Source organism: Pseudopodoces humilis, chromosome 7 (assembly GCF_049639895.1).
Source record: "Pseudopodoces humilis isolate 2021_Gansu_Grassland_sample_001 chromosome 7, ASM4963989v1, whole genome shotgun sequence".
NCBI classification, from domain to species: Eukaryota; Metazoa; Chordata; class Aves; order Passeriformes; family Paridae; genus Pseudopodoces; species Pseudopodoces humilis.
The window spans coordinates 19,863,084-20,007,262 of record NC_142206.1 but is presented as its reverse complement, the minus strand read 5'-3'; the positions used below and the strand labels follow the sequence as shown (position 1 = coordinate 20,007,262).

The window sequence follows — 144,179 nt, the reverse complement described above, 5'->3', positions numbered from 1 at the left end:
CTGGTAGTCCTATGCTTAATCCTGCTTCAAAGGAAAATACAATGACAGTATTATGTTTATGGGAACGTGGATGTCAAATCAAATCATTTTGCCCAATGAACTCTAAATCTGTCATTTAATTTTTAAGCATTGAGGGAGACAGGAGAATGAAAAAGATCAAACCAAGCCAAATTGAATGAAGTCATATCAATATTAAAGTCCTGTACAAGTCAATGAAAAGAGACAATTTATGAGATTTGTAAATCATTTTATGTACTGTTTGATATATAGTATAGGAATGAATGTCAGATAACCATTTATGAAAATATGAATTAGGAAAACCGGATAAAAGTCCATCCAGGCATGCAAGGAGGGATAATTTGCGATGTGAATAAGTGAGGCCAGTCAATGATCTTGTGGAGTAAAGATAATAAATTTCTAATTTTACAATTAGTACTATGTTTCTAAAGAGAGAACAGATTTGTTCCTGCCATTTACGTGGTCTTTGAGGCCTAGCATATTTCTTGGAAGTCATCTACTACAGAACCCTTTTTCAGTTGATGCCAGTATTTATAATAGTTTTCATTCCAATGGCAATATTCTATTCTGGTTTTAACTTCATTATTTGATCACAATGTCCAGAATCCTAGGTGAAAACAAGTTACATCTTTGGTCAGTTGTCATTTCTGTGTGGTGCTGGGGAAGAAAAAACTTTTAGCTGCCACACAGCAGAACTTGAGAGGAAAAAATTGCAGATGATGAAATATCTGTCAAATGTAGATCCTCATAAGACTCTTCTTGTTGCTGTTCACATATTCCTGTGTCAAGGAGATGCTGTTATGTACTCCTGACTATATTTCCCCTTCTTTACTTTTTTTTTCAGATTTTTGGACAGTATCAGGTTCTGTCAAAATAGCTGTACTTAAATAAATACTCAACAGGCTAAGATTAAATCCTGTTACATAAAAGCATTATAAATAATACATTTTCCTTTAAATCTTTTAATTTGATTAAGGATATAAGACAGACAAATCATGCAAATGTTATTCGATAACTAGTTTATGTCTGTCAGAAAATGTGGAAATCAAAGGGTTCTACTATAAAGCATTCTTGCATCATAGTTAATCAGCATTTTTATCTTGCAGATCACAAGCTGGTATATATGAATCAACTACTGTGCTAGGACATCACATTAAAAATTCTTTTTGAATTCTAAAACTACTTGTCAACCTGCATGTTCTAGTAGTAAGTGCACATAGTCACTTCAATGCTTTCTCTGATGTCTCCCATTTCCTGTCAAACACAAGGGCAAATTTCAATTATGAATTAAAACCACTATGTTTGAAATCAATCGTGGAACTATTAACAGCAGTGGCCAGAGACAGGCTATTCTACTTTGCATTTCTATAAGCTCTTTCTCTCCTCAGATCTCAAAGGGTTATTTTTACAAATGTGCATTAGTTCAGCCTCACAGCATATGGCCTCTGTGGCATTGTCAGTACTCTAAAAGCCAGGTAAAGCATGGCACAGAGGGTCTGCAACTGCTGTAGGAATCAGAAGTGTTACTGGCCACAGCAAAGCATCGCATGAATGAGACAAAAGGACAGGTTCATGAGGAGAGTTCATTCACTCGGGACAATGCTGTGCTGAGTGGACTTACCTAGAAAGAGCAGAGTTACTCAGCCAGAACACACTGCAGATGCACTGAGGAGCCAAGGTCTCACTTAAAAGAGCTTCATACATGGTTGAGTGAGGCACCCAGGCGTGTGCAGGTCTGGCTCTGAATGACTTGCCAAGTAAGCCACTCTGGGACTCAAAACAGGCTCTCCAAGTCATGAGTTAGGATGTCACATTTAAACATTGGAACTGCTGCAGATCTCTAGCACCCATGTTGTTTATACAAGGACTTAAATACGGAAACCCATGTCTTCCCTTTGAGAAAAGATCAAAATAATTTTCAATGGCATTTGATCAGGTAATGAAGTCAGAAAACACTGTCCTTAGTTTACTGTCTTGTCTGCAGGCCCGAAACTCAAAGACTAACTCTCTAGATAATGCAGGATTTAGAATGAATCTTTTAACTGGATTCAATTTTGCTACCACAGCTACCCAGGCCAGGAAATGTGTTTGTCTTTATTCCCAAACCCTTTGACACCAATTGCTCTGTGTTGTGATGAGTTGCTGTAGTGCAAATGAGGCTGGTTTCTGTTAGCACAGAGCCACCATTGTCTCGCTTCTGTCTAGAGGTGTGTACATCCCACTCTCTTTAGCAGGACTGGGAATGTCAGTATTGCAAGGGGTCTTTTGAACTTGGATGTTCTCAAATGTCCTTTCTGGACATAGCATCCATTTCACACAAAAACAATGTTAAACAAAGTATCCAGAAATGCAGAAATTATGTTTTACAGAGTCAAAACTCTTGATATTTTCCATTCTTGGTGGCAGGGAAACACCAAGAATCCCGCTCATGGAAAAAGTACTGCATTAAGGGATCTTTGAATATGCTTTCTGAGATGGGCAGTGCTACCTGAATTACCACACAAGAGGCAGGTTTTCCTGGAATTTCTTAGGGATTTTTTGTGATCCTTCATTACTTAAGGACCTTGTCTTATTATGGCACTGTTGCTGTTGCTGGGAATGTCCAAATATGCCCATTAGTTTAGCAAAAGACATAGAAAACTTAAATTTTAGCAACCATTAGATACCAGGTTAGATACCTCACTCATAATACAGAAAGCAGATTTCACTTTTGAAGAGCAGTACATGACTACAACGGAAATACAATGTAAAATCACCCTGGGAAAAAAAAAATCTCTGTTGAGACTCATGAGAATTTATGTGAGCATATGGAAAGTAATATTTAATTGAAGCTATTTTAGCATGTGGGTAGAACTTAAGTTATATGAAACCCACTGGGAAAGGATTGCTGTTGATAACTGGCCAGCTTCTGTTGTGGAGCAATCTAGCTTTGAGAGATTAATGAGTGTGCTGAAGCATTGGTAGTGATTCCTTTCTGAGAACTTATTTTCAGACACCTTGATCTCCGTCATATTTTTAAAATACATGTGAAAATTAATACCAGTGCCACAGGCAGGAAACAGCTATCTCTTTACTGCAGATATGTATAACCAGAATAATACTCATTAGAGCTTTGCAAAGATCAGCATTTATTTCTGGTGGGGATGTCCAAGGCTGAGCATGCAGTGCACCACTATGTCACAAGTTTAAAGGGGGGTTTACTGAGAGTGTGTTTGCATGGCTGTCTAAGATAACGCAGCAAACGCAGCTAGAAGCTTCCTCTGGACAGCTTGTGGGCTGTAAGCAACACAGTGAGGTGGCTTTCAGGTTCGGAGAAAAAGATACCTTCAAAATATTCTATTAAAATGTATTTCATCTCTGAAATGCTGGCCTATCACAATTGTGGAGCTATTGATAAAGTTCACAAAGAAAATCATTCTACCACTGCCTATACACTTGGTAATGAAAGAAGTGCCCTGCAACCTTTCTGAAGAATAAATTCTTACAACTAAGTTGTGAAAAGCTAGCTGCTCTCTCTCTGGCATGTCTCCAAAGAGTTTAACAGTGAGTTGGAGGCTGAGAAGAGGCTAGAAGGCATATTGGAGACAAAAAGGCATTGAGTAGAGACAGGTTGTGATAAGTGTATGGCAGCTATTCCCTGGCGACTCTCCTCGAGGGACCACAGACAAGTTTGCACTAAACAGCCCTAAGAGTGAGACAAAACACAGGGCAAGAGCCATCTCCACAGCATTTCCATTCTCAGGTCTCTCCTGAGAAAACAGCAAGCAATAAAGATGTTACAATAATAGCTTAAACACCACCATCCCTTTGTTTGAACAGAGCATGCCCCTGTGTTCTGGACAGATGGAATTAGCAGGAGTTGTACTGTATAGATGTCACACCATATCATCTGACATTTGCTCATGATTGTTATTGTCAGGGCAATTTTGTGGTAGGTGAGGCTATTTTTTCAATGTGTTTTAAAGTAATAGAATAATTTTTCAATAAATCCCTCAAAGATGGAACAAAAGATGATCGATTATCTCCATTTAGGCAATTGCATAATAAAGTTTAAATTTTTGCTTCATAATCATGAATTAGATATCTTCTGCCCCTTTTTCTGTGGAAGCATGCAATAAATTGGTGTTAAGGGGATGGGGGAGAGGGGCTGGCATCCCAGCTGCATCCTGTTATATGGTGTTCATAGCAACTAAATTCTGTGTAAAATGAATAAAAGGTAATTCAGTGCATATGTCACTTCTGGATAAGATAAAGGCTTGATTTGATATTTATTTGAAGCAGGCTCCTGGTGACTGTCTATTGTCATAGCATTAGATGAGAAGAGAGAGAACGAGTAACTCTTTGAATGTGACTGTAGTAACAAGGAGAGCCTGCAGTCATGTCTTGTTAATTTACCAAGGAGAATGTCACATTTACATTTCAAACTATCCCACTGCAGTGCTCCCAACTTGCTAGGATTATCCTGAGTTTTAAACCATCCAGACTGAGGCTTCATTGTTTACCCAGACTAATCCTTCACTTCACCCTCCTTTCCTCCCTCCTATCCTACTACCCTGCCTACAGACGAAAAAGAAAAAGAAAGAAAATCTAACATTAAAAGGTGTTGCCAATCCTGCTCAGTAATTATGAGATGATTTCTCTAAAAGAGTGGGTTGAAATGTCATTTTATTATTCTTCTACTTCCTTTCCTTCCCTTCCTTGTTCTCCACCCATCTTCCTGCAGGCAGGCATCAGGAGTAAATTTTCACTGTGATGTGCAGGGATTTAGCTGTGTGAATCCTATTACTGCTCTTAATTAGAACACATCCATACAGTCAGCCAAAAATGTGCACCTTTTAATGTTTATCTGCTAGCTCTCACTTCTTATCCATACCCTGGTCCTGATTCTGATTTCTCACTGGTATTTACCTATGTAGTATTAATGATCTCTGGGAATTATTCCTGAATTACATGAAAGAATCTCTAGCAGCTCCCATCTGTGACATTTATGCAGATGCTCCAACATCTTCTCCATTATTCTGCTTGCTTTCTTTTAGGACCTCTTAAGATATTTTCTACATCATTCACCAGCAGGAATTATCAGCCCAAATTTTCACATCCATTTTCGCTGACTATTATACGATGATGTATAAAAAAAACCTTGGTCCCATCACTGCTGTTTCATTGAATTATTTGAGGGTGAAGTTCCAGGATGTGCTTTAAATATCAAGGTGTTCAGAGGTTCTATTTAACCTTGTAAAAATAAAGCATTGATTTATTTATTTGGGGATTAAATGAATCAGTGATTTCCTACCACAAGACAAGGGGATATTGCTGAGGGTGTCCCTCAGGAAATCTCTTACATCCCCAGGATTCTTCTCACTGTCCAGGTGGATTCAGCATGTGCCCTAATTCTGCGCTTTTCGACCCATGTAACATTTGCAGTTGGACCCAGCTGAAATGGAGTGCTGGGTGCATTTGAAGCTCTTGTCCAGCACAAGTAGGTTTTCCTGAGAGCAGCCTGTCCTTTTATGTGGCACCCGAGTGGCACCAGCTGATGAAGGGCATTGCTCTGTATCAGCCTCAAGCCTAAAGTCAGGGGAGGAGGAACATCCAGCACTGCTCTCCTTTAATCTCTGCTCAGAAGGCTTTGTACTAATTAAGCTTTACAACACCCTTCAGAAGTGAGGGAAGAGTGCTATGGTTTGACTGTAGATGAGGGGGAGAGGAGCCCAGTCAAATGACTTGGTGACAGAATCAGCCTACGGCAATCAAGATGACAAGCCACAGCTTCAGCATCTGTCTTTTTTTCTTGCTGCTTAGAAATGTTTCAGTGAAAGAAAAAGAAAGTCTACGTATTTTTCACCACTTCTTTGTTAAAGCCTGGCTTTTCCCTGCCCTGCCCTTCCCATTTATCTGTTCACCTTGCCTTATTTGCAGGTCAGAGGCAAGAGGACCAACATGAGAGTGTTCTGTGTCCACAGCTGACTTTGCAGATCATCCTGCCCACTATTAAACACAGAAATCTTAGAACTGTTAAGTAGCTGATACTTTTAGCTAATAATGTATGAATACTATTTTGGTCCTTTTACAAAGAAACTGGAATTTTTCAAACTGTTGTGCTTCAAAACTTCTGATTGAGTCCACATGAGTCAGTGCAGCCAGCAAGACTCTGGGACAAGGTATGAAGATGAGAGCAGGGAGCAAATAAACTTTACAGCAGTCATTTTTAGCACTCCATAGAAATATCCTTTCCCCTTTGTTCTGTATTATGATGCTGCTTTTCAGCTGCCTGCTAAAATTTTAGCATTCAAATTTATTTTTTTTTTTGCTAACTGTCACATTTGCCTGGTGAGACAGAGCTAAATTATCCTTAGGTGTAACTGAAGGAGCTCAGGAAATTCACAGCAGTAAGCAAGACCCAAGACAGAAAATTCTTGGAAAGAATCTCTCACCTTATATGAGCCCATTCGAGCTGTTTAAATAGATAAGCCCAAGCCAAGCTGGTTATTCTGAGTGCACAGCAGGTCTAGAAACACTGCAGTCAGAAAGGCCTGGAGTTGAACACTGCAAATGCAGCCCAGAGGAAGATTTAACTTCCTATTCTGTCCTGGGCACTCACTCCCCTGTGCTGCTCATGTGGCAGCAGCACCTATGAGGCCTCACTGGGGAGACAGGGGAGGGTGTCCAGGCTCTGGCTGAGCCAAGGCTGCTCTCCCTAGGGAGAGGACAACACAAAGCAGGAGGGTAAGGAGAAGAGGGTATGGACAGGGAGACCTCTGCAGCACCAGCCAACAAGCCCTGCTAGCATAAAGTGCCCTTACCACAGCTTCCAGCCCTCCTCTGAGCAGCATTTAGTAATACTATAAAAATGGCAAAGAATGCAAGTACAAGTTCCGCTAGATCCCAAGCCATCCCTTAGCCAGGCGTGTTTCATGGACATGAAGATAAGCATTATCGTTTTCCAAGTAATAATTAGCTAATTAATTAGTCTGTCTCCTCATTGCATTCCTCAAGATCATATTTACAATGCCTCACCCAGCCCACAGAGGATTCTTTTTCATTCAGATGAACTTTTTTTGAGTATCTCCTGCAACAGACAAGGACAAAGCGGTTCCAGGGATTTTATGTTTTACAAGTCCAGCCTTTCCTCTCTGCATTTCAAAGGCCATACACTGTGCTCTCCAGCATCCCTCACCATTGCACCAGGATGATGGTTGTGCTCATCTGTGAAGAAGACACATCTCTCCCCAGCTGCCCCTCAGATTTGGGAATGGAATACAGCAACTGGGATGGTGCAGCTGTGGAGAAACCCTTGAAACGAGGAATGGAGTAAGGAGTAACGAGACTGAGCTCACATTATTTCCATTAAGAACAGGAATATTTCCAGTTTTTTACCAGAAAATAGAAATCAGACATGTGCCAAGAAAAGACAGACATTCTCAAAATATATCAGACGTTTCATCTAGTTTATAGTTTGTTGAAAACAAAAAAGACAAAACTGCCTAGAAACATGATCATATTTCATAAGCAATGAAGGTCACTGTAAATGACAATTTAATCACAAATATGTAGAGACTAACCAGGTATTGCAGAAACTTTCTTGTATTCACAGATGCTGATACCAAATTCAGCTATGCTTCACAGGAAATGAGAGATGTTCTTTTCAGGGTGCTTAATTGTTTCTGCAAGCATGTTTACCACATAGGAGAAATTCACTAAGAAAGTACAACTCCTGCTTTTTTTCTGTTCCATTTGGCTGCTTATGAGACAAATAATCAGGATACATTAATAGCTTAAGGGACCGATTTGCCCGAGATGGAATAGCTGATTGTATTATTCTAAAGAAATAATATGTAGTATCTCAAAATAATTCCAGTTTGTTGCTCTCAGCTCACTAATGCATAATGTTCATTGCAGAAAGAACAGCATTAGACCAGCAGCAATCTGACAGTCTATTTTTCAGTGACACTTCTTTCATTTATTTTATAAAAGAGGATATTTTTTTTGCTAAACATATCTATTTATTTGTCAATACAATATTTTTATTCTTTCTGCAAATGAAATTCATGTTATTGGCTTTATTCCTTCATATTAAATTTCAACAAACACATAATAGTGTTTCTAAGGATTTAATTTTCCTAGACTAGATGGTGCACAATTAAGTATCTTCTATGCTATGGTGAAAGAGAACTATCTATACTTTTTGAGACTGTCAAATATAATCATAAACTTTTAGGTTTTTATGGCAGTCTCTATAATTTAAGTATCTTAATATACCAACATGATTGGAAAACACTGATTACTTACATATTAATAACAAGTAGTGTACTCTTACCTCCTAGGTAAAAACATTATCTGCTGTAAGTATGGAGAAACCAAGTAATGATTAATTTTATGTTAATGACACAACATCAGAAATCAAATGTTGAAAGAGCTTTCTGAGTCACAAATAGGGTTTCCAGTCAATTCAGTGAAACAACTAAACTGTTAAGGTAGCTGAAAAGAGAGGTTCAATTTCTGTTGAACTTTATGGGATTACAATTATGAAAAGTTATTGATGTTACAAAACTGAAAAGGCTTGACTTTTAAAATGGGATCATACATGAAGCATAGAATTTTTGGTTCCTGTAGTGAGAGAGAAATTAGTAGCAATTTTTGGATATCACATGAAAAGTCAAAGCTTTGGAATACTAAAACAAAAGGGCTAGAGCACCAACTGCACACAAAAATGGCCACAGAGTATTAATTATGCTCAAACATAACAGACCCCCCATGGAGGTTGTAATATTTATTTTCTTTTCCAAAAGAATTCTGGATACTGTTTGAAAACATACCTAAAATATTTTTTTAGAAAGAATAAAAAAGTAAAATAGAAGAAATATGTTCTGAAACTTCATCTATAATGACTCCAGATATGTCTTACATTAGAAGCTAATTTTTATAAGCCTGCACAGCTCATGTCAGGTGATAATTCACTACTGACTTGTTACTTCTGTCTATATGGTGTTTTATTGCTGTAGTACCCCTAAGGCTTTTGAACTTTATTGTACTCTTAAACTTTACCCTCTGAAAGAAGTGATGTATAAAAAAAAATTGGCTTTAGTCTACCCAACTTTACCTGGAGATGCCTGGCAGTATTTAAGTCTTTGTCTTTACTGACACAGTGCCCTCAAGACAGCATACAGCTCTGCCTGAAGGCAGCCCCTTAAACCAAAATTAATTTCCTTAAATTATTCCTAGCAACAAAAGTGCTTACTAAATTTTCTCCCACTTGATTCATCCTTAGTAGGAATTTTCTTCAGCCTTAAAAGGAAATATCACTGAAAGTATATGTGTATTTTTCCAGTGACTGGGAGGAGAGCAAAGGGATACAATTTTATCTTCTTCTTGAACAGAAATAGCTGGCATCAAGTATTGTCTTCCATCAAATAGCACAGTCATTCTGATGGAAGTTTGACAGAGCTCACACTACTTGGCTATGTGCCATCTTTTTCCTTCCAGTAGCATCTTTCGCAGAAATTAAACATGAGAGCCCTGGATCTTTAGTAAATGCAACATTGCCCAGCCTGAAGGAGTCCTTAGTCTGTTTCAAACAGGTTTTTTTCCTCACTGTAGAGTGAGGGAAAGGAACTTTATTATTAGTTCCTACTCTTGCAATACCAGATTCAGCTCTGGACCAAGGATCTGGGGAGTTTGTGGCAGCAGAGCTCCAGCTGGTGCTGCCACTTGGCTTTCACAGAACCCAGTCTGTCAGGGAGAGTGCCAGGAGCCAGAGCAGGTCAAGTGCTGAGCACCCCTCAAGTACCACCCTGCCAGCAAATGTTTGGTACACAGAGAGCAGCTGATACTGTTTATGTGTAGGTAGGAGAGATCTGACATCATAGTGACTAATAACCATGAGCTGTGGTTTCCGAGACATTGAAACAGTATTTTGTACTGGATTAAAGCCACTGCCCCCATAAGCAAAGTCATAAACCAGTACAAAAACATTCTACCTGTTCAAATGTGTATATTTGTTGGTTTGTTCAGGGTCTGTAGATTTTTTTTTTTCTTTTTAAGTAAGGGAATAATTGTATTTAATGCAATATCAGTTATCTCCTTCTTCACATTTGCTACTACCATGAATAAGAGCACTGGCTTTTGATACTATAATTGAGCTTGGCTTTTGACAGAAATTTTTGTGTTTATGGATGATTTGTAATAGAGGTCATATACTCACATCCAGTAGCAGCAGGCTAAATTCCATCCATCCTGGTGGTCTGCAGGAATACGTTATTTCATCATCCAAAATTTTAAAAAATCCATATATCCAAAAAATAACCAGTGCAAAATATTTCCTAAAGGTGGTCCCAGTGCTTGTATGGAGGTGACAAAGACAGGCAGCAGCTGTTGATAGCACAGTCTGGGACACAGGTGTGTTTCCAGCTGAAGTCTTGATGATAGATTGATTATATGTAGGTTGCTTGTTGTTTTTGCAATCTCTTTACAAGGTGAACATGACCTTAAGTATCTGTTGCTTGTGAATAAAACATACTCAGAATTATTTCCCAAACATACGCAGCACTCATTTTTCCCCCACAGAGGAATCAACCCACTACAAAATTCTTACAGCCCAACTCACATCTGCTGCTGTAGCTTAATGGCTTCTAGAGAATTAAGCTAGTTTGCACATTAAAAAAACGTGGTGTCTCTTACCTGTCTCTCCACTCCCTCAAAGCAATCTCAAGACATCTTATTTGACTACTTAACAAGAGAATAATCATTAATAAGGTATGTACTGAAGGTATTCAGCTTGGTGAGCTCTTAGTGGGAAGCCTGGTTTGCTAGAGACATGGATTCCTGAGCAGTACTGATGACAGAGGAGCATTTCTGCTACCATCAGAGCATTTTTGGGCTATTATCTGCAAGACCCCAGTTACTGTTTGAGGTCAGAACAACTCTGGCCAGCCATGGGGTACCAGGACTGCTTTCCCATAGATTTTCAGTGGGCAGTGGTGGGTACATGACACACCCAAGTGTTCAGCCACAATCCAGCCCTGCTCAAAGGCAATAACACCGGCAATAATCTCCGAGTTTAATAACCGTGCCAAGTGGGAAAGGCTCTTAAACCCACTGCCAGACAGCCTTCCAAACATTATTGCTCTCCCTGTTGATTCAGGCAAGCTTGGGAGACAGAGGTGCAAAGCTTCTTAAACTTTTTTTATCTCACTGAAACTCTGTGGTGATTTTTTTTTTTCACTTTTGTCACTTTTTTCCACTCATGCTCTCTGTGGGAAAATATACACACATAAAAACACGTACACTTGCAGCATGAGCATTTTTCCGGTGACAGAAGACAACATTCTTTTTGCTTTATTTCTGGTGCTTTTAGTCATTTCCTTTAGGCTATAATCTTCCTCTGCACTTTTAAAAGAAGGAACCTGCACAGAAAAGAGCCTCCACACTTTCACAAGAAGCAATCAAAGTTCTCTACTCTTTATAGATTAAAAAAATTACTTCGTTGACTGAAGATGTAGGCCAATGTCAGTCAAGAGTCACTTGTGATTTTGTAGGGATTTTTCCTACATGGCATAAAATTTCTACATGAATGAGAATTTTCATTCAGTGTTGAATTCCATCATTGTTGGCTTGAAGGTAGATTTGTAGTTTTGTCCCCAGGGTAAAATATGATTCTGGCCGCTTTCATCTTCTGAGCTGCCCAGATTTATTTAGTGTTACATTCTTTCTGATCATTTTCCAGGATATCTGAGGTTTTATTAGGAACAGTAAATGCGTAGAAAGTGTGAGGTGATTCCAGTTAAGTCTTATGGTCTATTACTTGTATCTTAGCCAAAATGCTTCCACTGACTTCTGTTTTGTGTGTAGTTTTCTGTTACGTGAGTCTACTTAGTATTGCAAAGCAGTAGGAAAGCTCTTGGTTATTATATACCAGATCTTACCTGAATTTGATTTAAGGTTTCAAAATCAGCTTCAATGGCTGGAGTAATTATTGGCCCAATGTTGTCACTCTGCCAAGAAGAACTGATTTGAGAGAAAAGATATCTTTCACAGAAATAAAAAACTTTGCCTTTTATGGATTGTCAACTGAGTCCTTTCAGATGATTAATAATCCACTTGTAACCTTGAACATTTTGACATTTGCAATAGCACAGTTTTTGCAAATATTTCTTTCTTCATCTCCCATGTTTAAGCACAAGACTGAGAGAAAAAACATGGGGAGAAGCTAATACACTAGGAAAACTAATTACCAGTGTCCCTGGTGAGACTTTTTTTTTTAGTTTGAGTTCAGAAAAAAAAAACCTCTAAAAAAAAATTTAAAGATCTGCCACTCTATGATATTCCTGAGAGATTCATAAAGTATGAGGTAAAAAAAGCAAATATTAAAATTATAAGAAAATGTGTAGATTTTCCAGGCAAAGTTTTTGTCATGACCAGTAGTACTGAGTTTTATATATTCCTCTATCATTTGTTAGATACCAATGATCTAGATCTCTATCTTCTAGATAAAGAGCAAAGGACAAATTAATTCCAGAAACAAAAGTAGAGAACTTTATTGGAAAAAATCCTAAGGCAAATAAGAACTTCACAGGATTATAAAACAACTATGATAACACAGGCTGGGAAAACCTGAACCCTTGTAGGATAACCTAAATTCTAGGCAAAAAATAGTGGGCAGGACCAGACTGGATTTGCTCTCCTGTGTCCTGTGCTTTTCCAGTGAATATGTCCTTTAGCTAATCCATGAGTTATACATCCTTCAGTGTACTTCAGTGAAAAGGATCTCCCCTCCAGGCATTCTGTAGCCTAATATTTCTTTTCCCATTGAGTGCAAAGGATGTCTATCCAGTGGTTTTGACCATCCATCTGCAGGGACACAGGCAGGGCTTGCTGGAACTACTCCAGAGTGTTTAAAACATGTTGCTCCCATTGTTTACCCAGGTTTCACCGAAACAGTATGCAGCTAAGGTAATGTGAATCCTTTAATGAGTACTGAACATGATCAGCTCTTGAGATACAATTTAGTTGTATCTCTTGTGTCCACTTCCACCCAGTCTGGCTTGAAATGCCAGATGATATCTGGGAGGAGCTTGATTCTGAATATTAGAGATTGGCTCTCCAACAATCACCTCACCACTACAGATGTTTGAAATAGTGAGTAGCTGACAAATGAATGCATTTAGGGTATATAATAGCAACTGTGAATGTACGTGACAAACACTGAGGTCGTTTGGTTGTACTAGTTGATGCTGACAAAGCCTTTAAGATCTTTAAAGGTATGCTGGGTAATTACAAAATATGGTTCTATGAGATGAAGAAATAGTATTATAAAAGCAAGATGCATTATTTTGCTTGCTACCCTTCACAGATAAAGTATAATGCAGAATACAAAAATGTCTTTATCTTGATCTAGGGCTTGACTGGAATCTCCTTGCCTGGAATACAAGATGCATTGTTTTCTGGCTACTATTGATGAATGACTAGAGCAGCACTATTTTCTACAGACAAAAATCTACAAGTTCTGAGTGTAGGATTCAATAATGCCTTGGGTTGTTCTGTCATTTGATCACATCAAAAAGGTGCATTGGCAAAGCTCCTGACAGTGAATATGAGTACCTTCATGCATAATGAGCACAATTTGGGCTTGTTTTCAGAGCCAGGTAGGTAATATTCTTCATTAGCATTATACTGCAGCACTTTCACTGTGAGGTGTGCTAGGGCAGAAGGTTGCTGTAGGTATTCAAGAGCTCAGTACCCACCATTCGTCAGCTGTAATTACCCAGATTTTTTTTTACCATTGCAGCCAAGAGCAATATACAACCAAGCATTTCTGCATATATCTGGTTAGGAAAAAAGGTCCATAAAATAGATTCAGTAATAACAACAACATCATGTTTAAATTATAGTGACAAGAATTACTTTGTAACACTTTAGAAACCTATAACCCACCAGGAACTTATGGGTCTATTATGCTTAATGAGGCTGGTAGATGTGGTACTATTACAGGAACAAATGAACAGATATATGAATCAAAAGAACAGATTGCAGTCCTAATATTTTTTCTAATCTAAACTGAACCAGTATGTCTCTATAGAGAATCTCTCTGAATGAAACTTATACACTACTGGATTTGGTGATAAACTACAGGACAATAGCTGGACACCCACCAAGTATTATAGGGCAATTAAAAGTCAAAATCCTCTTGAGGTGTTGTACCAATATGCCTTGAAAAATGCTCAGTAAAAGTATCAATGATGGCTCTTCCTGTCTCTAATTCTACAAGTGAAATTATGAAAAGAGATTAAATTCAATACCTTCTGTCCCTCCTTTTTTACCTGTTGGAAACATTAATGCTGTGTGGCTGAATCTCTCTTCTCCATAGCATTTTGAGACTAAAATAAACTAAGTGCAGTTTAGCATGAGTGCTCTGACATGACAAGGAGGTTGAAGGTATCATCTTGGCCTTACACTTTGTTCAGTTGAGCAGAGTTCTGAAAGAGCAGATAACATGTATTCAATTATATTTAAGAAGTTACATGCAGTTCTCTTGTCCATGATTAAAAATGATATTGTAAAAGAAGAGACAATGCATAGAAGGGCAAGAAAATGACACTGTGGAAGGATTATGGTCTAACATATAGCAGAGAGAATGACTGAGGAAACAAAATTAATTCTCTCTACAGAAAGAAGGAATCAGGGGAATATGAACATAGTCTATAAATATTTCCAAGGAGATAATACAAATGAAAAAAGGGGATTATTAATGTTATCACAAGATGGCTGCAAAAGAATCAATGTCCTAAATGTAAGACAGGAAAATTCTGTAAAAGCAAAGATAATAAATAATTAGAAATAGACAATCTTTGTGGGGTTAAAAACCTTTCCAGGTGATATCTTCGGTTCACAGGGTATCACAAAAAATGGTTTAAGCATGTCAACAACCCCTACCTCCTGCTGTCAGATTAAATGTTACTGCACCATGGAGACTTAGATTAAGAAAAAAAAATAAAAATCTCTTCCTAGCTATAGATGCCTGTGACTCCTGCAGAAACTGGAAGGGCAATGACCTGAACAAGGCTATCACAAATTCCCTATAGTTAAAATTTTCTGAATACTTGTACAACCAGTGTTCTCCTGGTCCTCCTGACCCCAGCTGGGGGAGCACCTTCAGCTCATGGCACCTTTTCCAGGAAGGAGTCAATTCAGCTCTGAGCTTGGCATCAAGCCATGGGAGTTCCTGTAAATGCACATCCCCTATCTGCATCCATTGCTATGACTTTGGCCACCTCCCCATTTCCAGCTATTCGAGCAATTTCTCCCTGCCTCTATCCCTCATTCCTCCCTCAACCAGCTCAAGTACCTGTAAATATGTCTTACATATTCTCTTATGACTGCTTTTAAGTCACTGTATTTATTTTGCTTTCCTTTTAAAAATTAAGCCTCTTCTTCAAACCTTTCCCTGAAATGTGTTTCTGTGGAGGCAGTGCTTCCTTTGTATTTAGCCTTGTAAATTCACAGACTAGAAAAAGTGGCTGTGAGCTATAGTATTGGTGTCACAACATTCTGCTTTTATTAAAGCACTTTTGCTACAGTCAATTCACCCAGATCAGACTAATACCTTGAAGTCTGTGAAAAAACTCCCACGGACTTCAGTGGGAGTTGCAGTCAATGAGTGGCCTTTACAGCAAGTCCAAGAGCATTTATTCACAGTCTCTTCTGAACCAAAAACTCTCTTTATAAAAAGGAAACAATAATAATAATAAAAAAACCTAAACACCTACTGTGAGTAAACAAATTTGCATTAGCACAAAGGGGCAGTTTCCTATTAACTGCTGATTTAAAAGAGAATCTAAAATCAATAACTCTTTAAGGAAGCTAAATTGGTGGGTTTTGTTTAGTGTAAAAGATATGTTTCAAGAACAACCAGCCTTAAATTTTTCAGGCATCTTTTTAATAGCATAGAGTTCTCACTTTTTACATGTCACTAACTCTGGTTGGCATTAAGTAACAAAACAGAATTAGAACAATCTTCATTATTCTGTTCAATTAACTCCTTTCTATCTCTTGGAGATATTATACCTCAAGACTGTAAAGAATTGGCCACTTCACTGAGTGTCTGTGTTTCAGTATTCACGCCTGTCCCTCATCACCAGTCTGCAAATTCAAAATCATTTCACCTAGGTCATGTCTTATATTTCCTATATATAGGAAAGAAGACTAAATAGCAAATAAGAAAAAAAAAAAGCCTATATAAGGCTTGCTCGGATTTAGACAGCGCTTTTGCACTTTATTTTGGTATCCAGTACTACACCTGTGTAAGGAATTCTGAAGGAGCAAGAAAGGGCACAGTGCTCCACACACACACACACACTGCTTAGAGCCTTGGTGCTCCTCATGGTCCTCCTCAGGCTGAGAAGGGAACCTTGGAGTTGGAGACAGCCTTCCCAGAAAAACCTCCTGACAAAAGCTCCTGTTGCTGCAAAATCCATTTCTAAAAGATGCAGGAAGGTGATCTAAGGACCACATCCTTGGACTTCAGGCAAATCAATGCCACCTTATCTCACCTGGGACACCCGGGCCTTTGCTGCTGGTCTGAGCACAAAGCTCCAGGATGTTTGTGTTCCTGGTCCTCAGTAAGGCTTAAATATTGAGAGTTCAGTTTTGAAAATTGCTTTAAGGCTCACTTTTACCTACTCAGACAATTTTACTCTGTCAATCCAGAGTTCTTATGTCAAGCCCAAAAGGAAAACAGTGTATGGAGACTTTAAATGCTATCCTACGATGTAAAGATATTTCCCTAGTATCAAGAGAAAGAAGGATTGTGTGTGCTCATGCCTTGAGCACACTGCATGAGTCTCATAATGTATGTTTTCATTGTTAATTGCTATCATTATTTGAAATATTTTGTTGCTTACAACAACAACAACATAATTGCAAGAATCTGGAAACTGAAGAAAAAAATCTGTCTGTGCATCAGGCAAGCTGGTGGTGCCATACTTCCAGTAGTAACTCAGCGTCAGTCAAGTGATTCACTGCTATTTTTATTATCAGTCTCTTAGTAATCACTTTTGAGTGCTGCAGCATCTACACAGTCCCCCTTCAGGGACTCACACTTTCTCTTGACTCCACCTTTTTCCTCATAATAAGAGAATTAAACAGTACAGAGACCAAAGATGAGACTGTTCAGTGAGAATGAGTATGAATTTGAACTCATTTTCTCATCCAGTCCCCAGATTTTTGTTGTTTTATTTCTGTTAAATGTTTATACTGTGCTGTTGGGAATGAGTGTGCTTACGGATTTTATTTCATTTAAATAAAGCCTTTTGAAGAGTATCCTACATCCTCAGAAGATATGCAATAATAATGCCTTGACTAGTAACTATGCTGAGGGAGGAAAGGCTGCCAAAGGCAGATGTTGAAAAATAGCAGTATAATTTTAAAACATGTTTTAAAAACGTCTCCTGGTTCACAAGTTACTGTCTTTCCTTTTTGTCTTTTTCGCCTGCATAAATGAGCCGGTGGTAAATCCTGAAGAGGAATAGTGTGCAAGAAATAGCAAGTGTCAATAGTGACACTGATTTATTTTATAACTAATGAACTAAATGGATTATTAAATAATGCGATCTTGCCCCAGTGTAATGCTTATAATCCTGAAAGATACTAGAGTACTTTGCCAACTTGATATATAATATATGTTGGTGAAATATGAACAAAGGGGCAATCAACATTGGTTTGAAATGGTCATAATATAAACATGCATCATTTCCTTCCGCTGTTTTTTCATGACACCTGCTAGAAAAAGGCTATTTCAAGAACATTTGAGATAATTTTAATTCTTTATATGAGAAATTTTCTAACTCATAAAGTAAAACTGGTTGTTTCTATAATTTTGACTCAAATAGCACAGGTCTTGGCATATGTCACAACATCCTTTCTCAAATTCCTTTTTTCACTCTGCCAGTATCATGACACTACCTTTGCTGTTTCTGCCCATCCCAGAGTTCAGAATCAAGTACTGGCAAGTGGCAATTCTCCCCTTTTCAAAAAGAATAAAAATCCTGCTTTCTGACCCAGCGAGGCAGTGAGACAATGGGCTTCAAAGTCACACCATTTTATGTTTGGGAAAGCCATTGCTGACCCTGGGCTCGATATGAATGGCTTGTGCAATCGCTCCCTTCTAAGGGAAGACAAAAGACATATTTTCTGTCAGAGAGATTTTAAATGGCATGATGTGTCCTTGAAGCTGCTCAGCGGGCTGGAATAGTTCACTCCTTGGCATACTAATGGATTCTGGAAAGACAGTATATGGAGATGTTGCTTTGCCCAGCAATGATCCATGGGGTACATGTAGTCACTGGTTTGCGGTGCACAAATTCCCAGCAGCTTTGGGCAAGAAGTGAAAACAATCACACATGGAGCTGCAAGAAAAAAGGCAGTTTAAGGTTTTGACATGTTTAATCAGCAGCTGGGATACATTAGCATGCATCTCTCCTTGCTTCTGCCAAAGATTTACTTATGTAGAAAGCAATTTGTCCCTTGTTGAACACATGGGGTTAGGAGCAGCACCGTGATGGAGGGTGCAATGACTAAAGTGACCATTAATTGTAGGGGTCTGATAGTTTACCTTGCTCAGGCAGGAAGCTCAGTACTTTCAGCAGTACACCAGGCCCCAGTCACTAAGCTGCCCTGACATGATGATCCTTGAATTAATTTCTTGCTGTAATGATATGCGTAGCCACATCAAACCCACAGTGGCTGCAGTTTTGGCAGTTAATGTCAAAGTACAGTCATGCAATCAGAATACATTTTCACAGAGTGGATGTAGCCGCAGTCTCTGAAGACCAGACTTAAGATTCACCATTTTCATTTATCAGAGGATGCTAGTCACAGATTGCCAGCACCACACAGGTAGCAGCAATCTCTACTCCACTTACTTATCCAGCTTCAAATTTGTATTACGTAACAGCTTTAATATTACCTGAACTCAAATGGGCTGCGAAATTATTTGCCAGTACTGCTTTGTGTGTGGCAGTAATGCCCATTAAGTGCAGTGTTGTGAAAACTTGCATTAATTTCACTGATAACAATGTGCTTTTTTTGACAGTAAATTTCTGCAGTAGTTAATTACTGCCGTTCTGAGATGGTTAATAAAGGTAATCAGATGGGCTTCTCCAGCGTGATACCATCCCAGGAATGTGATAGCCACTCAGAGCCTGGCCACATGCTGCGTAATGCTGCTTAATTAAGTATTCCTGAAGTGTTTAGTATTTAACAGCTTGTGATATTTAAATTCTATCTGATCCATCTTATAATGCTTACCATTCATTAAAAGAAAAAGAAAAAAAAGAAACAACAGCTACAACAAAAATGCAGCCCTTTAAGAAGATAGTGCCAGGTAGAGATTTACACTCATCCTTGATCCACACGGGAGTCCCACAGGTTGGGATTTTCCAAGTGGGAGATTTTGAAATAACCCTGAACAAAAAAATGACTGGCAGCAAAATTCTATGGGCATAAATAAAAATGGTGTGAGCTAATAAAAGAAAGTACCTTTACAAAGTCCAACAGATAGGTCTGTGAAGCTATTAAATCCCATCCACTTCATGATCAGTATGTGAAGACTGTTTCCATAGGCATGTTTACACATAGCTTCCTATTGAAGGCTCCCAGCGGTGGCATTCTGTAGCTGTAAGCCATATTTATGAGCAATTCTGCTAATCCCTGATCCCAGGGCTGCCTGAAGTCAGTAGAAACACTTTGCTTCTATAGACAAGTTCTTGTAAATCTCTCCTTGTTGAAGGATTTAGGTCACTGATTGTCAGTATTGGAGATACTTCATAAAACAATTCACAGAATAATACAGCCTTCTCCTTCTGCCTTTTACTGGCTAGGTTGTTACACCAGATAACCTTTTAATGACAGTATTTCATTTTAACTTGGCTTGAGATGGAGGAAGAAAAAAAAAAAAGAAAAAACCCTCCTTAATTCTATGCATCTTATGCATCTTTCACACATCTGCTGCAGTAAATTAGTCAAGACTGATTTGGCCTGGATTGGTTGGTAGGTTGGTTGGTTGGTTAGGATTTTTTTAATTCTGAAGTACTGTCTTCTGTGGTAGAAACCAACATGTAACTCCCAGAGGAAGCTGGGTGACTTTGGGAATTACCAGGCTCATAGATCTAGTACCCAGCAATTTCTGGTCTCTCAAAACAGCTTCACTCCTTAAACTTAACAGGTTCCTTCAGAAAAAGAAATGCATGCCAAGAAAATTAAACTGCCGCCACCAAGGCATTAATTGACCAGGTTTTTTAGCAGAAATTAGAGGCAGTTGTTGCTAAAGAAAAAGTTGGAAACAATGAAGATTGAGTGATGTTGTGTGAGAGGAACATTTAGCAACACAACCTTCACCTAGAGTCTGTACTGGAGGCAGCAAGGTCCTGGCTTTCCCTGGTGTTCCTGTGCATCAGACCTTGTTCGCACAGCCTGAAGCAGCATCATGCATTTAAATATCACTCTTGATTGTGCCAAATAACTGGAAACTTGAACTTCAGAGCTGGACTTTGTTCCTTAGGCCTGTCTCCAGTAGAACTGTAACACAAGGCCCATTAACGGGAGTGTCTACCTAATGATTTAAAACAAATTATGATGATGGATATGTTGGCTTAGGCAATCAGACCAACTGGATGGTGATCACTCCTGTGAAGGAGTGAGTGATTCATACGGTCTAATATGGATTAATTTATATGTAAATTACTTGGTAATAGTGCAGCTTCTGCTTGAAAATCTGTGTGCATTGAAGAAAGGAAAGCATTTCTTGGTGACTACAGGAAGCTTGGTGTAAAAGACTGTGCCACCTCTGCTGTAAAAGTCTGTCACTGATATTCAGAGGTTCACTTCCTCTAATTCATGAGAGCAGTGATTTCCACAGTGTCTAATCTGAGCCCACTCATCTGGCCCTCCTGCCTGATGAATGTTTTCCTGTGAAGGCAAGAATTGACAATCAATCAGCAATCCACATTCTTTTATGACTTGTTGAGACTAAGTTGTTGTTTTGGGACGCACTGATGATTTTTAGCACATAATTCATGCCATACAATCAGGCTTCAAGGTGACACGGTAGCTTTTGGTTCTCAGACCAGTTAATATAAGTTTTATGAGAAATCTTGTATGATAATTTTTCTTTACTGTTTCCACAAATTACTAGAGATAGATTTTTGCATGTGAAAATAATATATTGTTTCATTCAAAATAGTATATATTTTCATTAAAAGCATCAGACATTTTACGTATAAATACTGGACTAAGACCTATGGTGATAATCTTAGCTACATTTTTGCTTTGAAAAAAATTGTTTATTAGATAATCTTGGATCTCTGACAAAAGGATCAATTCAATCAAAATAAGTATGACCTAAGTGGAATTTATCTACAGGAATGTAATTTATTTTTTTTTCGCTGACTCCTAGCTCTTGAGGAAAAAAAAACCTTTGCTTTTTGCACCATTTCTGAGAGTGAATTAGTACTCAGTAGTACAAATATATTGTACCAATTGTTTCTTTTTACTGTGTTCACTTTTAAAGGAGATATACATGGTTTTATTCCAATTTATTTTTTGTGCCTTACATAATAAAATGAGTTTTCAGATGCTTGAAAACTGAAATTATCTTGCTGACTCCAGCATGTTTTTAGTGTCACAATTCCACATGGCCACAAGGTGTTATTGATAGCAAATCAGTTGAAGTTATCATTTAAAGCATCATGATGAAATACTTGCTTAAAAATCCTTATTTTCAATATGTTTTTGAGATCACTGGACAAGATCTCTGCTCAGTAGTCTGATTTACTCCCTCAGTAAATCTCCAGTAGCTATCTGGCAGTGTTAAAAAAAAATAATAATAAAAAAGAAGTGGAATTGGCACTTAGGAACAAGGTTTAGTTGTGAGTATGGCACCAACAGTAGGATTTAATGATCTCAGAGGTCTTTTCCAGTCTCAATGATTCTTTGAAAGTTTTGGCATCTCCCAGTGCTTTCTTTCATCTCTCTCTTTTTTTTCTATCAAAAAAGTCTGAGGTAGTTTACTGACAAGCCCAAGTTCACATGTTCAGTGCAGGTGATAGCTTCAGCTAAATGCCAATTTATACTGGTCTTAAGTAACTAGAAAACATTATTTGTGCCAAGAGCACAAGTATCTCAAATCTGATTAGATAAGTGTCTGTGTGGATTAATTACTAGAATTTCTTGTGATGGATTTGGCAAAGAGACAATCTTCGACGTGAATAACAAAATAATACCTCTCTTGTTAATAGATTAACAGCTCTAGAATAACAAAATTTTTTCCCTCTCCCTACCCCCTCCTTCCCCTATTTTCATTTTAAAATCCATTCAGTCTTACAGTGTCATTTTTTTGGTGCTAACAAATTACTGGTCCTTCTGGGCAAGCTAGCTCATAGAATCTAGAGACAAAGCAAGGTTGTACTCCCATATTTTTACCTACTTGAAATTTATTTCCTTCCATCTTAGTAATCTAAGTCTCAGGATGTAGCAAAGACAGCTCTTTGCAGTGCTGCCCTGCAAGGGCAGAAAAATAGGAGGACCTGGCCTTTCCCTTTAGCTTGTAACATTCCTAGAACACCAAAGTATCTCACAGTGCTCACAAGAAGTGGGGACCTGGTGTGGGGCATTGGCAGGGCTGGCAGTGCTGCCAGCAGCAGAGACTGCTCTTGCTGCCCCAAAGCCTGCCACCAAGGCTGGATCTGGCAGCTGCTGGAAGAAGGACCCCAGCATTCCAGAGGCTTCTCAGTCTCAAGGCAAAAGAAATTAGTTGTGTTTACATTGTGTAAACCTGAAGTGTCTCCTGAGTAGACTCTTTACGTGATAGAAAACCTAAAATGCTGGCAAGATCCATTTTATGGGCAAACTTCTGCCTGTCCATGTACAACATCAATCCAAACACACAGTAAACAAAATAAACTTTGTATATATGCAGTGTTGATGTGGAAGCATTAAATTGCTATCCATTCATCTTTCTCCCTAAAAACCACTCATTTCCAAGTTTAAGACTTTGATATGAAACTTTTGAATAGTTCTATTGCAGAGTAGTTAATATTGGACTTTTTTGTCATTTAATTTGTTACCAAGTTCTTCCCATTTCTCCACACTCACCTCTCTCTCTCAGAGTGCCTTTCTCTCTCACTTCAGTCCTGCAGCCTTTGAAATACACACCATTAAATGGATACTGTCATGGGATTTACTCCTTTCAGTTTGTCCCTGAGAAATGAAATTTTCAGTTTTATAGCAACCAGGGCATTCCGCCTATCCTATGATCCCCTTCATATTTTAGGAGAGGAGCTCCATATATTTTTTTTTTTTTTTTTTGATTATTAGAAGTCCACAGAGAAGCTAAGCCACTCTGAACTTCAAAGGGTCCTAGTCTAAATGAATAAGACACAGCACATGAATAATGCAGGCTACGGGGAGTAGAGGTAAGGACCAATGACACTGCTGTAAACTATCTGCAAACAGCAGCGTAATAAAACAAGGCAGAAGCAAAAGGACTTCTGTGTTTTGTGTCTGAGCTAATTGGCTGTAGACACAAATTATAATGAAGTCGTAACTTTGTAATATCTTCTGACAAGAAGATACTCTGCTTCTTGCAAGGAGGCCAAATGATGGGCTTTTCAAAAGCAGTAAGGTGTTTTGGAAGACTTTGTTTCTCAGGACTCAGCACACATACAGAAGTGCAGGGCACTGACACAGTAAAAAGCCTTTTAGAGGTCTAACTAACCATGTAAATATAGATGCAGGCCAAGTCACTAGGTAGCACTTCCTACTATGAGCCACAAGCCTGGATAAGTTACCTTAGTTTTTAGGAAACACATCTCTGAGAATTCTACTGTAGCTCAGATTTTCACCCTTTATGCCCAGAAGCCTAAGTATTGAAATTGTATTACCATCACAAACATGTATTTTGGTTGTTAAAAAATAAAATTTACTCTCAGAATATGTTTCAAAATTGCCTGGTTTAGTGGTACATGGTTTTGCTATGTATATTAATTCATACTTTATATGCATATTCTAAAGCACATGTTTTATAAACAGCGCAGTAGCTTCTACACAAATTTACCTTTTGGTTTTTTCTATTCTTTATAGCAGAGTGAAGCACACAGTTCAATGTATGCTGAAAGTCAAGGCCAATAGTGTTTTTTTGTTTACAACTTGGTGCCTTCTGATGCTTTTTTATCTTTGACCCCAGGCCTCATAAACTTGTAGGGCATCAGTTCATCCCTTTGATATGTGTCTTCATCTCCCTCAGCATCAAAGAGAAGTTGGCTGTGCAGGCAGGGGAGACAGTAGGCACTCTATTTTGGCAAATGCTTTTTGGGAAGACTATGATATATTCTGAGCCCTCTGGATGTCACAAGCTCAGCACTCTGACAAATAAAACATAGCAACAATCTGACATGAATTTTATGAAGCTACTAGTAATGTTCATCTTTCAGCTTTGTGGAAACACTCAGAAATATAGAATGGCTCCTCCTGTCTGCTGAGGAATAGTTAATAAGCTTGAAAGAGATAAGGAGAGGTGGATAGGCTAGACTGTCTCTCCTCTGTGCCTGAGTGTTAGTGTGAAGATGGGAAATATTTTGTGTGCTCAGAAATAATAGTCCTCCTTATGAGCAGCAAATTTGACCTCCAAATTTATGAACAGCTCAGATCTGAAAAACAGATAAAAATGAATTTTGCCATGGGAAAGATCAAGCTCAACAAACTAACTGCTGTTTTCTGGGGAGCAAATATGTTGAAAAAGCATTATACCTCTCTCCCAGATAATTGCTTCAACTATCTACTACTGTGCTGTGCACTTGAGAAGACCATAGACAAAACTGTGCGTTATAGAGCTCATTACCCAGGTAGTCACAGCACATGGTGAGCAAGATCCTGCCTCTTCTTCCAGCTTCCAGGACTCTGGCCTGGTGGCAGCTCCCTGCTTTCTGCCACAAAGTTTGATTTAGTTATATGGGCATATTAATTCAGTTTTGATGGCACAGAAAAAACCTAATTTTGATTCAGCTTCACTGCTTCGGATCAGGTGTAAGGTTTTTTGTAAGTGATGTTACCTCAGAGCCAGGCACTCAACATTCTCCTGTGTAAAAGCTGTGTTCTGAGCACACTCACATTCAGGGAGAAGCTGAGCCCAGGAAACAACTCTAACCACAGTTTGCTCTCTCCCTTCTCATCGCTTTTGCTGCCTCTTTCTCCCCTCTCCTCACCACCTTGAAAAAAAAAAAGATGTGAAGGAAAAAAAATACTTAAAATACTTTAGGCAAGAAAAGGACAAAAATTAAACTGAGTTTGGAATGATTGAAAACTGTCTTCCTATTCAGATCTGCTATTATAAGTAAGTAAATAAATAAATAAATTAACAAATAAATAAATAAAAGCCCACCTCTAGCTAATAAGACAGGAGCTGTTTGATAAACATGCAGTTTGTCTATGCTGGATGACAAATCTCCCAGGAGCAGATGTTGCTCTTCTAAGCACTGTATAAGAAGTTGCTTTATCTGCTTAATAATGTATCTAGATTTAACCTCTCCTTTGCAACAGACAAAATTAAACAGAGTAAATCTGTCCTGGGATATGAGCCTATTGCTAATACCGATCTCCTAACTGCTGTTAAAATACAGTTGTGCTCCTTGACACATTCAGTTCCATTTGCATTATGGAAAGCTAACGCATCAACTTGGCAATAAAAATGCATGGCCTTCTGAAATGAATGTACTGGATGAATGAATTCTGCTGGTTCTATGCATGGTCTCAATGCACTGCTCACATGCCCTTGCTTTTTGCAGGGGTGGGTAATATAAATTGCCCCATGTTCTGTAGCTCATTTTGCAAGACTCACAAAGAGTAATTAACTCACAGTGAATTTATCATTTTTACAGACAGCATCCTATGCAGAAATCCATAGTTTGGTGGCTGCGTTTTCTGTTGGGTTGCTTTGTTTAGTTTTCTGTAGGGCTTTCTTCCTTTTAATGTCACATACAGGATTCACTCTGTTAAAGTAACACTATGATAGGTATGGGACAAAGTTGTGTTGTATCTCATAATATTTCTAACTGCATCTGCATCAGTAGGTTTGTATTGGTTCTGTGGCAAAGCTCCCCAGCCAGGCACTCCCCAGAGTGTCACAAGAGCTCAATTTTGAGTACCATGAGTACCAGAAATAGTGTCTTTACAGCACCACTGTGCTTTCAGAGAGATGTTCTATACTTCATTAGTTTTTTCAAGGGTTGTCTTTTACTTTGATTACTTATTTGAGCTTTGCCCTGCCAATTCATAATTAGCAACTACTCTTCTTTTGTTCTCCTGATATAGCTTACCCAGGGAGTATCTTTTATCCCTTACCACAGTTACATTTTTCACTTGCTTTTCCTAAGAAGTTGTGTTAAATTAAGCTGTATTAGTAATCAGATGAAAAACTAAGCTTATAATTAAAAATTATTTTCCCCTCCTCCTCAGCTCTATTGAAGGGGATTTTTTTTCCTCTCCTATCTATTAAAGAACTATTTGGTTTCTAGACTTTATAGGTGCTTCCAGTCACTGCCAAGATTTGTTGATGGTAAGTGTTGAGCCCAGCTATACCTCTTCTTTCCATTTAATGTCTCACCTTCTTTGCTCACAATATTCAAGTACTTCCTCAGCACATTTAGGGATTGCAATTTACAGTGTGGGGAGGGAAGTCAAGTTACACCATGGCATCCAGAATGTCTAGATAGCTTCTACAACTCAATTCAGGCTACCCAGCTTCATCTGTCATACTGCCACTTTTGGGAAAGGCAAGCTATGTAGAAAGCGAGGAGGGTTTTTTGTTGACACAGCTCCTAACTTTGAATGCTTCATCACCTGGAGACAAACACAGAATATTTGATTTTCTGCTTTCCCAGGCCATTAATCATTGTCACAACCAACTGCTCATTTTGGGGGGCCATTCCCAATCCTCCCCTCAGATCAACCATAAACCAGACTTAGCCACCACCTTAGGATTATTCCTTGTGCTGTGTAGAGACTTCATTACCTGAAGCAATGCCTGGGTTTATTATGTGTATAAATTCAGGCAGTAACTGCACCAGGTTATACAAGGGGGCTTGTTTATGACGACAAGTCTCTAACATTAGGTCCAAAAGCATGAAGCTTACCTGCTCTCTGAAAACAAATCTAATAATTTCCATTGCAAATGGCCTTCCTTCCTTCCTTCCTTCCTTCCTTCCTTCCTTCCTTCCTTCCTTCCTTCCTTCCTTCCTTCCTTCCTTCCTTCCTTCCTTCCTTCCTTCCTTCCTTCCGACACTTCCTTCCTTCCGACACTTCCTTCCTTCCTTCCTTCCTTCCTTCCTTCCTTCCTTCCTTCCGACACTTCCTTCCTTCCGACACTTCCTTCCTTCCTTCCTTCCTTCCTTCCTTCCTTCCTTCCTTCCTTCCTTCCTTCCTTCCTTCCTTCCTTCCTTCCTTCCTTCCTTCCTTCCTTCCTTCCTTCCTTCCTTCCTTCCTTCCTTCCTTCCTTCCTTCCTTCCTTCCTTCCTTCCTTCCTTCCTTCCTTCCTTCCTTCCTTCCTTCCTTCCTTCCTTCCTTCCTTCCTTCCTTCCTCCCTCTCTCCCTCCCTCCCTCCCTTCCTTCCTTCCTTCCCTCCTTCCTTCCTTCCTTCCTTCCTTCCTTCCTTCCTTCCTTCCTTCCTTCCTTCCTTCCTTCCTTCCTTCCTTCCTTCCTTCCTTCCTTCCTTCCTTCCTTCCTTCCTTCCTTCCTTCCTTCCTTCCTTCCTTCCTTCCTTCCTTCCTTCCTTCCTTCCTTCCTTCCTTCTCTTCACCACAGGTACACTTTCTCTATGCATTGCTATTATAGAATAAGCTGTTCCTCCCACCAGAAAGAGAACAGATGTCCTTAGAGAAGTAGGTCAGAGCAGGTCTTTGCAGGCTGGCAATGTTTTTGCCCGTTTGGCTGTGCCTCGGCACATGCTGCAGTGCAGACATGGTGCCAGCATAAAGGCTGCTGTGCTCCTCAGATGGTTTCATTCCTGCAGAGCCTGATCACAGAGGAATAGGCAGTGGGATTTCACTGCCCATCTGCTTTTTGGCTCCAGTGTGACTTCCAAGGCAGCACAGGGAGTTACACTCTTCAGCCCACACAAGGGCTTCACTCTCATTTCCCAAGCCTACTTGACCAGCTGCTGAGAGAGCACATTCATGGAATCATTTAAGATCGTCAAGTCCAACCATTTACCCAGCACTGCCAAGTCCACCTCTAAACTATGTCCTTAAGTGCCACATCTACATGGTTTTTCAATATCCCCAGGGATGATGACTCAACCACTTCCCTCAGCAGCCTGTTCCAGTGTCTGATCATCCTTTCAGTGAAGAATTTTTCCTAATAGTTATTCTAAACCTCTCCTCATGTAACTTGAAGCCATTTCCTCTTATTCTACTACTTATTATTTGAGAAAAGAGACTGGCCCCCACATGGCTACAACCTCTCGTAGAGGGGGGGGATAAGGTCATCCTTAAGCCTTCTTTTCTCCAAGCTAACAAACCTCGGCTCCCCGAGCTGCTCCTCCTATGTTTTGTTCTCATTTGGAGACTGGGAACTTAACATTTAGCCACTGAGATTAGCTCAGTTGATTAAAGCATGCTGCTAATAAACAACTGGGGTTTGGGTTTGATCCTCATATGGGCCATTCACCTAAGAGTTGGACTTGATGATCCTTGTGGGTCCCTTCAAACTCAGTATATTCTGTGATTTCAGAGAAAAGTCTGTGGAAATGTTTAATCAGTCCCAGTCTTGTCAGTGAGCTGCATGTGAATCAGAGAGAATACACAGTGCTTATTTTTATAGACTTACTTTGGACCATAATGGCCCTGGCAGGACAGTGAGATGGGCAGGAGTGCAAAATACAATTTATCAGCTGGAAAGTGGATGACAAAGGCACAAAACCCCACATGTTTGGTTTTTGTGCATATTGCATTTCCACACTAACCCTAGCCGTCAGTGACATTTCCCAGTGACACTTTTTGCTGAAGCCCTCCATCTGCTCTACCCACCCACTAACTCTGTCACAGCCTTCACACCCATCTGTCCTTACATCACTGTGCCTTTCATTGGACTATGTCAAATGTAACTTTTTTCCATGAAGGATAAGGACTGAATTTCAGTCATCCCATTTCAGCTTTGTGCCCATAACTAGTTACCAAAAGTCCTATTTTTGTGAGTGTTCCCTTCTTTCTAAGTTATAGCTGGATCTGAGACAATAACTGAAAAAATAGCTGACAAACATCCTTTATCCTGTCCTTTCCTCCCCTTGCTCTGCCCTCTTCTCTCTTCTCTTCTCTTCTCTTCTCTTCTCTTCTCTTCTCTTCTCTTCTCTTCTCTTCTCTTCTCTTCTCTTCTCTTCTCTTCTCTTCTCTTCTCTTCTCTTCTCTTCTCTTCTCTTCTCTTCTCTTCTCTTCTCTTCTCTTCTCTTCTCTTCTCTTCTCTTCTCTTCTCTTCTCTTCTCTTCTCTTCTCTTCTCTTCTCTTCTCTTCTCTTCTCTTCTCTTCTCTTCTCTTCTCTTCTCTTCTCTTCTCTTCTCTTCTCTTCTCTTCTCTTCTCTTCTCTTCTCTTCTCTTCCCTCTTCCTCACAGTACAATGACAAATCTGGGTTACACAGTATACCCTTCTAAGTATCTAAATCTTTGCTAGAAGGCTGTTAAAATTGCTGAATAATCTGAGAAACGAACCACCTCTGGTTTGTAAAATCCAATAGCACATCTTTCATTCAACTGTGATTAATGCCTAAGACCCTGTGTTTTCTAAATGGATGGATCAACACTCAATTAACGTGTGTTACTGTGTGCGCAGCCCATGCAGCATGCTCCAGTCCCAGCTTTTCCTTTTGAAATAAGCTTTACTCCAAGTATTCTGTGGGTGAAAAATGGGCTCTTTAACACAGGCTGCCACCACTGCATCTAAAAGTGTCTGAGAAACTGTTATATATGACCCATGGAAAGAGAAGAACTGTCTGAAATTCAAGAAAGGCAAGTGCAGGGTCCTGCTCCTGGGGAGGCAAAACCCGCTGCACCACCACAGGCTGGGGCTGAGCTCTTGGAAAGCAGCTCTGTGGAGAAGGACCTGAAGGTCCTGGTGGAAAACAAGCTGTCCATGAGCCAGCAGTGGCCAAGAAGGCCAATGGGATCCTGGGGTGCATTAGAAGAGCATTTCCAGCAGCTCACAGGAGGTGATCCTGCCCCTCTACTCAGCCCTGGTGAGGCACATCTGGAGTGCTGTGGCCTGTTCAGGGCTCCTCAGGGCAGCAGAGACATGGAGCTCCTGGAGCAGTGGAGGACAACAAAGATGTTAAAGGAACTGGGGCATCTCATCAGTAGTTTTGTGAGAACATAATTTTAGTGGTTTCCATTTCTGTTCATGAATTACACATCTGTCTGTTCTACCAGATAAATCATCACACAAGAGACATTCAATGAAAAATTCTAAGGTCTTCATTATTTAGCCAGAAGTTTTTCAGTAGTTGTGATACATTGTGGAACGTCACAGCATTCAAGTCATATCATAAATAGTTCCTTTGCACCCTTACATGAAAGAACATTGTACCATAAAATACCATAAAACATGTAAAAAGCCAGATGTCCTGACACCTACTTGACCCACACTCTATGTCCTTATTCATGTCTGCTTGATTTCTTTTTGAGCCAGGAAGATTTTGCAGTGGTTTCTGGAACATTTGGAAGGAGAAAAAAGTATAGAGATATACATGAGACTGGAACAATAGATTTTCTGCAGGCTGTGAACCCTTTTTTAAAATATCAGAACCTCCATATTTGTTTTTTAGTGTCCTTGAAAAGGTGCAGAGTTTTAGCTAGTTGCAGATCTGGCTTCAGTCCAAAAAGAGGAAAGAATCCTGTGGCAAACAAGCGTGGTGAATTAACACGCTTTACCACCCGCTTGTGCAGGATAAACACAAAATATCTTTCCCAGGGGATCTTCTGAGATTAAGATTTCTCCCCTCTGGCTCTTTCTTTCTCCAATTTTGAGACTGTAGGAAAGGTCACCCCCTTCCTATACTCCTTATGCCTCATTCATATGGAAAACCTATTTCCCTCTATTATCTCTACTGTCTTTCAAAAACAGAACTCCCAGCATCCCCTATGGTTTGCTCCATAGTTTTTTTCTTTGGAGGGAAGGAGGATGATGAAAGGAAGAGCAGGGACATTTCACATACAGCCCAGTTATTTATGCAGAGCCCTATCCACAGTGGGGTAGCTGTTGGCACCTTTTATCATGTCAGCAGAACCATTGATAGTCTAAGAGAGAGGAAGAAAAAACAAGGGCAGTAAAACTAGGAAATGTCGTTCATAAAATTTCCTTTTCATGTGGATGCTGCTTTATAGGATATTTCAATACCCTCAAAATCAATCTGAGAACTATTCAAAATAATAAAGGAATATGGCTCAATTTCTGGCAATAAGATAAATGACATGAAAGAAAAGTTCTGAACTTAATTGGAAGGAATAGAGACAGTATTGGTACCCTGGATATATTTGAACAGAATCAAAAAGGACTGAGGTATATAGTTATCTCTCATAGACTGATTTTACAGGAATTGAAGGGATCGAGTAATAAAATATTTACCTGAAGCAGTTTTCCTTTTTCTTAGCAGACAAAAGAGAGATAATTGAAATAAAAGTTCTTGAAATAAAGTTCTCTTCCAGTATTTTTCACTACCATTCCTCAAGAAATGGAAGGAACTGATGGATAACTACATGTCAAAATTCACATGAACCACAAATTGTGGAATAAATACTATGCAGGTCTAGAGTGAAAAGATTCAATTGCAGACGATGGTTCAGTTTATAATGGATAGAGTTAAACATAATAAGACCAAAAATTTATACATCAGAAAATTAGCAGAACAAGTTTAGCTGTATCATTTATTGGTCGATTAAATTTGGAAAAATCACAAGGCATTTACTGAGTAGAGGATAAAAGAAACTAGCATTTTTCCTCATTGTTAATGTCATGTCTATGAATGACATCTAATTTCACAAATCATGTAAGAAGCAAATGGATATCAAAAGCAAAAAGTGTAACTATATGACCAAACCCAGAGGCTGTTCCAGAATTTACCAAGTAGAAATGCCTAATGGGTCTTTAAATTGCACCTGTTAAGCTCTGTCTTAACTCATTAATGCAGATAGAGATCTCATACATAGCTGGGTTCATTAGTATGTCCCTGTAGCCTTCTTATGAGGAGTAGCTATTTGATCCAGATGCCTCTCTTCCTCCTAACTCACCTGTGTGCCAGGAGAGAGCTCAGGGAACATCCCCTGAGGATGAATATAAGGCTCTTGGGATTTTATAAGCCACTAGGAAATCTGAAAGCCATCCAAACAAAATAGAGTGGGGTGCCTTCAGCTAACCTTGCCCGAGTGGTTGCAGGAGGTTTTGTCCTCCCCAAGAGGACTGAGTGGTTCTGTCACTATGATATGGAGCAAGACCTTGGAGGAGTGTCTCACTGCAGAGTGAGCTCCCATTCCTGCCTTTGAGTCCCTTCTCCTCCTGCTGCCCTGCCCACAGCCCAGTGCTGGGTTTAGTGCTCTACACAAGGCCCCAGCTGCCCCAGCACCACTGTCTCCTGAGACAGGAGCACAGCACACCCAGCTGAGCAGCGAGCCTCTTCTGGGGGAGCCCTGGGGCCAAACCCGAGGGAAAAGCACAGAAAGTGTAAGGATGCAGCATAATTAAAAATGTCAGGATTCAGTGTACCATGTTTGTTTGACAAAACTAAACAAACAGAACATCAAAAGGCATAAATTAATAAAAGATACGTCGTGGATTTTCATCCATAAATATATATGGCTCAAGTCCCTTCATATATCGCTCCCAGATTCCTCAAAGAGCCTTCTGCATCCTAAATATATACAATAATAACTGAAAGAAGTTTAAAGACAGGTTAAGAGTTACTCCAAGGAGAAGGACGCAAAAGGAAATAATGAAGCAAACAGGCTCAAAGTTAAAAAGTAGGTATTTTTGGATGTTCTTCTTTATAGAACTATCAGGCAGCATGGCTATCATGAGGTTACTGTGGGGAAAAGAAATGAACCATCAAATCTCTCCAGATTGCCAGAAGCAAACGACGCTTAGTGCTCTTGTCAGTACAGTTTCTCCCTTGTGGCTTGAACAATGCTTGAAAATTATGATTAGATACAATTGAAACAGTCAGCATACACAATAAAAGGCATGAGAGAACGCATTGTTAGGAAAAAGCCAATTAATGAATTTTCTAACAGTGAGGTAGCCTACAAAAAGTAGCCTTCAGTGTGCATTTAAGAGGAATATGACCTTTTTCTCTAATATGCACAAAAACTTTTGAGATATATTAACTTAGTGACAGCTGTGAGTGCAGGATATATAGAATTCCTTAATTTGTGAGGAGAGAAAAATAACTCATAAATTACTTAGACCAAAGGGACTTCCTTGAATCTTGAGTCCAAAAAGGGGTTGGTTATAAACTTCAGACCCAGTGTTTGACATTAGCCAAGGTGACCTTGGTTCATCCACATGCAAGCCAATTTAGCAGCTACTGCTGTTCCTTACTCATGTCCTCTAAATCCCCAAAGCAAAGACAGAACAGAAGACATTTCTTTTTTTCATGTGTTTTTCAATGCATGCAACAGACATGTGTTATGAAAGGATAAAAAAAAGGAACTAGAATATCTTCCTTTTTTCCTTACCATATTAACCAAGAAATTATCTAGGGAAATTATGAATAAGCTAATTTAAAAGTAGACACACATTTGTAGTGACTAAGAAATACATCATCTTAGTTAATAGTTTCCAAGGTATGTTTTGCTAAAAATATAGAATTTCCAGTGTATAATACACACCTATATATAGCACTTACTTTTCTGCTAGTTACATAGAAAATAGTTCCCGTTGTCATAAGTCTTAGCTATTATCAGTTGAAATAAGGAATTAAGGTGGTAAACATTCCTATTTCTTGCTGTCTTTTTTTAAATTATGCATACAAAATTTTAAAACTGTATTGTTTCCTGAAATATGAACAACCACTGTCTAAGTGATTAGTGAGATTCAATACTTTTATTTTTTCATGTGCATGTTAAAAACACCTTAATTTTATCACAGCCATTGTGGCAGTCTTTTCCATAAGGGGTTTTTGAGAATATTGTCTCTACAAGAGAGCTTGTATTTGAATAGCTAAGTATAAGATTTCACTCTAAATAGAAACTGTGGAAATAAAACTACAAGCAAAGGACCTGTGAGAAATCCCTTCTTGACTTCTCAGCACTTCCTCCAGTTACAGTTTGATGATTTCTGCTTCAAATTCAAACAGAGGAAAGTTAAGTCAAACAAGACTGCATTATATTTTTCCTTGCCCCTAAAATCACAGTATGTTTTCAACATATTAGTTATTTTAGACTCATATGAACTACCAAGACTTTCAGAACAAGGTAGTGTGCATTTCAGTGTAGCAGGCAGCATATGTTCTGTCTCACAGAACGGCAGCTACCTCTGCAGACTGCCAAGTCCCATAAATTTAACAGTGCAGCCTGCAGAAAGCAGGATCCTAATGATTATATATCTATAGACAGGAATTCATGGTGCTAGAAAGGCCCATTCAATCATCTAGTTGGACTTTCTATATATTGAGGGGCTCTTAAATTTCACAGTGTAGCCCACTCTGCAGGAATAAATACATAGCTAGTCATCTTTATCACATTTGGCAGTTTGTAATGAGCTTCAGAAGCCGTAGCAGCAGAGCCTGCAGTAAACACAGGGCAGGACTGCCACAGTTTCTAGGACAGAAGGAAGGGACCAACCACAATTGATGTTTCCCTCTAAACCTGTGTCTTCAAGACACCTTTTTTCACACCTTTGCTGCTCTCACATAAAAGTCTGCATGTTGTGGGCCTGTATATCCATGAGAATATACAGGCTAGATTCCTCTGCAGCCTAACGAGATGTAGCACTTGAAGGCAGAAGTCTTGGGGTAAAACCAGTAAGGCACTATAGGAACAGTAAGTAAGATGGCAGGTCCATGTTTCTGATGGTGGAATTTTTTGGGATTCTGATGGCCTCCATTAAACCTAAGGTTACTGGTGTGTGCACAGGCTGAAATTTGTGAGTGCCAATCACAGCAAACAGTAAGGCAAGCAGTGTCAACACAGAAGGCTTCAGAGAAAACCCCTGACTTGAAGGACACAGCTTTACAGTGTAAATTCTGGTGTTGGCACAGAAAACCCACCAGGTTTGGAGCGTAACCAAGAAACCTACAGTCTTTTGAAGCAGACTTGGGGATGAGCCACAGATAAGTATTGAAAAAAATTGTGGTCATGGTTTTGTGTGTGTGCCTGAGGGGATAAGGATGCCTTTGCCAAAGACCACAACATGCACCAATTCACTAGGAATGCACAGGCTCAAAGACACAGAGTTGCTTTACCTTTTCTACTAATCCGTATTGCAGAAATGGGACTTAGCAGGATGAGACATGGACACTCAGTTTAAAATGTGGTAGAAACTCATTTTGAAATACTATCCCTTGATGTGTGACACCCCTAACACAGGAACACACTAAGATTTGCTGAACTCAGCTTCCCATGCTGTTTTTGATTGTCAGGCATAAGGGGCCTGTTCTGATTTATACCATTGTCCCTACCAAGACACAACTCAGAGGTGAGCTATCAATCCATAGGGGTCCCTATATCAAATACATATGCTATATGGTGTTTTCTGCCACTACAATGCCTTTTTCTTCATATTTTGCATTCATTTCCCTCTTTCATTAAGCTTGCTTTCCAGATAGTTGGTTAAGTTAATGTATTTGCACTTGGCTCATGCATTAATCTCTGCAAACTACGTGACATTTTGCATACTGCATACCTTGTCATAAATTATTGCTTACTTCGTAGTATGTATAACTCCGTATTTCCAACCACCATAAATAAAGGTAAAGCAATGCCTCAGCCACTGCTGCCTCACAAAATAACATTGACAGAAGGAAGCCATTCACAAACACAGAAATAATGAAGATTTCTTTTCAATCTAATGGGCATTAGGGAAAATATTTTAAAGTTCAGCAAGCAGTTGGAATTTTAATATATAAGTTTACTAACACAGCTCCTAGAGCCGGCCACGAATTCTAAGAAGGATAAGAAAATGTCACTGTGCTATGAGATAAGGAGTCACTTAATCTTCCCTGTCTTATTCCTTCCTTTGTTCAGTTTTCTTTTATTAGCACAAGAACAACAGGTTTCTTTAGGTTTTGAAGTATTCTTATTTATCTCCCTTTGCTGAAGTTCAGTTCTGCAGTTGAAAAACTAACTAGCTGGGGGTTCACGCAGTGTCTGTCACTCCTTGCAAACCGCAGCCACACTACGAAACAAAACGAGGAGCTCTTAATATATGCAGTGAAGAAAGTTAGATAGACTTTCCCTACCCTTCAAACTGTAGACACAGCACACCACTTCCTGGATACAAATTACCCCAGCCTCACTGATCCTCCCTCTGGAGATCTCAGACTTTGTCCTCATCAGGATGATAAATTTTCTAGAATCACACCATGTTCCAGTGGGAAAATTAAATTACTCAACAAAAGCCATTTTCTGGCTAATTTAAAACCCTTCCATCATCAAGCAAACAAGAAAATTGCATTCATCTTGACACTCTTTTATTCAGGCATACAGTGGAAAAGGCAAGAGTTGCAAGCAAAGCCATAAAGTCTTCCAGACACCAACAAAAGCCTTTTCTTCTCATCATAGCTGCAATAAGATCTGAACTATTTTTAATGCTCAAATCGCTGCTCTCCTATCTGATTTCTTGTGTGCTTACTCCAGGACACTTGCACCACTGTCTGAAGGTTACTATTTCCCATTTTGTTAAATTCCCACAAAAAACGTTGAATGAATATAGCTCTTGTAGAAATCTGCAGTTGTGAGCCCAGAGATGCTCAGGTGATTTCAAAGCAAGTTACAAGTGTTTGCTAGGAGTGGTGCTCTAAGTTTCATTGTGGAATCAAGTTGTAGTAACAAAAACCCATTCAACACATTAGATAGTAAAAGAATGTCATGGAAGATTTGCAGTTTTGCATGCAAGTTTGTTGATGTTCACATCCACTGTATGGTTTTCTTTTTTGAATACCAGGAACACATCTGCAAGGCAGGTGTGTTAACACTGATGTAGTGTAGAGTGATACTGCTAAGCTTAATACTTGAGCAGTGAAAGTCTAGTCCAAAAAATGAGGAGGAGTCAGTCCTTCCTAAGGGCAGAAGGCTGCTTGCCAAGTTGGAGAATGCTGCTTACCTGCAGTGACCTCCTTGACGTCTGCTCAGTATTTTCCTGCATTCTCTGTGAGACATTGATCTGATACACTGCCAAGGTGTGGGATAAATTTGGCATGCCCTTGCTTCTCAACAGTGTTGATGGCTTTTCTTACACTTGCTTTTCTGAAGCAAAGATTTGTTTCCTGCCTTTCTTAGTTCAGCTTTGGAATACAATCGAAACTTTGTTTTATTCTGTGGATTCTCCCACGTAAATTTCTTTTTATCTCAGAAGTCAATTATATCAGTTAATCATAAAGAATCTGGCAATATTATGTGATGTATGTGTGGGGCAATATATAAATATCAAATCTTGTTGCTGCAGGCTAGAAGGAAAATGCTGCTTATGAAATATGTTTTAGGAATGGAAAAGGACAGAACATTTCTAGGCTGGAGTTTACCAGCAACTGAAGTGCCCCTATCCCTGAAAGTCAGGCAACACATAGGCTTAAATCAGAGTTATGCCATTTGCAATTATTTTCAAGCAAATGCATGCGCCTTCAGAGATAACATTTAAAGACAGAACTTAGAAAATAGACTTTTCTTTCTATCTTTCAAATGTTTGGAACAGCATAAATCTTCTATTGCAAAGACACCAAGAAGACATTAACAAATTAAATTAACAGTTAAGTGTTTTTTTTAGTATCATGGACAAAAATACATTATTTCTTTGTTATTGTAAAAGATGTTATTTGTTAAAGAAGCCTACATTTACTAAGGAAGACCACATTTTTAAGGCCTACATTTTAAAGGGGCAGGATAGAATACTGGGCTTCAAGCTGGGCTGAATTCCTGTTATGTTGATAATGTCAAAGTCCCCTTCCCTTTCTTCTTAACGGAAGTCTGGTGAATCCCCAGCAGAACTGGTTATTGGCAAATCCCTCCTCATGTGAATTTCCTTTCCCTCTATATTTCTGAATTTCATCTAATTCATGATGATTTCAAGGGAAAATATTGTCCTCTGAGTGCTGTTCTGGCCCTTTTCTACATATAAAGCACTTCCCAGCATTGCCACCAGTAAATTTCACTGTCAGACCCATTCTTTTGTACCACAGATATTAACTAAAGAAGAAATGGGATCATCCTACAGTAGGCAAGTAATCTGGCAGGGAGACCAAAACCACTGGTTTTATAGCCTACAAAGTGAACCTAGTGGTTTTTTCAGTAGCAAAAACAATGTTGAATATGAGGGCAAAACTATGATTGCTCCTAGAACTGAGAATCTCAAAATAACAGCTTCTGGGGAAGAAACAAACCCCCAGTGATCGCAGTAAAGTGAATCAGATATACTTAATCCCAGAACAGCAAGAAACAAAACAGATTGAGTCACAAACTGAGCAGTAAGGATTTTTAATAAATTTTCAATTTGGAAAATATTTTATGACTGCAAACAGAAAGATAATACCTTTATGGAAGGGGTAAAAATTACTGCATGCTACAGCTGGTTCACTGCTCTGACCTCAATAGCACACTAGAACAGATTTTTGAAGTAAGGGGGCAGGAAATGAGGTCTGAATTTTCTTTAATAGGAACTTATTTTCAGGATAATAGGTTAATATGACTGGACAAAACTTCTGTCACAGAACAGCATGGAAAATGTTGAAATATACTTTAAGCATCTTGTAGCTCTTCTATACCGCTGCAGATGCCCAGACCACCCAAAACAAGTAGCTTCCACTAAGTAATAAAACATGAGAAGGAAGTTTCCCAAAGACAATGCAATCTCAAATGGTGTTTGCTACAAAACAGATTGCCCACTGATTGCAGGGTAGTAGAGAAGAATAAAGTGAGATAATCAGGATAGCAGAGCCATTGTCTGCATTAACCATTTTCTAGCCTGTGCCACTTCCCATGAGAACAAACTGGGTTTAGTTGCTAGGCAGGCTGGACAATTGTATTTCCATGGTCCTGTCTGAACTACTCCGTGTTTTTGCCTCTAAAGGAGCTTATATTACATCTGAAACCCACCCAATAAATCCCTTCTATGATGCACTTCATGGAAACAGGACAGTTATTTCAACATTTAAAAGTGATGTTCACACTTTTTCCATGTGCTGCTCCTGCAGAAGAGAAAATATATATTGTACTATGGATTTTGTTGCTTGTTACCATCAAACCTTGACCAAGTAAAATATTATCAGGGTAGGAAGGTAAAGATACAACCTCTCTGAATTAGTGATGGGCATTAAATATCACAATCTCTGTAACTTTCTAGCCCACATTCAGTACTCTGCAGTGTCTGCCGTACTATCCACAGCTACTGCATTTCTCTTCAGCATCTTTCCCTTGCTGAAATACTTCTGGCTGCTCAGTGGAAATAAATCTGCACACCAATGAAGCCTTGCTGAGACCCCCAGGGACTTAAGGCCTCAACTGCAAAAATGACACTTGTACTGGCTTTTAAAAAAATTGGCAGAAGATGCTGCAGAAGATCACCCTGCCATTAATACAAAGTGCAAAAGTACAATTTTTTTAGAGCAATTGGCAAATGCCTGGGCTTTTAGCACTTGTTTGAGGTTACCAAACAGATATTTTACTTATGTGTGAGAAAATGAGCAAAAGCCAGCAAGATTTTTTAAAGGATCTTAATATCCTTCTTCCTAAATTACAAATGTTTAGCTTAACTATTTCTCTGCACTTCACAGATGATAATTTTTCATTTTAAAGGGATTTATAATTTCAAAATTTATAATTTTAATTTTAAAGGGATTTATAATTTTCTGACTAGTAGTGTTTGTTTCTGTCATTTTCAAACTTGATTTAAAACCAAAACAGAAAGATGAAGGTAAACTAAATCTCTGAGGGAAACAGGGTGGTGCATTTCTTTGCCTTGTGACTGCAGGCAGCTGGGCCAAGGGCTCCTAATGAAATATCGCTACATTGTTAATCTCCAGCAGTGTGGGCTGTAAAGCAAAGAGCACAGAAAATCACACAAAGTAGTACAACCCTGACACACTATTGACAGGTGTTGGGCAAGTGGGGACTTGGCAGATGCTGAATAGGGAGAAACTAAATTAAATGAAATTAAATTAAATTAAATAAGCACTGGGTATGGGAGCTATCACAGCATTCCTGAGGCAGGGAACATGGCGAGTCACAAGAAGCTTCAGCAGCAAGAGAGAGGGTGGGTAATAGGATTGCAAGGATTAGTAACTGTGTCAGTCTGGACCAGGGAGTCAGGGGCACAGACAGCAGATCTGGCTCATGTGCACAGGTTGAATTGGGACCTTCAGCTGAATCACTCGGGGACAACACATTTCAAGAAAATTCATTACCATGGCCATTTCTTCTTATTTATTTCTCTTTCTAAAAATATTGACAGTAGAAATAATAGTCATTACATATGGGCTATGTTACACATCTGAAAAATAACAGTATGGCATTTAAGTTTCCTCCCTCAGTACATTTCTGAAGGCCTCCACCTTGGATTTTGGATGCAGGGAGAGGCAAGACATACCAAAATCCTGATTAGCAGTTGTTGGCCAATTTCCATTCTCATTTTTCTACTACCACTTAAGTTATCCCTCTTGTGAATAAACAAAGAAGACATTGAATTGTACGGCTCTTTACCCTCATCCTGGAAATGTACACCTAAAAAATGTCTTAGACACTGAAAAAAACCACCACTTCATTTCTCTGCTATTGCTGCATCAACTACTTCAACATATTTTCAATGGTTTTAGATGGGTTTTTTTATTTACAATAACCTTGATAGCAACATGATATAAATACTTGTGTAATTTCTGTGATGGATTGGCATTTAAGAAAACAAAGAGAAACACCTAAGGAAGTTTAGGCTGCTGGAGGCTGATGGGAGTTTTTTCTCCTGGCCAATAACTGGCCACTTCTGAGAATTGACAGTAGTTCTGACCATTGAAAAGTGAGATCAACCTGTGAACACCACTTTAAGACCTAAGCCCGGGAATTTTTTTGTCTCTTTGTTTCCTGGCTGTGAAAGGTAACAGAGCTCCAGCTGGCTTCCCATTCCTCTGCCCAGGCCATGCGGCCCGGCTGGGGCTGGGCTGGGCCTGCCACGGGCCCCGGGCAGGAGATGGGGCCTGCGGGGCTTTTCCCCTTCCCGGGCCGGGCTGGGCTCTGCCGCAGTTCCTGAGCAGGAGATGGAGCCTGTGGGTATTTCCATGGGCCCAGGCCTGGCCAGGCTCTGCTGCAGCCTCCCGGGAAGCTTCCGGGGTAGCTGAAGCTTTTTCCGAGAGGTTCCCGAGCTCTAAGCGCCGCTGAGCTGAAACCTGGCACCGTGAACACCTGCGGATGGAGCAAGATTTTAACCCTTTCATGACCCAGATGAGACTTGCAGATTTAATCCTTTTTCTCCAAGAAAAGGACAAGAGAGAGTGATCAACAGATAAAGAGACAAATTATCAAAGACAGTGAAGAAAGGAATTAAGCTTCAGATGGGGAGAGAAATAAGGAGATGCTTTAATAAGCTGAAATATTCTTTTGCTAAAACTATAGAGATGGACAATAGTGTTCTGAAAAACTCCTTTAATTCATGAAAGAGTATTTTGAGGAGAATAGAGTATTACAAAGTGTGGATTTAAGCAAATGGTGAAGTAGTTGTGGTCCTATGTGATGCTGAAACAGAAACAGAGAAGTGAGAGTTGTTGAAAATTTGTGGCCCTTAAGAAGCAAAGAGAAAACTTCTATTTCCAGAAATGCTCACAGAAACAGATGAAGAAAACTTTTGCCTTTGAATAACTCATCCTTAAAATGACATCCCTTGACCCATGACCCATAACACACCTCAGAGTGATGTAAAATGGAAAGAGAAAACTGATGACAGAGTTTTCTGGGCAGCTGACATCAGAGAAATAGAAAACCATAGGAAAATGGTTTTCTTGTGAAAAACTCCATAGATTGGCAGAAGAGAACTTATTTTTCTCTACAAAGACTGATGAAAAGACTATAGCAAAGTTGAGACTGTTTTAACCACCAAGGTTTTTTTGTCTCTATGTTGTCATGTGAACAAGAGAATGGTTGGGTAGTGGGAAAAAAAAGAGTTCTGGAAGTTTTATTCTGGTTTCTTATTCTTGTAGTTTTGTTAATAAACTTTCTTTGTTCCTTTTAAGTTTTAAGCCTGTTTTACTCTTGTTCTAATCCATATCTCACAGCAAGAAATAAGTACGTTTTCTAGTGATTTTTTAGCTAATGCTTTAAAATTTCCAATATTTAGTTTTTGCTGGTCTTTGTGAACATGTGTTGCTCACAAAAATCAACATACCAACCAGTTTGAATGCACTTGTCTTCCAAGAATTGAATCTAAGCAGCTGATTGAGTGTGGCTTACTTGGAGTGCTTGCTCCCACACTTCGACATTTGCTTTTTTAAGTTTTAGCTTACAGTTGTGTCTGATAGAATTAGGAGAAGGGAACAAAGCACGATATTGCTTGTTAGCTGAAATAACTTGTATTTTCCTTCTTGCTCTATAAGATGCCATCTTAACATCTTGCAGCTTTGTTTTTCCCTTTGGCCTCTCCCACTCAGAGAGCAAGAAGCAATGTGGAAATAGTCTGGGGATACCTGCTGACTTCACTGCTCCTGACATCAAGATCTAGAGTTGAATCCAGACTCTTTAAGGAGAATTACAATAATCAGGCAGTGGCTGATACCATGTCTAGATCTAAAAAGCTGAAAAAGACAGAAGGAAAAAAAAAAAAAAATAAATTACCTTGTGCTGGTGGAATGGAAATCAGATCAGCCATGACAGGCACAGTAAAAAGATTTGTCTGCCAGGGCACAGAGATCATTAAAAGCAGAGGAACACCAGGGAAGACTGTGGCTTGGGAACTGAGTTGCTACAGCTGCAAGAGCACACCAAAAGCAGGACAAATATGAAAGACAGCAGCCCCAGAGACCTGAAATACTCAGCTATGTTGCCTTTGTAATGCAAGTAATCTCCTACTTGGTCTGCCTCTGAAGGGCCCTCCTGTCAGGCTGAACAGAGAAGAAAGCCAGAGGTACATGAATCCTTGGCTGCTCTGCTGCAGTGATCACTGAAGAGTTCAGCCAAACCACACAGGCTCTCAGGGGTTTGTGCCAAGAGCCATCCACGGCCACTGAAGCCAGGAACTCACACTTGTATGTGCCTGGAATTTCTCCAGCTACAGAAAAGTTTCCTTCCACTTCTTTGAAGACATTTAGGAAAGCTTATATTGAGGCTAGAGATGTTTTACAAAGAGCGAGTTCATGGCTAGCTTGTTTAAATAGTAAAGCCTTCCTTTGAAAGTGAGAAACACTCAGTTTCTGATTTCTCTGTGTGTGTGATGGGTAGAGGGTTTTCATTATCTTAAGTGCTCCTCTAAGGCAGGTGTACTTGGTTTATGGAACAAAACTAAATTGTCATATTTTTTCCAATATCAGCTACATTATTTCTGCAAAGCTTAAACTGTATCTCCGTGCCTAGGATGCATGCAAATATTACAGAAGTGGTAAAAAGAAAGTAAGAAAAATTACTTTTCCTATACCTTACTCTTTATTTTACCAGAAAACACAATCAGTGCTACCATGTACAAGTATAATATTCCCTGGGTAAAGCAGCACTCTACTGCATCTATCTATTTATCGCACAGTAAATGAATATGGGTTGGGTAAGTGCCACGTGGAGCTGCTCAGGAGCAGTGCAACATTGCCACCATGTGCTCTGTACCGAGAACTGCTTTTATGGAGTCAGTGCAGTTACCCTCCTGTCTGCACTCTTCTAGAGAAAAAGGAAAAAAAAAAAAAAATTAAGGGTAAGTAAGTAATTTCTCCCCAGCAAAAATTTTTAGTTTACTGTGGATTTAGGCACTGGGCAACTATGTCTGGAGCTCTGCCCATCAGCCACCAGTCTCTGTAAAGAGTCAGCCAGCAGGCAGCACACTTGGGAGTCTCCTATTGGTCTGTTGTTCTCGTGGGGCACACGAATTGCATTAGGAATTAATGATCCCAGGCTTAAGTGGAAAATTCAAGAACCAAAATAGATCAGGAGGGAGTGTTTTTTTCTAAAAATATCGTAGTTCTTTAACATTTTTGCTGAAACTGCCAAGCAGCATCTTTCTTAGAGTTATCCAATGAAAATCACATTCTAGTTACGCTGGGAATGATTAGCCATACATGATTGCTGTTCAGGACCAGTGACATTTTCAATCACCTTTGACACAACATTGCTCTTTTTCAGAGGCTAGGTCTTGAGTAAGCGTGATGCTGATCTCAGCACTAATAGAATTCACAAACAATCTATCCTTGCCTTTCAAGAAGGCTAGAATGTATTTTTTTTCCTCTTGATAAAAAAGGCTGAACATTAAATGTAGAACCTTAGTGTAATCAAGCTATAGTAGATGAAGGCATGCTATGTTTTTGGTATTTTTCACTTGGGAGAACTGAAGCACATAAATGTATGGCATCTGCAATGGTAGGAAAGGTGAATTTAAATAACAAAGAAGAAACAAGATTTTTTTTGTTTCATAATCTCAGACGATGGGAAGGTGGAGGGCTACATTGAACCATTCATGCCACAGCTGGAAAGAGCAAATATGTGATTGTACCAGCAGTGTGGATACATTTACTGACTACACACAGTCAATTAAGCCTGACCACCATGGTCAAGGTCACTATAGTTCTCAACTGGTCCAGAAGACAGGCAGCAAACCTGCTAGAACCAGGGATGGGCAGCTACTGAGCTGGCCTTTTTACCCTACAGACACCCTCAGTGAGCCACAAGCAAATTTGAAATGCATCCTTGAGGAAGTGAATCCTTACTGAATTAAGTGGCAAAAATTGCACCTCTCTACCTAATGCCAGGCATGTCATGCAGCCATTCTGATTCCTGCCTTTGCCATTCTGGTCAACACTAAATATTTTTATTGGTAAACAAGACTAGAAAGTGCATCTGACAGCACTCCTTGCTTACTGTTGTTTTCCAGCCCAATTCTGTCACAACTCAAAATGTTAATTATGAAATCTAAGATTTCTAATTAAATTAAATCTCTAAATAATGAAGAACATACTAAATCAGAACTTACCAGTCCTATGGTACAGTGCTTACAGCCACAATTTTGCACCTCTGAAATTCATTTCTAGTACAAATTCTCCTTCACAATGCTGCTAGAAAGCTTCCTATCTCATCTGAAGTCTTTCCCTAACCATAATTACTAGATTCCTTTTATAAACAAATCCCTCATCAGCTGGCCTTTCTCTAACAGCCCAGAAAGATCAGAGAGCACACAGTGAGAGTACTGTTCCTCTTCTGTACAGCTTTTTATTTTTCATTGTTTATGGTCTTGAGACTTTAGAAAAATCTGTGATAATATTTTATCTGAGTTTAGACAGTTAGGAGCTAATTCATGAGACCTTGTCTGGTGATGGAATCTTTCCTTTATTACTCAGCTCCTGGATATTTGATTCTACAGCTCACCAGAAAAGACCTAGCCCACCTCAGCATGAAAAGCTGATGCAGGCAAATACATTTCCAGCCGACAAGATCCATCAGGGAAAGTGATGTGACCAAGTTGTACTAGTTCAGCAAGACAAGAACATGTCCAATATCAAACAGACATATCAAGAAGATTCCTAATGTTATTTTCTTTCAACAATATAGTGTAACATCACTATAAGAACATGCATGATTTGAAAAAAAAAACCAAAAAACCAACTGTGTTGTTTCTTGTCATATTTAGAACATTTAAATTAAAATTGTCATTTAAAAATCCTATTTTCAGCAAACACAACAAATGCAATTGTTTTCAGCTTGAGGCAAAAACTGGTTTCAGAAGCAGCTAGTGCAGCAACTACTCTACAGGCTACTACAAATTTGCTATCAATTGTTCGTAGCTGCACATGAGTTTGAGGATCACATCAGTACATGACTAACAATCACTTCCACTCCTTATTTCAGTCCAAGACCTATAGAAAATACATCTGAAGCCTGAATATTCCCAAAGTAGGGGCTGTCTTAGGGCTTGAGGGTTTGGGTTCAGCCCCCAGTGGGAGTACAGAGTCTGAACTTTCACTGACTCTTCACTGAAATGGGCTTTTTGTTTACTCCATTCAGCCTCTCTCCTATATAAAGTCCTGATAACTTTTATGTCACATGCTCTGCGATGAATGGATAATTGCGTCAACCCAGCAAGAGCATGACTCACTAAGTGAGCAATATCCATTTTCAACAGGGCAAAAATATCAGTGTAGACCCACTTAATTGTTCCATGATACAATTTAGCACTGCTATAGCATGTATTAAATTAATTAAAAGACTTTCCTTCCCGTCAAAGGTATAATCAAGGCAATTTGCTTCCAAACACAATCAGAAAACTATGCAAGGAAAGCTTTGCAATATGAGCTATTTTTTTTCATGTGGAAAGTTAATTGATTTTCTATCATTTTTCCCCTTTGGGATTCAAATGAAGCTTTACAAAAGTTGTTGCTCTTTTATGTGTAATTGGTCCACTTGAACTTTTAGAGCTTACCTGAAAGTAGGCCAGCAAAGTACTTCTTTTCTCCCCTTCTTCTGAGAGATTGTATCAACAACCATTAAAAAAAAATTGCCTAGAGGTCACAGAAAACTCCAGAGTGCTTGAAACAATTAACATTTGTAACAGAGAAACTTTACTGTGAGGTAGCAATCAGTTTCCTCTGCTATTGAATACATCAGCAAACATCTTTCTGAATCTTAATAATATAGGGGTGGTTTGAAGACACACACATCTTTGTTTCCTCAGTATTTAGCACCAGAGGACAAATTCCATCGGGAAAGGAAAGGTTGGGGAAGGTGAACTGAAAAGCAAAATTGAACACTGCTACACCAACAAGTAGTTATCAATCTAGATGTTGGTATTCTCCCCTAGTCATTCCCTTGGGGAGGGCAGGGTGATGCAGGATTACATGAGGCTTTTTTGGAAAAGAAAACAGATAAAAACTCCATTCTTCTGTGGGGAGTCTCTTGGTAAGCTGCAGCTCCCTGGAAGTGTCCCAGAGAATTGGCAGCATATACAAGAGCCCAACTGAAAAACACAGGGACTGTCTGTGTGTTTGCTGTGTTGATTCTGACAGAGCTACAGTGGGATGCAAGTATCAAGAGGAATTTGTAATGACCAAAAGACAATTTTGAAGTTGACTGAACTGAGTTTTGCTCTGAATTATTTCAACCAGCAGCACCTTCCTGATTTGGGCAGAACAAATGCTTCGCAAAAATACCAGCTTACCCCAATATGCATCTGTTCAAATTTACAAATGGTCAGCCAAAGGGTTTCAACAGCTTCTTGAGCTCTCAGTATGGAGAAGATTCCCTTTTCCTGCTGAAAAATGTAGCAAGGCCATAGCTTGTTCTCTGTTCCCTATATTATATTGATTGTATAGTAGCAGCTGAGATCAATAAAGGCAAGAAGAGAAAATAGTGAAAGAAGCATGCTCCGCAAATATATCTGCCAGAGCTTTTGGATTCTGGAAAAGAAATAACTTCACTTATTCCAAAGTAAGATCAAAGGTCATTTACTTCAGTAAAGAGCTCAAGGCTGAGCCATGCTGTCATGAACCAAAGATCTACATATAGACACAGGTTTTCCCAGAGCCATGATGGGGTTCTGATCCAACGTTCCACTTCCAAGTTCTAATCTAAGCTGCCCTTTTAAGAACATTTTTTTAAAAAGCCATCTTTCCTATCTTACTGTGCAATTGTAATGCAATGAGACTGTTCAAAAAAAGCAGAATATTTAAATAATATATCATTGCTCATTTTTGCAAATGCTGGCAGTGATGCTTCACAAATGGGCTGCCAGTCTATGTACAAATCAAGAGCTGGTAGAGATGCTCCAGAACTAAAATGATCAGACTGAACCTGCTTCCCTAAACTGAACTATCCTCTCTTCCATTACAGGAATTGGAACTCAGGATAAAACAATCTTAACAAGCAAAATTCTTCAAACCTCAACCATTCATTCTCATGCACCTTAATCTTAGAGGAAAAACATTAATGAAATCCAGCTCCTGGCTGATGTACTACTCTGTCCCCATAGCATATTCTCTGATATTTATTTCCAGATTTCTTTTAATCGACCTTAGCAAATTAGCTCCATCAACTTCTCTTTGTGGTACTTGCAGAGTCTAGTGAATCTGAATTTCAGCATGATGTTTTTCCTGCATTTAACATCACTTGATTTTATTTCATTCTTAATTTCTTCACTTCTGTTCAGAGCACCAAAAGTCATGGTTTTCTAGTATCATCTTTGAAGGATGTCTTCGATCTGTTGATTCTGGGGCAGTGAGTCAAAAGTATCAAAAGAATATACATTTCAAGTATAGGATTACAAGCAGTGCCAGCAGATAAACACTCTTTGCACACTTGTGAGCAGAGCCCAATCCTGTCAGTCAGTAAATGGTATCAGTTGCCAGCACCTTGCAAAAGGCACCCTGTAATGAATTCTATTACCCTTGAAACACTAGCCAGCTGAATTTGGTTAGCTTGCTTGCCAGCACCTTCATACACAGGGGATTGGGAGTGCAGTGGGGTGTTATTCAACTGGCTTTTGACAACCAAGCTTCTCACACAAACATTGCAAAAAAAAATCAAAAGCAAAATATCAAGCATCACATTCGGAGCACAAGCAGCATTTGGCTGCTCAGCCAACCTCTCTCCCCACTACCTCTCTTCTTCCTGCTCTCAGCAGAAGGATATCCACTGGGCCACTGGGGGCTTGTACAGTTTACATCACTAATGTTCATGAATGGGGAATAAATCCATGGAATTCAGGCAAGGTGTCACAACCTGAAACAAAGAGCCTTAAACGGATCACAATTTTAGTGTGGGAAATGTTGCTCAGCTAATGAAAGTTGCCAGTATTTTTGGCAGTCTGGATTTTGAAATATGTTAGTTAACAGAATCCTTGGTGAGCAGAGGAGACAAAGTGTAAGCAGCTGATTTAAACAAAGGCAATCTGGAATTAAATTTTCATTCAATAAGTAGGATGACCATTATTTGTATTTTCCTGATTGTTTTGACAGCTTTGCAAATGTTAAGCTTGAGCATGAAATGCTAACTGTGCTTTGATGCTTCCTGGCCCACATGCCAGCCTTCCATCTTTTTCACTTTAAAATTTTATTCAGCAGGAAAGTAGCTCATCAGATTAATGTAGTGTCAACTTCTGGAAAGCTAGTTGCAAAACTGACATAGGAAAGACAAAATCAAAAATAAGGAAAAGAGGATGAAAAACACACTCCAGCATTTCTCTCTCGAACACCAAATGTACAATCTGCAGCAAATCTAAATGGCAGAATCAAGACTTTAGGTAATCAGTAGAATTTGTCCTCTTGCTAAGTTATTCTGAGTTATTCTGAGGAGCATAAGCAACATCATAAATGACACTTCTTTCTGAGAAATATGCACATCGTATTACACCTCACAAGTTTTTAAACATCTGGACATAAAAGCAGATGGATTCAAGAAAACTTAAGAGCTTACTTGCTACAATTACACACCTGTTCTCCAGAAACTGCCGCAAGAATCCTCAACCACAACAGCCACAGAAGAACAAACTTTGTTGTAACATATGATAGAATGAGGCTAAAGCCTTAATTTATGGTGTTAGCACTGCCACAAAATATACTGAAAAATCTCACACAAATTTTAATTTCAATTTAGTGGCTCGCTCAAGAGATAACTGTGTTGTATGTCCACAGGAATTACAAAACGATTACACTAATTTTTCAGTAGGGCACTCAAAGGCTTTTAACAAGAATTGCATGAAGTCAACAGAACATTATAGTATGGTTCACTCTCCAGAAAAATAACATTTTTCATTTAATTCTACTATCTTTAGGGTCCTTTTATCCATTATCTTCACACAGATTGCAGTTATGCTAATTTTCACATTTCATTGGTTCTTTTTATATAGGCAAAACCCCAAACCTTACTGCTTTGGGTTTTTTAGTCCAGGTCAGAACTATGTGGTTGATAGAGAAATGCATGGTTAGTGATTTTTAAAGTTAAGCATCTACTTCCCCAAACTTTGGGAATATTCAGATCAAAGAAAGCTCTGAATATATATATAGAGAGAGTTTCTACAATCTGAAATTCAGTGTGAAGTTAGATTCAAGAATCTTATTCAGATCTATCTTTCCTCATTCTTTTGGAATGTTTATGTGGAGAGATGTACTGAACAAGACACCACAGAGTACATAAAATTATAGATCATAAATCAGGGGAATTTTATTATCCGTCCTTTTTGGAAGTGCTGTAAATGAGACAAATATTTCTGCATTTTCATAAGGCATTAAAATTGATTTCCATTTTAACTGTGGGGCACTGCAATTGCAAATAAAGTAGCTTGTCTATAAAAATGACAGCACCTTTTAGCACTTTCTTTTCTTCTTACAAACTTGTCACAGACAAGCACTAAAACCATTTTCAGTCTCATTTGTGGTATTTCACAACCCATACACCTGCAATGTTGGCTTTCAGTATCTTGCCAGCAAAACACAAGGTGCCACCTCCAACAGCCAGCAATCACTAACTTACCAAACTCACTGTCTTTTGAGATGTTCTACAACTTAACACCATTACAGAGAAAACTGTCTGCCTTGTTTTCCCAAGGGATGCGCAGGCATTTAGCACCTGGGAGAGCTGCATGTGCCCAGGACAGCAAAGGCAGGCGGCTCTCAGGAGCCCGGGACAGCTGTGCTAGCCCACCTGTGCTAACTGACAGCTGGCCACAAGAAAGAGCTCCACGCTGGGAATGCCCTGGGCTGGCACCAGCGCTCGGTGCTGCGGGCAAGGAGCCGCTTCCTGAGGCCAGCAGAACCCTGAGCAGGGGGGCCTCACTTGGACTTTGGGAACGCAGGGGCTGAACTGCAGCCTGGGAAGGGGTGTAGTGAGCTCAGCCCAGGAAGGGAACGCGGTCCAAGGAATGTCTGCCCCAAGCCCCATCAGCCACGTGTCCAGCAGGAGCACATCCACTGCTGATGTGACACGCATCTCTCCTGAACAGAGGTGAACAGGCACACTCGGCTAAACTGCACTGGAGTGTGCACGGAGCCCCAGCACGAGGCTACTGCTTCAGCTTTGGCAGGAACTGAATTGTCCCACAGTCTCTCTGCAGGGCTGTGAACACTCGCACCTGGTGGGACCGGGCTACTGCTTAGATTCCCAAGCAAAACTGGAGGTAGAGGACAACAGGATATAAAATCAGCCTGCTATCCAAGCAGACACTTTTACACCAAATGTCTGTTTACCCGCACTATGATGTAAATGAAGTTGCTGAGCAACCAGGAATTTGGTCCTATTTTTACTTCTGCATTTAGAGTAGCATCACTGAGAGTCTACCTTTATAAGAAAGTGTATGTTTTTACAAAGAACATCAGATATTTTAAAAACAATTCCAAGATAAAGCAAAGTCCACTTCCAGTCCTTGTCAAGATGCAGAAGGAAAAAACACTTTAAAGGAAGTCAGAATTTTTAGTAGTTATGTATGTAATCAAGTTTCATGATTTGCACAGGACTTGAAAATATATGTGATAATTTTGTTAAAGCAAAAAGCAATGCTCTAAGCACACACAACTACAAAAAGAACCTGTGCAGTATCTGAACAGTTACAAGATACGTTTTTTACATTTCATTTGCATTGACTCTTCATTTAAATCTTTTCCCATAATGATAATGGGTCATATACATAACTATATATTCAGTGAAGTTAAATCAGGAATTGATTTGGCTCCATATACTTCCAGCTAAGACGGTAAATACCAGACTCCTGTCTGCTCTGTATGAATACAAATGGCCTCAGTGGAGTTCTGCCAGTTTATAGCAGCAGAAAATCAAGGCCAGAGGATCAGTCTTTTCCACAAGAGTAGGATTTGTTTCCATACTATCTTTTTCATAAGGTTCTGAATTATCTGGTGGGTACTCTTCATACTAAAATTATTTTCCTTCAGTGGCACTGTGTGTATACAAGTGTATACCTGGATACCTCTGTGCGTTAATAGAAATATACTATGTTATACCCATAACAATGTCTGAGTCAGATTTGCCTGCACATCTTTTCATTTCTTCAGTCTTTATCTCATCCTTCCACATTATTTCAACAAATAATTACTGTTCCTTTTACAGTCATGAGAAATGAACATTAACCCTGAAATGTTAACAATATCCACGCTTTCACCTCAGCCAACCAAGGAAACAACCCTTCAGTTTCCATCCCCAGTGGAAGAATTATTTTACTTCTCTTAAATCTCAAAGAGTTCCTAAAACAAACAGCACCTCCCCATTACTCAGGATCCATCAAGACTCTGGAGAGAAACACTCCTTCTGGCAACACCAAAAGTAGCCACAAGTTCAACACAGATAAGCTGACTGACTAAGGATGCACATCTCTGCTGCACTTTAAACATCAATGAAGTCATTAATACAAAGGGATTGGGGAGATGCATCACACAGCCTTCACTTCTCATGGGTTCACCCAGTGTCAGAGATCTTACAGTTCAGAATCCTTCTAACTGTGGTAGGGAGAAACCTGTTCTCTACTGCAGCCCCTATATAGCCCCTAAGTCGATCCCAAGTAGCACTCCAAGTTTCCTGTTCCATGTGAGAGTTTTGCCTTTAATTCTTTTGGAAAACAGGAAAAATGTTTAGAAAAGGCCATAAATAGAAAAGACGAATGTTCCTTGCCAGCCCCTGCTGAAAATATTAAATATTAAACAGAATACAAGCTACAAGAGGAAAATATATATATTATTCAGACTTCAAACCACCTCACAAACACTAAAACAATTCCAGGTAACTAACTCCATGAGCAAGTATAAAATTTAACATGCACATAAAGTATGTTCTTAAAAATGACAACCTGGTAATGGCTAAGAGGAAAATATGCCTCCTCTGTGAAAGGTAACCAAATGAAAGGTACAAGCCAAAAACAACCACAAGGGCAGGCCAATAAAAATGTAATGTATAGAAAATGTAGCCTATATTACCCAATCTTCACTGTCATATTCATGCCTGTTAACAAAGAGTAAAAATCTAACTCATGAGTGGTGTAAATGTAAGTGAATTATTCCCGTTTCTCTGCGTAAGATAGATGTCACTAAAGAGTTCCAATTTTGTTGGGTATTCTGCAGCAAAGTGTTCCTTTATATCAAAGGAAACCATATAATGACTATACTGAATGACACTTATGGAGCATAATAGGTACTCTGAACATTTGGTAAGAATCATCTGCTTATGAGAGAAGGAACTGAATGGCTAGATGTATCCCTAATGTACTGTGAAAACTGAAAATGAAATGAATAGAAAATGCACTTAAGAGATTCCAGAGCTGATGTGGCCTGAAGAGCATTATAAACCCCTAGATAAGTTTTCTCATTGGCTCTACTGGCAACAGGATTCCCACAGGACTGATCTATAGTTTGTGTGACCCAAGCCTTTCTAAAAAAAAACACACACAAGAAGCACCTAATTCACCTTCCACAAAGCCACAAATGTTCACCCTTATGGCTGATTCTTTGTCTGCAGGATAGCAAACTCTGTTCAGAAGGGTCTTTCAGACAGAAGGTTCCTTACTTTATCTTTGGTATACATACATATGTTAATGAGGTTGTCTCCCTTATTTTTCTGTTGAAGCTTTCAAAGGCTGACCTTGCTGTCATTATACAGCACTTCTCCATTTCATTCTCCCAGATTTGTTATGGAGCTCTTCCAGAACTTACTTCTTACCCTTCTGATTTATACACATTATCTGTGTCCTTCAGAAGAAGATGAATTAGATCTGTTCAGAATTTTTTAACTTTAAGGTTTCACCGGAAAACTCCAGTTGGATCTAAACCATTTCATTTAAAATACCTTGGGTCCAACAAAACACTTTATTGAATTGAAATAAATTCACATTAAAAAAAAGTTTCAAAAAACCCAGCAGAATCTGCTACACATCCAATTGCATTTTACAAAACATTTTAACTACAGCAAAGGCATCTTTTTGAGTGTAGGTATTAAAATAAATTTTCATTATTTTCTATCAGCAAGGTCCTATACAAACCAGTTCTTCTATACAACATACTTGTAATTTTGTATCAGTCTTCTTAACTATCTTCTGTGAGAGTTTGTTCTTTTCTGGTTTTTTGGGGTTTTTTTTTTTGGGTTTTGGGTTCTTTTTTTTGAATCTCACTCTTAAATTATATCCCCTAATCAAGGTAAATACCACTCGTCAAAACCAATCCTATTCAAATTTCAGTGGAGCATGATTATGATTTACAAAATCACTGATCCAGAAAATCTCCTTTGGAACATCAGAAAACCTTTCTTTGCTTTTATAAATTACTGACAATGAAGCAGCCAACCAGCCACAGAAAATTCATCCACAGCCTTTGAACAAATCTATGGTTTGGTGCCCTGTCAGTCTGCTCAGGCACTCTTCCCATATTTGTCATGCTAATCACCCACTTCAGAAATAATAGAGAGAGGTCAAGGACAAAATGTTGGTCAGTAAACTTTAGTGAATGCAGTTATACCAGATAAGGACCAAAAATACAATGCAGCATTGTGATATTAAACCAAGCTTCAATAGCAAAGCTTCTGCAGTTAGCTGAAAACAAAGGACTCTAAACTCTTCAGAAAAGGAGCACACAGTACCTTGTGTCAAAGATACACACTGTTCTCTCCCACCCATATAGCTGACCTTTACTCAGCTCCAGCTTGCTCTATTTCAGTGATGCAGACTGTAAGCTATAAGCTGTTATCATCTGTGAAAAAATGTAAAATCTGACAGCCTTTCAATGCCAATTTCTTTAATGAATGAGATCGCTATTTTTTTCTCTGTGTGGAAGGGGGAGTGGTTTGAGCAGTTGCTGTTTTAATTTTAGGAGTTGTACCATATGAATTTTGATCAACACAAAAAGTTTGTTGGAAACAGGAATATTTATTTTTTGCAGAACTAATCAGTTCTACAAATTTGTAAGAAATCAAAAGACAAAGAAAAAAATATTCCCAGATTTATTCACTCATGTATCTCTATATATTTAAAGAGTTCATAGACTGATTTGTCAGCTATTAAGAAGCTCTTAATTGCATTACTGAAAGAATGAGGTAAAAGGCAGCTTCAGGACCAGCTTTGTACTACTCAGAATCTGAGTCAGTAGCCGATATAAGCAAGAGCAGCCATGATGCTATTCTGAAATCCAGCAGCTTGTTTTGTTCCTATGGAGAAGTCACGCCAGCACACCTATCCTGAGCCAGTACAGGATCCAAGGCACCTTGACAGAATAAATCTTGGGATGCCATTTACTGGCCATGCAGATAAGAACACTAAAGGTACAACGAGGAGCTATATTCACCCCATAAAAAGGTCATTCCAACAGCCCTGCACGGAACACCTTTGACTGCCTTCAGCTCATGCAGATTTGATATCTGTACCCGTTTCCTCTTCAGACAACTCTAAAATGGCCTTCAGCTCAGCTTCAGAGAACTTAGGGGTCAGTGCCACATTGTCATAATCAAATTCTTCATCAAGTGAGAATGGTTGAACATCATCACCCAGTAGCTGTAATGAGGAAAAACAGATACATAAATAATATTGCTGCAAGTGATAATAAGGAAGCTCAAAATATAAACTTCTAATTAATATTTAATTAAACTATTTTTTTCTGACTCTAACACTCTCAGCTGATTAAGCTCTTTTTAAGTAAAAGAATAAATTCAATTATTCAATTTGACCTAATTTAAGCCATTTAATGTGCCCCATTTATACTGTACTGTATCTGAATGAATATCATTAACTAATTTTGCTCAAGGCAAGGAATGTAAAAACCTCCCTTGCACACATCTATTATATTCCTGCCACTTGTAGCAGCAAGGCTGTGGGGATATGGACATGTTATATGCAGCTATGTTAAATTGCAAAGACAGATTCCATATCGTCAAAATTCGGGGCATATTACATAAAGCTTCAGCATACATGCATCTGATACTAATGTAACATGCTTCCCAGAACACAGTTTCACTGAAGGAAAAGGCCTGCAATAAGCAAAATGACACATAATCAATTTTCAGACTCCAATGATTTTTTCACCATCTCACAGACATGGAATTGACTAGTTTGCATTTCTTGCATGATGAACATAAGAATCTTGCTGCATTTGCCAATATGTGCTTTGTTGACATATTGTATAGCATTTCTGCATTGCTTCTGGTTGAAATATCTTAGAATAAACATTCTGCCTATAAAATAAAACAATGAAAACAAATAACTATGGCAGGCTCCATGCTGATAAGAAACTGCAGGGGGAAACGACATGAAAGGTTTATGGTAAGCAGTTTCATAAAATGAATTCCAGAGCAACACAGGAGACACATCTTCACTATTAAAACTGTGTAGGAATGCTCCCTATCCCATGAGAAGTTAATATAAATTGTCTAGAAATGTGTTTCAAAGATTTAAGTACTTCAGCACCAAATCAGCAAAACATTTAAAACATATGCTTATTTTTTTCAAGTTTCTGACAAGTCTCCGGTGAAGCCCATGACTAGTGATGTATATAAAATTAAGAATACATGTACTTGCTGAAAAGTAGGAAGAACACTTCCTATGATCACTGCTCAGTTTAGAAGGCACAGTATTTGATGTGCTATTTTGTAAGAAGAAGCATAGACACAGTTAATGCCATCAAGTAAGTCAGAGAAGTGGTAGCTGGTTTCCTCTCTGGTGGCCAAGTACTTGATAGACATGGCAGAGAGCACATGGGTAGTATCTATATCCTTTATTAATAACCTGTAATGTTGCATGAATAACCAGGAAATAATTTTCCTGGTGTTGTATAATTTTATTAATCATCTATATTGCTCAGTTTTCTAGGGATCTGGCTTACATGTTGGAGCAGCCAAATAATCCTGGATGCAGATGTGCAGATCATTGGCATTTATAAATCAGAAAAACTCTGTAGATACAGTTGGTCTAGGAAACACTATTCATTCAGCACACAAAGATTATCTTGCTTATGTCCATAGACTGCTTCAGGTAAACCATCATTAACTTTTATAAAGAGCCCATTTGAAAAATGTTAACAGGAGATAAAGCCTGCACACAAACTCATTCCCACTAGAGATAAAGCCAACTCCTTGACCTCCTCAGCACACTCATGTTCATTTCCATCTTTTCCACAGAGCCTTGTTGAATTCCTTGTCAGTAAGATTACCAGCAACTGGGCAACAAATGCCAGCAGCAACCAGGGTTCTACTACCTGTCTTTCATTTGCAGAAATCCAAAGCACTCTTCTAAAATACAACGCAAGGCACAAATATTTTTCAGTTATTTTGGTTGCAATTTTTTACATTGTGCTGGTTTGGGCTGGAGTAGAGTTAATTTCCTTCACAGGGGCTGGCATGGGGCTGTGTTTTGGATTTGTGCTGAACACAGGGTTGATAACACAGAGATGTTTCTGTTATTGTTGAGCAGGGCTCACCCAGAGCCAAGGCTTTTTCTGCTTCTTGTACAGCCACAGTGGTGAGGGAGCTGGGGGTGCAGGGGAGGAGACACAGCCAGGACAGGTGAGCCCAACTGACCAAAGGGATATTCCACACCACACGGTATGTCATCAGGTCATAAGGTGGGAGGAAGAAGGAGAAAAGGGGAGTTTGGAAGGATGTCCTCTGTCTTCCCAAGTGCCTGTCACATGTGGTGGGGCCCTGCTCTCCCGGGGGTGGCTGAGCACCTGCTCGCCCGTGGGAGGCAGTGAATTAACTCCTTGGTTTGCTTTCCTTGTGTGCACTGCTTCTGCTTTCCCTATTGAAATGTCTTCATCTCAAACCATGAGTTTTCTAGTTTACCCTTGTGATTCTCTCCCAGTCCCGCTGGTGGGGAGCAAGCGAGTAGCTGTGGGGCTTGGTGTCTGCCCAGGGTTAAACCACGACACACATCTAAGGTAACTGAGCTAAGAAGAGTTCAAACTACAATAAGCCTTCAAAGGGATTTTACAGAAGTAAATCTATTTTCCTCTGTCAACAGAGTTACAGAAAGTATACACACATCCACTCTGACCTTGTCTTGGCTTTCATGTCATTCTAGGAACATTTTATGCAGACACAGTGAAATACTGGAAAAACTTCTGTTTACAAAACTCAACCCCAAAATGATAACTGAAATAAGATGCCAAAATAAAACATACCCGACTTCACCCTGTTAACGATTTCTCTGTTACCCACTCATTGCACATTTGAAAAGTTTATTCACACTGCATATTTATCAGTGTGCTTCATCTCTCAAATGAGTACTCAAAGCATTAGGGATTCCTTTTTTTCTTCTTCTCCCAAGAAGCCATTGACTTCAAACTTCCATGAAGACAAGCAATCTAAAACTTATATACTGCAAACTGCAATTTTTTCTATGTCAAAAGGAAGACATTTTATGATAGAACACTGAATTCTCTGAGCTGATCAAGTTATTATCTTGTTATTTTTGCCTAAGGAGCTGAGAGAAATATGTGATTTTCAGGTGTCTAATTTAACATCTAATTGAAATCTTTTTGAGAGCTCTCTGGGACTAGAATCCTGCTCTATTAGAAAACTGCCAGTTTGCTTAAGGTTGCTTCTGTGATTTACTCTCTGAAGAAAAACACTTTCATTTACAGTTCCTGCATGTCCAAATTAAAGGAGAGAAAGAATGTAATATTCATATTAATAACTCAAATATTTTGCTAGGGGTTGTTTTACAAAGTAATACTGTAAATAAAATACCTTAAAATTGACATTTTCAAAAGTCTATTAATAATTGGCAGTTCAGTTCTTTTATTAATCTGTGTGGAGTTACACTTAGGTGAACAGCTTGCCTCCATCCTTCTAAAACTTACATTTCTGTGTAATTATGGTACTCTATGATTTACTTGTTCAAATTATGTAAAGCTTGCATGTACACTCACCAGTGATTTCATTGCATGCTCAAGGGAAAATTTACTAATTCACTAACAGTAAATAAAAAAATAAAAATAAAAAAGAAGTGTGTGTGGGGGAAGGCATATATGCTTTAATCTCGTATAAGCTTAGTATATCCTGGGATAAAAAAAGTTTGTTTGAGCTTGGGGCACTGCACTAGAAGTCAATAAATCTTGGCCGGTTTTCCACTTCTGCTTCATCATTCTGGACAAGTCATTCAATCTCTGTGTCTTTACTGGCCTTTGAGAAGATATAACTCTTCCATCTTCTTTGACTTAGTCAATCCTGTCTTTAAGTTCCCCTGTCTTCTTGTTGCATTTATGCATAGCCTGTAGCAGAAGCAAACCTCAGCTGAGGCCTATCAGTAAAACTTTAGCCAAAGGAACTCAATGGAAGTTGTATTTTAGGGCATAAATGCTGCCATGCCACAGATTAAGATAAAATGACAGATATGCTAAATTCTTTTTTGAATGCTCAAACTACAAAGGAGAATAGAAGGGCAGAATTCTTCTTTCCCAATCCCAGGCATACAAAAGTTAGGTTTCTAGATAGTCAATCAGCCAAGCCCAGTCCAAGTTTGTGGATGGAGATATATTACATTTCACAACAAATTCCTACAGCAAGTAGGATTAATCACTTACTGGAGTTGCTTATCTTTGCCTCTAGGTGACTGGAAGAATAAAACTACATTTAAAGCTGAAGTTAGGTGAGATGAATCCCACTTTGAATGCATGTTTATAGCAAGTGGATGGAAAATATGCATCAACTGCACTCATGTGTATGCAGAGAGTGAAAGAAGAACGAATAAAGACGTGAGGAAGCAGGCATTAAGACATAAAAATGCTATCATATCTTTTATGAAAGAATATATTAAGTAGAAATAAAGGAGAAAATAAATTTCTGGGTAGGGGAGGGAAATGTTCTGTGATAATGTACTTCAAACATAGAAAATGCTGGCTCAATTTGCAGTGGCCTGTGGGAGGTCACGTATGCTCCGCTGCCAATATTGAAATCCTGAAATATATTTACGTCCAAAGGAAGAAAAGAAAGATGAAGCAACACTGGTAGACAACACAAATACTTTGCTGTGTCATTCACTAAACCACTTCCTAACACCTTTTGACAGAAAAACATTTTCAGGGAGACAAGTTGTTCTTTAACAATTATCCAAGTTATAAACTGGGTCTTAGAAGAGCTTCTTTTTTTAAACTTTCCCTAGCAATATGTTGAGAGATACACAATTTACCCTAAAGTGCCTCACAAGTGTTTCCATAGCATAGACATTTGTCATCCTGCTATTTTCCATACAGAATGGTCTTCCATTCTCTAAAAAAAACCAATTAGGCAGCCCCATCATGTTGCCCTTCCCTAACAGATTTGTTTTGATGGACAGAGAACAGTCTCATTTTAAAGCAGAGATGTCTCCAGGGAAAATCTTTTTCTCTTTCTAAACTAGTCCTGCCATAAGCAATGCAAGACTTAATTTTCAAGGCAATGACAATTTGAAGCACTGAGGGACTTTAAAATGGACCTGTTCAGTCTTGACAGTTCTAAAAATCAGGCCACAGTTATATTTTCTAAATGAAGGCAAAAATATGTTTATAATTTAGGGGAAAGACTGTCTTCATTTTAAGTAGCCTGGCACCTACTAAATGGTTGTGAAAATTGTCTTTCTTCTTGAAAAATGCAGCAACTCATAGCCAATGTAATAATACTCAGTTTCTTTCATAACCCAAATTTCCCTCAAATGGAAATGAATTTTGCATGCAGTCGGATCTTTATCTATTTTTCATGAACTATAGTTTAAAGAATCATATGCAGTCCTTTATGAACACTGCAGGCTGCTACAACCCTCCTTCTTCTATACAGAAGTTACGAAATGAGAAAGCTATAAAACCTCATTCTAGTTTTTTGGGTGTTATTTTGTGTCCAACAGATATATCTAAGGGCAAAAACCCTGATTTATGTCAACCCTTAGGGAAAAGAGTGAATATTTTTATTCACAGAATGGTAGGTATTAAAGCTTGAAAGGTCATTTTAGAACATCTACTTTTTCCCAAAGCAGACTTGTTCCTTATAGTAAAGAGTTTATTGCAAGGAACTAAACACAATTGAGCCCAGGAAAGGAGGCACCATATGCAGTGCCATAACACCAAACCTTCATTGGTCACGCATCATTTATAAACTTGATTTAAGCCTCATGGGAACATCAATAACCATATGAAACTATCAAAACTGGCCACTTTAGCTGGAAGCAAACTTCAGCTTCTATTGCAATGATCAGGCAGGGGAAAAGAGCAGTGAAGAATTTTCTGCAATAGAAACACCCCCAAAAGTTAATGTTCACGCTGACTATTTGGATAGGAAGCTTAATGACTTAAAATAAGCCTGTGAGCAATCCACACCTTCTGTTGCAGTTTGAGAAGGACTGAATTTCTGAAGGAAGACAGAAATTCTAAATTAAAGCTTGCACTGACTGTGTCTGATTAAAAGGCTCAGAGGCCATAAAACAAACCTCTCCACACCAGACCCTGACAATGCAGTTTCTTAACAGCATCTTGCAACTACTCATTTCCAAGGGATCAGATCTTAATTCTGACCACAATATATTCTAAAACCGTTATTTTTTTCTTTTAAGTATCATGTTAAAGGGATCATTCACTACCTCCCTGCTGCAGAAAATGGCTCCTATATTAAGCCAATGAGTATGCCCTAAGATCATGAGATCACTGGAAAATTAAATGGTCTATCACTCTATGTAGGTAAGGGTTGCTAAAAGGGTTAAAAGTGCAAGGGCTTACTTGAATATTCTGTAAGTTACACAAATTAAATATTAAAAAGCCCACATACCACTTGAAGTATTGAAGTACACATTTTGAAAATGTAAGGTTATATAGTTGCAGTGTGCAAGATAAAAGAGTGTTTATTTCAATTCTTAACATATTTAAGAATTCATTATTCATTTAAAAATTAATAATTTGACTTGTTAACTCACAGCAGTTACACATATTACATCTATATCCCTCTGTTCTTGTGGAGATAACAGTAGAAGCCAATAGGAAAAATAAAAATACCCCAAACCCCCAAAGTTTGAATGAATACATCTGGCCTCATACCTCTTGGGCTTTGCTGTCTGATGGCTGGGGAACTGGCAAGTCTCTGAACTTCGGCTGAATAGGCTTTTCAAAGAAGGGTGTACAGCAAGTCACTGTCTCTTCCACCTCTCCTGGGAGAACTAATGACCCTGCTGAATAAAAAAGAGTCAACACTCCCACTCAATGCATAAATTAGCAAAATCCTGTTAAAATCCTATAGTGCTCAGACATGGGCAGTAAGTAGCTTTTTAGTCAGGGTGTGATGTACTTATTTGTTTGTATAAGTTATCATTAAAACAGATCCATGCAGTCCTGAGCTAAAATCTAGATAGTAATACTGTATTAAGGAAAAATCAAACTTGTCTCAAAACAAACATGTAGCTCTTCTTTCTTAAGGATTAAGGATTAAGGCTGAATTAAAAACTGGCTGCAGATGCTTTTATACACAGAGAGTGCCTGGGATTACATTCCTTTCTTTCAGAACAAAGATGGAAGGTCCTCAGCAGAGATGCCTAAAGTAGAAGTTATATATAAACACCTTGTCTGGCACTGATGAGCTGAGAAGGCTCATTCATTTTCTCTTTAGCTAGAGCTTCACCACCTGCACATTGGGCATAAAGAACCATTGCAAAGCATCTTAGTATAACTCTCACAGAGCATTAAGTAAAAATACCTGGCAGAATTACTAATATTCCCCACTACAGTGCCAGATGACTCTCTTGTCTAAAGGTATTTCATGGATGTTTGTTTCTCCCTGAGCTTTCCAAAAGAGGTACTTGAGAGGACTTCCCCATATCTGGGATGGAGTGACATGTAACCTTTCCATATGGGCAGGATTTGTTCCACAGTTCACAAATGAACAGCTTTTCTGAATCACTTTTCTTTTACAAACTTCAGCAAAACATTCATACCGAGACCAGTGGGTTTGCATTCTGTGACAGATCAGGATATGCCTTAGGTTTAGAAATATCTTCTAACATGAATCAATCTCAGCTCTGCCACAGCACAGATGTGTCCATCATGTCTCAGTAATGTTTTTATGAAAGAACTTAAGGGGGCCATATGTCTTGCATTTAGTCAAAGGATTATGTAAATCTACCTACTATTTTTTTCAGCTGATACACAAGTTTCTTTACAGTTTTATACTACATTTACATTTATCTTGTAATCTTAGAATAAATTTTCAAAGCATTGCTTAAATTTTACTTAATGGAAGCAACAAGAGAGTACATAGATCCAAGGTGAAACAGATGAAGTGTCTATTTATCTCTACCTGCACAATTTTACCACAGTAGTGGAGTTATGGACCTCTCATTCCCCCCTGAGCCTGCACTTGAAAATAAAGATTTCCTAGCTAGGTCTTCGCAAAAAATCCATGATCAAATTCTTCATCTAGTTTTCTTCTGGGAACAGTGTTCTATTTAAAAGCCAGCAGGGCTTCGAATTGCAAAGTAGAATTTTCTTTTTAAAAGAGTTGAATTAATTCCCTTGGGTATTTAATTTCTGGATTTTTGTCTCTTGTTTCATGATTCACATATAAGTCGGTTTATTTTCATCCCTATTCTCCTGGTTATGTTTAATTCCAGCCATCTAAATGCTTTCAGTCCTTGTTTTCAGCATAGCATCTATTCCAATTCTGCACCAGTTATATGAGAAAACTTTCTGAAAAGGATAGCCAGTCCACAGTTATCTTGGGCTATGTCCACACATGCTCTGCAGCAGCTGCTTTTTTCATAATTTGGGTGAAAAGTATTTGTAGGATAGAAGGAAGATGTGAATGCTCATTTAAAGACAATGGCATCTTCCACTGTTGTTTCAAACTTACAACCTAAATCCACACCCTTACTAAAGTAAGGCAATTCTGGACATCAAGAGGTTTTTATCACCTACTGATATAAACACTGATTACTTCTGCACTAAGAGCTTCTCCCTCTCAACAGACCAACCTGCAGAGAGATGAGAAGGAAGCACTGTTATGCAAGAGCCTGGCAGTGACTCCAAAAGATAACTCTTAAGAATTAGGACAAGAGAAAGAAATTTATTTTTGCTTCTACCAAGAAGTGCTTCTCATACTCAGAATGTCAATTCCACGTTTTAAGGCTTGTTAGTAATGCAAACAATGTCTCAAATTCCCTTCAATCAGCCCGTAAGAATGTAATCAACCCTTGTTTGCCAGTAGACATGCCAGAAATGAGCTTTGTCTCTCTCTATCCTGGCTGTGTGACAGCATATGAAAGTCTAATTGGTAAACGCTGCTTTCCCTGATTATGTTTAATAAAGAAACCCCTTCAGAGAGAAAAATTAGAGAGTTTTGACAGTCGTCCTTCTCAGTGGGAGCACCCAAAGGAACTCCAGGCTATTGTAAGTTCTAGCCAGTACCTCACAGCTTGTTTAGGCTGCTGCTACAGCACTACTGGATGATGATCCTAATTAAGCTGCTAATTATGTTCTCTGTGGAGGTGATTAATTAGCAACAGGAAAGCCTTGGATACTGCCAATGGCACCATATATAGAGAAAACTGAACAGGCAGTGATAGCAAAAAACTGAGAAGACATTTTGAAATGCACCTCTTATACCATGAAGAATCAACTCCCTGGATGATATGGCTGACAATTTTACTCAAGTCCAGCATACTTTAATGACAGCATGTTTGGAAAGTGAACAATACTCTTTAGTCCCTCCCTACCACATCCCAGAAAATGATTACTAAATCTGCTGAGATGGAGGTTTTTTTGCTTATTTTGTACCATAGACATCAATTATGAGTATAGAAAAAAAAAAAATCTACAGGCACAAGTCTGCTTTTAAGTTTGAAGAGTGAGGAAGTTCAAAGTTTTGTCTATAACTTTACTTCAGCCAAATGATGCTCAGCTATATATACACTGACAGCTAGATATACACTGACACAGGTTTTACCACTTTCAGACACTACATTTCACAAAAATGCTGTTGATGGGGAGTTGAGAAGAGAGTGATAACAAAAAAAGCTTAAAAGCTAAATTTTGCAGTCTCCTCTAATTCTCATGCTTCAGGCTGTTAGTCCCAAAGAGCTGCCTAGTGTGAAATCATCTCAAGGCAGTGTTAAATGGATTGCAGAGACTGGAGAAGAAAAACAAGAAAGGGATTCACCAGCTGGGGAGGAGCCCCATACTTTAAAAAATCCTCACTTAACTCTGAATCCTCTTCCTCAGCCTGATTTTTCTGGATGTAAGCATAGGCTCAAAATAAAAATGGAGAGGCACAGATTATGAAAAATAACAGATTTTTATATAATTTGCCTAAAGAATTACTTAAATAATGAATAGTTATGCTTGGCCTCAGCTTCAAAATAACTGAGTCAATCAGGTTCTCCTCAGAATCTGTGGGGTTACAGACAACTGGGACCTTGAAATGACAAGTTTGCAGTACTTCAGTGCTCTAAAATGGATTAGGATGGGACAATTACATCCTTGCCTATGAAGCCTCACCCACACATTTAATTAGTCCTGTTTTAATTTCCTCGTATACTTAAACAACAGCACACCCAAGATCTCCAGACATTCTTTTACATATTTGGTGCTTTATTCAAATATTACCTATTATTATTGAGCTATACCTCAAGCCCTGGAGCAAGAAATTTGTAAACAGTCCTGGAAAGTTCTGTTGCCAAAACATAGGCGCTAGGCAGCATCCATCCTATTCCGGGAGAAAGCCTGATCCATCTCTATTGTTGCCTTAAGCTCCTTACAGTTAGAGATTAAATTCAGGGAGAAAGAGAGATTACAGTACCCATTACTGTGCCCATGCTGTCCCTACACGATGCATTAAAGCTATGGTTTAGGGCAGCAATTTCACTTTGCCAATCATGGTTTACCGTGCCAAAGTCTCACAATGCAAAGCATTGCCCCTGTTTCAAGCTTTCAGCCCAGTGCCATCAAACAAAAACAGCTATAATGGATTTGCATACTGGCCAAATCTGTGGGCTGCTTTTCCTACTCGTAAGAAGCAGCCACATTCATTCACACCTTAAAAGACAGTGAACTTAGCAAGATAAATTGGAGAAAAAAAAACACAAAAAAACCCTTCCATAGAATGACTCTTCCAGGACATCTGCCAAACAGCACTGGTTAGATGGGATGTTTTAACACCTACTTTCTATCATGCATCTCATACTGTCAGATTTGAGCCAGTTGCCCTTAAGTGTGAATATTTATTTTATTAATGCACAGTTCCTAACTCAGCTAACTGATCTGCCCTGTAAAGCTAAGTGAAGCACAGAGATATTGAACTGCCGCCAATAACAAGGAGAGAGAAAGACTTGTTGCAATTACTAGCAAGGTGTGATATTTTTTACTGGATAAAATAAGCTATGATATTTTTAAGCTTGTTTTGACAATATGAAGTCTTAAATCAATCATTTGTTCTGACATAAGGTGGCAGCATTTAAAAAGGTCAACAACAGAATGTCTAACTCGTGTCATAATTTAGCTCATTTATAGACTAACTGTAATTCTTCAGAATTAATCTTTCACTAAGGTATTCACTAGGGATATTATTCTAGATTACTTTAATATTACAGACAATAGAAGTGACATCATTTTATATTTTAAATTTAATTTTGTTGCTATGGTTTCTACAGGACTAAGATTTTACCTCACTTAGTATGAAGCTACAGAGTGGATTTTGACAACTATCAAATCATAAGTGCTATTTTCTGCACTTAGGAGTAAAGGGGAAATTTTTTAGCCTGACTCAACAACTATCTTCACCACAGAAGCCCTGAGCAAGACCCAGGCTGTGGGTTTCCCAAGTATAAATTTAGATGCTGTTCACTTTCCTTGCAGCATTTAGAAGGAAGAATTAATTTCTGTCTAGGCAGTGTTTCAATGTTATAAAATACAATCTAAAAGCCTAATGTTGTTCGTGTGCATATTGTTGATACAGTCTCACTCTTCACTGAGGCAGTCTGCCTCAAATGAAGTGTGTTTTACCAGGGCTTTCCATATGTATGTGATTAACATTTACTCTTGGGCACACACAAATACACAGAAACGACCCAAAAGCTGGAGAGAGGCAAGGTCTGTCACAGTACTGAATGCACCGAGTTATCCCCAAGCTTAAGCAGAGCTCTTTTTCCTCACTGTTCTGCTTGGTATTTTAGCATTTGGCTCAATTCTCATCAACCAATTGGTGGCCTGTTTGGGACTAGAGATATCTAACAATACTTTAATGAAGTAGATATAGGCATTTCTCATTTCATTATGATACAAGTGAAATGTGGGTTTGTGCTTCCACCAGTAAACTCCAGGGGTTTTTAAACAGATATTATCAGAATTTAAGACATAAGCATAGAACAATGCCCTACAGGGGGAAAAATGGGCACATATGAACACTGCACTCTAAAGAAATCTTTGACATCTGTACCTGATCTGGGACTGCTGTTTTATGTTACTACCTCCTTTCTGAAAGGCTGGAGAAAGAATATTTGCCATAAACCTGACTTACACTGGTTTATTATTTTCTTGTGAGATACTGGAAGTCTCTAAGCCCTTGGACTTCACTGGAATTCAGGACACACAGAAAGGAAAGACTAATCAAAACTTTATTGTTAGAGTGGAGAGACCAATCAAGTGGCAGTAACTCAGAAACCAAGAATCAAAGCCCTGCAGCTTCTGTCTGTGACCTCAGGCAAACCCCTTAATCTGTGTGGCTTGGTTTCCTTGTACAGTACAGGTATAGGTGAGGAAAATGAATTTAAATACTAAAAGGTTGTCAGGTCTGTTTTTAATAAAGACCATACAGGAACCTGTGATAGACTACTATAGACATTAGTACTCCATTTACTTTTTGGAGGTGGGAGAGTTAAAATTATTATAGATGTACAGAACAGTTCAACACAACTCAAAATGCTCCTAATTGGAATTTTTAAAGAAGTTCACTGTGAATTCAGAATTAGTCTAATCTATTTTAAGCCCAGGATGAAATTGTTTTAATAGGCAGGGACAGCATTTTCATTAAATATTTCCACTTTACAGCACTGTCTCTTAGCACCCACATTACTTTACGAAAAAACTTTTGTTTCAAAGTAATTTCAATAAAAAGTAGAAATGCATAAATATGGAGAGATGTTGCTTACAAGAAGCACTCTGCACTTATAGAAAGGCTTGGAAAAAAAAAACCTGTCCACCAGGACAAAGTACAATACATTTTCCTCTTAATTTATTATTTCATTACCTCGTCAAGTGGGGAAATTAGTACTTCAGTTTGGGGATTTGTGGCAATGTGGGGAATTTTCTAGCAATAGAAGAACTAAGAAATATCTCTTTTAGGGGAGAAGCAGTTCTTTAATCAATGTTCACACACTTGAATTCAAAGACAGAAAATGATGGTGAATATGAAGGGGGGAAACCTACCATTGCATGTCTCTTCATCTGTGTCTACATCTTCCAAGTTTAAGTACTTTTCCACCTGCCATGAAAACCCAGATTGGAAAACAGATGAAAATATATCAATTGCATTCCTTATAGTACAATCTAGAGCAAAGCAAAAATGCATTAAATTGTCTGCTTCATCTTCTCCATTTTTCCCTGCATTTTTCCAAGAAAGCATATGAATTTTCCTTGAAATGTGTAACCCAAAGAAAATACTTTTAGGTGTAGTCGAAGATTTACTGCCAAAATTGCCACATATCAACTTAAGTGATGGAAAGGAAGCTCAAGCTGTACAGCAACTTTTTCAGGAACTTAGTGGGAAGATGGAGAAGTAAAATATTTTCATAAGAAAATGATGCATGATAAGTTACTATGCAATTTTGCAGGCTCATTCCATACAGCACAAAGAGAGTACATGCTGTAGGCAAAGCAGAGCTTGATCCTTCTGTTTTGACACTAATGGTGAATTGATTAGGAAATAAAAAACTAAGAATTATTACATTTCTAGTGTTTCACCTGGGGCTTTGCTCTACTGTTTTCTCAGGCTAATGTCCCTTGAACAATCTATTTAAAATGTACTAAAAGACAAGACATTTCTTATTTCAGGTATCACTCTGAATAGATGCACAGGGTGAGAATGAAAGGTTTTTCCCAGCCTATATGCAAATAGTGTTACCATGGAGGATTGACTACATGCCCTGGATTTTCTTCTGTGTTTCCATGAAGTTATTAAAGATGCACTCAGATAATTTTTTTCCAACCTGGTTTTAAAACAGTCTCATCAAGACTTACATAATTTTTACACTTTACAAGTACATATTCACTAACAGTAGAAAAATTTTTGGATTGCTCTCATTCTTCATTCCCACAGATGGGAAAGAAATACATCAACAAATTGCAAGTAATTTGTAAATTAATACAGAAAAAAATCAGTCATGCTCTGCTCAGAATCCCCACTTTGAAAAAAATCAAAGAAAACCTCACCTTCACTCTTTCAGACAGATTGATATTATTTCCATCAGAGACATCAGCTGTTGAGCTCTCACTCATCACTGTCTGTAGATAGATGGGCAGAAATACTTACATGCATGAAACAGAATCAAAATCACAACCAAAGCTCCTACTGATTTATACATAGTTCACAGAATCACAGAATGAGTAAGGTTGGAAGGCACCACTGCAGGTCACCCTGTCCCTGTCCCCTAGAACACATTACTCAACTTTATAGATGTTGTATGTAAAAATTTTTAAGAAGTGAATGGAATGTTCCTGAAAATAGAACAGGTATAGGTAATTCTCTGAAAACCTACACGGAACCAGACCGAATCAATCAGGACAACAGTGCAAGTAATCACAGCATGCCTAAAAAGCAACATTTAGAACAGTAGCATTGTTTTCAATAGCAGTGTTTTCCCCATTTTCCTTTCTCAGTGCAGGCCGAAAGGTTACAGTGGTCAACTTAATGCATTACGGCCTCTTCCTGCTACTACACTGTAATTTTTCTGCTGCATTCTACTATTACTGTATATGTTTCTTAAACTGCTAATGTGACAAAAATGTGCAGCCATGTCTGAAGCTTCTTCTTCTTCAGAAACAAAAACATACCTAAAGGTTTGTGGAAGTTCCATTACATAGAGGATAATGGAAGTTGTACATTGCTTTACGTGGCAGAAAGGCAATTCAATGGGGCTAAAGTAAGAGACACAAAGACAAATTATACCAATGATGAAACAATACTTCTCATTAAAAAAATGGCAAAAATATTGCCATTACTATTACACAGTCAACTGACAGGATTTTTTTTAAAGCCTTGCTTGATTCTACCTCTAAGATATGTCCTAGTAAGGAGCAAAGCGCTCTGAGGCCTGGCAGGCCCATCATTTGAAAGCACTTTAGTGTCTTGTTCTGTGTATTTCACAGAAGGACCTGCTACTTCTTTTTTAATAAAAGTTTAATGAAGGGAAATTTTGAGTACAGACTAGATCACAGCCTAATTATTTGTTATTCAGGCAGGAAGGCACAAGTTCTTAACAAGTTGACTCAGATTTCTATCTCATTCCCTTCCAGATGATGTCTGTTGTTTTCTTGTCCCTACGTATTAAATCCCTAATCCCTTATGTTTCAGAAGATCAAAAAATGCCCCTGGCCTGCCTACTGTTTACTTCAGGCAGTAACATAACTTCAGTAACACAGAACTCTGTACTTCCTAAAATCTACAAAAATCAAAATAAATCTGTCCATGCTGGCATCCATACTCTTGGGATTTTTTTTTCCTTTTTGCCAACCTCTACCACAAACTGCAGTCTCAGTGAAAGCATTACTTAGATCATTGCAGGATGCCTTATTTGTTAGTCAGATTATGGCAGCTCTTCAGCAGGGCAAATGCCACTGCCAAACATGATCTCTGCAGGTGCCTCTCTAAGTATTTAACACTTAGGTAGTATTTTAAATATTTGCCTCAAATAGGATAAATACCACTAGCCTCTAACATTTGGACAGTGTATCTCTCCATATTTTCATCTGTTTAAATGTGGTGCTTGTCCACATGGACAAATGTTAACTCATTACCTCATTCTCATTTGGCATCCGTGGTGGAAATGACACCCACATTTCTTTGCTTCTTTCAGGTGAGCCATTCTGCTTATTTCTGTTTGGTAATTCAGAAGTAGAACATTTTTTTCTTAAGGAGTCCACTTTACTTCCCTGAATTGTCTTTCCCTCTTTCTCTGCAAGCAGAATCACACCAGATCAAATAACATAATGCACTATCCAAGAAAAAGAAAAAACTTTTTTACACATTCACTTTTCCTCTCATGCAAGCTTCCATGTACAACATATAAATGTATTTAATCTATAAAATGAAACTTTACCATAAAACTTTACCAGACTTTACCATAAAACTGAATATGCAGTTTGAACTTCAACTGCACAGAGTCACACTTATTTCTCAATACTGAAGAATTCATTATCACAAAAGCTTATGCAATATACGGAAAACTTAATAAAATCAGCCAAGAATTGCTATACTTCAAAAAGCAAGACAGCAAGGTTACCCCTTACTGGATCTAGAAGCTGACTACAATGTGCATGGAAGTATGGATTTCCAAACCCACGCTGAATAATTGTTTTTTTTTTCCTTTAACCTGGCAAAAAATAAAGTAATCACAACCAAAATAAAAATGCAACACTTTTTTATTTTAAAAATCCCATTATCAAATAAGAAGCAGCTATATGTCAATCGATTAAAATTAACTTCACACCACATGTTCTTAATGAAAAATAAATGCTCATTTAATTAAGATTTTTGGGTTTAGTTTGAAAAATTTACTTTGCGACAATAAGAAACACTGCATTGCATTTCTAAATCATAATTATGTATTATAAGCATTGAAGTAATTCTTGTGGAGAGTTTTAATGATGCCTTTGGGGTTACTCCGTTGAGCCATACAGCAAAGAATTATTAATGCCCTGGGACAGCTCTGTGCTACAGTTACTGCGACATGCAGAAAGGGCTGGCAGGCTGGGCATAACCTTGCCCAGTCCATGCTTACAAGAGTCAGGGTTCATAGAAAGCAAACTGCACTACACCAGAGCAACCTAGCAAACAAGCTTTAATGCTCAGATAACAGATGGATCCTCTGAATAATTCCTAAATCCCAGGTCTCTGTAACATCTTGCTTCTCCCTGCTTCTTTAGCAAGCACTTTCCTGAAACAGTATTTGATACAGCAGTACATATGAGCCATCACTTTTTCCAACATGCTCTCTTTTTTAAGCCATGGAAATGAAACAGTGTTAGATATGAAACTCTTTTAAATTCTTGATGGGTAAAAGGGTCACCCACTATTTGGAGATAATTTTACTGTCAGCCTACTTTACAGGAAGAACTAGATGGCTACTTCTTAAAAAAATTTCAATATCTTTTTACTTTAGTAGTAAAAAAGGACGGGCTTCCTGTTTTATCCTAAGACCTTACAAGTTTTATCTTAAAGACTGACAAGCCACAGAAGAATAATAATGTATTTTTGGGGAAAATGTGTATTGGTAAATAATGTAGCTGAACATCTGCAGACCAGTAAAGTACCAACAGGGTCTGAGGACCGACCCATTGTCCTCCCTTGTGCACATCAGGAGCATTTCTGTATGAGGAGTAATAAAAAGATTCTGGAAGCCATACACTTTTCTCATCAGACCAACAGAGAGACAACATTCACTGGAATGATCAGAATGATCAGAAGCATAATTCACAGAGCCAACAGACTCTGAGTAAACATGATATTCCTGCACTGGCCCATGCTTCTCTTGTACACCACTGTGGCCATTCTTCCAGGCTATAAATCAGACCATCCTTCTCAAAAATACAGGTTCTGAATTCTCCAAAGAAAATAATACCACTTTTAGCATCAAAAGACCTATGACACATAGCTGGGCAGTTATAATTAGGCACACATATGAGCTGACAAACTTGCTTTATTAGGTTATATATTTTCTGGACATCTGAGCTATTGTCACAGCTAAAAAGCTAGATAGATTCAATGAGCTAGTAAGAAATCAAGTGCATTCAGAGTATTTATGTGCCATTTACCAACCCCAGACTACAGCTTAGAAGCACTATCCCTTTTCCTAAGAGATCAGTCATAAACTTTTGACAGAAACCTTTTACTGGTTAAGACCACTGCAAAGTTACTGGGTTAGAGAATATTAAATATTACATTTGATGAAACATTCAGCACAGCAATGTGATACTAGATTCATGACTGCTTGTGAAGAAAAATTCAGAAGAAAAATATCTAAGCAACACAAAGCAGTTAAATGCAATTCTATAGACAAAATATCAACTATGCAACTGTGTGCATGAGACCATGCCATATAAATTAAAGGGGGGCAGATAATTTAAATATTGTGTTGCCAGCCTTGAGCACAGCCCCTCAGGACCAGTAAGAGCCAACTTCAGCTGCCCAAAGCAACCACTGACACCCAAAATCTCCCAATGCACGCGTCACATAACTGGCTCCTTTGAAGCAGTAACTGTAACCAACTTAGAAAATATTATTAAAAATACCACACGTAAGTTGTTTTGAAGTTAAAGAAACTACAATCTGAAGCATCACAGGTGTATTTCTTTGACAGTGTTCTGAATTTCAACCATTTCTGTCCTTACTTTTTAAAGAGATCGGGAAGAAGGAAGGATTGCATTCAAGCCAGCAAGAGGATCACTCTGCCTTTCCCCTGACTAAGTGATAATTGACTCATTATTCACAGTCACAGCTCTCAACCTGCCAGGAACACTGGCCTTCACAATATGTGAGAAAAATCAAAAATAAGGGATACAAACACAACAAAATGTAGCACAGGAAGAAAGCTGAAATGATATAAAGATTCACATATTTATTCTGCAGACAGATTTTGTCTCAGTTTTTAGTCATTTCACTGTCAGTATCTTAAAAATGAAATAACAAGTCAACTCAGGTCTCTAGAAAAGTACATCTGAGTCTCTCAAGAGCAGTATCCATCATAATTGTATGTCACTAAGAGTATGGTGCAGACTTCAGAAACATGTTTCAATCAAAAAGGATATCCAACTTGATAAATTTTTTTCTCTCCTGCTATCTATCCTGTATATTGCCTAAAATTCTCTTTGTCTTCCAATTTGGACAGGAATTTTTTGAGAATGTCTGGTGATCACCCACATATTCCAAAGAATAATGGAGTCACCACAAAACCAGGGAAGATTATCACGTGTATTATCAGGACAAACTTACTGTCAGTGAAATCTCTCAGACGACATAGTAGCCCCAGAAGAATGATAAAATTCTCATGGTCTGAAGCATTTCAAAGCCAGACCAGACAGAGCAATCAACTACATACCACAGAATACCTGGCTTGGGATATTACACTGGACAAAAAAAATCAAACTAGAAGGTACTTCCCACCTTTTTTCAATTGGATTAATTAATTTCAAAAACAAAAACAGGTTGAGATTTAGAAACAGGCCCCTTTAGCTATAAAACATCAACAACAAGAAAAAAACATACAGAAAAGCTACTATTTTAAGTTCCAATTTATTTTTTTATCCTCAGATTGTGGACTGAGGGCCAGCAGAAGGCCTATGAACCCCTTAAATCTCTTCCAAGTTATGCTTTGATGGAAAACCTGGAATTCAAATATTAGAGTGACTTTCTGCAGGACTCCTGAACAAAAAAAAAAAAAAAAAACTATTTTACTCACAGTACCATAATAACTGTCTTGAACAGAAATCACAAGTACAAATGTCATGTTCATTCACTTTCTCTATCCTTCAAACACCATTAGCAAACGTTTTAAAACAAGAAAGAAGGCTGTCACTGAAATATTCCCATAAAATACCACTTTGACATGTTCACAAGGTGATTACATAATCTAGAACTACCTGTATTACTCTCAAATATCTATTATCAATATTATCAAATATACAATATCAATATCATTAAAGATCAAATACCTATTTGCAACTATGTAAACCATTGTACAGCACTGCATTCATTTACCCTAAATTACAAGCTGTAAGAGGAAAACAAGAAATTTCAAAGCTGAAAATCCAGTTTGCTGAGAAGGTAATTTTTAAAGCCTTCTATTAATTTGTGTTAACTCGAAGAAAGCAGCTCCCACATTTTCTGCAGAAACCCTTCCAAAATTTGCAGCCTCCCTGTGCTTGTATGTTGTCCTGCTAGGAATAGAACATAGTATTTTAAAGTTACTTAGCCTAAAAAAGTCATTCCAATTTATGTTAACCAGATACCTTTCTGTTTCCATGTATTTTTATGTATAAATTGCTGTAAATCAATGAAGTTTGTCTGACCATTCAACACAAGAAGTCAAATTATCCCATATAGTATGTGCCTGGAGGATTTCAGTATTAGAGTCCTATATGCCTGTCCAAAATTAAGAGCAATTCAGGTGTAATTTAGGCACCAAAACTTCATCATATAGTCCTGTTTTAAGAGTTTAAGGTCAGCTTCCTGATGCCACCCAAAAAGGCAGAGGATGTTTTATACATATTGTACCTAATCTGCCCACACTCAGCATCTAAACTGTCTGTCCCATAACTATCTGAATTCCTATAAAATCCATTCCAATCTTACTCTATCTTACACAATCCACACTGATTTTGACGGCAGCGATCTCACAGTAGTACTGAGCAAGCAGAACTCCTTTACAGCAAATAACTTGCCTAAAACATTTACTTCAGTGGGCAAATTAATATTGGTAACACAAAAGTTCAGCTGGTGTAGCCTTTTCCCCTAATGTCTTTGATCTTATCCTGATTAAATGACAAATAATCAGCACAAAGTATTCTTTAGCTTTTTTTTCCCCCTTCAAAAAAGGTCAGGTTTTACTGTAATCAGTAATGTGGACTTGATTTTTTAATTTAAATTTATGCATTTTTTAACAAAATTCCACTGTATTATCTCCTCAGCTAGGATAAATACATATTCCATAGACTGGGACAAGTAATTTCAGTGGGACTAATTCTAACCTAAAATGGTAAACTCGTAAGTCCCAATAGTTACTTTTGACTGCCATTTTTGGATACTTATTGTAGTATGTTTAAAAATAAGTCAGGAAAGGACTTTTTTATGTGCTCCTTCAGGGGAAAGATGAATGACTGCTACTCTCAAGAATATTTCAGCCACTCTCACAGACCTTCTCTAGCTTAATGTACAGCAATACTTCTCTAAAACTAACTGAGCTTCTAATTTTCAAAACTTTAGCTGTTTTTTTATTGTATCAGTATCTCTCCCTGTGTACTTAATGGAACCTATGTGTTCTGGTTTTATGTAGTGTTTATCTGTATCAATATCTATGTCTCTGTTGTGCTTTTGATAGTCTCAGTGTTAGAAAAGGGGCAGTATTTCCTGTTTATTCCTCGTTCACCCCATCTGATCATTTAAAAATTCATATGATTCTTTCACAGCTCAGCAGTGCTGTTGCTGGATACCTTCTCCATTTGAATACTAATGCTGTCAGTTAAGTAACACGGCAAACGCGCACTTCATCATTTCAGTAGCTTGTACAAGCAAAATCCTGTTTCTTTCAACAGATTTACAAGAACTCCAGACTTCTTTCTGAGTTTGGGTTATACTAAGCCATACTTTGAACCTTAACTAGGAAAAACAGAATCTATTTGAGTTTGTTTCTTAAATACTTAGTTTTTTGTTTGTTTTTTTTTTTTTTACAGTCCAAGAAACCACAAATTTGCTTAAAGTTCTCTTCGGCACAAAGAAACTGTATTAAATACATATGGTGGGAGCACTTTAAAAGAACGTATGATGTACTAATAAATCAGGGCAGAATCAATCTTGAAGACTTTCTGTGCACTTACATCCTAGAAGAATTCAGCACTAATAGGTGAGTAGGTAAGTGCTGTAAGCAACAAGCAAATTGTATATAATTAAAAGCATCTGACATCTTCATACAAAGTATTCCTTTCTTAACAAGTAATATAAAAAAGATGACAGCAGGTGGGAACAAAATAAAATGTCAGAAAGCCCAAGAGTTTTGAAAATGCTGAAATTTGGACATCATAATTCACAACATCAAGGCATTCCTGAAAAATTCCTGACTTTATTTTAAGGCAAATACCTACTTTCTTGAAATTAGGGGTTTCTATTTAATTTTATACTGAACACTGAAAAGTACCCAATTCTACAAAGAGTTCAGCACTAAATTGGAAGTGAGGTCACTTAACTTCTGATTGTCCTGTTAAGTCACTTAGACACAGCTCTGGTCTCTGACATTATTTGCTTTGTGCCATTCCCACATGTGGAAAGAGGGCTTCCTCAGCTCACTGCGATACATGAAACTAAGCCTACAGCTGCTCTTAGTGCACTTTGATGCCATTCTAGACAAGGTGATGAGGTACAGCAGAGTTCACCCTGTGTTACTGCTTTTTATATTACTAGAATTCAATCACTGCCAATATGCCACTATAGGATAGAATGTCTACCAAAGTATCAACAGCAAAATTACCAAATATTTCCTTTTCTGTGTTCTAGAAAATCTTGGTTATGCAAGAGAATGAAAATACTTTTTTTTTCATCTGAAATACTCTTCAAAAACTGTTTAGTTATAAGGGTATCACAGAAAATAACAAAGAATTGTTACTAGGGAAGCACTACTGTTCAAGGGCTGTTCAAGTTTCCAGGAGTCTGAGTGTCCCTGTACTTATCTGGTGCTGCCACTGAGCTACTGTGCAAATGCACAGGAGTCATTTCCCTTCTTTAGGCCTATTTTTTTCTGTCTATACAATTGAGATTAAGTATCTTGTGGAGCAAATATCAGGAACATAACAATACCCATAAAACAAATCAGTTATCATTATTCCAAAAATAATCTATTAAGTTTGCATCTCTATGTCTGGGATTTTTTCTACATTTAGGGACTCTGTATGGTATTTGATTTTATACTATATTGAATAAAAGCTACATAGAGATAGCTACTGAATTTATGATCAATAGAAAATTGCAAATTTTGTCTCCCAACCAATTCTATCAAATGATCCAGCACAACACATCAATAAAAAGCTCTGAATTGACGCTGTTCCTCTATTTCATGCCCTGCTAAAGTTCCCTGGGGATGACAGATTAATTTAATTAGTTTTACTGAAGTTTCTAGTTGCTTTTATTGGCAAACCTACTCATAGGCTGAAATTTCTCTTGGGGTTACCATTGTCCTACTGGTCCATTTTTAAAATAAAAGTGCATTTACTGTCACTTCTTATATAGTTATCTGCTATGCTTTCTGTTGTGAAGACTGACATTTGTAAAGTGCCTCCACTGACACTTATATAGGAAGTTTTAAGTTGTTGTTTTTCCTAAATGTGGTTAATGTAAAAAGGAAGCAGACAGCTACAGTCTAATGGACCGTAAACTGAATACCTTGCCCAGCTTTCACTGGGGAATTAAGTTAATCTGAGCACAACACAGAACATGGCTCTTTTATGCCACCTGTAAGCACTGAAGTGATCAGTCACTTCCAAACTTCCTCCACTTGACAGTTTGTGCAGCACAGAAGCATCAAAACAACAGCAGCGAGGCTGCAAAGTTTCAATCCAAGCTGTGGCTTGCTTAGATGGGTCTAATCAAGGTCCCTGGACTTCAACACACTGCCAGGCAGTGGGAGGTGCATGAAATAGAGCAAAATTAACAGCAGGAATGGAATTCATTTAATCCTAGTGGTCAAATGCCCAGAATCATGAAAAAAATGTAAATCTTAACTTGGATTTGGGTAATTTTATTCATGGCAGTATTTTCCTATCCAGCTGAAAGATCCCTAATCACGTATTTTTAGAAGTGTGAGAGGAATAATTTAAAATCTAGATGAAAATTTTGAAGCTTGGACCATTTTTTCTGTATTTTTGTGTAAGGTCAAATGAGATATTTTATGCTCCAGTGAATTTCCCACATTTCCTCTGAGTTTAAAAAAAATGAGCAGATGCTGCCTTCTGATTTTGAGCATCATAGCTCTGCACCAGATTTCAAACACTCTTCCTCAGATTTGAAAGAGGCTTTTGTCCTCTGTGACAATTTTTTTCAAAAGCAGGGTTGGATGTATTTCCACGAGATTTTGTCCAAAGTTTTTCTAGGAAGTGTGTAGTTCTGAACATACCACTTGACCACATCTACAGAAATTTGTATGATGCACTATTTTGGAAATTCAGCTCTTTTGAGGCTCCTTCAACTGCAAAGCTTTACAGCAAGTAGGAAATATTTCATCTTTCTAGACACATGCTCTAATTGCTAAATTACATCCCTGTGGGCTCACCAGCCCTTTCACCTATATATCCATCTTGTTAATATTATCCCTATGACAAAAAACACACTTTGATGCTCTAGATAGGAAAAATAGAGACTTAACTAGAAACTTAACCTAGCCTTCAAATGCCCATCCATTACAGAATCAATGAAAAAGGTTTTAAAAATTTCCTGCTTATGGAGGAAGTACTCCTATAATTTTAAAATTTATTTAAGCTATATAGGTCATGTTCTGTTGGAGCAGTATGTTTTAAATTCTGAATTCTGAGTTTTAGAAATATATTTATTTATGTATGTTTATCCATTTTCCATCAGATCTGAAGTAATAGTCCTATAGGATTTACTTGTCAGTTAGTCTGTGAACACTCATTTTTTCACTGCACCAAGCACATTTTAAGAAACAGAACCACTGGGATTTTTAGGAATACTAAAATCTGGAAGATTAAAATCCCATATGAAAGACGTAATTTTATGGTCCAGCTAAGTTATAACATATCTCTGTGCTTGTTAAACCAAACACACATCATGAAACCAATTACACAGAATTTAGAAGGACTTATTTTGACTCCAGATCTTGTTCTATGGGAACTAAAAGAGTATCTTTCCAAATAGCACAAGGAAGAATAGAAGCAGTCAAAGTTAATATCACACATTCAGATACAATAAAAAGAAAACATTCTAAAAATGTGATTTTCTAATTAGGATATTAGCAATTCTTAAAAAGCCAAATTGAAGTCAGGAATGTAAAAATTAATGAATTCTATTTCCCACGTTTATAAGAATGAAACTATACTCTCAGCAGAAGGTCCTAATGTGCTCACAGGGGGTCACTCCAGGCTATTTATAGCCTCAAAAGGTTCTTTTTAGCTGGGCAGGAACAGCCAAGGATGCTTGGGTTTTTCTAGTCAAGGCATATTCTTTACAGCTTCACTGCGTGTAAATTTAACATATGAAGAAAAATTTTTAAATCACTAGCATGTCAGATTCTTATGAGATGCTTACAAGAATAACAGAAACTTCAGCTGAAAATATCCTTGCAATGCCAACTGCACACCTAGTATAAATTCACGCACAAGCGAAAATCACCTTCTGTAAATATGTTACTTTCTGAAATCAATGGGATCCAATTAGTTTTGTGTGTTTTCTGTTTCCTATGTTATGACAGACAAAAATCTTTCAGGTGACCATGTATTTTTTATGCTTTAAGTAGAATTTTTGCAGGTCATTAGTTTATAATGCAAACCAGCATGCTGGGTGCTTTTAAAGAAAAATGAAAGTGAGAGGAAAACAAGTTGAGCTGTTTAGTTCATACAATCATAAGAACCTACATTTCTATGCATTTGATTCAGGTAAAGCTCTACCTTTTATATGATTTTAGTGGCAAATGCCTACAGTGACAGTGAAAGTGACTGAAATACACGCTGAGGCTTTTTGCAAGTAGCATCATGATATGCAGCATGCTTCTACGATAGCAGCTATCCCCAGTGTATCAATCATACATAAGAAGACCAGAACTGGATTTTCAATCCTCTTATCTCATCCTCCAGTGTCTCCTTTCTCTTCTATATTTTATAGGGAGGAGAGACAGAAAGTAGCCACAAGATTATTTCTGTGGCAGCTTCAACTCCCCCGCTGGTTTTCTGCTTAATGCTTGTGACTGACACTTAGTTCTGTCTGAAGGATAAGGACAGGACAGACTTCTGAGTACCAATCAATGGGGCATGCCACATGCTGTAATTGAAAAATACAGTGCTTCTGCAATAATATGAGGACATCACTTTTAGTGCAAAGCAGTGGTAAAGAGAAATGAGAGTAATATGTAGGTTGCACTTATTTTTACGGCACATGTCTGAACATGGTTAAAAAATGTGAACCTCAGCTACAGAACTGGAATTCTGTAATTCAGCCATGTTCAGATCAAGGTTAAGCTCCACTTTTATATTTCATCTTCAGAGCATGAGATCTTTTCAGCCTAATCATCTATCTGATGTCCTGCTGTACCTTCATCCAAGTTACCTATTAGCTTGCCACAGGATGGGTCAGGTTGGAAATGACCACAGTGGGTCATCCAGTCCAACCCCCCTGCTCAAGCAGGGTCATCCTAGAGCACCTTGCACAGGAATGTGTCCAGATAGATCCTGAATATCTCCATTGAGGGAGACTCCTCACCCTCTCTGGACAGTCTGTTCCAGTGCTCGTTCACCCACACAGTAAAGTGGTGCTTCCTCGTATTCAGGTGGAACTTCTGTGCATCTGTTTCTGCCCATTGCCTCTTGTCCCGTTGCTTGGCACCACGAGAAAGGCTCCATCCTCTGATACCCTCCTGTCACACACTTAGAGACACTGATAAGGTCCACTCTGATTGGTCTCTTCTTGAGGCTGAACAGGCCAGACTGCCTCAGCCTTTCCTCATAAGTGAAATGCTCCAGTTCCTTAATAATCTCTGTAGCCCTCTGCTGCACCTGCTCCAGGAGCTCCATGTCTCTGATGCCCTGAGGAGCCCTGAACAGGCCACAGCACTCCAGATGTGCCTCACCAGGGCTGAGTAGAGGGGCAGGATCACCTCCTATGAGCTGCTGGAAATGCTCTTCTAATGCACCCCAGGATCCCATTGGCCTTCTTGGCCACTGCTGGCTCATGGACAGCTTGTTTTCCACCAGGACCTTCAGGTCCTTCTCCACAGAGCTGCTTTCCAAGAGCTCAGCCCCAGCCTGTGGTGGTCCAGGGGTTTTTTCCTCCCCAGGAGCAGGACCCTGCACTTGCCTTTCTTGAATTTCAGAAAGTCCCTCTCTGCCCGTCTCTCCAACCTGTTGAGGCCCTTCTGAAGGGTTGCACAACCCTCTGGGGTATGGGCTGCTGCTCCTGGCTTTGAGTCAGCAGGGAACCTGCTGAGGAGGCCTCTGCCCCTTCCTCCAAGTCATTGATGAATTAGGTGAACAAGACTGGACCCAGTATTGAACCCTGGGGGACACCACCAGTGACAGGGCTCCAACCAGACCCTGTGCCACTGATCACGACACTCTGAGATCTGCCACTCAGACAGTTCTCAACCCACCTCAATGTCCATTAATCCAGTTCATACTTCCTGAGTTTGCCAACAAGGATGTTGCAAAGGACAGTGTTGAAAGCCTTGCTGAAATCAATTTAGACAATATCCACATCCCTCCAGGTAGTTGTTTCATCATAGAAGGCAATCACTTTGTAGAAGGCACACACACAGGCACAGCACAGTGGGCTAGCATTAGTAAACCTGTAAAAGTACCCAAATTGCACACTCCTAATCTCAGGCCATCTCACACTATTAAGTACTTTCCTTGGGCTCTTCTTTTATGGAGACTTCTCAAGCAAAACAATGCAAGATGTACTTAGGAAACATCTATCTTTCCAAACAGTGCATGTTCCCCCCACCTCCCTGAAGCAAGCACAAATGGCTAACCACCTGTAGAGACATAGCAGCCTGGGAACCAATCTGTAGAAAGCTGTCCTTAAGGTTTCCACTGCTGAGTGGAAAAACAAAAGCATCACAAGGATTTGCCTAAAGTCACAAAGCAGGTGAGTAGCACAAAGACACAAAATACCACTGCTTCTCTTTTTACCTCTTCTTTTGTCTATGATATCTAATGAGAGATTTGGGAAATTACATACCTTTAAAAAGATATGTGAATGTATTTAGAAACTCTTCATATGACTGCTCATGGCTATTAATAAATTGATCAAGGATGCTGTTCTTTAACAGTTGTTCTCCCATGATCATCCACACCTTGAGAGTCGACAAGTGTGTCTGTTTTTGTAGGCTGCTTCTGCAATAGAAAGAAAAGAGCTATATATACCTGCAGGCAGAAAAGAAACCAACAGAAAAGTCCATAGCTCACATAGATGGGCACTAGAAAGTATAAATTTTCTTCTCTCCTTGCAAAGTTCTGATCTCATCAGTGGAACTTTACTCAACATTTCCCCCAAAATTCACATGAACATAGAAATTTTAAGTACAAAGGGAGAAACTGTTATAATTTATGCTTGAAATTTATGACCATTGGAGTGCCAGCTTCTCTTAGCGCTGTTCATTCCCTTAAGTTGTTCAGTCTTTCAACCCCTGCTTTCTTTGCAGAAAGAGTGGCACCCCTCATAAGCACATTGTATTTAACAGCCAGGCCACACCTGTACATTCAAATTTTGGACTGAATCCATCATCTCCAGGTGCACTGCACACTGTGCCATCGAAGCCACAAACTCAGATTTTGGACCACACATTAAATCACAATGACAGGTGTGTTTGTGTGTGTGTGTGTGTGTGTGTGTGCTGAGGCAGCACACAGGACAGGGAGAGCATGCTGGAGCTGGACAGCCATGCAGGAATGTGAGAAAGGAACAAATGCTGGGAGCTGAAGGAAGCTCCACTCTCCAGTCACACAGCAACAGCTTTGCAGCCTGCCTCCGTCACTTAACCAGACTCTATGGGCAGTAGCGGTCCTGACCAGCCCTCGGTGAATCCTGCTGAAGTTAACCTTGCCCCTAACTCATAAAATCTGTGTAAGCACATGTTAACACCTGCATGATGCTACACACTTGCCCATATCACTTATTTTTTATACACATAGGTCTACACTGATAGAATCAGTTTGCACACATAATCCTGATTGAGATGCAAGAACGCATTATTCAGTAAGTGCTTGATTTGCATGTGTTTCTCTGTTTCCTCTTGATTTTCCACAACACTGGATCTTCAAATGAAAGCTTAACTCTCCAGCAAAACTTCAACAATACTAAGGAAAGGCTGCCAACCTGATACTGAAGTTAAATAAGATTTTAAAAATAATTGTTTGGAGACCAGGAGGAAAATAAAGCATGACTTCTAACATAAAACTCTAATTTTGTTGCATTGCCTGCTTCCAAGGAAGACTAATGTTCTGAAGATATCAAAATACATGCACACCCACATGACCTAAAGTTTAAGTTTTCAAATGTTTCACAAAAATCCAACCATTATTAATCTCTCTGTGGATTGACCAAGCAGAATATAACTCACTAAACTCTCAGAGTTCTTTATGCATATTACAGGGCTTTCAGAGGTAAGCAGTGCCTTCTATTCCTCATTATGGTTAAGTTATTAAAATTATGACTTGAAATACTGCTGTGATTTGTAAGGCTACTGTAAAATTATATATATATATATATATACACACATACACAATCAAGACAAAGTTAATAACTTTTTGTTTTTCTTTGGAGTCTGGTGTCTAGGATCTCCAACTCCCTTACAAACACTAACAAAATAAACTCAAAAACATTCCCAAAAGGAAGAATAAATAAATATTATTCCAAATAACAGATTAAAAAAATGAGCCACCAAGAATTTAAATTATTTAAAAACATGTTAGTGGAGGGCTGACAGCAAATCTTAGATTAATTTTCTCTAAAATGCTTGAGAAAACTAGAAAATTAATATGCAATTTGGGGGCACAGTCATACCCTTAACCAGCTGCATGACAGCTTTCTCTGTGAAAGCCATGCTCTACAGCCACCAGATCACCAGCCTGAGATTCAGCACTCACACCATGTGGTACCATCATATATCTCAATTCTTACTTTGCTGTGCAGCTTCTACTTCCTACAGAATTTGGGAAATTTCACTTCATATATTCCCTTGTACAGTTGTTATTGAGGTCTACAGAATCATCTCCTCATGGAGAGGAAAAACCAGCTAGGTCTTAATGAAAGCCTAGGTTCTGTCAGAAAACCAGCCACTCTCTCAGACAACAGAGAGGAGAGACTGGCAGCCAGAACTATCTGTTCCCCATTTTCATTCATTTTCAAGAAATGCCCAGTGCTGTAGCATGGCCCTAAATAAAAGCAAATGTAGAGGCTGGTATGTAGGGAATATCTACTATCCCTGAAACCGAATATGTGGCTAGGATGGATGGTACAAGCAAGGTGTTCAAAAATTTATCTCAAGCCATCAAGGCTTTGGTAGCTTTCATTTTTATTCCACTTTGTTTTCTGCTGCTTCCCACCAACCTTATTCCAGTCTCTCTTAAATGATCACCGCACTGTGTCAGTCACAGAAAAGTTTTGTGAGGTGAACAGCTGAAACCAGGCTGACCAGAAGACTCTCACCTTTGCTAAGGAGCTAACCAGTAGATTCTACATAAGGAAAAGGCTTCAGCAATCACCCAATTCACAGCCTCAAGGCAAAGACTTCTTTAAACTATCCTGAAAAAATGAAAAAATACACAATAATGGATTGGAATCCTCCACAATTTATAAAGTTGATACAATGACAGTTCTAGGAGTGAAATTACTGAATTGTTCTGTTAAAGAATAGATACTACTACTAAAATCAAAAACTTATCTTCTTTTTTCCCCAAAGGAATCAAACTAACTTGGAGGTGTCAAGGAAAGTAAAACAAGGGCATCGGATCCTTTCCTTGTGATGGCTTTGGATACTTCTGAAGTCAAATATCATAAGTGATACACTGAAGCAGCATCTATGCTTTCTTCTTTTTGCATTTCACTCCTGCTCATCCATCCAAATAACTTTAATGAGGTTTCTTGAGGCAATCATTCATTAAGCTTTGCTGATCATCATCAGATTGTGCAAAATCAATTTTATTTCTCAAAATGCATTCTTCTTCTGAGCAGTTAAAACAACTCAGAAATCTCTGCATTGAATCAGAGAGGCAGGTCAAGTGAGTATTAGCATGATTTCAATTATACAGTGATTAATTCTATTAAACAACACAAAATGTGGTGGAATATAAATTTCCTTGTTTATGTTGCATTTTTAAGTATTTTATGTTTCTTTAAAATACGACAGAGGCAATGAAAGAAAAATCAAGATTCTTAATTTTTTTAAGGAAATTGCAGGAAGCTAATTGTCTCTACAAACTCAATAAAATCTTATGTAATATAATATTTCAGGGGGAAAAAAAACTTCACTAGCATTTCTGGCATAAGTTCAAGTTAGGTTTTCACACTGTGGATTTGCTCTCCTAGAAGTCATTCCCAATTTTAAAACAAGGCTGATTAATAAACAGTGTTTTTTATAGTTCACCCATAGGTTCATGGAAAATATCCACTAGGTACACCCGGTACCAAGATTTTATAATCCATGCCTGCAAAAATGTTCAGATTGAACATAAATACACTATTTTTCAATTGTATACTCTGTTACCACTGGACAATGCCCCATCTTTTCTTCCCTTTAGAGCTATCACAGTTACTATACCTTCAACAATATTGTTACAGCAATGAAGAATGAGATAGCAGCTTTGCAAAAAGAATGAGATTTTAGCAGACAAGTGCACTCAGAATCAGTTTAAGTCTAGCTATATTCTGGCTGCTCCCAAAAAGGCTACCACCACCTCACTTCCTCTTCACCTCCTGGTTTACCACTCCAGTCCCTCTCTCAGGCAGGCAAAATAAGCTACCCACACAAAAACTGAGAGTAAACAGAGCAAACACATATATTCTGTTTTAAAGATATATTTTCTGATCTGCCTTTCAGCTGTACGATCATGATTGCCTGTACAAGGGGACAGTGGGAACGTGCAGTGCGAGCAAGGGAAGGACGCAGGATTGTCCTTTTGGTGGCCTGTCATAGTGGCTTATGCAACCACAAAAGCACAGCCTCATCAGAAACACCCTCACCAATGGCCCAGAAAGCGGTGCCTCCTCCACACTGCAAAAGCAGATGTCAGCAGGGCACTCCTACACCCACCGTGCTGAGCTGGAGCCTGCAGTGCAGACCATCAGCCCCCACGGTGCAAAGAGGCAGGCAAAGCTGGAAGTCAAGCCTGTCCTTAACAAATGCTTGTTAGCTATGGACTGTGGGTTCTGCCTTAACAAATATCCCAGGATGTCACTTTAAAAGTAGGCCAGGTGAAGGCGTGTTTCTGGGAATTCCTGCTCAAGAAAGACATAAAACATTTTGAGTTAAGCAATTACACATTTTTCTGAAGGCAGAAAACTGCCTCCTTCTTGTCTAGACATCTGCAAATCCACAGTTGCAGAAGCTCTCCCTCCTCCTACTGTCCTGCCCTACTTTTCTCCCTCTTCCTCCTCCTCCTCCCTGCTACCACCACCTGTGGGGAAGCAGACCTCCAGCAGCAAACACAAAGCCACCAAGTTCTGGCCACAAGCAGGTGCAGGTCAGCCCAGCTGGAGATAAAAACCAGAAGTTACAGAGGACAAAAAATTTCAGATGAGGTTCCTTCCAGCATCTCACAATTCAATGTGATCTATGACAGCTAATCCTGTTAAAATCAACTGGATGTTTGCCATTGCCTTCAGCAGGAGGCCTTAAGGGCACACACTTAATGCATCAGCAATTCGTGTGGACAGGAGCTGCATCTGCTTGCCTGAGTGCATTACTGAGTCTGAGAGCTGACCTTTAGATGGACAAAAACATGTGCCTCTCATGCCCAGCTCCTACAAGCTTTTAAAGGATATATCCAAGGGCTTTAATTGCAAGCCAGCATATTGATCCTGCTGGATTTCAGTGCTATTATGTCAGTCCTATACCTGAGCAGAATTTTTTTTTAATGAACTTCCAATGGCTTCAAGAGTATTGCTCCCTTTAAAGACAGCCTGGAGGCCCGTGGGAAGGGCAACATTTTGTCCAAACTGAGGCAGCCACTGCCCCCTGGAATGTGATTGTCCAGGATCTGACAGTCAAAGCACAGCTGGATTCAATCAGATATATTAGATAAGCCATCCAAATAAAGCCCTCTCTCTCACAAGTTAAATACTGTTTACTGTCAGTTTTAGATGAGATAGAAAATTGAAGATTGTAGGGTGCTAGACTCCCTGTGCCCTTTTCTACAGGTTTCAGCCTGTGGGTCCTGGCTAAGTATCCAGCATATTTGCATTCCGGCTGGCAAAACCTACATAAATGAGTAAGGCAGCCTTCCCTTTCCCTGCTGAGCTGGAGTGCATTACTGCAACCCACAGGAAGCCAGCCACATTTCAGCTCAGAGATGACTGTGTTTTACTGGCAGAAAATATGCTGAAAAGCCTGGAAATATCTCAACGCAATTTGGAATGGTTTGGAATGGAGAAGATGCAAACAACATATTATTTTAAGAAATTAATCGTAGAAGATGAAAATCAAGTGAAATAAAGCATTTCCATAACAGTGAACAATCTGCTAAAAACATACTACTTCTTTCAATGTTATTAAAATAGAAATTGTGAAGGAAAAGTCTATTTATTCCTTTTCACATGGGTTCTCTGCCAGTTAAATTCAGGATGAAAATCCAAGATCTTCTTGCTATGACCTGGATAGTTTTGAACATGATTTCCCTACCATGTAGCTACATTATTCTGAAGCTATTTTCTGTAGATTCTCCAAAGCATTTTGTCACTGACAGTTAGAGACCAGCTTGGACAGACCATGTCCTCATCCAAAAATGACATGCTGTTGCCAAAAACCTTTGATTTCTCCATCTTCTCAACCACAGTAATTGGAAAAAGAATTTCTAAAGATAAGGCATGTCAACTGGTAGAAAGAATCTAAAAATAATGTAAAATATCAAAGTGACACAATTGGAGGACTGGATTTTTCACTTGAATATTTGTTTTGGGTTTTTTTGCCAGTAGATCTTTGACCACAGACCCAAACAAAGGTCGAGATACATCAAACACTTAGATAAGAAGCTGTCAGGTATTATCTAGGTACTACTGAAAATACAAATAAATGTGATCTGAATGCCCTTAAATTCGGGGGAAGTTCTTCAGCATTCAACTCTGCACTAAAGTTTCCTTTTATCTTTGTTTCAGTAGAAAAGGCCCATCTGGATGCTACAGGGCACAGTGCCTTAGCACTGCTGTATTTCAGATGAAAAACATCACCACATCCTATCTGCATTACAGTTATTCAATGTCTCAAGACAATTTTCGCAAACATTTGGTCTGTTTGCTTTGCTGTACTAATCAAATTCCATTTCAAGTTCCTTCTATTCCTATTCTCACAGCAGTTTCAAATGGGAGTTGAGATATTTCTAAAATACTGTGCAGCAGATGTTGTAACTCAGGAGTGGGTGAAGTAGGGCCAGGAAAACAAAAGCAGGGAGCTATGAAGAGTAAATTGTTTTCCAGGTTTTTCTGTTTATTTGTTGTGCTGTGTTATGCAAGTGGCTTATCCTCTGTGCCCCAGCACTGCTAGCTGTTGAAAGGATATGTTCCCAGTGGACTTCCCAGCGTCTCATTATTTGTTGTTGGAGAAAAGCACTGCGAAACTGATGAAAAATGCCACAGAAGGGTGCAAAGCTTTATTAGTCTTTCAAGGTCTGATCAGAAGGCCACTGAAGGAGAAGAAAAGACATTTCTAATTACTTCAGTGGACTTTGAGTTGGACTTTTTAGTCAGCCCTCACTCAGTGAACTGCATGCATTTCTCATTTCCTTTGCTCTTTTTCAATGTCATTGCCCGCTTGCAGCAGAGCATTCCTGGGTAAAGTAGTATGTCAATCAGCAAGAGTTGTTTTCTTTTACTACCTATTTAAATTATTTTTTAACTCAAAATTTATTTTAAATTACATTTTAGAATAGCACTGAAAAAATTCTGAAGACAATCACAAGGTTGATAGGTTTAACAGCGTAAAAAAATTCAACCGTAAAGAGGCATATGCTGCAAATATTTACAACCTGAAGAGGCACCTGCTGTCACTCTGAGCTTGTTCCACAGCAAAGAGTTAAACTGGAGGCTGGTGGGTTTCTTGTTGTGCCATCTGAAGACAAGAGAGGAAAGGAAAAAAAAACAGTCACAGCCAGTTAGCCACAGTAGATGGAGTTCTCAGGAGCACATCTGCAAATTAAGCAGACAGATTCCCCTCCATCAGGCTGTCTTTCCATGCCACGAGCCCCCTGTGCTGTCACAGAAGATTCCTCACATTGCTCACATTTGAATCCAAATTACACAGAAAGATTACGGAGGACGCAAAAAACTGCTATCAGCCAGGTACGTCTAAATTACTGTTTTGCCCAAAGCAAACTTGGTTGATACACTTAGCAAATGTTTTGAGAAATACTATATGAAAAATTTTCTTCCTTAAGCTTCTTTACAGAGGACTTCAAATTTCTCTGTGTGTCTAGACATGATTTTGATTGTGGAGAATTTGGAAAGAGCACTTGCTTTTCAGGGGTATGCTTTTCCATTTTGGAAATGAAAAACTAGATCTGTCAGAGAAAAAAAAAACCACAATACTGCAAAATCAATTTAATTCTGTAACAGATATCTGTGTTCATGCCAAAATAACTGCAAACTAATTAATGGTCACAAATGGGTGTTTACCAGCTAACACTCCATGTTATCTTGCATTCCATTCTCTCAGTGTCCAATCAGTACAGCTTAAATATCTTACTTTTGTATAAATGAAAAAAGGTTCCTTGTGTTTGCTGCAGTTCATAAGATCAACTCATTTGTCGTTCATTATTTTGCAGCATTCAAATTACTACATATGAAATTATTACAAATAATACTTTCAATGTTGAAAAATATGAGCTGACACACTAAACAGCATCACTGATTAGTCATTGTTCTCCTGATTAGAATGTTTTTGTTGCCTAACTGGGTAACAGGCAAAGCACATAGGTGCTTTGCTTAGCACCATTTCTGAATAGGGTCAAAGAGGGCAGTAAGTAATAAACACAGTTTGGGAGTGACTCAGTGCCTAAACACTGTCATCTAGTGACATTTTATAAGCCCTAGATTTACTAGGATCTAGGACAGAAAACAGTGGGAGACTTGCTTCCATAGGAGAAGCGAGAAGACAAGGAAGACTATCCAAAGGTACATGAAATGTCAGTTGCTGTTTAGGTCACTCAGTGCTACCTACCCCTTGTCTCTAAAAGCTGCTCATCCTGTACTTCTCTGTGAACACCTAATATGGTTTCTGAAATGGTATACCACCCAAAATTGTAACTATGTAACAATGCAACTATTTCAATAGTAAGCACATTTTAAATTACATTAGCTAGTGCTTTTAAAAAACATCTTCTCTCTTAATTTGATCCTTCTATAAATATATCTCCTAATGATCTATCTATCTAAATTTTAATTCCTTATAATCTGTTTTCGCCAATAAACATCTCTTACCTGAAAAGCCTGCTCAAAATACTGTTTCATTTTAAAATAAACAAGGGGAGAATACTAGTTTTCTTCTTTCTGTTACCTTAGCTTCTACCTCAGGTCTCTACTGCTTCCCAAATAGGAGGCTTATAAAAGTAATGCTGAGATTCTCATTTATTTGTATAATCCTTACATCTTAACCTTTCCTAAAAACACAAAATATGATGAAGCATGACTCAAGTCATCATAACTGGTAACTGTTTATGTAACTCTCACCTTCTCTTCTTATGCAACTTTACTCCTTGTAATGTCTCTTCCCCAGTTGTGCCTTGCCACAACAAAGACATTTTTGTCTGTTTCCCTCTGCACTAGCTGTAATGCTAATCCAACTCCAGTTTTAAGCATAAAGCCACAAAAAAAGCACTTTAAACTCTTTGCTTACAAGGGTAGATCTTTTGGGTTCCCCGAAGCTGTTCAGGGCTAGATGAGCCATGGCCCAAAGGAATCAGTGGTATTGGAAGGTTAGATTTGGAGGTCAGCACAGCCAAAGAGCAACCACACTATATTGACACACTGTAATTAGCATGAAAACACACGGAAAGGCAAAGCAATTTCAGCCAGTGCCTAAGGAGCTACTTCTGTCCAAAAATCTCAGATAAATATTCGCTTCATTACATACTGAACTGTTTGCTTATGTAAAGTTCAAGAAATATTACAAGATGACAAGGAAGTGTGTTTAAGTGTTCTAACCCAGTATGTTCTATGTGTCTAGCAATCAAATAATTTTCACTGATCTTTTCCCCACTCTGTATCTGCAGACTCTTCAGATAGTAAACTCTTCAGAACTGAGTACTGCTTAATATTTGGGAAATAGTTTGTGACAGTGTGGACACTAACTACCCTATTTGGAGATTCTTCAAGCATATGTAAAAATATAAGATGCATACCAACATGTCAGTTAAATTGTCTGCTACTTTTAATACTCCTGTTAGACTTCAAATATTAGCCAGCAGTCAAATGTAGAACTGGAGTGGTACAAGATAAGGAACTCTAATTTTCTAATATAGAACAGAAATTTTCTTACAGTATCTTCATTATAAAAGACATTTTCTTTTTCTAAAGATCGTATAAAACCAAAGAAGCTAAGTAACCAGACATAATGAAAGAAGAGCCAAATGACATCTAGTCAAGTAAACCTTAGTGCAAGCTCCTCTGATGATGCCATTTTTGAATCCTTGTAAGAAACAAGCAGCAGATTCCTGTTTAGCATATCACCTGAAGGTAAATAACTTCATAAGTCTTTCTCCATGCATAATAAGGACAAAACCTGCTGTGTATACCGACACGCTCAGGAAAGGGTTCACTAATTTAATTAACTTATAACTGAACTTCACCCACAGTGCAGTACTTCTAAAAAGAAATCTAAATGTAGAAAAAACTATCACCTTCAGGGCAGAGGCATTAGGCTACACAGTGAATGGAACTCAACCATGATCTCTGGATGATTTCACAGCATAAGACAGCTATTCCATGGAGTTTTTCAAACAGATTCAGTATTGGTTATGCCTACCCTGTCTGTGTGCTCCGGCCTGAAAACATCTCACCTTTGAAAAGCATTCCATGGCAGATCCCTATTTTAGCACAGCACTTCCCATACCAGTTTGCAGGCAGGCAGTGCAGCAATATGGTACATGGCAATTGATATAGTCAGTGTAATCAGTTCCCATGTTTTTACAGCAACTCTTCCTCTACACGATGTTGTTCAGATCCCCCCAGGTTTTGATGTCAAGTAACTAGAAGATACCAATCCTTCTTTAAAAAAGAAACCCCGTGTGTCTTGTTTTTGTTGCCACAGCAAAATGAAAAGCAGCAACAAGGAAAATATGAATCCTAAAGATTTCAACAAGAAAAAAAATTATTTACATTTTAAAATGTAGGACTTAATGGGTTTTTTTCCTAATATTTAGTTCACATCTTTCAGTTCTGGGGATTTGGCAAAGTCTGGGATGGAACACTCGGACATCTACTGAAGGGCACAAGTCTGCTGTCACCAAAGGACACTGCCAATGAATCATCCAGTAATTTCCCTCCCTGGTGTCTGTGCTCTCCAAAGCTCTTTCACAGTCAATATCCAGGCTCATTACATAAACTCCTTTCGGTCTTCAAACAAACAGGTTTACAAGACTAAAAGATACCCCTTGAAACTCCTGAAAGCATGAGCAAAGCGCAGAGATGAAAGACAAAGGATTCGCGCACCCTGAAGCCCCTGAAGCGGCAGCGGGACTCGCAAGCCCGAGATCCCGACTGGGCTGTTCAGCACCAGCCTGAGATCCAGCCCGGCACTCGCGACTCCTGCCGCTGCAGGCAGCCCCGCACGGCTGCAAGGACAGCGAGCACCTCCTGCCTCTAAATGCAGTCAACAAATCCTGACGTTTTCCTTGTAAACAAAACGTGCAATCTGAAGTTTCCGTGCGCGCCCGGCCCCAGCTCACTGACTGCGGGGCCCTGGGGCAGGTTCCCGGCCGGGAGCGGGATGGGCAGCAGGAGCGAGCCCGAGCCCCACCGGACGAGGCTCCCGGACTCGGGGCCCCAGGCCTGCGGCAGCCGGGAGGCTCCAGCCCGGCATCCGCGGCCGCCTCGGGGCGACAAACGGGCAGGAAATCCCGGCTTGTGGCATCTCCGGAGCTGCTCCCTCCGCCCCGGGAGCGCCGGGGCCGAGCCCCGCCGCCAGCAGACCGGCCCCGGCCTCGGCCCCCGCCCCGCGGCCGCACTCACCGCAGCCAGCTCTCCGATTGCCCACGGCGGGGACAAGCCAAGCGGCGGCCGGGCCGGGCCGGGACAGACACCCAGCGAGGACTACCGGCCCCAGCAGCCCCCGGGCCCGCGGTCCCGTGCGAGCGGCCGCCCCCGCCCCGGGAGGCCGCCCCAGAGCGGGCCTAAGGCCGCACCGTGGGCGGGCTGCGTGTGCCAACGGCCCGTGGTGTGCACAAAATCCCCAAAAACCGAGGAAATGGTGCACACCTCGTGCTTGGTTCATGTCTCGAGAGGCAGAAAGGCGTGTCTGTGTGGGTTTCAGAGTGAACTGCAGCACAACTTCCGTAGGATTTATTCAAGTTCTGTTAAATATTTGTGATAGGATCTAATTCATGTTTGATCTGTGTTTTTTTATTTTATTTTCCCAGCTACGGTATGGCCCAGTCAACAGACAAAATGTTGCTGCAGATGGTATCCACCGTCAATAACTCATCCTTGCTTCAGCCAGGCTTCTCTCTCCTGAATTTTGATGGGCATGTTTTCTTTTTTGGTCAGAAAGGATGGCCAAAGAGATCCTGCCCCACTGGTGTTTTCCTCCTCAATATAAAGCAGAATGAGCTCAAAATGAAACCTGCCTTCTTCTCTAAAGACTCGTGTTACCTTCCCCCTCTCCGCTACCCTGCACTTTGCACGCTCAGAAGCGATGCAAGGCCTGATGAGTACCAGTATATCATCCACGGTGGTAAAACACCTAACAATGACCTTTCTGATAAGATTTACTTTATGAGTTTGGTAAGCAAAGCTAGCAAGAAAATGACGTTCCAATGCATTGAGAAAGACCTGGGTGGAGATGTCCCTGAAGCTAGATATGGGCATACAATTAATGTAGTTCATAGCCGGGGAAAAAGCATGAGTGTTCTGTTTGGAGGGAGGTCGTATACTCCTCTTGAACAAAGAACCACTGAAAAATGGAACAGCGTAGTCGACTGTTTGCCGTCTGTGTTTCTTATTGATTTTGAATTTGGATGCTGTACATCATACGTACTTCCAGAGCTTCAAGATGGACTTTCTTTCCATGTTTCAATTGCCAGAGATGACACTATCTACATCTTGGGAGGCCACTCACTTCAAAATAACACCAGGTCCCCTAACTTATACAAGCTAAAAATTGATCTGCCCCTGGGCAGCCCGGCTGTGACCTGCACCATCCTGCCAGGGGGGATATCAGTGTCAAGTGCTATAGTGACCCAGATCAGTGACAGTGAATTTGTCCTTGTCGGTGGCTACCACTCAGACAACCAGAAACGGCTAGCATGTAACACCATAGTTCTGGAAGACAGTAAGATAGAGATTGTTGAAAGTGTGAGCCCAGAGTGGACACCAGATATTAAACACTGCAGAATGTGGTTTGGCTGTGATATGGGTAAGGGGTCTGTTTTGCTGGGCATTCCAGGAGCCAACAAACAGATAATGCCAGATGCAAACTACTTCTACATTTTGAGATGCAACAGAGCAGAAGAGGACAAGGAAGAAGAATTGATAACACAAATTTGCAGTCAGACATCAAGTGAAGACCCTGGAGATTCTGCTCCATTTGAAGATTCAGAGGAGTTTTGTTTTAGTGCTGAAGCCAACAGCTTTGATGCTGACGATGCTGATACTTACAATGAAGACGATGAAGAAGATGAATCGGAAACGGGCTACTGGATCACCTGCTGTGCCAGTTGCAATATTGACATTAACACCTGGGTCCCTTTCTATTCGACAGAACTCAACAAGCCCGCGATGATCCTGTGTTCCAGTGGGGCTGGCCACTGGGTCCACGCGCAATGTATGGATCTCTCAGAGACCAGGCTTCTACATCTCTCAGAAGCAAATATCAAGTACTTCTGCAACAAGCACATTGACCTTAATAAAGGGCTACAAACTCCCCAAAAGGTGACGTGCCTGAAAAAGCCTCCCATGAAACCATCGCGCAAAAAGAAAACCATGAAGTTATCAACATCAATGAAAAAGTCCTTTCTTCGGAGACTGTTTGAATAGATTTACACTGCTGATTTGTATTCACCTGGGAGAAAATGAAATCACAGGCAAATGCAACAATGGTTGAAGCAAAGTGGCTTATTGGAGCTTGAAGAGATCTTCTTATCTCAGTTATCTCAATGTTTTTGTTAAATTTCAAAGCACATTAATTTTTTCTGTCTCTTTATATGTATTTTTGTAATACCCAGACAGGGACCCCATCCTAGAGGGCACTGTGCAAACACACAGCCAGATACTGGTAAACTGTGTGCTGAATTTTGTGCTGTAACTTACTTCCCAGTAAGTCTAATGGAACTGCTGGTAGGATAAGACATTATCCCATGTAGTCAGTGGTGTTTCCATCTGTCCATAAAGAACATTATATTGCCCATTTTAATTTTTTTTATCTTAGTCAGTAGTTCTAGAAATATTTGACCTAATTTATGGCTGCATTACTCCAGTTTTATGTTGGTGTAATGAAATAAAATGAGACTAATTGCTCTGATTTTAAACAAAAGTAGTGGTTTAAGTCCCTTGTGTCAGAAATAATGAAATATTCAGATAGTGAGGGTCAGTTTTCTTCAGGGACTTCCATTATGGAAAGCTTACATATGGAGCATTTAATTCTGGATAATTAATTTTTTATTTTGAGAGTTACGGAATGATTATATGTCAGTTTTGGCTACAGTTGTGGAATATCATCTCACAATAAAAATTAAATTGCTTTTTTAAAACTACTGTGATCATCAACTGCTTTGTGTTTGTATTTTTAAAAATTTAGTAAGGTAATAAAGTTTATAATAAAAATGACTGTGTTCTTTTCATGTATTCATGGGTAAATCAAGTACTGTAAATCCTAAAGTTTACAAAAGGACAGCATGTATGTTTGGGAGGTGCATGTGAGGCCTGATAAGGGGTCTAGCTTCACAGCCACCCCATGCTGTGAGCTCCCATTGACTTCAGAAGAAATTCCTTCTGATGAACAGGACTTTTATCATTTACTCCAGGTCCTTCACTACCCATTTCTTTCTCTGCTTTCCCAGGGTGACTGTGTAGACTGTGAAAGCTTAGAAGTGCAAACTGTAGCTCAGAGTGATTCATTGAACCAGTGGAGCATTGTGAGGGTAGAAACAAATGCGGCTGGCTGCTCAAAACATGAGGAGAAGATTGGATTCAGATTGAAAAGGACATTGTCAAGGTTGAATAGCCCAAGAGTTTACTAAGATTTTTGTGGATTCTTTTATTGGCTATTTGTGAAGCCTCATCATTCTTGACTTTATTTTTTATTCTTGTTACTGCTCCAAACATCTTTTCAGAAAATCAATACCAGCAGCTCAACATTTGTGAGCCAACAATAATAGCTCAGTATTCACAGTCCAACTCTCATGCTGGATCCCTGAATAAAAAAGAAAAACAAGAGCAGCTGTCAGCTATTTGATCACTATGTGCAGACCCTGAGCAGCCACTCCTTTACAAAGCAGTGTGTGGAGCACAGTATTCCTGTCAACACAGACATGTCTGCATAGTACTCCCCTTAAAACCTTACCACCCCAAGTCAGCAGCAAAGTAAAGGGCAACCATTCAAAGTTTCCATTTACAAACTTTTCATGTGCTGAGGGAGCTTAAAGTTTGGGTTGAGCTTCTAAAGGGGAAGTATATCACCCTGATTGCCCTCTCTACAGCCTGATATGAATATAAATTCATAGATTTCAATGCCAGCTTCCCATTTCCTTTGTCATGTTACTTTATGTAAGCTCAGAGTATATAGTGCTATATGTTTTTCCAAGGAGTAAGTTAATATCATGTTCAATGTTCATGTAAAGTCCCTTCAAACTGATGAAATTCAATAGTCAATGTCCCGTTCTGTAGGTTAGCCATAGGTCTTAGAGAGCTGAATTCATCATGTGCTTATTTACATCAACCAAAAAAATCCCCACCTGCATTAAAGCCACATCATCTCAACACCAACAAAAAGGAACAGTATACTCACACAACAAAACTCCACCCCATGCCATTTTGCCATTTTACAGCAAAAGAGGACTCGCCACAATTGGGCTCCCCATAATTATTGAATTTCCTGGAAATACCCAGTCTGAGTTTTTGCCTGTTACCACTCTCAGTTACTGTCATTATCTCAAGTTCCTTGGACAGCACTCTGTATGACAAATATGTCTGCTAGTGCAGACAAATAAAAGGATGGAGATATTTTGTAATGGGAAAGCTTGACACTAGCCTAGCAGAAGCAGTGTAGCCTGAGATAAAGCCTTGTGGCTGAGACACTGGTGGTGTGGTTGCAGAGTGTTGGAAGCCACTTTGAATTTCCAGAATGGACTCCTGCAGCTGCAGTGACTCCCTAAATCCCTGGGAGCTGAGAACAGATGCTCAGCATGTGGCAAGCACAAGCACATATTGTGGCCCCTTCCAGCTCTTACTGGAGCTGTTCTTTACTTAACACTGTGGCTGTGAAAAAAGCAATTCACAGTCAGACTTTATGTTCTACCTCTTTGGGCCCATAACATAAGTATACTGTATATTTGAGCTGTGTTTTTTTAAAAATGTATGGTTTATTTGGGTAGGAGGGGAAAATGCTTGGTTAAATGATGTCCCAGCTTCACAGTGAAAGGCTGTACAAGTAGCATTAAATCACATCTCAGAGAGTGCAGCTACTGCAGACAAAAGAAGTTTTAAGTAAAATAGAAAATATTTGAAAGTACTTGAACATAAAGAAATATACAAACTTCAGCCTGTAAAGCAGGCTTGACATAGCATTCAAAACTGCAGAAAGTACCTAATTTCCTGATTCATGTACTTCAAAAGCATTCATTGTCTTCAAAACCAGCTAATCAATACAAGATGTTTCTTGCTCAGGCAGGTTAGAATTAACAGATAAAATGAAGTAGATTTAGGTGCAGAAGTAAATCTCTATTGTATCTACATCCAATTGACCTGTGTGTTTTGTAACCACAGTAAGCAGCATCATGGTTCCCAGACACATTTAGTAACACTGTATTGTTATTATCAGCTTCTATGAGAAGAATATATGGATTTTACTGCTTTGAAAGGTGCTTGGATCTTGAAGTACCTGATTAATTTACAGGAAAAACACAGCACAAATTTTACTGGTAGCACTAAAGTTTGTGTTGTAGTTCAAAGTGACTCATTGCACCAATAGACATTTGAAAGAAGTGGAAATAATGCAAGTGGGAGCCCAAAGCAGAAGGAAAATATTGAATTCAGATTGAAAAGAAATTTATTATTTACTGCTGGACTCTATGTATTAAAAACAGAAGGATTGGCTTACTTCTTTTTTATTATTGGTGGCTGTAGCTCCCTCCATATTTGATTTCCTACCTTATTCCATTTCAAACAAGACTAACTTTTGGGAAAGGCTCGAGCCTTTGAAAATCAAACTCCAATTTGTTGTCTGTACTTCAAAAACTGTTGCACTGGAGCCCATTTTTACTTTGGAAAAAAACAAGACTATAACCTTATAAACTCTCCAGTTTCTCAATACATAAACATGTACAGGAAGAACAGGGCACTGGCCATTCCACAGATGTGCAGGACCTCCTTTGTAGAGGTGGTAGTTACTTGTCCACTTGCTTAGAATGCCCATCTCCAGAGGAAGAGTATTAAAAGTGCACCTCCTGACCCCTCTCTTGATGCTGCTAGAAAACTGCTAATTAAATCCTCTCTAATGCACCTTTTTGTATCATGGACAATATTAAGCTTGATGAAAAAGGTATAAAAGCTCCTTAAACACTTAAGGAAACACTTAGTAGTTGCAGCTGGTCAGCTGCTTGACAATTACACCATACTCAGTCTCCTAAAGCAGTACTCTGAAGAGCTGTGACAGGCCTCATTATTCTTCATCTTATCCCCACAGGGATATGAAAGTAAAATTCAGTCAGTTATTACAGATTTAGGAGTAAAGGAGTTATATCATCCTAATTTACCAGAAAACTGTCTGAGGCTTAGGTTTTTGCTTTATATGGGCTGGTTTTTTCCATCCAACAATTTTTTTACTTGAGATCAGATGAAAAAGCTAAGTTGGTGATATGAAGTCCAGATATTAGATGTCTGGTTGTCTGATTACACAGGAAATCAGGTAGCTTAATTTGCTCATCATTAGTTCCATTCAAACCAGTTGGTTTACATAAATCTCTTAACCTGTAGATACCATTGTAAGGAAGAAAGAAAGATTTTTCTGAAGTAGAATAAAGCTAAGCTACAAATAATAGACTAAAAGATAAAATGGAACTAATCTTTACAGCTTAATCTCTAGTGAGGAGCCAAATTTTGATGCAAAAGACACTTAATGTATTAGCCTGGTGATAACAGTGCAGGGCTGATTTTACATAAAATCTGGGATGATATTTGTAAATGAACCAAAAGACATTTACAGACTAAATAAAACTGGTTCTATATCAGTTCAATGTTCTGTCAAAAAGTTGCCTGTGAGGAAGGGTGCTGAAAGGACTGCTGAGATTCACAGAGTAATCTTCATTTATGTTAATTTAGTGACTTCCAGAACAGGGCTGGAATCACAGTTGCCTCTGGGTATTAGAACAGCCTAACTGTGAAAAGCATCCACAATTTAAATGAAAACTAAGACTACCACCAGGAAATTATGTGCATTGTTGAAAAACTGTAAGAAATAAAAAGTCAGAAACTTAAATATTTAGAAGACATTTATTTTAAACTGGTTTAATGAAATAAGAAACTGTAATACAGTAAGAAAAAGTAAAATTATGAAGCTGTGCAGTGAAACAAAGCAAATAACTCAATGTAGTCAGAAATTAGGATCATGTAAATATCTAGAGTTTGTTTCTGAACTATCTGACTAAAAATCAAAGCTGATTTGTTTAAAGACAATAGAATTATTCCTGTGAGGAAGAAAAACATGTGATAGAAGAATCATAGCTTCTAACATAGTTCACATCATTTGTAACATGGCAATTCACAATACAAAACCCTGGAATAAAAAAAAATAAAACCAAACAAAACAAGATATATAATGTGAATGTATGAAAACTACAGGCAATACAATTTCAGAACAAGGTGGTAATTATTTACTGTGAATTACTGAAGGATTTGTACCGGTTATTAAAGTAAAAAAGAGAATGTGAAGGCTTGAAAGAGTACCATGAATAGTAGTCTGTCCATATTTCTAAAGCCTCTTCAAAGTCTGAAAGCTTAATGACAGGCTGCATAACCAAATGATGCACCTGTCTGCAGTCAGGATTTTTTTGCCTTCCAGTGCATGGCTGTGTGCATGCAGCATCGTTATTTCAGCTCTGTTTACAAAAGCTTCGCTTGCAGGTACCTACCCTTTCAGGGTTTGTTCTAATGAGCTCAAAATTCTCAACTGATTTACAGAAAGATGTCAACAATGGGGAAATAGAAGATTAAACTAGATTCAAGTCAGAAAAAACAGAAAAGAAAAAAAAAATAGTCGTACCTCTCTGTGTCAGCTATCCTGCCCAGAGCTGGTAGAGTGTGAAATGTGACTTCATATCACTTTTATCTCACAAAAGAATACTGCCACATGGCACTGCATTCCTCTGTCTCCACTCACATTTTGTTCACTTTCATGAGTTAGTTACCCCAGGATGTAAGGCTTGTCTTAAGAAATCATACGTACAAGGACCAAACTTACTCAACCCTCTTGAGGACAGTGAGACCATCACTTGCTGTTATATTGCCAGTCTGTTAAATTGAATTTGGAATTTGACAGTGTTTCAGTTAGAGTCACTGAAATTACATGTGCAAAATTAAAGTCTGGTCCCTCACTCCATGGCACATACACATATCAATAGCAATGCATTTTATGGATGACTTTGGATTACTTGAAATTCACTCCTGTGCAAAAAACAATGAAAACTATATATACCACTTAAATGGAGTGAAAATCACCATGAGCTGAGTCAAGATTGTTAAACTAACCCCTAATTCATTCAAGCAAACTCAAGGATACAATGTAAGGTAAAACAGCTGTCCCAAATACACATTCAGAGAAAAAATAAAAAATGTACAACTATTTGTATAATGAAATTGCTGACCAAATACAAAGATGATCTGCAAAATTATAACTACCAGAGAATGTTCTTTATACATGCTATTTATACTGCCTAAGAAACAGCTCTATTTTTGGTCTGCATTTATTGGTAAAGAATTATACTTACATAAAACTAGTTTTTATGCTATATAGGAAATACTTGCTTTCAAATAATTTTTTTTTAAAAAAAAATCTAGAAATGAACACTCAGTAAGTGCAGATATACATGATACACCATACAGAAAATGCTGCAGCCCTCATAACTCCTCATAAAAAAAGACATTATTTCCAACTGCAGATTCTGACATTGTGTTAAATTATGTTTAAAGAAGTCATGTTAAACTAAAATCCTAAATTACAGACTATTTTTAAATATTGATTTCATTAGTTGAAACCAAAAGGAAGGCATAATTAGAAAAACATTAATATTTGTACTAATTACTAGCTCTTAATTCTATCTTTTAATTGTCCGTACATGGTAAGTGCTAGGCCCTTAAAGATATAGTTAACATGAACAAGATACTACAAAACAAACCTCAAACCATCAATTCTTTCAAATTCGTTGTTCACTTACACTCAGAAACCAACTTCTGCCACATCAAAATAAAAAATAAGTGGATTTTTTTATATTTTTTTAGATCTGTGTTTGATTGTTTCTGCATTTAATCTTGTTTCAGAAACATTACTCCAAACACAGTAACACTCTAGCCACAGATGCAGATCTGAAAGGCTGGATGATTTGGAGTCATCTCAGGTACTTGAATATGTTTCATGAATATATCAGTGAATTAAAGACATAATTTTATGAATTATGAATATACTAAATATCACTTCAGAAAGACAAATACCAATTGAACACTGCTGTAATAATGAAAAATATGATAAGCAGAAATTTCAAGAGTGTATTGCTTTTTAAGTACTCGTGTAAGCAACTATCTTTGAGGTAAATAAATATTATCCCTCTTTTACAGATTTGGAAAGTGAGGCTGTGCATGTGGTATATGGCAGGTGAGAAAAATTTCGGTATCAGATACAGCTGGAGTACAGCAGCAGCAGCAGTCAGGGAAATATCCGACCGGCATGTATCTGACCAAGGTAATAACCATCTCCTGAGAAATGGCACTGCTGTGACTAAAGGCACTTGGTGAAACTGTGCACCTACTGGTACTAATGAGGATTTACTGGTGACTTCAGTGAGGCCAGGAATTCATTCAATAAAACTGTACTAATGCAAATTGTACTATATACTGAAGTTACCATAGAAGTCTAAAATGTTCATGAAGCAACAAGCTTTGTATAATGAGATAACCACAAGGTACTGTAAATCCTGATTTAGGAGCATGAGTACAAGTTTGCCTTTCAGAGTAAACAAGCTATGATAAAAATATCCTTTAAAAACTTCAGCTTCCTCTCCTATATCTTCATATAGTAAATTAGCATGATGATACCATCATCTGCTCCTAAGCATTACTTCAATATAAAAGTTAAATAATAATATTTCTAGAGTATGACATCAAAGTTTGCATCTTTAGTAAGTATTTTCTACAAAATAACTGAACTTTATCCCAAAACAATTATCCAGCTGTCTCACTGATGAATCTTTACTTATAAAACCCAACAAACCATCAGGAAAATAATCAAGCCCTCTTAAAAAGTAAAAAGTAAAATATTCAACAAAATGCAAACGAAACAAACATCAATGCTCCTTTTCAGCAACTGTCACAACTCTCCACAATCATATTCCCTCCCAACTAAAACCTGCTATAAAACCTTGTTTACTTTGACTTTATCCCTTAGAAACAATATGACCAGAACAAAACAATGACCCTTCTTTGCAATTTTTTTCTGCTTTCATCTCATGTAACAACTGGTAAATGCACCAGTGCATTGCCTCTTGGAAATGCCCAACGCATATGGTGTTTATTAAATGAACTCCTCTCAGTACCTTAAGAGGGAGTGTAAATTTCAGACTTCTCTGCACCTCTACAGGTTTGAAGAAGAATCTGATTCCTTGCAGGGAGACACCATCACAAACCCAAACCAAAGGTGCTGTACATTCAGAGTTCTGATGAATCATTGTTTTCCAAGACCTCCAGTGGCAAGGAGTCACCTAAACTACCCCCTGAATCAATGGTGAAGCTCTGGCTTTTTAATGTTTTATGGGCATTCATGAACTTCTGGAGGTACTTGGAGGTATATAGCCAGTGGTGCTTCAAGACATCCTCCATCTCATAGACTTTGGACTGCCTGGCATTCATTTTTCGGAACCTCCTAAACAGTTTGTTTCCAGACTCATTTCCTTCACTTGCCCAGGCCCCAATGGACCCATCTCTTTCAATGATTTCAGGAACATGAGCAAGTGTTTTGTGGAAATAATTTGTAATCTTGCCTTCATACCTGTACTTGAACTTTGTAGATAAGAGTTCCGCAAAACGCTGTGAATTGTAGCTGTACTGGCACAGCAGTTCTGGGCACTCCTTGGCAGGGCATGAGGACCGCCACACTGGCTTCATCTTCAGATAAAGGTCCATTAGTTCTTTAAGGGCTTCATGCCTTTCCTCACACTTTATTAATTCACATACTGCCTCTACAGTCTCTTTGGACATAAGCTTTCTAGCAAAATTTCCACTCATCTTCAACATAGGCTTCAGGTTCATCTTCTTCCTGAGGTGTTTGTCAAGAGTCAACTGCCATCTCTTCCTCTCCTCTTTAGACACATCAGGATTCTTGTAAAGTTCACCAATCTCCATCTGGAAAATCCTGTAGAATTCTGTTGCATTGCCAATGTCACAGTGCAATGCATCTATGGAGGGAACAGTCTCAATAAAAGGTTTGGCTGAAACACCCTTCACTCTGTCACGAAGCTCATCAACAGACTCGTGATATGGGTTGGACCTCCATATTTCATATCGCTCCAGATTTTCAGCATGGCTCCTGGTTATGGAGTGGAAGACCAGATTCTGGGATGCCTCCAAGCGGGTTGCATCACACAGGGTACAAATGTAAGTGGAACCTGAGGCCTCCAGTCCTTCCACTTCCCGCACGAGTTTCTCATCATATCCTGTACCCCTGAAGATGAACCTAAATGTTCTCAGGATGCCTCCCATTTCAAGCAGCAGCTCACTGTTTTTCATAGCCTCTCTTTCTGCTATGAGGGGGCTCAGAATTGCTGTCAGAGTTTCATGATCTGATTCATCAGCCAGCATAAGGCACAAGGGCTTACAGCACAACTCTGAATTGGGCTTTACTTCCTCAAAGATCCTCTTGCTTTCATTCCCATGTGCTACAGAAATGTTCATGACTGTGAAAGAAAATCGAACAGCCTTCTCGGGGACAGCAGGCCCACTTCCATGCTTTTCACTGACGTCTCCCATTCCATCACAGGACTCTTTTACCACCACAGTGAAGGGGCCATTCAAATAGTCGTCCAGGTTTTTTGCTTTCATGCCTTCCAAGATCTCCTCCTCCATGTCCTTTAAGGCACAAACCAAGGCTGCATCATATCGGAATCTCTTTGCAATTGTGTCTACTGGGTAATCATCAATTGACAGTGGCAGTCCTGATAGTCCATCTATAATTCCCACTTCTGTGTTAGTGGATACATTTTTCAGGGGAGGTTTCCACTCAAATGGGTGATAACCTGGTAGGAGGGCTTTCTCAGCAGTGCGAAGAGCATGCAAAGGCTGGAAGACCTGCCTCCCGGTGACAGCTTTTACTGTTCTATACATTTTATGATACTGACTACAGCTGAGAAACGTGTTGATTCGGATGGCCAAACAGACAGCAGGATGAAGTCCAGATCCCCTCCCTTGCATTATAGCCTCCAGTTCATCTGCTTGTTTGTGTTCATTTTTTGCTCTCAAAGCTAGCAGGAACAAAGTCATGCATACAGCCTTTATATCACCTCCCTCTTCTTTCTCAGCAAAAGCCTTGACTTGACGTTTCAGTTCCCTCAGACGATGTTTCTGAGCTCTCCTCGTCAAGGACAGGAGGTGCTGCCTTGGTCGACCACCTTTATTGATGTAGCTACAGAGCTCTCTGTCTTTCATCTCCTTGTGACCAGAGAGGTGTTGGCCATATTTTCCGTGCAAGATCTCTTCATCACATTCCTTTACAGGGCATCTTATAGTCAGGTTATCAAGGATGTTCAGGAAGGATTTCACTGGGGTTACCAGATCAGTAGGAAAGCAAGGATACCAGCAGGAGGGGCAATAGCTGCCCATAACCCTGATACATTTAAGGACGCAAGTTCTGCAAAACAAGTGTCTGCACGTTGTTTCCACTGGATCTGCCAAAATATGATCACAGATCTGGCAAGAAATGGATTTAATGAAATCTACTGGGTAATCAATTGAAAGCAGCTTGGTGCTGAGATGTATATCCTTGCAATTGACAATGTCTTTCATTAAATTTTTGTTGTTTATCTGTGCTTGGTTCTTTACACCTCTGTTTAGCCGAGCACGTTCTCCAGTGGTTTTGACACGTTTACCACGTTGTACATTTGGGGGCTGGCTTTTTCTCTTGACTCCTCGTCTGGCAGTAAGGCACACATCACAGTTTGGGGAATGGGGTTGCCACTCCATTGCGCTGTTCCTAGGAAAATATACTTCACATAGAGTATTACTGAATTTTCCATGTATAATACTCCAACAGTTGTGACAGAATTGAGTGGGATGAATAGTATCGACATCCCCTCGCACATCAATCTTGAAAACTTTAGCAATAAGATCTGGCCAAGAGGTTGCTGTTTTTTCTTTCTTTCTCAGAAGGCACAGAGTTTCATCATCCACTGGCCCATGCACTGGGTAGGTTCTCTTGTAGCAATCAGTTTTAAATGAAACTCCACAGATGCGGCAGAGTTGCTTCAGATTGTTCTGATGTTCTCTATTGTCTTGTGTTTTCATGGCATGGGCATCTTCCTCAAGTCCCTGCCTATTGCTTGTTAACTCCATCTTTTCTCCTCTTGGCACTGCTTCATCTTTATGCAGGATGAATTCTTTGTTTGAAGAAACAGCCTCTTCTACCTGATCTTTGCTTATGAGCTGGCTGTCATCAGAGGGTGTTTTTTCAAATGATGGCAATTTAAAGAGCTTGAATTTCCATTCAGAAAATTTTGTGTATGTATGCTGAAGTTCTTCAGGTAGGTCCATTTGTGATGCTACTGACATCTGCAATCTCACAGAAACGAGATCACCTGAAAAATAGAGAGATGTAAGTTAGCTTATTTTCCAAAAATAATAATAATGCCATGATTTTAATAGAACAGTTCTAATTACTTTAACTAAGAAATACTTTGAAAGACATTACTCATCCAAGACATCTATTGAACTGACAGGACCGAGAAAGACTGTCCACTCGATATGAGATGAATTCCCAAATTTATTTTGACTTTGATCCTGAGGGATCACGTCTATTTGATCACCTGTGCACCTTACATGAAGCCATTAGTCATCCTGTAGTAAACATCCAAATCGCCCCTTCTTTCTTTTGTTTGATGGAGCTGACCATAAGTAAAGCTACTATAGACAACAGCACTACATTCTGAAAGTTGGTGATTTTTTTTAATGTGAGACTGATCTCAATTGGTGTCTGAAGGAAGAATTTTTTGTGTTCATGCTATACTATCTAAATCAGCAAACCCACTGCTCTCATGTTACTTGTTAGTTCTGAATCTGGCCAGAAGCATTTCTTACATGGCATTCCACATGGGCAGAGCAGCACATACCACTCAGTCCCAGTGCAGACTTTATTCAGGCCCCAGTCTTGTAAGGTACTTTAGCATGTTCTTAATGAGTACAGGTAGCTCCATTAAAGCAGAAGTGTCCTCTGCTGATGCAAAGCACTACAGTTCCCTGAATTCCAAAGGGGATACAGCAATGCACACTGGCTTCAGATTTGATCGTGAGAGAATATTTACATATTGTACATTAGCTGTTCATTTAAGTACCTTGCTGAGATCTCTCTGTAAGGATTACTGGTACTGGAAATCTGAAAATGTCTGTGTAAATTTGACCCTAATTTTAGCTTTCATAGAGGTGCAGCCAAAAGTAATATCAATGTGGTTTCCATGGAAATATTGTGTGTATAAAAATAAATACAAGACTTTCACCTCAAACATGGAAACTTTTTGCTGCTGCATCAGACCCAGAAAATAAAATTGTATAGAAACAACAGGAGTGACTAACCTATTTTTCATTACCTGGCTATGAGAAGTGCACAAGGTAAACAAACAGTATAGAGAAAATTCTGTTATGTTTTCTGACTTACTTTGGTTTCACTGCTCTGGTTGGTGTAAGTAATAAAAATAAGGAAGATGTACCTTAAGACAATGCACTAGAACTAGAAATTAAATAGCTGTGATTTCTTTTACTGATTTTATCATCACTTAGTAATCTGCGTAACTTGCTAGAAATCTCGGTTCAGTGTCTTTTCATTAGTTAATACATCCAAGTCATGGTCCAAAGTGATGATGCCCAGGATTTCTGAGATTATTTCATCTATAAAGCATCATTTTAGTACAGCCCTTCAGAGTCTGTTGGGAAAGGACTGTATGCATTAATTAAGCTCCACATCCAGAATGACATACCAGTCTGATTAGCTTTTTCCTGAAGAGCTGAGTTTTACTTTAAAATCATTCACTAGGCTTGGCAACTACAATTTAGGTCTGTTTTCTTCCCAGCTTCTCTTCACGCCGTCCCACTGAGAACAAGCTGCCCATACCACTGTCCCCATCTGCCCACATTGCTCCGTCCAGCTACCTATACTCCTAAATATCTCTGTCTGCACTGCAGTCCCCTGCTGTCCATTGCTGATCCAGCCTGGCAACGAGCATGCTTGTATTCTGCTGTTCACAGATCTGTGAGGTGCAGCTGTGCACAGATGTTTTCAGAGCATTACAACTGTCTCACTTTCTTGTGACAGACTTGGTGAAATTCATGCTCTGAGCAGTAACCCTTTTCCCCTGAATGGTTCTGTGTTCCTACCTGCAGAATAATTGAATACTTAATTGCCCTATATTGCCCACAGATCCTTCTCTTCTACATAACACGCTATGCAATTTTGTGTAATTTCACCACCACCAGCAGCACCTTCAGAATCTCTTAAACCATGAGTAATGCCTCTTCAGGACAATATAAAAGTCATTGTAAAGAAACAGCCAGCACAGAGTGCATTTAATGCAAAATACTTAATACTTTCTCTGCTCTTCTGACTCTTTGAGTAAGTGCCACTGCAGTGCCATACTCATCTCCAAAGCCATGACCTGACTCTTGCTACTAATCACCAGCTCAAATTAATCAGACAGGGTTTACCCATAATAAAGGAACGTTCAAGCAGTTTTTTTCTTTTCCTCTTTCATTGAACATGTCCTGGAAGGAATGAATGACAAAGGCACCCTCTCAGGTTATCAAACATTCACCTTCTGCAGTAGTTAATTGTTGCCAACAGGCTACTCATCAAATGCTTTTGAACTGTCTAGCTCCCAGGCAGTGGAGATTACAGCAGCTCTCTTGGGAAAGCAAGAAATATTCCCAGTGCTACGAATATTTCCTGCTACTCATGCAAAATGTACCTGTGTTCTGTTATTCTAGTTGGGGTCACGCTGAACAATCTTTTTTCACCTTGCCTACCCTGTTCAGATTCTTACAGAGGGAACTCCAGGCATGAATCCCCAGCCATGGTTATTTAATCAACTCAAACAGCTGTGTTCAGTATCACCTCTTTTTCTCTTGAAAAGGAAAAAAGAAATCCCTTTTTTCCCCCAGATCACAGTATTTCATACATTTCTGAAGACAAGCAAGACTGCAATACTTTTGTTCACATCAGGGAAGACTTTGCTTTATAAAAAGGCTCACCAAAATGAACAGAACAACCTCTGAAGTGAGGAAGCACATGTAAAATCATTGACCTGCCCATTAAACCAGGACAAGGAAGCAACAGTGGGAAGTCCTACAAGCATCTGGGATGCTGTCATTAATACTGCTAGCCTACCTTCAGCTCGCTGTCAGCTTGTAGAGCTGCTGCTATGTCTGCCCAGTTTGTTCCAAATGCCAAGCATGTTTGCTGTCTCTCATGCATGCTCTCACTCTTTCTGTGGTCCCTCTGCTTTTTAAAGGCACTGCAGTGCTGTTTATCTCACTTATCCCTCTCCCTCTGAGTTCCCTATACAACACTGGTGCTAACCACAGTTTATTTGAACTGAACACAATACAGAACTCTCAAATCCAGGTGGCACCTGGCAATTTATGAGGCTTAACCACAAAATTCATATAAACAAGGTCGTCTTGTGTGCGACTCCTGGGCTCTGAGATAAGTACACAGACTCTCTCTGAGGAGCACCTGCACTGTTTTTTAACACAAAGTTTGCATTTAGCTTTATTTTTTGTAGTTTCATAACTGGTTTCTTCACTGTTAACTCTCTGAGAGTTAAGAGTGACTTTGTCTTGGTCACAGTGGTATTCCACATCAAAGCTATTTCATTGAAGGCCAGTGTCTCACTTCCCCCAGCCAACCTTCTGCAGTTTGGGTGGATGACAACAGGGATCACAAAATGTCCGTGCATCTGCTACCAGTATTTAATTTTCATGGATAAGACCTCTTTAGTAATGTGTATCTGGGGTCTTGAAGGCCCTGGGCAGGCAGGACAAATCAACAATATAAAAGTTAGTTACATACTTACTGAGTAACTGGTAGGTATTACACCAGGTATGGGCCATAGGTGACCACAAAGAGTGACCAGTTGAATCTTCTTCCTGAAAGCCCAAGAAGAAAACCTATGCTTGGTTTCCACAAAGGAACTATCTCAAAAACTGACTCAAAGTGGAAAGATGTTGCTGTATAACAGCACCTTGAAAGTTTTCAGTCTCCACACATAACACTGTGCAAAAATTGTAGTGATCCATCAGATTCTTTCAAATATGAACGTAAGTTCATGCTCCAGAACTAGGAATTGGCAATAGTTGAAAAACTACATAAACACCCAGGCATTTCCCTTTTTCCAGAGACTTTGTGATCCTGCAGGACTCAGAACCCGTTTCTGACTTGCACAGTTTTCCCTGAGAAGGTGGATGAGGGAAGCCAGCGTGCTTACATTGCAGCTCAGGATCTCCCAGTTAATGCATCTCTTACCTGACAGCATCTAATGTCAGCCAGAAGAAAAATCAGCAGAAGTTGTAATACTTGATATTTTCTATAGCTAAAATAGGTGAGAGCACTCACATTCTTTTGTCTACTCTGATCTTACAACACTTTCAATTCCTAGAATCGTAGAAGCCTCTAGGTTGGAAAAGATCATCAGATCTAACCACAAACCTAACACAGCCAAGTCCACCACTAAATCTTTTCCCTAAGTGACACATCTGCATGTCTTTTAAATATCCCCTTGGGATGATGACTCAACTTCTGTGACCATCCTGTTCCAGTACTCTTCAACCCTTTTGGTGAAGAAATTTTTCCTAATATCCAGTCTAAACCTCTCCTGGTGCAACTTGAGGCCATTTCCTCTTGTCCTATCATTTGTTACTTGGGAAATAGCCCGACCCCACCTTGGTGAAATGTTCTTGAAAGGAAGGCAGATGTAGAGAGCAATAAGGTCTCCCCTGAGCCTTCTTTTCTCCTTTGAGCTAAACAACCCCAGCTGCATCAGCTGATCTTCATAAGACCTGTTTTCCAGACCCTTCACCGGTCTCGTTGCCCCAGCACTTCTTTGTCTTTCTTGTAGTGAGAGGTGCAAAACTGAGTACAGGATTCAAGGTGCTGCCTGACCAGTGCCCAGTACAGAGCAACAATCACTTCCCTGCTGGCCACACTATTGCTGAAACAAGCCAAGATACCATTGGCCTTCTTGGCCACCTGGGCACTGCTGGATCATTTTGAGCTGTCAACCAGCAGCACCTCCAGGTCCTTTTCCAGCCATTTTGACTCAAGCTATTCTTGTTAGATGATGTCTTGGAGAAGTGGTTAGTCCTGAGTCTTTGTGCCGCACTAGAGGCACCTGCAAACCAATGTAAAGATTCACACCAAAGCAAGTAATGTATGGAGAAAGGAAACAAAGTATTTATGGAATATGCAATGCATGGAGAAAGTAAAAGTGCTTAAAGGCAAATACTGATATCCTTGCTCAGATTCTGACATGCACAAAACCCTAATATGAAATAAATCCCAATGAGAAACATCTGAATGGGAGTGTTAGGATAAAGTAGAACAGAAGCCCTACACATCATTCCAGGCCAAGGCAGTGTGCAGCAAGGATGTCATGGCTGAGGCATTTCTAGAAATCTGAGAACATTAGATGGCTAGGGCCTGATCTCACTACTCTGCTGTTTTGCCTGAACTTCCGAGCAACCTACTTTTTTTTACTATTCACTCGCTAGCACTTGGAGAGACCTTTTCAAAAAAAAAAAATCAGGTCGAGCTGCAATGCCAGATATCAATCAAAATCACTCTCTGCAGTCACAGACTGATTTCCTCTCTTATCTTGAAATGGCAGGCACAGTTCCCTGACAATACGCATTGTTAGGATTGAGGAATTTGAGGCTCTTTGAGAAGTTTAGCAGATCTCTCCCTCTGGGGTGCTTCAAAACTTCACCAGGTAGCTGGCTGCCTGTCCCGTCCCTCCGGGAGCCTGACTTCCCATGCAAAACCACACTGTACAGGCATCAGCTTCCTTATCAAAGGAACCACACGAGCATACATAAGCCTAGTCAAGTGCTTTTCTTCCAAGTACACAAGAAAACCTTTGGAAAATATGATCTCATAGGGATACAGCAGGCAGCTAAAGATTTTAATTGATCTCAAATTGCTACAGTTTTGGGCGTCTTTTGTGTCCGTAAGAGCTCAATTGCTGAACAGTTTGAACTGCACAGATCCGATACTGGAAAATGTTTTCCCTGTGCAGCTGGCACCACCGAGTGGAGGAAAGCGTTTTTGCAGTCCTTTCTGTTACAGCATGGACATTAATACGTGACAATGGGCCTAAGTCTTACAGATTTGAAAACCCTTTTGAATAAAATAATTCATTTATTCTTGGAATAAAAAACTTCAGCTAAGTTCCTTGAACTCTCAGTTAAAATAGGTTGGACATCAGTGCAGATTACAAAATATAGTATTTTTCAGACATACAAAACCCTCCATCTAAGCCATGCAATGATAAATTTCCTCATTTTACAGCTCATGAAAGCAGCATACAGTATGTTCTTGGCAGGAGAAAAGGGTAGCTCTGAAATTCGGCCAGTTGCCCAGGAGCGGATCCACAAAGTTTCAATTTATTTATTTGTCCTTAATGTTGTTATTTCTTTATTGTGATTTTTTTGGAGCTCTATCTGATGGCCCAGATATTTCTCTCCCCTAACTCTTTAGCTTCCTGGCAGGTCCTAACAAAAAAAAAAAAAGTGTGTTTTGGACATAAGCAGTGCTCAGAGGGGTGTGTTATTAGAGTCTGGCATGGCCTCGACTCCGGGAGCAGCACCCTGCAGAGGGAGACAGGCACTCTAGCCAGGGAACAATCCACTGATTTCCAGCTCCCAGGAGCATGGCATGCGGACAGAAACACTGAAAATCACTGGAAAACTGTGGCCCTCAGAAACCCCCCATACCCCTCCGCAGCTTACATCCCCCCTCCGAACAGTGGGAACAGTTTGTTAGATATAAATGTGTGTTAATCAGAGATTCTTGCCAAGAAAACTCCCTAATGCAACCAACCAATTTCCCCTCGTTCGAGCCTAAGGAAATGAAGCTGTGTTCACACTGTCCCGGTATTTCACTTCCCTACAGCTGCCCGCTGTCCAAGCCACCGGGAGAGGTGCAGAAGCAGCGCACCCGGCTTCGGTGCCTGCAGGAGTCCCCGTGGGACTGCTGTGGCAGGGAGAGGAAATTCTTTCTAATAAGCATGTGGTTTGGGCTGAGAAACGCCTTTTCTGCTGCTCCCCAGCCCTTAGCACGCACACCACCACCCCCGCCAGCCCCGGCTTTCAGCGCCTCCCTTTCAACAGCGCTCAGGACGGAGCGGAGCGCATCCTAGTGGCTCTTCGTAAAAGCATCAGCAGCGCGGAGCCAACATCGCCCAGGCGGGAGGATTCAGCCACCGGTGGTGACAGTTTTGTGTGTGTCGGGGAGGGGTGGCAGTGACACCGCAGTCCCCGCGATCCTGCGAGCCCGCCCCCGCGGCGCTGCCCCTCCGCGGCGGCAGAGGGCGCAGCAGCGGCCGCGGCGCCCCGGAGGCGGCGCCCGCCCCGAGCCGCTGCCCCGCCGCTTCCCGAGCACAAGCGGAAGCGGCGGCGGGCGGGGAGCGGCCGCGGGTCGCGGTGAGTCCGGCGGGACGCGGGGGACGGCCGGCAGGGTGGGGGCTGCGGCGGGCCCGGGCGCCGGACTCGGGGAGCGAGGGCCCGGCTGCAGTCGGGCCGCCGCAGGCGTGTGGCGTCGCCGGGCGCGGAGCGTTTTTCCCTCGGGCTGGGGCTGCCGGGGGGGAGCAGAGCCGCCCCCCGCCCGGCCCGCGGAGCCCTTCGGCCCCTTCCTCCGAGCGCGGGGCTCGGCGCGGGGCCGGGCCGGGCCGGGGGTGCCGGGGAGGGCGGCCTGCGCTGGGGCAGGGCGCTGGTGTGGCTGGGGCGCGCCGGCCTGCGCCGCTCCGGAATTGAAACCTCAGCGGGGCTGAGCCCGAGCGAGCCGCCCGGCCCGGGGCCCGCAGTGGCGCTGGGATCCTGGCCGGAGAGCCTCCGTCCTGCCTCTGCCCCGGCGGCTGCCATCGGACTGCGGGAGCAGCGCGGGGGCTCTGGGGCTGCGCTCCCGCTTGTCCCGAGCACATCAGCTGAACCTAGGCTCTTTTTCTCACTGTGAAATGGAGACACTCAGTACATTCTGAGGCAACGCGCTAGAGGGTAAGTTGTAAAACAGGTTAGTGTTTCTAAACCCGATAGCTCTTATTTTCTAGTAGAGACTGGCAGTATTTGATATTTACGGTAACTTTATTAATAGGGGTAATAAATTATGACTTTGGTAGTAATTTCCATCAATTTCGTCCCGCTCAGATAGGTCACGCTTTTCGTACCTAAACGGAAATGTCCCGCTGTAGGTGGGAGGAAAATGTTCTAATTATATCCCTTAGACCTAGTCGTTAAAGCTTGCCACAAGTATTCCCCCATGTTTGCCTCTGACACATTCTGCAGCGCTACCCCTCAGCTCTGGATTTTGTGGTGTCTTACATGCCACTGTGAGTGATTAATAAAGTATTGATTTGAAGCTTTGGGTGAATTTTTGCGCTGTCTTCACCAGCTGTTAAAAGATTTGCGAGCAAACTGCTTTGTCTCCTGTAGAATGTAAAGGCCATAAAACTTGTCCTTTTAGTAGAAGAAGGGGGGAAAAATGTCACAGAAGTATGCTGATAAAAGCACTTGGATTATCTTCATGGTACTCTGGGCGTAATTCTTCTGCATATTCCACATTACCTTCAGTTTTTCCCAGTGAGTGAAGATTCATGGAGCTTAGTCAGACTGTTGAATGAGAACTTGTCAAGAAATAAATGGCTTTTTAAGTTTTGTAGTATTGCAATACTGCATTACTGCTTTCTAGCTTAGAAAACTGCTACTGTATTTAGAAAGACAAGACACACAGTAGGTACCCATGCTGATAGAACTTCAGCATGAAAAAATATCTGAGGTGAGCATACATTCTTCTCTTCACCCATTGAACTTCCATGAATTTACTGTGTCAAGAAGAGTAACTTGTATCTCAGCACAGATATTAGCTAAGCACATGCTTAAAAAAAAAAAGTTTTAGATCCAGACTGAAAACTGGCCATAAAATATTCTGGGTATAAAGCATGTCAAAAAGAAAACAAAAGTAAGCGTAAGGTGGAGTGAAAAGGAGAAATGTTTTAGTTGTTTCAGAATGTGTGTTTAATTCACCATCTGCTTTCCCAGGGTCTCAGATCATTTTATTAATGCCACATACAAGGCTTGTGCCTGTAGAGGTGGATGGTAATTAAATGTAGCCTGGAGACTGTGCTTTGCAGAAATCACATTTGTTCACAGCCATACCTCTCCCTGCATGTTTTTGAAGTGCTTTATGGGTGTTTACTTTGTCCCACTAGGGCAGCATCTTACATTCTCTGTAGATTTACTGAGGGGTATAGAAAGACATATAGAAAGATATAATGCATATCTCAATGTGTTCTCAGTGTGCAAAGGAAGACCAGAAACCAGAGTCACTGCCAAAGTACAGACTTAAATAGTACTGTTCTACTCACTAATAGTGTTTTCCTTGTATCTGTTATTCTGAACAGTTCCCAGTAAATTCTGTCTAAAAGTTAATAAACTGAAGAAGCTTTCTGGGAATTTTGGCTTGGGTTTGTTTTTCGGTTATGGAAATACCCATGGAGTATCTTGGTCTTAAATATAGTAAAGTATGCTTCCACTGCTCACTAAAATTAAATTTGTTTTGACATACTTAAATAAGATAAAATATGAATGTAACTGTGAGTGTGCCACCATCTAGTCTCCTAAGTAATATTAAAGCATGAAAATACTTACATGATTAAAGCCTGACAGCATTCTTTACAAATAAAGAGAAATCACCTGGAAAGCTTCAGAAAGCCCCCAAGGGCTGCTCTGCCCTAGTCAGGAGCAGTCTAAAGAGAAAGTCTAATGAGCTCTGAATGTTGTTTGTGTTTGCCTCAAATAAAAATTCTTTCGAGTCTTTAATTTTGTATGTTAAAATGGTGTATGATGGTTGTCTAAAAGACTTGGAGGTCTTAAAGGTTACTGCTATTAGAAAAAAGGAAAGTTTGTTTCTCAACAAAATAAGCAACATGCTTGCAGACTTTTGCAAGAAATGAGAATTCAATTTTTTCAGTTACAAGTTCTGCCTGAATCTCCTATTGCTTCAGCTTGTCTAGCCATTTGGTAGCTTTGAAATGAAAGTGTTTTATAGGTATTAATTAAAAAGCATTAGCATAATTTCAGGTGTTCTGCCTGGATGAGACCATAGTAATGATAGCTGCAAACCTCATAGTGGAAACACAGGGTGCTTATCAGTTATCAGTAGACCATTGATTAATGTTCCTGGGAATAAGTGTTGCAAGTATTACTCCATATACAAATTATCCAAAGTCACTCCACTGGTCTGTCAGTCTCATGACCCAGAAATCTATACGTACATATACGAGACAGGTGAAAAGAGAAAAGTTGGCCAGTTTTTCCTGTCGATGCAGTGCTAAAGGCATTTCACATGCTGGGTGTGTGCTGGCCAGGGTGGAAGGAAATTAATTATATTTGTGAACTTTCAGTAAGAAAAAGGATTTGGAATAGTCTTCTGTATTGATACCTTATTTATATGGGTAGTCAGTGTCAATTTTTCCAGGAAAGGTCATGTGGAAATTAATTGTATTAAGCACTTCCTCATTTGTAATAAAAAATCTTCTCTTATAGCAACTGATCCTTCCCTGCACAGTATTCCTTAAGTTTGCCAAATGCTTGAAAATGCAATTTCGTATTTCAGTGTAAATAGTATACAATGTCTACTTTTACTTCCTCCCTAATACTCTTAATGATAGTGGGATTTTACAGGCAATTTGAAGATACTTTCTGATACCAGTGATTTTTTTTTGATTTATAGGAGTTTGGTGCTTGAAAATCTGTAGAAGTCCTACCTAAACTTCCTTATACTATGGGAGTCGAAAAATCAGAGTACTGCTTTGTTGCATGCATTAATTTAAAGCAGGGGCAGTTTAAATTCTGTTTTGAAGTAGTTTTTGTCGATCATAAGGTATAGTATTGTTTCAGGAGTTTACTCTTCTGGTCTGACTGTGCTCTCTCACATCAGCCTAATCACTTTGTAATGCAGCAGTGTAAATAGTAACAGAGCACAGGTTACTTAGTGAAGAAAGGAGTCTTTATGGTTCAAAGTTGGAAGAGTGGGATGGGGACTCCTTTTCTTTTAACTGTCCTTTAACTGTCTTTTGTGGGGCGTGAAAGTTTCATCCTTAGGGCATTCCCAGACTTCTGCAGGTAATGAACAAGTTCTGTCCATTACATTTGGCATGGAAAGCACCTTCCTTTCTGTCAGCAAACAACACAGCTGTTGCCTTGGAGAGCAAAATCAACCTTTGCCAGCCCAAGGCCTGGATACCTCTGTGCCCAGGCTAAAGCTCATTATCTCCAGAGTCAGCAGGTCTGGCAGCACTTCCTAGCTCTAGAAAAGAGCATTTCAGGTACATTACCAAATGTAGTTTAAGAGTTTCTCTGCCTTAGAAACTTCACGCTAGCAAAACTATGAATTACCATGTAATGATCCAGTTTAATTGCTGTTGTTCCTGGATCTGAAAGCTGGATGTTCTGGGAACAAATAAGGTACAGAGAGCCGTCTAGAAAAGTGTTTAATGAATTAAATGACTAACATTTTTTAAAAAGGATAAATTCTCAAGGCTGTAGTGTACACAAGGTATTATAAGTTAATATTTTGATATTGTTGTACTTGCATTTGACTCAGTTTTGTTCAGCACGGAGGAAAAATGGCAACTATTATCAATAAGAAAAACTGATGTGGTTTTTAGGAGATCTTAGGTTTTATTTCACTGGAAATCTGTTTCATAACAAAGAAAGGCTAGCAGCTTGATTTGAATTTTGGGATATATCCTAAAATATAGGATATATCCTATAGTTTGGGGAAATAATATAAAATATAGTTTGGAGGTTAAAATCCATCCTTTTCCAGCCTAAGCATTTTTTAAATTCCCCAGGAGAGGAAGGTGGAAAACTGCTACAGTAAGCTCACAGATTGTCTGCTCTACCTCACAGGGGAAAAGACCTGTCATTGCCATTCAAAGTACACCTTTCTGTAGCTGATTTTGTCCTAGCACTGTGCTGTCCAAAAAGATTAAATCTATACTCTGCTCTTGGAGGATAAAGTAACTTCCACAAGAAACAAGTCTGATTTCTAGTACAGGAGTTACAGTATACAGAGAAATTAGTTTAAACTATGCTGGAGTAATAAGGCCTTGGTTAATTATCTGAGTAACAGGAGTGTAGATTTTAATTTGGAAAACTGCCTTGCCCCACACCTAGAATATGTGTGGAGAAAGGAGAACTTTGCTCACAGATAAGATGAAATGGATAAGAGTAGTAGGAGGAATCTTATCTCAGATAAAATATGAACAAAGTTTAAAATCTGTCTCTTAATCACCTTAAGTTGGCTCTTTATGCCTGAATTTCCCAATTTAAAAAGATAGTTGCACTTCTTTTTTTTTGTGAACCACTTCATCATATGCAGATAAAAAGCTCCATATAGGACTGCAGTGTATCACTGAATAAGGGGGTTTTTGTGTCAGACTAGGTTGACTGATTGCAGTGGCTCATTCGTTAAACTGACTCTGGTACAGAAGTTTTGTTTCTGTAAACTGAATATACATACCTGCTAGGTCTGTAGAAACAATTCAAATGGCCAAAGAGACACTGCTTGCATAGCACTTAAATCTACAAAGTGCTCAACTAGTGAGATTATACATAGTCAGATCCTGGCTTCTTTTTAAGAACAGAATTGTAAATAGTATGGGATTTTTTTTCCCAGGAACAGCCCAAGAGAAGAGTCACACACTTCTTTGCAATTAATGGGACAGGTGAATTTGAGCAAAGCTGTTACATTTTTCTTTTTGCAACTTCCTGAATTCCTGTGTGACATTGCTAAAGGGACGTATGTTTCTCTTCCTTTCCTTAGTCTCACTAAATATACCCCGGTGGCTTTGAGTAATGTGAATTTTTCAGTCCTAGGCTGGCCTGTGGATTCTAATATCCTGCATACCAACATTCCTACCCCATTGACCCAATTTAGTTCCTGTGATTTTTCATGAAATGTGGCCCGTGGACTGATCATCCTCTGCAGCAGTTGTTAAATGAGTTATGTTAGTTTAACATTGGAAACAAGCTGGGTTTCTTCTCCAGAGAGAATAGTTCTACTGATGGCAGGCTAAAAAAAAAAAAAATCTGTCACACAGAGCATCTTTCTAAGCATTGATTCCTCTGCATCCATTCTCAGTCACTGAGGGAGCTGGTGCCTTTGTGGGATTCAACTGGTTGTGTCTGGAGTATGGCTGGAGCAGCTGCTGAGAGCATGCTTGGTGTTTAGCTTGTATTGCTGTTGTGTTTAGGAGCCTCACTTATAAAGCCTGTTATGTGTTATGTATGGTGGTAGATAATGTATAGGGACAATACATTGGGGTGGAAAACAGGAGTGGAAGTGAGCAGCACTCTCTGGGTGCAGTTCCAGACAGCTTTGCTCTAGAGTTGTTTCTGTGGAAGGTGAGCACTGCTGGCTGGGTCAGTACAACTCCGAACTGTCAGCCTGTGCTTTGGGGCTCTGTACCTTAATGGTGTTTTGGAAATGTTCTTCAGATACTTCTCATACCCCTGCATATCCCAACAAGATAAAAAGTCATATATTTATACAACAGAATGAAAGTTCTGCTTTGATTATTCTAACTATATCTAACCAAAATATGGTAACTTTGTTTTTCTTTAGATAGATCCTCCTCTGTTTTTTGTTTGGATAGCTGGAAAAAATAGCTCATAGTGTGTTACCATGGGCAGTATTGCTAGTTGTTTATCACATAGATGGCGTAAAGCACATTTCTGTGATTTTGCATGTGTTCAAAATATATTTCCCATAAATGATAGTCGAGGCCTTGTGTGATTAGTATTTCTGTTGACGCAATCTAAAGGTGTCATAAAATAAATATGAAATAAAACCACTTGTGTGTCCTCCTATCCATGTACATTTTGTAAAAATGAGTTGTGGTATTAAAATTCTGATAAAGGCAAGAAAATTTTCAGTTTTCTGAGTTCACGGTCAAGGTAATCCTATTCATTCTGCTGCCTCTGCAGTAGTGATTCAGATAAACAGTTCTCAGTTCTTAGAATTTGTCTCTTGACTGGATTTCCATCCCTAATACATTTTAAATGACATAATGGTATTACAGTGAATTCATTAGGTAAACACTGCAAGAGACTTCTGCCTATACTGCTGTATAAAAGATTATCAAATCTGGGCTTGTTTTGCATGCCTGGCTCCATAACCCTCAGACTGCTCATACTGCCTTGCACCTGGTGATAATCGCTGTTTGTCAAAGAAATGTCATTTATAGAAAACTAACCACAGTAGGATTCTAAGAAAAAATATTGTATCCACTAAAAAAATCAGGGGAGACAAAGGTTTCTTAGTCTTAAGAATTTGTGTGTGTTGTTAAGACCTTTTTTTGAGGCTCTCTAATTCTGTGTACAAACACTAGCAATCTGTTTGGGGGTACCAGCACTTCTTTATTTCATACCTATGAGTTCACCCTGCTTTGGAGGAGTATTGTAAAAGCAGGCTTTAGTATGCCATCCAGCACTCTTCAGGGGAAGGTGGCTTTTGTTCCTACAATCTGTTCCTACAATCATGTCCCTCGTTGTCCCTGCCAGCTAGCCTGGAAGAGGGAAAGGAGAGCAAGAGCTCTGTTTGAGTACTAGTAATTTGTAGATAGCTTTTGAGCTGTGGAATTATTATCCTTATCTCATGTGTAGCTTCTTACTCAATTTAAAGTCCTGTTGGCAGTTCTAAAATGTTACCAGCAGTGCTGTATATTTGAATTTCATTTACAGCACATCAGCTGCTTGGTATAAGTATTTGGACTTATATTTTATTTGTGGTCCTGCAGCTAAGTCGATTTAAATCTATATTGTGAATTGCTCGATACAGAAAATGCTAAATATATGCTAACATATACACTGCAAGGAAAATATGGAATTGAGCTGTTGTCCTCCAAGAAACCTTGATTTTGTACAGCATTTATTCCACACAAAATCTATTTGAATGTCTTAGAAGTAAATAATATGGAAGGACTAGAGAAGCATCTTCAGTAGACATAGCAAGGACAAAGAGGATTCCTCTTTTTACAGAAATCAGTCATATGAAAGAGATTACAGAAAGTGGGGGGAGTGTTTGAACTATGCTGACAGGATGCAGTGTCCTTTCCTACATATCGTAAGATAAGCAAAAAAAAGATAATGGGGACAAAACAAAACCAGTGATTTTGATTAGAACCAAATCTGTAACCAGTATTTCTGGTCGGAAATAAATTTTGTTCGTGCCTGGGAGGAAGGGAGGGTCTTGAAACACTTAAAAGTAATCCATGTTTTTTCCCTGCTGCAGCGCACTGCCGTGTAGCCCTTGCTGAGCACCATGAGCTTGCTGCACAGTGACAGCAGCTGTGCAGCTGGGGACAGCGGCTGCTGTGCAGCCATGGCCAGCGCCTGCAGCGCCGCAGCCAAGGAGGAGAGCTCCAGCGTCGGCAGCGGCAACCAGCCCGGCTCGTTCACGGAGGAAACGCAGGGATACGACGTGGAGTTCGATCCGCCCCTGGAAAGTAAATACGAGTGTCCCATCTGTTTGATGGCTCTCCGGGAGGCGGTGCAGACACCGTGCGGCCACCGTTTCTGCAAAGGCTGCATTGTCAAATCAATAAGGTAAAAAGGAGAACTCGTGGAAGCGGCTTTTAAGAAGAAATTCGTGTACTAGAACAGTTTAAGGTCAATCTAAACTGAATAGAGCTGCCCAAGGTGCATTACCACTGAGTGCTAATAGAATTCTGGAAATGTATTATTCATTAAATGTGCTGTATATGGCCAGAATGTCACAAGTTTGGAAGTTTAATGAGCTTTAGATAGTTTGCCATTTTTACAAACTTATCCAGCTTATGAATCTAAAAAATTTATTAAACTTCAAATAATAATTAAAAAAGAAAGGTAGACAATTCCCCCAATTAAATTCTGTTTTCAGGTCGGGATTATAAAATTTCCTGTCTTTTGCCTATGATTGTTTCTCTTGATAACTACAGGAAACTACAGACAACCTGATTTCTTGGTGCAGATAAGGCAATTCGTGCTTTCGGTTCTTCACTTGAAATTAGCTGCTTCCTTCTGAGCTGAAAGAGAGAACGTGATGAGGGAATAGTTTTGAGGAAAGCATTGGAAGAGGAAACCAGGTGGCATGTGAGGGACTGGGAATAAGATACAAAGGCAGGAGCAGACTGGGCTTATAAAAATGGATGATTGAAAGAGCAAGAAAGGGCAGAGAGTACCTTGTAGAGAGCACTTGCCTTAAACCTGGAATGAAGTCATCAGTGTCCTACACATGTGAGTGAGTACTGGATTATATTGATAGATACTATGCTGTAAGATTTTTCCTTTTCAGCATAAGCCAAATTTTTTTCTTAGCAATTGCTCACTTAGCTTAAATGTCACTTTGGTAGGAATTTATATATTCAGTTCTGTGTGAATGTATGTAGAATTAGCTCATTTTCAACCTCACTTCGCACACTTTTATGTAAAGATCGTTAAACTGTCTTCAGTGTTACTGTATTTTTCCCTGGCATTTATTTTATACCATGCAGAATGGACAATGCTTGCTTGATTGGTTTTTCATACCACTTGTCCATAGTTGTATTCCATTTCTTTTTCTTCCCTCTCCATCATTTGTCGCTCACTAAATGAATAGGATGCCAGCAATTATGTTCTCTGAATACAGTGTTTTTGTGGGCATCTCTGTAGTTTCTGCTAAATAAATTCTCAGAAAGAATTTCTCCATGGAAAGGACCATGACCAGAAGCTTCTGCTTCTTTTATACCCTTGCTGTATTTTACTTAATTTCTATGAATAGTGATGACTGTTTCAGTGAATACTAAACAAGGTAGAAAGCATTTTTTTTCTCTTGAGACTGTAGCTCATCAGTGTAATATTTCAGATGTTTCACTGCTAGTGAGAGTTTTCTCTCATTGCCCACTGAACTCTGTCTTTGGAGGACAGTTTGTGGAAATGCTTGTGAAGTGCCAGACCACTCTGAATCCCTGAAGGGCTGAACTTAATGGTATCTTAAGGGCATGCTTAATTGGTATCCATAGATCAAGCTATTGATTTGGATTATGTAGTGCCTACAGTATGGTATCAATCTGCAGTATGTACTGTCTACAGTACCAGATTGAGTGAGAAGCTTCTACAGAACTAAAATGAAAATGGAAAGTGATATTTTACATTCTCTAAGTACTGGTTTTTTTCCAGTGATGTCACAGCCTTCATTTGATCAGGAAAAATTGCTTCTCTTTATTCTTCATTTCTTCTTTGTCTTAACTCAAATGAATACAGAAATTAAGAATTTTAAATGATGAAGGATGGACAAGCTTTTTTTGCTTCTTGTGGCTTACATAAAAATTGTAGTTGTTTATGTTGAAGAAGTTGTGGCTGCAACTAGGAAAAAAAATTTAAAAATCTTTTAAAAACTGGACTCTTCGATCTTACAGTGTGAAGGACATGATTAGATAAGATTTGATCACGGTAAATGTTTGCCTCCCAGAAAGTCTTGGCAGCTTTTTAAATAAAGCTGTCTGAAGTGCTTTGAAGTGCTATAAATCATGGAAGAGGAGACGCTTACCTACCTAAGTAACTACAAATGAGTTTACAAATGTTACTTGTCAACAAAATACATTACTGGAAATTTTAGAAGAACTAACTTCGGGTGCAGTAGCTAATTCAATTTCACTCCAGTCTTCTTCTGTATCTTAGGGCAAAGCGAACTTAGAGTTTGCAGTAGAGCTTGCCAAATATCAGAACCTCTGTTTATTGGAAAAACAGAGTTGTGAGGTAACAAGGGACAGCAGGGAAATCTTTGGATGCTGGCAGTTCATCCAGCAGCTGGCATGGCTGCAGTTAAAGTCTCTGCCAACTGTCTCATCTTCTCGGCTAAACCGCTGTCTTGTCAAAATCACAGAGCAGGCTTTTCTTTCAAAGTTATTCTGGCTTTACTTGTGATACCTGTATTTTAATCTCAAGGGAAATTACAGAAATATTCATTGTACTTTGTAGCAGATGGCCACTGTTTCACAGGTACTGCTATGAGTGGCAGAGTGCAATGTGATAAATAATTCCAACATAGGAAAGTGTTCATTTTAATATGAGTTAGAAGGTGCATAACTCAGTTCTGTCACAGGAAATGTATACCAACATATTTGTTTCTAGATGAATTTTAGAAGTGTTTTAAACACAATCTTGATCCTTGTAAATAGTATTTGAAGCCTGTTTAATGTCCTACAACAAGTTATTGCTTTTTCCTTACTACACTTTCCTACTTTGGGAAATTGCATTTCATTCTTATTTTGCCCTTTATCTGTTAGTTATTTCAACTGGGGATTTGGTGATCATTATTTCAAATTGATCTGTTGCTGGCTGCTCATATTCATGATTACCTTTTCTTTGTAGAAATAAAGCTGCTGTCTTATCAGCAGGCCTGTTGAGCTGTCTTTATACTCCACTAAACAGGGTGTTTGTAACCAAGTTATACCTGTGAAAACTGATTTCCTGTAGGTTGTGAAGTGAGGGAACATTTCTGGCTTGTGACAAAGATCACACTGGTCATAGCTCAGGGAGCTCTGAAACAAGGCAAGCTAGGTGTTTTCTTTCTTCCATTTGTTTAGGAGTGTGATTCTCAGGCATGTGGTGAGCTTGCTCTGCAAGCAAAACTTATGAAAGGAAGTTCATTGCTTCTTTTTGAAGTGGCAACTTTACCTCCACTTCCTCTAGCAGCTTTGCTGATGGAGTTGCTGAGCAATTATTTCCTTTTCCAACAAAGAACATAAATTCCTTCCTGGTCTCCACAGCCCACTAGGTTCTACTTCCCCTCATGCTTGCAGGCAGTGACAATGATCTGGCCTTTGATCCTTGCACCACAAATGCTCTCTGACATTTTTCCACCCCATGTATTTTTCCATTTTATTGCTGTTTCCATTAGCACTTAAGAGCTTTGATCCCTCATGCCTCTTTAACTGCGTTATTTAATTGTGAATCAATACGTTGGCCTACTGCTTTCAGAATGATCTGATACTGGAAAATTTGGATACTGGAGGTGATCCCCTTTTTTACTCCATTTCCAAAGATTTTTGTATATATGTGCAGGTAGACAGAACTGATGAACTGGAACAGGCTGTTAGTTACCTTGTGCAGTTTGCATGCATCCATGTTCCATCAGATTCCAAACCAGCACCAGTTAGCACTGACTTCCAGTCTGCTGTTAAAATGGCTTCAGATGCAACACCCAGTTCCAAATCCAGTGTAATTTTCATACTTACTAATAATTTTTGTGTCAGGAGGTTTTCACTCTGTTTGCTGTATAATGAAATTGAAGGATGACCAACTTATCAAATTCTGTATAGCAAAACCAGCAAACTGAGCAGTGTGTGTAATGCCAAACAGATGAAGTCAATCTGGAAAAAAAAGACAATTTGACTTTTTTTCTTAGCTGTGATCACCTTGGCTGTTTATGAAATGAGGAAGAAATGAGAGGAGGTCTAAGAAAGTTTAAGTAATTGTTTTTAAGTAGTATGTGAAATATTATTTGATGTTCAAGCTATGTGAAGTACTTACAGACTGTTACTTCTTAGTATCTTTACATATTCCTCAAGTTTGTTTCCAGAGTACTTAACATGGCATTTGTACAAATAAAGTGTGTTTAAGTTTGAAAAGTGCTGCAACCTCAGTCATGCTACCTCCAGTGAAACTGTGTGGTTTCAATTTTTCTGAAATGCATTTCATATTTTCTGGGCATTGTCACATAAATATCATTGTTTCCAAAGATCATCTTACTGTGTTATTATTTGGCCACTAATGTCTTGCTGGTGTAAAAATATTTTAAATTAATTCTTGGAAATCTGTTGGTAATATTGAAATATCTTTCCTTGCTTTTCTGCATTGTAGAGATGCAGGTCACAAATGTCCTGTAGACAACGAAATTCTGCTTGAAAATCAACTTTTTCCTGACAACTTTGCTAAACGAGAAATCCTTTCATTAATGGTCAAGTGCCCCAACAAGGGCTGCAGCATGAAGATGGAGCTCAGGCACTTAGAGGTGAGAAGTAGTTTTGAAAACACAGAACCTTGTTTTCATGGATGAGTAAAAATTTGAAATAACTTAGATAGATGGTCACGCCTGGTGACACACCTGGTACTCATTTATGCTGACTCAGTGCATTTTTCTTTCAAGACTATAGCTACACATATTGTTTTTTAATGAGTATTTAATTGTAGTTAGGTGATTCTCAAGTGAACATCACAGTGCATGACAATTGTACTGATGCAGCTTTCTGGTGAGGGTCATTTATGTTTGTCTTTTGATCAGCTATGTCTGTGCTTCACACAAGTTTCTTAAAGTCAGTTTAGTAGTCTCTCAAAGCAGCTACATGTATTAATTGAAATAATTGTTTTGGAAAATAATATATGCAGTTAAACGGAAAAATATAAAACAAATTTTTTACTGAGAGCTTTCTTAAAGCTCTGAATACATGAAACCATGGCCTTAGTAATGGGACAGTAACAGGCTGTTGGTAGAGTCAGCATAAGTTTATAAGAATTTCCTTGCATGAAGGAAAGGTTGTGATTCGTTTGTCTTGCACTGTGCTTTCTCTTGAAAATGGGTGAGATGATAGTTCTTGTTTGAAGTATCAAATCCCTCTTCTGCCCTTCTGCAGGACCACCAGCTGCAGTGTGACTTTTCCACTGTGGAATGCCCACAGTGCCAAGGAACCTTCCCCAAAAACCATCTGAAGGAGCACATGACCCAAGAGTGTCCGAGGCGTCAAGTGTGTTGCCCAAACTGTGCCACATCTATGGCCTACGAAGATAAAGAGGTAGCAGGAGTCTCAGTTTGTCAACCTGAATTCACATGGGTTTGCTTGGAAAGGGAAGAGCAGTTAAAGAAAAGATACAACTGAAAGGTTTTGGTCTAGAAGAACTCTTTGTGCTGCTGTGCAGCTGAGAAGCTACAAACTCAGGACATGAGCCTGGAACAGACAAAAGCTGTGGAGAGATTGTCCTTACATACAAACTTAGTGGGAACCATGTGGTGTGAGGAGACTTTTGGACTTTAAGAACCAATGATTTCTGATCTTACCATCAGACAGGCCAGTATCTACTGCCCATAGAATACAAAAAGCAGTATTTACATTTACAGGTTTTATGCCTGGCAGAGAGGATGTATCAGGAGATAAATCTTTTGGGGATATCTGCTACCACACAAGACCAAGATAATTTCTGAATTCTTTTCCTGTCTCTGCATTTTTCACTTGGGTGATAGTGAGGAAAATACTTTGCTTCTGCTCTTACCATTTCTCTATCTCTATATGGATGTGTTTTATCTCAAGGCCTATGAAATGTCCTTGGATATTAATATTGTGAATAGTCAATCAAAGATATTTCAGAGAGTCCAACAATACAAATATTTTAAAAAACACTTTTGTATAGTTAAGTGCAATGGAACGTGAATTTTAGAAACTTATGATTAAAATCAGATTTCTTTGGAGCATAAGAGCTTTAGGAAATAAAATATCTATAACTTTATGAATCTCTTGTATAAGTCCAGGAAAAAATAGAAAACATACTGTTCAGGGTAAAGGGATTGTCTTTGTTTCACAGTTGCATACAGCTAAATGCAAAATGAGAAATATCAATAAAAATCTAATGTCTAATCAAGGGTGATTAGCCCTCTCCTAAACTGGGTAACTTTACTGATGCTTTCTCCCCTTTCTCTTTTGTTTGATCAGCTTCATGACCAAACATGCCCACTTGCCAATGTATATTGCGAATATTGCAACACAGTGCTCATCAGAGAGCAGGTAAGAGAGACTCCCTTTTTCTCTGCTTATTCCAAGTCAGATGTTTTGTATTTACATCACTTCTTTAATCTGAAATTAAGCTCGGAAATACAGTTTGTCTGCTAGCTGCTAAATCACTACCTGCCTCTCTCTGAAAATGTCCAGTGCAGATATGATACTCCCATAAATGCTGCTCCAGCTTGCAGTTGCAATCTGGCAAACCTCTGTAGGATTTTGGCTGCCCATCACATTGTTCAGCTATACTGCTTCTTGACAGAGGCCATGCTGCAAATTTAATCTTGAATGGAGTTGAAAAAATACCAACAGCTGTCAGTTGTTATGGCTGACATTTCAAGAGAAGGCTTTGATTTGGGCAGAGAGGGAGAGTTTTTGTACTTGGAAAGCCACTGTAGAAAGTAGCTATAAGTAAATTCACTATCAAACTGGGATATTGGCTGGAATTTTGCTTGTCCATTACTGTTGTAATAGCCATTATTATGTCTTCTGTTCAATAATTACATGTGCAGTCATTGGCAGGAAAATGATAAATATTGACTTGTTTAATTTGAGATGGCAAATGTATTGATGGCCTGGGTTAAAATAAAAAATTATCTTGTAAAATTGCACAAATACTCTGGAAAACAGGACTGAGCTTAATAATGACAAAGGAAAAAGTCTGTTGTTAGGTAGAATGATGAACTACAGAAGTGAGGAACAGAGAATGATAGCTGATCTTTATTAGCCTTGTGCTTTGTTGTGATATTTAAACAAGGCAAACACCTGGGGTTATACAAACAGGGATTCTGCCTGTGAAACACTGAATTATCCTTTGCTCTGTGTACTGCTCATAAGGCATCAGCTCAAGTTGTTGTGCTTTTGAGAGAGAGTGGATAGGGAAGATCCAGAGCAGTAAGATGACTGATCTGGAAAATATGGACCACAAGAAAATTGGAGTAACTTGAACTTTTTGAGGAAGATGATAATAAAGAGAAACACAATAAGTATGTGCAAGTAGTCCTTCAGAAGGGAAGGAATTGAACATGATCTGGCTGGGGGATAAGCTAGAAACAAAAGGTATTTGGTCTACAAGGAAACCTGAATGCTTTCTGGGGCCTAATGTAAAAACAAAGTCAATGAATTGTTGCTGTACACACAAGTGAGAAATATAATTTTTATCATCAGCTGATGTTTTTGTTCAAAACCTGTGTATTCCCTTAAAAAACTACATAGGTATAAACTGATCTGACTTCAGGTACCTGTTCAAAATCCATCCAGCTGTATTCTTTTTGGATAAGAGAATAAATACTCTTGATGGAGAAGTAATATCAAATCTGATTTGTTTTAGATGCCTAACCATTATGACAACGATTGTCCTACTGCCCCAGTGCCATGTTTTTACAGTGCCTTCGGGTGTCCTGAAAAGGTAGGCCTTTTATCAGTATCTTCTGAATTGCAGACCTTCTGCATGATTTGTCTGTTGCTTTTGTAATGTGTTTTCCTACTCCTGTCTCATTCACCAGCCCAAAATCCTCAGTGATTTGTGGTTGTGGATTTTTTATTTTGAGGTATCTTAATTCTGAAACAGTGCATGTTGATACACTGCATTTCAAAATTGCTTTTTCAAATTTAAAAAGTTCTGTGAACAATTTGCTTGATGACCTTGTATGGATGCTAAATCTGAACCAGAGTGCCTGTAGCTATTACAAGCTACACAGAGCTCGATCCTGCCTGAGAGCTAGCCTGAGAAATTCATAGGAGGATTTCAAAACAATCCTCAGAGACAGAAAACAACTGCCAGGTGCTGTTTGTCTGTCCTCTTGTTTTCCTTGCAGGAGGAAGTCAGGAGGTGGTGTGCACCACTGACCAATGATGGTGATGTAGCAGTTAACTAACCAATAAGAGTTTCCTTTCTGTACTTTCCACGTATCTGTCTATAAAACAGGCCTGAAGCAATAAACTGGGAGATTCTCCTGTTCTGACTCCCTTGAGAGTCTATGTCGTTCTTTTCGCCGTTCCTAATTAGAACGACAACCTTGCTTTTATTATTTCGTGTTTTCTCAGTTTTCATGTCAATAAAATAGCTTCTAACATTTCTTCCAAAGTTGGGGCCAAATATGCTTATGACTCCTATAGTTCCATGAAGAAAATAAATTTTATTAAATTCTAAAATTATTAATCTAGATACTCTTATTTCTAGTTTTTTAAGACCTCTTGGTTAAAATGTGTCTTTCCCTTTCATTTCCACATCAGTTTTCATACACCGTTTGGTACTATGGAGCATTTTAGCAAATCAATGAAAGGAGTACAGTGCTGATTTAGAACACAGAAAAATTCTGAATATATTTATCACTAACAGTCTTTCACCATCTCTTTGTTTTGAGTTGAAGAGTCTTACTGAAATTGTACACCATAATTAATGATGGTTTCATAGGAAAATTATCACTCCTACAAAACCTGAAATTTTTTATCATGAATGCTCATTAACAAGAAGGTGAATACACAGTGCTTGCCTTTGGAATATTTGACAAGAATGCCTTCAGAGTAAAATACTCCATTTTTCTTCATATCTTGCTTTTACTTTCAGGTGCACAGTTTGAAATATACTGTTCCTATTTCTCAATGTATGTACTACTGAAATACTTCATGTCTTTACTCAAAATTACCTCCATTTGAAGTGTGGGTCTTAGCCTTTAATAAGAAGTTGTTCTCAGTCTTTTCTGGAGAATTTAAATTTTGTTGTTTTCCTGGAGATGCTGCAGCTTCTGTAAAAATATATCAAAGGTTCCCTTATTAAACATTACATAGAATTAATGAAACTATACCATATGCTATTACTTAAGATAAATATTCTAACAAGAATATGTGAAATCCCAAAGTCCCAAGCCAACAAAAACAATAATGCACTTATCTGATTGATATTGCAGTCATTTATGTCAGTTCTATCTTAAGTTCCCAGGTTAACAATTCTCTGCTGAAATCACCTCATATCTACACTTTTGTTGAACCCTGGCTGTATCAACATTAGGGCAAAGAATAAAGATATTTTCCAACCTAAATGATTCTGCAATTTACCCACTGGTATTTGAACTTCTTTTTTCATTTTTCCTAACAGTGATCTTAAATTTGGAGCTCTCCATTGGTAAAGTGCTATTTTGTCCTTGATTCACACTGCAGTTTTTCTGACATGACAAAAGCAACTACTTGTTTGATTTTCTTCAGAGCCACATTTAAAATGTGATTGCAGATGTTTGATGTGTTCCTAATGCCATATCTCTTAAATCCTAGATGCAAAGGAATGAACTGGCACGACATATGCAGGAGTTCACTCAGGTTCACATGAGGATGATGGCTCAGAGTTTTCAGAATATCAGTGTTACTGCTGCAAATCCTGTACCCTTCATCAATGGCCTACCCTTTGAGCCTGCCCTCTTCTCACACGTGTCACATGCTGCATATGACTGCAATCCAGAAGTTGAAAACTTCAAAGAAACTATTCAGCAGTTGGAAGGTCGTCTGGTAAGACAAGATCACCAAATCAGGGAACTCATTGCTAAAATGGAGACTCAGAACACTCACGTGGCAGAACTCAAACGTACTATCCGAAATTTGGAGGGAAAGATTACTGAAATGGAGGCACAGCAATGTAATGGTATTTATATCTGGAAGATTGAGAACTTCAGTGGACTGCAGAAAGCCCAGGAAGAAGAGAGACCTGTAGTGATGCACAGTCCTGGCTTCTATACAGGGAAGCCTGGCTACAAGCTGTGCTTGCGCCTGCATATCCAGTTACCAAACGCTCAGCGCTGCGCTAATTTTATCTCTCTGTTTGTCCACACTATGCAAGGGGAATATGACAGCCACCTGCCCTGGCCGTTCCAAGGCACCATACGACTTTCTATTTTGGATCAATCAGAAGGCCCAGAAAGGCAGAACCATGAAGAGGTGATGGAAGCCAAGCCAGAGCTACTGGCCTTCCAGAGACCGACAATTCACCGCAATCCTAAAGGTTTTGGTTATGTGACTTTCATGCACCTGCAGAACTTGAAACAGAGAACCTTCATCAAGGATGACACGCTCCTGGTGCGCTGCGAGGTTCTAACGCGCCTGGACTTGAACAGTGTCCGCAGAGAAGGGTTCCAGGCCCGCAGTACTGATGGAGCCATGTAGCCGGCAAGTCTTAACCAGGGCAATGGAGCCTTACTCATGTTTTTCCACACAGATCACACAAGTGCTTCATTGTCCACAAAGGCTGCATTTGTAAAAGATCATAGTTTACCAACACAGTTGATCTTCATGTGAGTGGGACTTAGTTGTTGCTGGCGTATTTTTTTTCTATATGAGGTCATATGTTTAAATATTTGGTAAGGTTCTCTCTTAAAATAATAAGCTACTTCTGTAGCAAGCTAACTAAAAGAAGTGTTAATCAAAACTTCACTGCCTACAGGAAAATCCTATTGCAGAACCTGTGCATCTCAGATCGCTAAAACTTCAGTTGTATCGAATAGACCTGTAAGTCTTTTCACCTCACTGCCTTGGAATAGATGCTGTTGCAAGGAAGGAGCAAAATTAATAAAAATGAGGGATTTTTTTCATTTATTTTTTCACAGAGCTTGGGAAAGCTGAAAGATTTTCTATATTGACTTATCTAGAATTTTGCATTGGCTATGTGTCTCTTGAAGTTTGAAGTTAGGGTTAAGACTTTGTTCATGTCTCCAAGGGTTCAGGTATGCTTTGACCCTTTCCTCCTTCAGGAAGTTGCATGTTGATGTAGAGTTGATGCAGAGTTGATGTTGGTATTTTCAAAAGATATAAGGTAGTGTTGTGGAGAAGGCTAAATGACTCTGAGCTGAGTTCACTGAAGAAATACTTGAAATGTGGTCTGAAGGTGCCTCCCTAATTCTCTTTATCAAATCTTTCTCTAAGAGTGTGGTCTAGGCCCAGAATGTCAGCCACAATCAGCAAGAGATACAGAAGTTTAGCATTTGAATGAAATCCCTTTGTGCTGGTGGGATCTCCTAGTGCTGGACATGTTTCAGGTTAAGAGTGCACACATGAGCAAAAGGATATACTAAACAGAGAGGGTGATGCAGAATTTGTTTTACTGCTGTTGAAACCCGAATTTGTACCAAATCTGAACTTGCGACCTGCATCTCTTCAGGTGATCTCTTGGTGTTGTGGGTGAGGTACCCAAGTCATCCCCTGTGAATTCTCTGTGGGCAGCTGGCCATATCAGCATCCAACTGCTGTGGGTATTTCCTGTCCCTTTAGACAATAGGAGCTGGGCCAGCTCAGCAGTTTGGATGGTAAGGAAAGCCTATTAATTCAGCAGCATGAGGTAAAATTGTAATCCTATTTGCATTTAGGAAGAAAATCTGGCTTCCATAATTACTCATTTATCAAACACTAGATTCACTGTGTCAAAGATTCATGAGGTTCTTAATGCTGTGTGTATTATTGTTTTCTGTACTGACTGATTGTATGCCATGTAAATATTAGTTTTGACCGGTCCAAGCTGAATGGTTCAAGTTCACTGGTGCTAAAAATTTTAATTTTCATGGTGCTGATAAAATTCTTAATCTCATCCTTAAAAGGAGGGAAGAAAAAAGTTTTGTTCACCCCATAACCTAAGTACAAGTTCAGATACTGAAGAAAAAACTAAACAATGCGTGAGCTTCTGTGTCTTCTTTATCCAAGCTCGTGAAACAACCTAAAGACTGGAGACAGTGCAGCTTAAGAGATACTGAAGAGTGTTCCAACTGTTTGGCCTCATCAAAGCAATACCAGTGGGGAAAGGGCACGTTGCTTAATATAAACAAGACTAAAGAAAGTCTACTGTATTTTAGTGGTTTGGGAAGATACTCTGCCTGCCTGCATGAGAGGTGAAAGTTCCAGGACGCAGCTTACCACTTTGTTCATCGTATCCAGATGAGTAAAATTTCTTCTGCCAGTAGAATCTATTAGATGGAAGAGGGATTGTGCTCAGTGGAGTATTGTCACTACTGAAATATGAACTTCCTGGCTAATGGTAAATGCAGTTAGTTGTTGATGACTTCAGTGTATTCTCTGTCACTAGGGGACAGGTGAGCATATGTTACTCAAAATAGGGAAAAATCTCAACTTTAAAACCAAAGTAGATTTTATAATGAATATCCTCATCCTATCAACTGAATTGTTCTGGAGTGTCTTCAGCTGGAGTATTTCCAGTAAAGCCATTCTTACTCAAGAGCTGTCAATGCTCATGGCAGTGCACAGAGCCACTCTGCACAGAAGGCACTGTACACGAGTTCTCCATTTTTAGGCTGTTATCTATCCATGTTTTTTCAAGATACTCAAAAACTGCCATTCTCTTTTGCTCCTCTTCTTTGATTTTGGGGGGCAGGAGGGGGAGGCAGTTCCAAAAAACACTTGTCATATGAGAGCTTCTTCCTGCTCCAGGTCCTTCCTCAACCCTAGCAATAAGAAAAATGTCCTTATTCTCTGTTCAAATAATTTATACCCAAGAGCCAATAAATGCATTAACACTTTTTTTTTGCTTTTGAAGATTTGCATTCTGAATGAAATTTTTGCTTTGAGCCTTATCTGCTAGATCTGATGTACTTTTGCCTCTGAGGAGGAAACTCCCTGTGGTGGCAGGGTTTAAACGATTCAGGTTAAAATTGTACAATAGCACAAGCCAATAGGGAATAGAAGGCTACTGCATGTATAATTCTGTATTGGTCACAGTAATATGGATGCTTTATTCACTGCTGCTATTCTATTGGTTTTGTATTTTTATATTACCAACTAGAACTCTGAGTGATGTCAAATTACTGTAACGTCAGAGTATTCCATGAGACTGTCAGAGCTAATATGCTAAGTATCAGTTAAATCCATAAAAAGATTGTAAATGTTAACGAAATACTTATTCATGTACTTATTCCATTTTCCTCTTTCCCCTTTCTTCACATCTCTTCTTTTGAGAACTTTTTTTACCATGGTGGATTGAGGTATAATTGCTAGAACTATTTAAATGGAAGAAAGGTCTGCAGCATTGAGTTGTCTCTAAATCACAGAAATACTTTAATTGTCTCCTGTGTAACTTGTTCAGCAATGGGGTTTCGTTCTGTAACTCAATGCTTTGCAGCATTACTAGAACTCAAGGTGGTTTAAAAAGTAACTTAGCTTCTTTTATCTTCCAAATTTCTGTTGTCTTTAACATGTTTTAAGTCACCGACTCTTAGTATGTGTATTTGCAAAGCTGCTATGGCACAAAGTCCCAATTATAATATATTATGAACATGTTTGCCTTTGAATGTCTTCCCCTGCGGGGCAGGGAAAATTATTTTGCTAAAAATGTTAGTATGTAATGTATATGTGGGAGCTCAGATAATATGAGATGTATAGAGTTGTTTTTTAAGTGGTCTCACGACATGTCTGGTCATGTTTGCTATCAAGGGATAAAACTTGCCAATTGAATGGAATCAGGGTGAGCTTTCTGTTCTTATTTAGAGATGGCAGCAGACCAAATACATTGATGATGGATGCAAAAGACTGTTCTGTGTCAATGTTAAAGGTTTGTATTGGTTTGCCTTTGAACAAAATGAAAGTACACCTGTTCTCTTGGAATAATTGATTGATAGTTTAATATATTTTGTAATTAATGCACAGCTATGTTTCTGACAGAACTTTAAAAAATAAAGTAAATAAACTGTGCACTGCATGTTGCATCTTTATTCATATGGAGGGCTATTCAAAAATATTAACTGATGCAGGACTGCTGTGATAGTTTCTCTGTCTTGTGGGTTTCAGAAGTGGCTGGTACCATATAGTGCCAAGAAGGCAAAGAATGTATTTCAAGATAAAAAGCTTCCAGAATTTATAAAGGGTAGTGGTACTTTTATTCATTACTAGAAGACAGAGCTCATGTAATAGATAATAAACTAAGTGTTCTCATAATCATACTGTAATTGAAGATGTAACTCTCAAAAAAGCTGCACACTATCACCTCACTGGCCACATATCTGCTTGCTCATTTTATTTGTCATAAAAACAACTATGGGCTGAAACTGTGTTGCAGGAGACTGAGATCAGAAACCAGATGGTGTTCCTCTGGCAGTGAAAGAAGTATGGACTTTACTGCAATCTCTTGTTTATCTCTCTGGATCTGTTTTTAATAGCATCTGCAGGAAGGGATATTCCAAACCTTAAGCTTCTTCTGAGTAAAGTTAGTGGTATTGTAATAATGTGCTGTTAATGTCAAGTTAATTATGACTTAGTCCTTCATCCATTAGGATGGTCCTAATAACTTCCATGAGTAATGGATAGGAAGGCCTGCTCAGACATTGGTTATCTGTTGTGTTAATCCATTTTTAGTGTTCCATACATTAAGTGCACTAAAATCTTTTGATAAGATGGATTAATAATGACCTTTTTTTAAGCAGGAAAAGCTAATATTTGCAGCTGCCCCAAGAATGGAAAATCCACGTGCAGAAGAACAGCTATGCAGGGGCATGTTCACACCTGTGTAAATACAAATATACATACATACACCCATGTACCTGTACATTTCTGAAAAAAGGTGGCTGAACTAGATACGGACCAGGATACTCTGACTGGATATTTTCCTGAACAAATACCAGTTCATTGCAGAGACTTCACAAGAAGAATGTGTTTGTTTTAGCTAAAATCCTTAACTAGAGCCAAACCAGTTGCTTTGCTACCTTCCTCATCCCCAAAAAGCATGAGCCCAACACTCCAGCTGTTCTGGCTGGAAAGAGAAACTCCCTGTGCCATTCCTTACTACATTGCTAAACTTCAGCTCTTCTGTGCTGTCTCTCATTTAGGAGCTGTGACTATTTAGCCTGTTCCAAGACAGCATTAACCGAGGTCAACAAAGCTTCCTGAATTAGCCCTGAAAAGGGTTGAGTGTGGTATTGGCATATGCAGCAAATACAAGGGAGCACAAGGGGAAGTTAATGGACCAAATATGGTGAGGAGGGAATGCCAGACCTGTCCGGATGAAATGAGTAAGAGGGCTGATGAATTCTGCCTGTTACTCATCTTGGCTTAAAAAACAAAATTAAAAAATAAAAATCTCATACCACTCAAATAGGAAATTTTTATGTTAGCACAAAAACTTACCAAAGGAAACACTTCCCTGGCACTGGTCTCACCCTCATCACTGAGCCTTTGTCCACTCCATCTGGAAGGGAGAGCTTGACCACCCTGGACTGAATCATGCCATCACCACCCTCAAAGGACCTGACAGTCTTAGTGACCTTGAAGTACTAAATGTCAGGAGCTCTGGCCTTCAGGTCTTTTTCCTTTACTGGTTTTAAATTCTTACAATTAAACCTAACCACCTTGATAAATATGTTTCTGAGCACACAGGCAGATACATGCTTAAGTCATTTTAAGCTTGTCAGGGCTCAGAATGGGTGAAGAGTTCATGCTAGTTCTGCAATCCTTTCCAGTTCACAACAGCATAAAAAAAAGCCAACCCCCAGCCAGAGCCGGCCTTGTTTCTCCTGTCCTCTTTTTTTCATTTCCTCTTGTCTGCACGCAAGCAGAAAGACTCTGAAGTAGTGGTCATATCTTGAGTCCCTCCTCACTCATGTTTTATCCCAAGTGGACCTTTTGCCACCACTTCTCAAGTCTTCTAAAAAATTGCAATTCTTCCTGTTTCAAAAAATAGAAAAATAAAAAACAAACAAAAAAAAACCCTGTAAAAAATAATTTATCTTGCTAGTGCATGCTGGATGCAGAGCAAATAAAGACTGAGCTACAGCATCATGAAGATAATTTTTCTGCTGAAATGCTGGGGCCTCTGCTTCACTGTCTGGTCTTCTGGTGGTCACATTCTTTGAACATGTGTTTGCTCCACTGAAACAACCTCTCGCATTTCCCAGCTCTGAAAGTTGCATTTTGGCTGGGGGTTTTCCTCTCCGACGGAAGAGGAAACTTCATGAAATCGCTCTGAGGCAATTGCGCAACAGGAAAAATAATTCCTTTATTAGCTGCAGTCCCAGCCTCAACCAATGACCCTTCTTTTCCTTTTGGTTTGTGCTCTGGCTGATCTCTGGGGCCATGGAGCACGAGTGTTCCTGAGTTCAGCGATTTCATGCTGCTCCTTTGTTATAGTCTGCTCTCTGTTGCCTCCAGGAGCTGGCTGCTCTGCCATGCCAGGGGGATGCTTATTGCAGCCAGGCACCTGCTGAGGAAGCGGGAAAAGCCCTGCTCTGCCCACAGCCCTGAAGATTCCAGCTGAGAGTTTCTCATTGAGGTACCAGCAGGTTTGACTTGACTTGGCCAGACTTGACACTCTGGGGCAAAATGGATTCATAGGCTATGTTTTCTGGTGGCTTTTGTCCAGAGACTTATCTCACTCAACAGGGAAGGGAACAAGGTATAAACAGAGCAGTGTTTTAGCAGTTGAGTACTGACAATTTTTAAAAAAACTCCTCCATGCTCTCAGCTGATTAGAAGCAGGAGAGATAGCTTCCTAAATACCCTGTGATAAACTGTCCAGAAATGTGAGGTTTCAGTTTCTTAGCCCTCTCAGACAGAACCTGATTTCCATGAAACTCAGCTGATAATTAACACACTGGGGGAAAAAGAAAAAAAGGAAAAGGCAATGACATGAACCTTTCCTTGTCTCACCTGATGTGCAGAGTCCTGACCCTGCTACAGACCTGTATTAACAGCTTGCTGGTTTTCCCTTCTGTCTTCAGCAGCAGCTGGTCCAAGAGTTTGGCCTGTTAAATCCTACAACAGTATGCTTGAGTTAGCATTAGTATTTTCATTCTGCCTGCCTGCATGGACTTGTTTCCCTCCACGATTTAACTTTGTTAGCAAAGGCCAAGGTCATATCTGGCCCAAATGATTGCTTTATTAAAGCCAGCAACAGAAAGCTAAGGAGCGAAGGTAAATGCCAGGGAAAAGTGACACATACAAGTGTTCCTAGTTTCAGTATCACACCCAGGTGTGATAAACTTCACAGTGTGGAGTTTAGACTTGCCTAAGCAAGTGCCTCCAGTGTGATTCACCTTCTAGAAACAACTCCCTGAACCTGAGTTTCTTCATGCAAAAGTCCTTTAGATAGGCATGTGCCTGTACTCATCCTTCTAGATAAAATGCAGTGACTGAATACTTTAAATTCATCTTGGTGATCTGTACAGAGTGTGCTTTTGGGTCATCTGGGAATGGAAGGGATTTGGACTTTATATGGGTAAAAATATAATTATCCTGAAAAGCAAGTCAGTACTGTTGGGAAACCAGGAAAGTGATGAAAGGCCACAGTGGATTTCTTGGTTCCTTGGCTGCTTTCAAACAGCAGTGGAAACCAAGGAATGAATGCAAAGGACACGTATTTTAACCTCTGCCTGTTTCTGGTTCCTGTATAGTCTCAGTCCAGTTGTAATCTTCTCAGACAAATAAAGTAATTATAAAGATAACAAACTCGATACAAAAATAAAAAAGCATATGCATAAAAAGACATGTTTTAAATTATTAAATGTAGTACTGTATTGATGTACTGTGTTAAAAATATACAAATGTATACTATAAATAGATCATGTACAATACATAATAATGTATTTCTATAAAGATAAGAAAAATAAATTCTAACAAAAATTGCCCCAGTCCTGTCCAACTGTCCCCAGATTTTTGAGCCAGAACAGTGCATCCAACACCACCACATGTCCTTACCAAAATGAGAAAGGCTAAAAGCGTGGGTAAGCCTTTCTCCCATGGAATTGTACTTACTCATAGTTCCTTTGAGCCACATCTCTAATCCTGCTTTTGGACCCCTCACTGCAAGAAAGACTTTCAGGGTTTGGCCCATGGGTTCTGCTCTCCTCACCCTCCCAAACCCCCATTTTCTGCAGTGGTCGAGTGGTTTCTCGGTAGAAGCCAGGCCAGAGGCCGCACAGCACACAGGGCACACAGCGGGTGCCAGCTGCTGTCCCAGGCACAGCCCGCAGAATGGAGGGCAGGCTCGGAGGGTAAGGCACAGAGATAGATTTACTTGCCTCTAAGGCTCTCAAAAGCCCCTCGGAGGCTCCCCCAATAAAAGCAATCCCAAACAAGCAATGCAGGAAGAACACATCTGCAAAGCAAGTCACTCCCTCAAAGGCCTGGTTCTGCTCTGCTGGTCTCTCCACAGCCCCTACAAACAGCAGTGTCTGCTGCTGAACAGACCCTCACTCCCTGTTTCATATAGAGCCGAGTCTTTGTAAGCACAAGCCAGAGGAGAGGAGAGAGGCTGCTGCTGCCCTCTGAAGGCATCACCAGCTCCTGAATCAATCAGCTAACCACAACAATTAATCAGGAAAAAAAGAAGAAATATGACAGAGGTCCAGATCTTGAACAATTTTCTCTCCACTCTGTAAATCCCAGACAAAGCAGGACAGCTATGCAGACAAACAGTGAATTAGATTAAGCATTGGGTAAAGCCAAAGAAATAAGCTTTTGAAAGTGGGCTTTTTTTGTTTGCCTGACAAGCGTGGGTGTCTTGTTCACACCAGCTCACACATTTCAATAGACTAGGAGGAGGCTCATAGCAAATGCCCTCACGTCTCATTTACTGCAGCATTTACTTCGATTTCAAAGAACAGGACTTTTTAAAGACTACAGGACCCTCTGTGACAGGGGGATGACTAGAAGGTGGCAGCTCCTTTTCCCTGAAGTTGTTAAGGAAACTTTCCACTTTTGACCATTCAGGAGTCACTCTGGCTGCCACACTGCCACCACTCCAGACTGTCACTGCTGGGAACAAAGCCCCTTCACAGTGGCTCCACGGGTGCCCCTCTTGGCTCCCTGCACACCCACCCACACTCACAGTCAGAGAAAAGGTTTCCTCACCAGCTCAGTTCTGGGTTTCCCACAGCTCAGGGGGTGGGAGTGTGACTGCCAGAGCAGCTCCTGGATGATGGGACAGGAAAGGTTCCTTAAACACAGTGCTGTTGAGGATGAGCCACTGAATTTAACCAGGACCATGGGTCCAGTGGGCAGCATCTCTTCAGTCTGCTGCAGGGCTTTCAGGGAAAAGAGATGGTGAACATTTAAGAGCCAGAAGAATGAATGATGACATTCAGTGACAGGCTGAATATAGGAGCTCCATCTGCACTACCAAACACAGCAATGCTCAGCGTGCAATAACCATCCGCCACTGCCTTCTGAAAAAGCAACAGGATGGGGAAAAATCACAAGAAATCCTCTGCATTCACTCAAACTTATAATGGAAAGTCATTCTGTATAGATGCTAACTGTGAAGCAGGGAGCAAGGTGCCTGTGGAAATTGCAGGCCACATAGCTTTCTCAGTCTTGCCTGAGAAAGTGGCCTGGGAAATCATAAGGAGGAATTAAAACAATCCTCAGAGACAGAAAACAGCCTTGCAGGTGCTGTTTGTCTGTTCCTTGTTTTCTTGCAAGAGAAGGTCGGGGGGTGGTGAGCCCCACTGACCAATGATGGTGATGTGTTCGTTTACTAACCAATAAGAGTTTCTTTTCTGTACTTTTCACGTATCGGTCTATAAAAAAGACCTGAGGTAATAAACCAGGAGAAATTCTCCTGATCGACTCCCAAGAGAGTCTGTGTCGTTCTTCTCACCATTCCTAATACAGCGACAATTCAGAATCTCTGAGATTCTAAGTTACAAATGCACAACAGAACTCCTCTCCCATTCCCACAAAAAAAAAAAAACATACTAGAAGAGAATGGTTTTTGTAGAAGTAGTGCATATACCACTTAAGAGGCACTTTTCACACATCCTGTCAGTTCCCTCCTGCAGAACAGCCTCTCCCACCCTCTCACATCTTATATCCAACCCCACAGCAAATACACAATCCATTAGCCTGAGGGGTGCCTGAAGAAAGGTTTAGCACTTGTCATAGTGAAGCCATGAGACAGATATATAGGGGACAAGGATGAACAAGTTTATGACCCAAGAACCATTGATACATTAGTCAATAAGCCTTTAGTGTGATGAGGATTAAAAACCCCCAGTGAAAAAGAGGGCTGGCTTACCAGTGACCCATGTAAATCAGTTTCAGAGGCCTGCAGGGCAGGTGATTTATGGCACAGAGTCTGTGGTTTCTTACTGACACTTAATATAAATAAATTCTGTCACTTTCTAGGTAGTCTTGTTGCAGCACTGAGTTGAAGTATCTTGCAACTGGTCTGTCTTTGAGAAGCCCAAGGAATTCTAACAAAATCACTCACTCTTTCAGGTTTAAAAATAAAAATAAAGGAAGAAAAATGGTTTTAAAAAAGTAAAAGAAAAAAGTAAAAATAAAATAACTAAATAACTCAACAACCACAGAAAACTCCTGTGTGTGAGCCAATGCAGCTGTCTTCATAAGTTTCCAAGTCAGAAATAATGATTCTCCAGTCTATTTGCCAATGTAACAGAGGTTGTTACTGCACAGTCTATAATAATTGTACCACAAGAACTACCAACTAGCTCTTGGCTTAAGTGGGAATTAACTTTGAAGCCAAATGATAGACACTTCAAATAGCAATTCCCTGAGTACTCTTGCGAGTCACAGTTACTGGAAACCTGCTCTGTGCTATGGTAGGAGTTCAGGGTAGGTAGGACCCTTCAAGCCATTGTCCTTTTGTTTAAGGAGTTTGCTTTCCTTTTGCTCATTGCAAAGCCTGGTGATCAAGACTTCTACCTTCTGTCATACCAATTATTCAGGTGAAGATCAATCTAGTCAGCTATTTCCTTTACCTGCATATACCTCTTCTTTACTGCTCTCTCCCATACAAGTGAGTCTCCTACACACAAGCCCATACTTGTGGCCCCACTGCATTGGCCACGCACAGCAAGCAACTGTTGGTAAATAAAGACAATTTTTAGTTCACTTACTTAAGCACTGGAGTTGTCATTTCTTTTCATCACTTGGAGAAATGCTCCCAAAACTACTCAAACATCTGAGATGCCACTCCTTGTGGATTTAGGACAGCTTTCACAAGACCTGAAGAAGTGCTTGTGGCTGGATTAGCCCCCTGGAAGGGATGAACTCACACACAGGGGAGATGTAAACTGTCAAAATTACACAGCACTTGCTCTCACAGGTGGAAATA

General features: G+C 39.4%; 4 protein-coding genes across 12 annotated transcripts; 2 read left to right on the top strand and 2 right to left on the bottom strand.

Annotated features, from left to right (window-relative positions):
- Nucleotides 1–54,194: 54,194 nt before the first annotated feature.
- On the bottom strand, nucleotides 54,195–94,541 carry IFTAP (intraflagellar transport associated protein). 8 transcript variants are annotated; one of them, XM_014251898.2, is made up of 9 exons: nucleotides 94,404–94,541; nucleotides 90,206–90,288; nucleotides 85,677–85,772; nucleotides 83,208–83,362; nucleotides 71,339–71,496; nucleotides 69,755–69,826; nucleotides 68,753–68,807; nucleotides 62,381–62,511; nucleotides 54,195–55,881 (listed from the first exon to the last, which is right to left on the bottom strand). In XM_014251898.2, exons 4-9 carry the CDS (start codon nucleotides 83,314–83,316, stop codon nucleotides 55,732–55,734), a joined length of 675 nt encoding a protein of 224 aa, XP_014107373.1. In that variant the 5' UTR covers nucleotides 83,317–83,362; nucleotides 85,677–85,772; nucleotides 90,206–90,288; nucleotides 94,404–94,541; the 3' UTR covers nucleotides 54,195–55,731. The 8 variants fall into 8 exon arrangements, with proteins under 8 accessions (XP_014107373.1, XP_087913972.1, XP_087913971.1 ...); XM_088057846.1 differs by having other exon boundaries at nucleotides 90,218–90,288; XM_088057845.1 differs by lacking the exon at nucleotides 94,404–94,541 and adding an exon at nucleotides 93,885–93,899.
- A 276-nt stretch (nucleotides 94,542–94,817) lies between these two features.
- RAG2 (recombination activating 2) lies at nucleotides 94,818–96,788 on the top strand. The gene has a single exon (XM_005522399.3). The coding sequence runs from the start codon at nucleotides 94,818–94,820 to the stop codon at nucleotides 96,423–96,425; it is 1,608 nt and encodes a 535-aa protein (XP_005522456.2). The 3' UTR covers nucleotides 96,426–96,788.
- A 7,731-nt stretch (nucleotides 96,789–104,519) lies between these two features.
- On the bottom strand, nucleotides 104,520–107,630 carry RAG1 (recombination activating 1). The gene has a single exon (XM_005522398.2). The coding sequence runs from the start codon at nucleotides 107,628–107,630 to the stop codon at nucleotides 104,520–104,522; it is 3,111 nt and encodes a 1,036-aa protein (XP_005522455.1).
- A 7,052-nt stretch (nucleotides 107,631–114,682) lies between these two features.
- Nucleotides 114,683–136,804, top strand: TRAF6 (TNF receptor associated factor 6). Of its 2 annotated transcripts, none has more exons than XM_014251939.2 (7): nucleotides 114,683–114,761; nucleotides 122,632–122,945; nucleotides 127,221–127,371; nucleotides 127,991–128,149; nucleotides 129,062–129,133; nucleotides 130,458–130,535; nucleotides 132,398–136,804. In XM_014251939.2, exons 2-7 carry the CDS (start codon nucleotides 122,662–122,664, stop codon nucleotides 133,277–133,279), a joined length of 1,626 nt encoding a protein of 541 aa, XP_014107414.1. In that variant the 5' UTR covers nucleotides 114,683–114,761; nucleotides 122,632–122,661; the 3' UTR covers nucleotides 133,280–136,804. The 2 variants fall into 2 exon arrangements, with proteins under 2 accessions (XP_014107414.1, XP_014107415.1); XM_014251940.2 differs by lacking the exon at nucleotides 114,683–114,761 and adding an exon at nucleotides 115,069–115,331.
- The last annotated feature ends 7,375 nt before the right edge of the window (nucleotides 136,805–144,179 follow it).

Coding starts and splice junctions, on each gene's coding strand:
- IFTAP (XM_014251898.2), bottom strand. CDS start 83,316: ATGATCATGGGAGAACAACTGTTAAAGAACAGCATCCTTGATCAATTT. Junction 69,827..71,338: donor GGATGCCAAATGAGAATGAG/GTAATGAGTTAA, acceptor ATCTATCTACAG/ACAGTGATGAGTGAGAGCTC. Junction 55,882..62,380: donor CAGACAGCAAAGCCCAAGAG/GTATGAGGCCAG, acceptor TCCTCATTACAG/CTACTGGGTGATGATGTTCA.
- RAG2 (XM_005522399.3), top strand. CDS start 94,818: ATGGCCCAGTCAACAGACAAAATGTTGCTGCAGATGGTATCCACCGTC.
- RAG1 (XM_005522398.2), bottom strand. CDS start 107,630: ATGTCAGTAGCATCACAAATGGACCTACCTGAAGAACTTCAGCATACA.
- TRAF6 (XM_014251939.2), top strand. CDS start 122,662: ATGAGCTTGCTGCACAGTGACAGCAGCTGTGCAGCTGGGGACAGCGGC. Junction 122,946..127,220: donor TGCATTGTCAAATCAATAAG/GTAAAAAGGAGA, acceptor TCTGCATTGTAG/AGATGCAGGTCACAAATGTC. Junction 129,134..130,457: donor CAGTGCTCATCAGAGAGCAG/GTAAGAGAGACT, acceptor GATTTGTTTTAG/ATGCCTAACCATTATGACAA.